Source organism: Erithacus rubecula (assembly GCF_903797595.1).
Source record: "Erithacus rubecula genome assembly, chromosome: Z".
NCBI classification, from domain to species: domain Eukaryota; kingdom Metazoa; phylum Chordata; class Aves; order Passeriformes; family Muscicapidae; genus Erithacus; species Erithacus rubecula.
Window position 1 is genome coordinate 3192963 of NC_136661.1, and position 144179 is coordinate 3337141.

A 144179-nucleotide genomic window follows, 5' to 3' on the forward strand; every position below is an offset into this window, starting at 1 on the left:
TATGACTTGACAAAGCTATCCATAAAACTTTATTGCCCTCTCAAAAAGACTACAGCTCTTATACTGGTCCATGACTGGGACAGTGTAGAGAGTTGATACTATTTTAATGGTCCAATAAATAGGGAACTATTTATCCAAAATGAGTAATACCATGAATGTTTCTGGGAAGAAAACGCCTAAGACTGGAAATTAGGAGATGTATTTCTTCCTAAGATTTTAACTCTGAAAATCACTGAAAGCAGAACATTTATCCAATTTCACATTTGGATCAGAAGCAGAGACTTGAACATAATATGTACTCTTAAATTCAATCTGCATCATACACTTCACAGGGCAGGATATCACATATTTTGATTGGCTAAATAGTGCATACGGAGGTAAATACTATTTGGACAGTGATAAATTGTAGAGCATACAACAAATCATTCAGTACATATTGATGTGCTTTACTTTAGTTTCACCAACTCATCTGTACATAAATTCCTGAACTAATCAGCTCAGGCTCCTTCCATTCTGAATCTTTTAGATCTAGAGGAAATATCATGCAGGGCCTCTCAATTTTTCTAACACAAGAATTGCTAATGAGATATTGCCTTGTCTTTTCAAATATTGGAACAACTGTTGCATTGAAAAGTGTACGATATCACATGTTGCTCTGGACAACATCCCTTGAGGGACTTCTGAAAAAAAGCTTTAAAAATTAGGTTCTCTGAGAGAAGGTCCTGTCAAATATGTGGAAATCTTAGGCAAAATGCAACATTTTTAAAAAAAACCAATGCTGTATCTGACAAAACCAGATACTCCTTGTAGGTATTATGTGTCTGAAGAATTTATGATAAGGTTAATATGCTTTGTCACTTATTTGGCTTCACTTCTCTGCTATGGGCAAGGCCTGTGGCTTTAAACAATCCTGTTTGTGTGTAAATAAATGCTTTTTTAATTTGTCATAATTGCAAGTATTTTGTTTTGTAGCTTAAATAATTAACATACCTTTTATGATTTTTTTACTCTGTTTTACCTTACGGGGCATACTTTCCCTTCTATGTGTATGTGCAACCTCCAGCAGCAATAATAACAGTTAGGAAGTATGTCCCCAGGGAACACAATCTCCCAAAGAACCTTTAAAATGTAAATCTATGCACCATTCTTGCCAACATGCATGCTTCGGTAAGTGAAACTAATATTCTCTACTTGCCAGGATAATAATCCAAAAACTGTAAATTTCAAACATAAAAGTTAAGAGAAAGTTCCCAATTTTAACTCTGTGTAATAACATCCATGTTGTTACCTCCAGTAACAGAAGTAACTCCGTAGTTACATCATCTGACCTTTAAAGTGTAGCTTTTATGTTGAAATGAAGGAGAAAAGTGCTATATTTAATAGTGAACGCTTCTGTTAGTATAATTTATTCTAGTCTAAAGAGCTCCATGAAAAAAGATGGAGATCCATCCTTATTTGGATAAGGACAAAATGCATAACCACATACTTAATATATTTAGATTAGCAGCTATAGCAATTAGGATCATAGTTACCTTTGATCTCAGATTGGTTTTCTACAGCTTAATTCCACTTAATGAAATAGCTTATTCTTGCTTTTTTCTTTTTGACACAGCCAGGAATAAAATTTGATCTATAATAAATTATTATCATTCTCTAAAAATGAAGATGGTAATTAGTGGGTTTTTTAGTTGAAATTTGAGCAAATGCTGTAATGAAAAGTACAATACTGTGTCTAGGTATGCATATATGCATGTGAAAATACATTAAGAAAATTATGCTGAATATTGAAGAGTAAGGCTATAAAAGCAGAAATGTATCCAATTTTTAATCAAGGCAGTACATATAAAAAGTGTTTATTGGTACCTTTTAATGTTTTATTCTAAGTTCAAGGATGGAACTTTGAATACTTCAAGCATAATATACTTCAAGCCTAAATATAAAATACATAAATATTCCTGAATCCTTCCTCATAGGGTAATTCTAGGTCCCTAAAATATATATTCTACCTATTCTGTAGTGGAGCACACAATAATAATGCTCATGCCAAATATGATAGCCACATAGATGAAACGAAACAATTACTGTTCTGAACATTTTTTTTGTTATGAAATAAATAGATCTGTGTCATAAATGTCATCAAATGCGTTTCATAGGCAAAAGCTTCTCTCAGTGAAGACAGCATTGGTGACTCAGAACAGAATCAGACTCTCATTTAATTGGCTAGATCGTGTTCCCATTACTATTTTAAAAGGCTGCATCCCCAACAGCAGCCTGATGAATGATTTAATGGACACATAGCCTTGTTTCTGGTGCCCCTACTATTTCTGTAGACTTTTTTTCTCAGTTTTCTTCTCCTTCATGTTTTCTAATAAATCTAAGCAGTAGATCATTAATATTAATATTTTATTTATTTAAGTAAATCAGCAAGACAGACATCTCATCCAATATTGATACTTTGACCATGAGTATATTATAAATTGCCCATAGGAATGAACTGACCTAGAGAAGATAAAATGAGAGATTCTTTAGATCCCCTTCATCTTCTAGTTAAGAGTCCTTTCTGACAGAATATTTTTATGGATTTTGTAGTCATTGTAGTTTTTTGAGGAAAGCTTATGATGTGAAAAAGTGCTTGCAATTTTAATTTACAATCACTTACATAAATATGTGTAGACATATCAACTATTTGCAGTTTGTTAAAACCTTTAGCCTTGAATTACAAAGTAGATTCTCTTTTCTCACATTTTAAGGACCTCTCAAGATTGTACAACATGAATGGCCACTCTCCTTAGACTAACAAAGCCATGACATAACTTAAAGCATTGTGTGTCACATTACATGATGCATTAAGGAAATAATTGATATGTTGTGACCCTCTTTTTCTAGAAAGGCACTGGAGAGGTCCTATTTTACAGCAAAAGGAATAAATAAGGAAAAATGAAATGCTGATGTCTTTTGAGTTAACTTTCTAAAGCTAGTACCAAACATATCTACAAGACCAGTTGTGTCCTCTGAACCCTAACAATCTGTTTTGCTATTTGCCAGAACTGTGCCTGCATGGCTCATCATCAGTCATCAACTACTGCGCATGAGAGCTCATTAGATTACTGTGATGCAAATTACCAATAGAGTTTTCTGTTCATTGTATGTACAGTTGTATATTTACTGAGAGGCCTCAGTTTCTGTGTACAGCTGTGTTGGCATAATTATACTCATGCAAATATTTTTAATACAGGCAAGGTGTAAGGTAGCACAATGTTCTGAACTTCAGTAACTATGATCTACTTAATATATACTCCGGGGATTTGACAAAATCGGAATAGAATTTAAAGTGTATTGCTACTTTAGAATAGCAATTGGTATGTTAAAAAAACTTTCTGAAAGGTATTCCCCATACAAAGATAAGTTACACTGGGAAGAATTATTACACAAGGGATGCTGCTGTGCATCAGGAGTAATGCTGCACCTAATTTTGACTAGCTTTTTTGTCCAAATAAACTTAATAGAATCACTGCATTTTGTTTCAGTCCTATGTCATGGTTAAAGCCTGAGTAACAGGAAAAAATAAAAATAAGAGTCTTGTTTTGCCAGACTGAACAATGGAACCTGTGAATAAAATCTTGAAAATTTCTTTTCTTAGTTAAAAAGTGGAAGAACTATTGTTAAAAATGTGTAATTACATGCATATTTTAATATTCAGCAGAGGAAAAGGAAGCTAATAATTTGGAGTTTTTCAACCCACCAGCGGTAATAAGAGCAAGCAAGAGAAATATTGTTTAGTAATTCAACTTTTTCAGAATTTAACTTTCCAAATAAAATTTTAAAAAACCCAAACCATACAATGTACAAAGACCTAAAGGTTACATGTTAAGAGTTATGCTACAGAAAGCCTACTGGAATTGTGTTTATTGATATTCTTGAAAATAGATAGGGCAGTATTCTAGCCTCATAACATTAGGTTTCTTCAAAATTTTTGTGTGAGAAAAAAAGAAAGCACCAAAAGCCCAAGAAACTCACCAACCAAACAACACCCTGCCCCCCCCGCCCCCCCCCCCCCAAACTACTAGAATTTATGGTGACACTAAGGATAACATGAGTTTGGAAAAAGAACGAAACCAAGCCAGAAGGCAAGGAGAAAAAAAACGCCCAGGGAGCCTCTGCAGAGCCAGAGCCAACGTGCCTAGTGGAGCAGCCAGGGTCCACCTCCCTCTGCAGGGGTTTAGCTCAGCTGAGCTGTCTGAGAGCTTCTGCACCAAACAATTATCTGACGTGAAGGGAAAGGGGAAACCGTGACCCTGATAACATCTGCTAGGAGAAGCAAAGTTAACAAATAGCAAAATAATTCCATCTTTTGCTGAACTCGTGTTTTTGGGTATTTTGGGGTCACTGCAAACATCTCCGCAATAGATACATGTATGTGAAACAGGCAGCATCTTCCTCAGTTCTAGTTAACACACTAACTAGCTGCTGCAGCGAGGGAAGAGTCATCCCTTCATTAACTCTACGACGTTACGAATAATTTTGCCTAACTTCATCACGTGTTGTTTGTTGGTCTTGGCATTTTAATTTTTTTTTTTTTTAAACATTTACAAACATTTCGCGTTTTCCTCCGTTCCAGGCCAGGCTCATCCTGTTGCAGCAGAGGGCCACGGCCGCTGGCTGGGCCGGCAGCAAGCGGGGCCAGGCCCGGCCGCAGGCGGCCCCACACCATGGAGAGGGGCAGGGGCCAGCTGCCGCCCTCGCTCCACAGGCGAGCCGGGGAGGCAGAGCGGAGCAGCCCCGCTCCTCGGTGTCATCCCGGCGGGGCGTGCGCTCCGGCAGCCGCGGGGAGACAAACTTCGCGGGGAGAGCCGAGCCGCGACGCGACAGAGCGGCGGGGAGTCGGCCGGGCAGCCCCGAGCGTGCCCCGCTACCCCTGAACACTCCCGCCCCCGTCGCTACGGGCGGCCGCGCAGCCCGCCCCGGTGAGGGTGAGATCCTCGGGCGGGGGGTGCAGGATTAGGTTTCAGGCCGCCGGGGCGTGCCCGAGCGCGCTGCCCCCGCGGCGCCGCTCGCTCGGCGCCGCTACTCAGGGGCGGGCAGGGCGGAGAGAGGGGCCGGGCGGCGAGGCCCGCCGAGCCGCTGGGGTAAGCGGGGTGCTGGGCCGGGCGGCGGGGAGCGGGGCGAGCCTGGCCGAGGCGTCCTGCGGGGATGCGGGCGGGGAGGGTCCGCCGCGGCGCTGGAGTTTGCCTCTTAAAACGCGTTTGCCTCTCAAAGTTTTATTTATCATTGTTCGTTTGATCCGAAGGGTTTTGCTGGGTGGACCGGAGGAGGACAGAGGCCGTGGAGCCGCGGGCCTGGGGGCTGAGCCTGTTGCTGTGTCCCGGCACATCCCCATTTCTCTCCCTAGCCGACCGCGGGCGGCAGGAGCGGCTGTGGGGGCGGCTGGGCCGGGGCTCCGGCCTGCGGCGCTCCGCCGACTCGGGCGGCCTGCCGGGGCGTCGTCCTCACGTAAACAAAAGCTGAACCTCCCCTGACATCTGCAGGGAGCCCTGCTGCCCGTACTCGCATTCCTTTTCTACCCCCCGCGGGCGTGTCGTGACGGGAGGAGGTCTCCCCATCTGCCGCCGCTGGCGCAGACCTCGCTGGCGGCCGCGGCCCTCGGCCGGGACTCTTGGGCGGCGGCGTTGGCTCTCGCTGGCGGCCGGAGCCGCACCGGGGGCCCCGGCGGCACTGGCGGTGTCCCTGGGCTCCGGCCGAGGGGGCTCCTCGGGACCGGTACCTGTTGCCGCGCTGGTATCGGCGCTGCCGCAGGTCCGACCCCGCTGTAGCGCTCCAGCAGCTCCCCGGTGGCGTTTAAACGTAACGGGTTTGGCTGGAGGGAAGCGGAGGGCGAGGGGCCGCCCGCGGTTGTGCTCTTTGATGGGTCTGGGTGCGCAAAGGAAAGAGGTGGTTCGTTTCTCGTGTCCCCCCTTTGCTGAGCACCTTCCTGTGGTACTGGAAAGAAGGAGGAAGGAAAGAAAAAGAGAAACTCAAAAGCCGACCTTTTGAACTCCGTATACAGCACTTAACAGATTTGATTTTCCATTTGGCTGAAAAGTGCTGGGGTTTTTGGTTTGTTTAGTTTGGTTTTGTTTTTTTGGTTTGTTTTTTTTTTTAATTGTCCTTGGCTTTTGCTTTTTTAAACACTACATCGTCCAGCTATATTTTTGTGTCGTATTTTAGATTTTTTATTTTATTTTATTCTTACTATAAACTGTTGGATAGGAAACGTCCTTACTGGCTTTGGTGCGAGAAAGTGTCAGAAGTCTGTCGCGGTAGAAGAGCAGTGATTCACTGAAATCAGGCGGAAGGGTCTGAATTCTGCAGTTGAGGAAGTTCTACTGTGTGATACCCTGTGGTTTCCATACCACTAACGTGTTTCCCAAGGCAACAGCAACTCCTTGGTAGGGAAGAATCTAAACTGGAAAAGGGGGAATTGGTGAAATAGTCTTTGGGAGTTTTACTTGATACTTCTGGGGAAATTGGAAGCAATTGTAACACTAAAAGGGAAGAATTCAGGTGGAAAATACCTAAAGACGTACCCTCCTTAAAAGGCAGGGTTTTATTAGACAGAGAACATAAATTTTTAAAAATTGTTACCAGTTTTTAGTTTGCATATTTTTATCTCTTCTATCTTGTTAATTGTAACATGCATGTAGCATTTGATACTTCACTAGATGTTTCTGATGATTTCCTTAGTGCTTTGAAGAAGCTTGCACTAGGAACTGGTTACATTCTCCTCTCTTCACACAAAAATGCACTAGAAAGTTCGATCACTATCAACGCTAGGAGAAGTGCACTACTTCCATTCTAATGGATCTTTTTCATCCACCTGGCCCTGGTGGGGCCTTGGTCTGTGAATTCTTCAGAGGGGAATGCCTTATGTCTTCTCAGTCATGCAGATAGCTGTAGATACTTTTGTTTCAACAAGTAGCACTTTATTCAGTATATTGAGAACTATTTTAAAGACCTTTTAAATCTCTTGTCCATGTTGCACATTAAAAAAAAAAAAAAAAAATTTGTGAAGTGCATCCAGTACATTTTCTGATTGCTATATATTTGAGCATCCTGGTGAAGGAGTTTTGGCCAATACAATGCCATGCTGGCAGGATATGATATTGTTGATAACGACAGTTTTGTTTCACTGCTGGTGTTCCTGACAAGTCAATACAAAAATGTGCTATTTTTGATAGGCAATAATAATTTATTTCTTCTGTAGTCTTTTCTGACCCTGTCTTTGCACCTGAGACCCCTTGCACAGTGGTCTTGTTACAAAGTATTATGATTTTCTGTATAAGTCACTTGATATTGTGACAATAGACAAAGAGAAATTTATATTTTCAGTTTGCAGGGAGAATGATGACTCTTTATTGATGCTTAGTGGCAGCTGTTTGGAGAGGCTTTGTATTTATTCACTTATGCTGTTGTCACCTCTGTGAAGAATCCAGTATACATTGAGGCGCAACTGCTGTAAAATCTGTGCATCCTCAGGTTTAATTGAATTTAATGAATATGGTAATCAATTCAAAAATCAATTCTGTATACTGGAAAACATAAAGAAGAAATATTAACCATGCCTATATTTTTTTAATTCAGTATATGTAGTATCCTCTGTATTCTGCATATGCTAAAAAGTTGTTTTTTCGGTTTCTGAAGCTAACGTGGAAAGATTCAAATTGATTTTAATTTAAGATATTTACTGAAAAAATAGTTTTTTGTAAAGGTGATTTGTTTGTTTCATTAACAAAAAACTCCAAACAAACCCCACCAGAAACACTTATCCTACTATGTTGTTGTTTTTTGGGATGCTCTTTACAGATCAATTTTGAATACAGTATATCACATGCATCAGTAGGTGAAATCATTAATGGATAGTTCAAGCCCATTTCCTAGTTGCAATTATCAACACGTCAGTTAACATGGATATTATATCCCACGTTGATGTAGGGCTTCTTACAGAGTTACAGAGCAGTATCAGTTATACACAGTGAAGAGATTCCTAGTTCATGGAAAAGCATTTTAAGTTTCCTTAATATATTAGTGTGGTGCACACAGAAGGTTAAAAGTAGTTGAGTGTTCAAAATTCTATTTTCATAATTGATTCAAAGTGTGTGGTGCTGTTCATCTCTATCACAGAACTTTCCTTCAACATACAGAACCACTACCTCTCTATGTATTTTGATGCATTCATCATCTTGCTAAATTTTAAGAGCCTAGTAATGTATTTTCACAGTGCTTAGAGTCTTAATATAAGCTGTGCAATACTGCCTTTGTATTCCTGCTTTGAATATTTCAGAACAATTTTCATTAGCATAGCTTTTAAATATATGGATGTCAGGAATCTCTTGCTTGCTTGTTACATTCCAGGTAGTCAGTGGAAATCTGCTTTGTTCCTTGTGGAACAGTGCGCGTTAATTATGCTCTTTCTTTTTGTTCTCTTTTCCCTATTGGCCCCTGCTGTCTTGCATTTATTTTCACACCCTTTGTGTGCTTAAGAAAGTGCTGTATGCAACAGCAAAATTGTATTTCTGGCAGTGGAAAGATAGCTAGAAAAAATACATAGAAATGCATGAGATCTTTCAATTTACTGTGAATAGTTTCCACTGCCTTAATTTTTGACAAGAGTACTTGGAGTCCAGGAATTCATGTTAGTTCTCCTGGGGTTAGTAGCCAGCTTTCAGGAGGTAACTGGGAGAAATGGAAGAGCTTTTATAATCTGTAGGCAAAGCTGAAAGTGTAGCAGTTAGGAGTATCTGCCAGCTTCTGCATGGTTTGATTTCACTTCCTGCACCACACGGTACTAACACAATATGCGTGTTTGAGTGATAACCAGAAAACTGGGGAGGAAGATGACATAGGATAAAAATCAAGTACCAAAGGATATCCTAGCCCTGACAAATCCAGGCCGAAGTGTTAGATTAGAAGTTTTGAAATATTCTTTTTAGCAGCTATAAAATGCATGTTGTGGTTACCTTGCTGCTTAATTGAAATACGTTTAATTTTAATCTCATGCAACTCCAAGCCAAGGTTTGGGTCTAGAGATCACTGTTAAGATAGGCATTTCCTCTGTATCCTCAGAGCACTTCAAGTAATGCAGGAGCTATGGGGCAAAGCCTATTACTATGCTTTCTATCTTTGGCATTGCATGTTTCTTAATCCATGCTATGAGCATTAGTTTCCAAGGTATTATGTAAAATACCTTTGTAGAATAATTGCTGGAGTATCCATCAATGAAGCAGAGTAGGTTTCCTTGTAGAAACTAAGTGATCGGTTGTGAAGGAATGATCAATGGAAATGGGTCATCTTTCTATTTTAGTGAATCTTTTGTTTGTTTAGCTAAATGCCTTCTGCAATTGTACTGGAAAGGGGGTGATCAAATAAATTTAGGATTTTAAAAAAAAACTCTACCACCTGTATATTTAGTGTTTTGGAAGTGGGCAGAAAGAAACCAGAGTTGCAACATGGTAGCTCTTTCCTGGCAACCATTGTTATCAAAGAAGAATGCCAAAATGTGAATATAAGACATTTTGTTCGTTAGAATGGGAAGAATAAAATTTTGGAAGTGCAAGCTTGAAAGGGACCATTTTTAACTTTGGTTTGTTCATAGAGAGAACATGTACCTCTCTAAAAGTCCGTGTGTTTTCTATTCTAATGTTCTAAAATGGAAGGAAGAAGAGAAGATAATGAGATTTGTTTTCTTCCCTTTTTTTTTCTTTTTAGTTTGACTGTTTGTTTTTTGTTTAAATCACAGCTTTTAGCTACCTGTGTGTTTAGAAGTTGAAAATAGATTTGACTTGATTAACAGTATTTATTCGATTTGCCAATAAAGTCTTAAATCAGACAGTCTGTGTCTTATTACTGTGAAGGGATTAATGAACTTCAGCAACGAAATACAAATATAGTTAAATCTGCTTTGAGCTAAGCTAGTAAGCTCTTTGAGGTGTGAAGATTTTTTTATCGTTTATGGAAGGGCTGGTTTTGGCTTTAGGTTCCTGGGATACAGCCTGCAAAACGAGATTGCAAAATGAAAATATCAGATCTAAACTTCCACTGGCATCTAGAAATCTACAATGCTGTTATAAAAATATTCACTATGGCAGAATTAGGCCTTTCAACAAGTAATCATGCATTCCACTCTACTTCTCACTGGCACATTATTGCTAAAATGCCTAAAAGCAAGCTGGTTTAAAGGCCAGCATGTCCTGCAGTAGGTGGTGGTGTTTATAGAGATGTGTCTACAGTGCATTTTGGACAGATTTGGACAGAGGTTGCTTCTCCAGTATTTCCACTATGTTAATGTGCCACTAAGCCGGTGCTGACAGCCCACTTGTTAGCGTGGATGTGGCACAGCAGGAGCAGTCACATGGCTTTTTGCCAGATCAGAGTGCAGGCACAGCATGCAGGGGTCGTCTTGGCCTGCAATGTGCAGAGGCAAACACAAAATGCCTCAGTGCATTGTGTCTGCTTCAGGGGAGGTGTCGGGGAAAACATTCTGATGACGTTTTTGGTCTTGCTCATGCTTATTGCTGCAGTTAACAGAAGCATTAAGCTGGCCAGCTGGGGAGAGATTCCCTGCTAATATAAACCCAAATAAGGAGTATAAACTGAGAGTTCAAAATGGATTTGCTGTTACTAAGACATGACATGACACTAGAGCAGTATTCACTCCTAACCCTAAAGCATGAGGTAAATAAAAAGCATGAGTGTCTTAGCAGAGCTAAGGACTTTTCATTGCAAATTGCATGGCATAATCTCAACCTATAGATGTGTAGGACTTGTGTCTGCTTTTAGAATCTTTTGCTGTAAGTTATTAGAATTCCTTCAGGGTTGCATGAACACAGTGATGACCTTGGGTGCTGTCACATGTAAAATTTGCCTTTCATTGTGCAAGAAGAATGAGATTTTAGTCAAATTGGGTTCTAAAGTAAAGCAATGTCCAGCTACTCCAAAAGATGAGACATTTCACAGCTGCATCTCTTTTTGAGGTTCTTGTAGAGCTAAAGCAGAACAGTAACCTTCTGTTTTTCCTGAGTAGTTTTGTCTGTTGAACATAGGATGTTATGTGTTTATGTGTAATAGAGCTGTGATAAATGCAATGACTGAAAAATACTCAATTTCTAATTTTTTGCACAACTGCCTGGTTCCATCCACTATGCAGTCCTGAGAGTAGGATTGAGAAAGAACTGTAACAGTGAAACAGAAAAGAACAGCTTTGATTAGCATTTCCACTGTGGGAAACATCTACAAGCATGACACAAATACCTGTGTTTTTAAATAGGGGCTCTGAATAGAAGTGATAGTAGTTTTTATCTAGAAAGAAAAGCTGTGTCTGACTAAGGTCAGCTTCCTTCATAATGCTTAAAGAGTCTCATCCAGCACTTCCCATGTAAAATAGACTTCATTTTGTTCTGCTTTGTAGAGTGACAAGGTGAAAATACAAGATATTTAGGTTGTTTTTCAGATCTGTTAATTGCATGCTGAGATTTTTCTTGCCAAGTAAGGAAAAAAATTCATAAAGGCTTAATTTTATTTGAAGACAGTTTGGATTATGGAATAACATTACTTTGACAAAGTCAGGTTTAAGGGGTTTGATTATTGTATATTATCCTAAAAAGGATGATCAGTGATTCTGTACTAATATATTGTCAAGTTCAAATGCAATCTTCAGAGAGGTTGCAGACTCCCCATTCTTTTAGTGGGCTGGATTGGGGTCTGAATAGCAAGATCTGGTGGAAAGTTTTCTGCCCATGGCAGTAGGGTTGGAACTAGATGATCTTTAAGGTCTCTTTTAACATAAATCATTCTGTGATTCTGTGAATAAAAACTTGATAGGAAGCTTCAGGTGTATTGAAACTAGGAAAATCATAATGATGGAACTTGAAACCATGTAAAACCCATTTGGTTTGCTTTTTCTGCACAAACTGCAAATAGTATAGGCTTGACAAAATGATAAGATTCTATAACTAATGATCCTTCTAGGCTGTCTTATCTAGTGATCTGTCAACATCATTCCTTTTTCTCTTTTTATCCAAAGTTTCAAGAAAAACAAAAATCACTCTTCCTGAGGGCTCAGTGATCACATTCTGCATGTTTTTAAGGTCTCGAGATTCGAGTGGGGGTGCTGTACTGAAGTGTTTTCCTACTATAAAGAAAGCAAAAGCACCATTGTGAAAGATAGGATCAAAAGTTCATACACCAGCAATGATATTTGAGCTTCTCACTTCTCCTCAGCTATCCATCTCCATCAAACATGTTCTGTCACTGCAAATTTCTGAACAATTGCAGGTGTGCATTTTTAAGAAGCCCAGAACAACCCCAAAAAACCAAACCAACAAAAAAGAATAAGCAAAGCAATTTCAGAATTTCTTTATCCCAGTAGAATTTCCTTCCTGGAAACCAAAGTGATGAAAATTCAGCAGTCATCCACATCTGAGTCTCAATTCTAATAGACACTAATAGTAGAGTCTCTAGTGTGAGAGTCCTGCAAGCCTATAGCCTTGTGGTTTATATGATTTTTCTTTCTAAAGTGACTGTAAAAAATGTGCTGTGGCTCATGCACCTGAAATTGTCAACACAGAGCTTGAAAACTGATCCCACAGGGAATATCTTTTGTGAATCACTGAAAAGGAAACCAATGAAATGGTGTAAAATATCAGTGGCAGCTATGATTCACAGTGTCTGATTAAAGCAGTGCAGGATGTGTTGTGCAACAGTATTCAGACAGCAGCTTTGATATGGAAATACAGATATATTACAAAGTATATTCCTAAAGCAATTTTCAGGAAGGTTTTGAGCACCAAAGTGAGTCAAAATATAGTTACCTTTGAGGTAATTTTAATTATCTGTGGAGATAGTTTTTTTTTTTTTCATTGATTGTTATTGTGTTGTTTATTGCTTTCAAAAGTTAAGCTTTCTTTTTCTCTCTTCAGAGCTTAGTTTTTCTATAAATATGACCTTTTTTCCTTTCTGTTACTTTTCAGGGAAATATTTACTTGTCTCTTTCCAGTGTTGAAATAGAAGCTGAGAAGCAGAAAACATGTTGGAAACAATTGGTAATTTTTTTTTTTCATTTGTATCACAGTACTTTTTGTGGCCAAATCAAGTATGTGTGATAGATTTTGGATATGAGTGTATACTGCTGTGGCCCCTTTTGAAAAAAATTACCTACTTTGCTTGGAAATGCATGTTGTGTTTGAGTTTTTGATCATATATTTAATGTACTTAAATTTTAGCCTTGTCTTTATTTCATTGTTTTAATCTTTTCTTGAATTAATAGTTTGCATGGAAAGGACAAATGTTTTCTATTATGACTGTTTATACCGCTGTTTACTTATAGTGCACTGTAGCCACAATTCCTGTAACTGAATGTCAGTGAAGGCTCTTTCAATTTTGTAATGAATTTCTTGATGGATAAAAATACAATTTTCGTTGATTTGTGCTTTGCCTTTGACTTTGTGCTTCATTAGACAGGCTGGGATTTTTGTTCAAAACAGAGCCATTCAAATTCTCTGTAGTTAGAATAGTAAAAAAAGTTGTATTTAAACCTGTTAGCTTGCGTGGCTGTTTCTAGACTGCTACTGAGTAGGAATAATTATTGCTACAGATACACATCGGGCCCTCCAGGCCATGGAGCGCTTACAGGCAAAACTTCGGGATCGAGGTGACATTGCAAATGAGGAGAAACTGAGCCTATTAAAATCAGTGCTGCAGAGTCCTCTCTTTAATCAAATTCTGAGCCTTCAGACTTCTGTTCAACAACTGAGAGATCAGGTAGGAAAAGCACTCTTGCCAAGTGCAAGGGGAAACTTGCTAAGATAATGCAAGAATGTGTGTGTTTCTGCTTGTTGAACAGTGAAATAGCTTAAACTAAACATCTGATCCAAAGGTTCAGGGACATATCCCATTGACTTTTCAGGGCTTTGTTGAGACCATATTTTGTGTATGTAATTTTTATGTATATGCTCACGACTTGAAATGTGGTCGGGAAATGGTGATATGGGTGGGGGTTAACATAAAGCTTACTTTCTCTGCCCTTCAAAAGGAGCATGTTTTCTATGACGTCTAGGACTTCTTTCCTAGGAGCCTTTTATTTCTCTTTTGTGTCTTACCCTGCGAGCATGAGGATGTAGAGGGAAGCTGTGGAATCGTTGACTTCAGAAGGATATGAAGATCTGTTTTGTACTTTGTATGGGAATAAAAGATCAAAGAGAAGCCAGAGCTCCTGCCTCCTTTTTGCTTGCTCCGGGTGTTAAGTATTTTGTGCATGTTTTCAATGCTTGAGAAGAGGGTCAGCAACTTGGCTATATTGACTTTTTTTATTCCTATAATTTTCTTGTCAGAAGGATAAAAATTTTAAAAATATGGAAAGCAGTTCAGTAACTGAATTAGGACTAAACTATGTATCTGGCTTTACAAATTGTTGTTCCTATTGACTCCTGCAAGATGGCCAGCTCTGTTCTGGTATGCAGAATTGCTGAGTGGGAGGGAGCAGACTCTGCATATGAGCTTTATTGTCAGTGTGCAGCCCCATCTGGTCTCTGATGAGGAGGATTCCTCACAATCCTCACAGTACTTCAGCTGTGTGGTAGAAGAATGCACTGTGGCCCTTTATTGCTTAACTTGTGCATCATCTTGATGCTATTTTGCACAGACAAGAAATAAATAAGAATTGTATCTATGCTGTATTCATCACGATGTTTTTCAGATTTTGTCTGTTTAGTGTTTAGAGATTTGATGACAGTCGAGTAATTTTAAAAAGGCTCAGAAAAAAAACTGTCCTGAGTGTTTGTTTGCGCTGCTATTTGAAAATGAGAATTTAAGAGTGACATCCAGAAATTGTGTGAATGTAGTGAAGACCCTTTGAACATGAAGTGAGAAATAAAAGTATGCCTAAAACGTTAATAGAAGTTTGGTAAAATGGCAAATTAAATTTTCAATTCTGGACATTAGCTATGAATTTAAAGGATGACTATCTTTTTAAATACATTTGCTTAAATTAGAAAATGAAGCAGGGCATACTAGGATGGGTTATTTAAGGCATGTATTTTTTTGGAAAGCAAAGAATAACTTCACTTTCTGTCCTGACTCTGAAGGTTTATCTGTGAAGTAAATTTGCGATCTGTGCATGTTGCATATACCCTGTATATACCCATGGTGTATACCCTGTCTGTTGACAGGGGAACTATTTGGATGTGAATTCCCTTTTTTTATGGGTGCTTATATGAACACTTAGACATGTAAACATATGTTTCCAGCATTCTTAGATTTGTGTCAGTTCTTTATCCAGTACTTTGTCTGCAAAATTTCTTCTTTAAAATATAAAATGAGGTTATATATTTTTATTTTGTGCTATTTAAGTATTTACAAAGCATACTGAAACAGGACAAAGAATGAAATAATGAAATAGGCAGTTGTGTTAAAAAAACTTGTCTTTTCAAAGACTCACTTTTGAGGACACCCTTCAAGGACGCCCTTTTTCCAACTGCGAGCATACTGTGCTCTTGAAGGTTTTAAGCTACAGGTTGATGAAAACTGCAAGGCATGTGAGTAGTGACCAGGTTTTTTGGCAAGGCTGAGCCAGACTAGAGAGACAGGTTGTGTTCCAACAGTTGCAGTCAGAGCCATGTTTGAGACTGGATGAAAAATGGTGCTCTGTTATGCAATGACAATGTGTTGCAGTTTCTACCCACTGAGATCAAGATGGCTAATTTTTTTACCTTTAATGATGAGCTACAGTGACAGTTGAATGGGGATTTGATTATTTTTGAGGTGAATTGTGATAGTCTGTTTAATTGCTCCTGTTTTTTTAATGGATTTTTAAAGAACTGCAAGACTACTGCAAAATTCTCAGGGAGGTCATCTTTAGGACAGTGTAGTTTGAAAGTGGGGATGGAAGCAGAGAAGCCAGAGTGGCAGTTTACTTTACAAGTCAGATTCCTTGCAAGTATCCCACCAGAAGTAGATCAGCCAGTGAGACTTCATTGTGGGCCTCTAGGGTAATTAATAAATTTCAAGGTAAGGACGTATTCCTGGCTTGAAGCAGTGTGTTTGGAAGGTGTCCTGGTTTGAAAGGACAAGTGTCTGCCAGTAAGGGCAGAAGTTTCCCTTTGGAATAGAGACTTTGGTTCCACTCCCCTCCCCCAAGTATTATGATTGTTTGAATCAAGGACTCTGAGGCAGAGATAAGGGGGGTGGGAATAACAGCTCTTTTACTAATATATCTAACCATACAAACAGAAAACAATAACAGTTAAAATTGCTAACAGAACGAAATAGGTAACTCGGTGTCAGTCCCTTTAGATGCAAGCACGCTGTCTCTGTGCTTAGTCCAGAGCCCGGATCTGCCAAAAGGCAAGCGGGAAACGAAGGCAGGAGGAAGGGGGGAGGGGCAGCAGCGGCCACGCCGGTCCCGGGCGGGAACGGGCTGCAGCGGCGGCTCCTCGCTCACTGTGTGTGTCCGGGTGATCAGCTGTGTCCGCAGAGGCAGGAGGCTGGAACGGGGCAGATGCAGGGCAGGTGATCGCAGAGGGTCTGGCTCTGCTGTGCTCGGCCGCGTGGCTGAACGATCCCGCGCGTCCTGCTCCCGGCTCGCCGGAAACCCGAGTGCCCTCCCGGAAGCCTCAGAGGCCCCTCCGGGGCCGTCCCCACCCACCCCCTTTGTCTGGACCCATCAGAGACCCTGGGTGTAGCCCGGCCAGCTCCATTGGCATGATAATGGGAAAAATTCCCTCAATTGACACAGTAACAGAAAAACACTCAACCCCCAACAGAAGGCTTATGGATGATAGTGAAAATCCTGACCTCTGTGCAGTGTGTGCACTGAATAGTATGATGCTTTATCTTGAAGCATGGTGCTAAAGTCAGCAAATCTGATGCCTTGGTTCTTATTACTAGCCTTTAAAGTTGTGGAGTATTTTTTTTTTCTTAAATGAGCTAGCAGGATTTGTTTGTATTCCAAAACTGTCACCGTGAAGTTAGCTGAGGTGGAAAAGTCTAGGCACAACAAAGTGATTGTTTTTGTCTTCACTTCACAAGTCTCTTGTGCTGGAGAGCAGTGAAGTTTTTTCCTTGTCTCTTTCTGTCCTTTTTCTTCAGTTAATGCTTGTTTTCTCATATTGAAGAGCCGTCTTATTGTTTGAAGATAAGGTAGAGACAGAGAAGAAATATAGAGATTGTGGTGGTTTTAAATAGCTTAATATTTTATTTTCTTTGTAAAATATTAAAAAAAAAAAAAAAAAGATCAGACCATGCTAGCATTTCTGTTCTGCTTCTCTTCCATTCTTTTTGTCTCTCAATTGTTCACCTCTTCTTCCACACCTCATTGTTCCTTTCCACTCAGAGCTGTGCCAGAACAAAATATTTGGTGGTTGGCTCAGATGGCAGGGCTGCAATTCTCAGTTTTGGGGATTTTTATATTTGGTGATTTGTTTTGTTTGGTTGGGTTTGTTTGTTTTTTTTTTTTTGCTTGTTTGTTTGTTTGTTCTGTTTGTTTTGAGTTTTGTTTGTTTTCCTTTTGGGGTTTTTTGTTTGTTTGTGGGAGGTTTTCTTTGTTTTTTTCTTTTGTGTTGTTTGTTTTTTTTACTTGTGAGTTTGACCATAGTTTTTCCTTCACAGTGCAGTGGTGGGTAGCAGCTGGGTGTCAGTGCAAGAGAGGATATAGGGAAGAAGTGAGAAACTGTCTTTTCATATTGCCCGTGAACACTTTAGAGTGTTAACTCTGTATTTTGAACAACTAGATATATTAGTTCATGTTTTGAATCCCTTTTGGCAACAATATTGTTTGTTTTTTTAAATGAAGTAATCACAAGAAATTCTAATCTGGGATGTGCTTCTTCTAGTCTAAGGATGGAGTCATAAAGGTATAGCCAGCAGAGTGGTGCTAGTACCAGTTCCTGTTCCTGGGAGCTCAGGGCCTTTCCCTGCTGTTATGCTTGCATGCTCTCTGGCTTATGCTTCCTCACTTCCAGAATGATTGCTGTCACATCTGGCCTTTTTGCTACTCAGGAATCTTGCAATCAGTCTTGTGCTTCTTGGGGTGTACAGGGCTCCTCCTCAGTGGCTGTAGAGCAGAAATACTGAAATTTTATTTTTGTCTAAGTTGAGACCTAGCAATGTTGAGGGCATTGCTTTAAGTATTGATACAGTGTGGACGTGACTTGTGTTGCTTTTTTGTTAAAAAAGTGTTTTGAGCTACTGCATGTAAGCACTACTTGATTGTATTTAGTGGCTATCTGTGTGACTAAACTTTTGTCATGCTAAGTGGTATTTATGAATTTTTCTTGTTGTCTTATCAAATTATGTCCCCATTGGAGATATTTATACCATAAGGAGAAAGCCAATCAAGAAAAAATAGCATAAGCAAGCTTATAAAATAAAATAGCAATGTTTCACAACCACAGTGATATAAACCTACTTTTAAAAAATGTAATTATGGTGTTTGTATTGCTGCAAAGTAGTGCAATTTATAAGCTATGAAAAAGATTTCATTTTAAGATTTACACATATGGTTTATTGCTCCCCCTGGAATGACCTATACTTCTGTGGTTAGCAAGAATATAAAGCAGTTACTCTTTACTTTCTCATGCTATGGACCTTGGGAGGCACAAGGAAGAGAGTGGTCATCATATTTCTGCTTATAACTTGTCTTGGAATTCCGAACTGCTGCCTTATAAAATCTTACAGTTTTTAATGTGTAGCCATGTCTGTTTCAGAAGAGGAGATGGGAAATGTGAGGTTTTTGCAAACATGCCTAGACAAAACTTTACTCTGTTAACAATTTAACACTTTTTTGAGTTCATTTTTTTCTTGGAGTTTCAGTGAGTTTCATTTTATGTGAGATTGGCTTCATCTGCTAAGCACATCCTCCATTAAACATGAGCTGGGTTTGTTTAAAAAAGGTATGATGGAAATGAGATGTTGCTGTCAGTTGCTTTTGATGTGAATGCTCAATACTGTGTTGTAGCTGTGCTGTCGTACTGAAATTTTGAAAAGTTTTAAAGTTCTAGTTAAGCTAGTGTGAATTGAATTATTTCCTTTTCCTGCAATATGTATGGTATGCAAGACTTCTCAGTGGTATTTTAACCATCATGAAAATAAATATTATTCAGTGTTTTCAGAATATTGTTACTAAGTTATGAAATTGTTATTAAGTTATGTATATTAGGAAAATATAAACAACTTCCATCTTTTTCTTTGAAGGGTAGAAGGAATGGGAGAAGTTGGTCAATTCCTATATGTCTGCAGTAATACCGCTGCTCACAAAAGTTTGGAGAAAGGATGAAATTTCAAATGAGAAAGTGGTCACTATATTGCCAGTTTGAACAGGACTTGGTCAGTGAAAACGTGCAGTGTAAAAACCTATAAAAAATAATTGGTCTGCAATTACTTCTATTTCTGCATGAGAATGTGCAAATTCTGTGCCAGGGAGAAAACCATAATTCCCGAAGGACATTGCCTTATCCTTTTTGAAGAAGACTTTCAAACTTGAGTCAGGAAAAGCATGGTGATACTGGACAGATGTTCAGGTGGAAATTAAAGTGCTCATCTTGGGTACTCTGCTCTTAAAATATTGCAATGCAGTCAGCTAACTAAAGCAATCAATCCACTGTTCAGTAGTACTGGGAGAACATGCTTAAATCATAGTAGAAGACTGAGTAGTACAAGAAGTATTTTGGATTCAGATTAGGTGTGTAATATTATTCATAAATGCAATGTGTCATACTCTCAAACTTTTTATTTTTGATGTGTAGTTTCATTTTTTCTTTGGTGATTATGCATAAGAGAGTCTTTTATTGTATAGTAGAGAAAAACAGTATTGTAATCCAAACACCATTTATAGCATTCATATTATTGTTAAACTGCCATAATTTTAATTACTGTAGCTTGATGTAGGTTTTTGTACATTATTTCTCTACTGCAACTTGCTCCCTACACATTTGTGTGTAGAGAGGTACTCTAGATAGATGAAAAGACAGAGGCTTTTTATGCAGAGAGAGGTTTCACAAACTGAAATTGTCTCTGTGTTAGCAGTCTGAAACAGGTGGTGGTGACATGGAATAAATTTAAAGCAGTGGGGACTCAGTTACAAGTGGTTTCTGTGACATAAAATTCTGTTTCTCTCCTTTTTTCCCTGCATGGCTCATTCTTTGTAAAGTAGAAGGTGTTCTAGCTTTCTGTACACGGTCTCAAATTTTGCTTTTAGCATTATTATAAAATTATCCTTCTTTTCCCTTTTTTTGCCTCAGAAATTACTATACAGTCTACTTAAAGTGGGGAACTCACACATAGTTGGCTTTTATAAGGCTATCAGTAATACCAATGATTCTTCCATTCTGCCCCTCTGAAACATGAAGCATCCAGATGCTCCTACCACAGTGAAAGGCCCCCAGGACAGATTAATGCAGTTAAAATGGTGCTAAATGGAATCGCAGACATTTAATGTATTTTTCTCTACGTGTAAACATACTGATTGAAGTCATTTCCATGCTCAGCTGCTGAGCTTGGCTCACTTTATTTGAAGTTACCCTCCAAAAGCTGCAACAAAGTAGTTTTGTGAGCTCTCAATGATTGACATTGGATAAACTTAGTAGGTTTTTCTCCTACTATTCTATTCTTTGTTTAGGCTAACTTTGCTGGCTTTGCCTGAGCAGGCAATTAGTTCTCTAGGGACTGCTTTGACCAAGAGTGCTCTGAGGATGGTAACCTTCAGCAGAAGGGGTAACTCAGTGCTGTTTTCTGCAATGAGCATTGCAATTTAGAAAATGAACTTGAATTCATGACTGACTAACATTTGTGGTATCAGACCCGTGCAATATGGTCTTTGGGTGCACATGAAAGGTAGTTCAGATATGTATCTCATATAACTCTTAAGCTGCTTCATAATGCTGTAGAAATGTAAAAATATCTCAGTAAAACCAATTAAGAATGGTTAATTGCAGTAGTATTAGATACTCCTGGGATTAATGATTTCACCAATTGCCATTTTCTGTGGGAAGAAGCATAACAACAGGCTCTATAAGAAGATTTGAAGGTGGCAGGGAATGAAGAACAAAGCACATAATTGACCAAGTTGGGTTATACAGTTTTATATATTGAAATGGACAATATTGGGAAGGTGGAAGTGAATTAACATATTATATGGCCTTATGCAGGTAAGAAGCACAAGTACATAATAGATTTTACTAGTTTCAAATCCATCATATAATGTAAGGGGAAGTCTTACATTCTTATAAGGGTAGAATTTGATTATGTCTCTGAGTTTTGTTACTTGTAATGAACTGTAAAACAAGGCTAGTCTACATGTGCCTTACAGGCTTGCCAACATGAATTTATATGGTTAAAGAAAGTGCATGTGTGCACATTTTAGGCATTACAATTTGTTTGAAACATAGCCCAGATGATTCCTCACATTGAACATAATCAATGGGATATAAAAATTATTAAGTTCCAAGCATCCAAATTTTCTTCTTTGCGGATTTTTATGTCAGAGCAGGCTAAGAAATGCTGATGAGAACTTTTCTTTCTAATACTGCCTTCTGGTATTTTTTTCTTTAACTCAAGGGCCTTCCCAGCCACATAAGTTGTTCAACAAATTACTTGTTTTATTGCATTTTCCTAAAACACTTAGATGAGATGGAATTGTGTGATGGAGAAAAATATTGACCTTTTAATAACTGGACTGTTATAGGACTGTTACGATAAACCTAATAGACATAACATGCTTAACAATTGAGAATGGTGCCGTAGGCATTTCAGAATATATCTGCTGTTTGGAAATTTTTATTGATACTTAAAATTTAAAATACAACTTTAAGGAAGGGAACCTTGGGTTTCTGTATTGTGATGCAGAGTGCTAGAAAGTATGCATTGTAAAATTATGAAAAGTGTTTGAAATTGCAGTAGTGAGCCAGGCAAGTGGGAGGCAAATTTGTCTGGTGTAAAGCAGTATCAATTGACAGTCGAGGAACAAAAGACAAATGAGAGTTTCTGCTTCCCCTAAGTTTTATATCACCAACAGCCATTCATTAGATCGGTTAGCCCAGATCTGCTTGAAAAGAGATGATTTACTATCGTTGTGCAAAACAGAGAATTTTCTTATTTTGTTTTCTGTTCTAAGAAATGTGGATTGTAAACTCTGTCTGTGTAAATGTATGATTGTAAATTTCAGATCAGCCTGGTGGTTTTAGACTTGTTCAGTAGTTTTGTATTTAATCCTAGCTTGTGCAAATAGTCACATTGGTGGCTGTAGTACATAGTGATGTGGAAACCCTGACCTGTGAAATTTGGTTCTCTATGTAGCTGTAAGATTTACTTATTTTTTCATCAATATGGGCTTTTTTTTTTTTTTGTTAATTGTAAAATAACTGATAACATTTTTTTGTCTTTGTTTGCTTTTTGTTTGTTTGTTTGTTTTCCTTAAATACTGATACTGTAGAAAAAATTTGTTCTTGTTTACCTCTAATATATTGATGGAATACTTCAAGATGCTATGATGATGGGAACAAATGCCTTTTAGACAGAGTATGGAAAATAATTTCAGGTTGTTCTAATTAATTTCTTTTGTGTTTTATGCTTGTAGTTCACAAGTTTACATTGGGTATAAATATTGGAGGTAATTTTTCTCCTTTAAATGTCTGTTTAAAATTGCAATTTGGAATTTCGACTACTTCTAATGATCTGTTGGCTGATGATAATGTTCTTACCTAACTAGAAGGTTTCTTCTCTGTCTATAAATCCATGTTCCCTTCAATCTTTTACAGGTAAATATTACATCTTCCATACATTCCAGTGGTGAATTTCCTCAGCTTCTCCATCATGGTGTGAATGTGGGGTCCTTGCCACTTAATGAATCATATTTGTTGGCTCAGCAGAATGGCAGCCCAGCTAATGCATTAGAAGCATCAGTGAGATCCATTACTCCTCAGATTAATGGGAAATTCTCTAGTGATGACTTTGAGCAGCTGATCAGAAACATGTCCCAGGTAACCCTGTCATATAATAACCACAAAATATGGATTGCTGATTATATGAAGATTAAACATGTATGTTTATTTAAAAGCAATTCAGTTACTACACAAACCACAATACCACTTACTGTATAAAATAAAAGTAACCTTTTAGTTTGAGCAGCAATTAGTAAATGAGAAAGCAGTTGAAAAACTAGCCCTGACATAGTCACTCATGAGCTACTGTCCTTCACTGACCAGTGTGTGTATCACAGATCAACATGCCGTTATTTTTCCATGCTCATTGTAGAACTGCTCCTCTATGCATGAGGGAGATACTTTGTTAGAGCATGCTCTTATATGCATAATTAATGAAAGCTAGTTCTGTGACTTTCTTGCAAATAAAATGGAAATTTTGACCTTGCTATACATTGTAGTCTTACTACTTTGCCATAGTAGGCAGAAATAGTGCATGAGTCCCTTCAGAGGCTGAAGCTGGTGTATATAGCCATATATTCTAGGATTTATCTATTTAATCTGTAATAGAGCAAGGTAGGAGAAGTCTAAGGGTTAAGGAGAGCCTTTTTGCATAGTCCAATTTTTTTTGTATTTCTGAAATTCACGACTCCTCTTTTGGGCTGCAATAATACTTATTTCTCAAATATTTTCTGTATGACATCAAGAAATTGGAAAAAAGCAACTATATTTCAGTTATTAGCTTGTATAACCTTGCCCAGCAATAGTTGTCATTATAAATGTTGTTTGCCACATTTATTATTACTGCTTTTCATGTTTTTAAGCTTCGTTAATTTTTAACGTTTTAATATTTGTACCGTTTCTTTAACTTCTGCTGAACAGGGTCGTCTTGTTGAGACAATTGACCTTGTTAAACCTCTAAGTGGTGGTCTGGGCTTCAGCGTTGTGGGACTCAAGAGTGAAAACAGGGGAGAACTAGGAATATTTGTGCAAGAAATCCAGGAGGGAAGTGTGGCGCATAGGTAATACTATTGCTGAATGTGTTACTATATCAAGTGTTAATGTGACACTGCAGTTCAGTTGTGTTAGTACTCTTATTTTTGTGGTACAAAGGCATGTTTATCTCTTCATATTCTGAGCATCATTGCAGATGTAAAATTACATGCCACATTTTATGCAATGTTGGAGCAGGCATCATATGAACTGTTCTTAATTTATAGAAACTATAAGTCATTTCCCTGCAGTTTTAGGAAAAAAGTAGGGAAAAAGTAGGCAGCTACTCTTCTGCATCATGTGTTTTATAGATGAAATGTGTATGCATGTTGATGCACTGAAGAACAATTTGATGCAAAAAAGTCAGCTATGTCTGGCAGTGTTATGTTAGAGTGCCACTAAACAGGTGTGAAACCAACACTTGAAGTCAAGCAACTCTTGACCAGAAGTCAGGGATATTCAGAGATACTCAGCTGATATTATAGGAGCTCAGCAATAATAATAGCTTGCTGAAAGTATGTTTTAGAGTTAAACTCAGATTCCACAGCTAATGTTGAGACAAGTGGCCGTGGGAGCACCCAAACTCAGTGGTAAATGACAGCACCCCTGATTCACTGCAGACAGGTAAGGTGTGTCACTGCTCAGGATTCTCTCCCAAGCTACTTTGTGATTTACTCTGTATGTTGTGTGGAGAGGCTGAGTCTTGTTGGTTTCTCACTGTGCTTTAGGGAGATATTTTTGGATTATTTGTGATCTGAACATTGTAAATTTAAGAATAGCATGGACAAGAGACAAGAACATTATATACAGAGTTACTTGTAGCTAATGAGTTACAAAGTATGCAAGCTTTATATCTCTACAGTATTTTTTAATCTGCCTAATTTCCTCTTGCTCCTTTTGTTTGTTTTTTGGCTTAAGTGGGTTGGTTTTTTTGTTTTGGTTTGGTTTTTTTTTTTCTGTTTGTTTCCTTCTCATTTGACAGATATTTGCTTTTACTTCACTTACTACTTGAAGGTGATACCTATATTTACTGAATCAGGTTCTGCCCAATTCACTGTCAAGAAAAACAGCTCTTACTTATAAGTGAGGAAGGCTCTGGCACTAATAAGTCTTTGAGAGCATTCTGAAAAACAGTTCAAATTCTCAGGTGAAATACTGTGGGTTGAAGCTAGATGGTCTTTTTCTACTTGTCATTTTTCTGCTTGCTCTACCTGAGTTTCTACAGTGTAGGTGCTCACAAAGGCTGTTTTAATAGAGGTCCTTGTTTTCCTTGCTGCCCTTTGTTGTCAAAGCATTGCCACTTTGGGATGCAAATAAATAGTGGAGAAAAGAGAGGGTAATTCAATTATGGAGGCTTCATACACTTTCTTTGGAGTAGATCTGAGGAAGGACTCAGTATGTAATTTTACAGTGATGCTTCCTTTGTCAGAAAGTGAAGAGGATTTTTTAATTTGTTCAGGACTTTTTCCCCCGTACAACAGGGATCTATTTGAACTTTTTTGTTCGGTTTCTTTCTTTGTCCTTCTATTTTTTTTGTTTTTGTTTGGTTTTTTGGGGGGTTTTTTTGGGTTTTTTTTGGGTTTTTTTTGGGGTTTTTTTGTTTTTTTTTGTTTTGTTTTTTGTTTTTTGTTTTTTGTTTATTCTTTTTCTTTTATTTCCTTTTGTTTTTCAGGAAAACAAAATTTGTTTCTGTAACATTGATGAAAGTGTGTTCTACTCCATGATTTGATGAATATTCAGAATGGGTGCACTGAACAGAGTGGGGCACTTGGTTTGTAAAGCCAGAGGCTCAAAGTCAAGGATAAACCTAAGTTCCCAGGCTATGGTTGGGAGCGACTGAGATTAACATGTTTAGTCTCGCATGGGGGTTCAGGGAGAAGAAAGCTGGTTAGGGGGTAGCCAGGGGAAAGTAGCAGTGGGATTAGCTTCAAAGGGAGCAATCACCAGGGTGCCACATCAGCTCCTTTTCAGCAAAACTGCAGGGGGGATTAAAAAAGTGGCGGGAACAGGGACCAGGTTATTAAAAATCCTGGAAAGTTGTCAAAATATTGTAATTTCTGTGACAATGCTTCTTTGTGATTTTTCTTATTTATTTTGTTATCCCCCTTCCTGTTTACACCTATGTGACAGAGATGGAAAGCTGAAGGAAGCAGATCAAATCCTTGCTATTAATGGACAAGCCCTTGATCAGACAATTACACATCAACAGGCTATCAGCATTTTACAGAAAGCAAAAGATAATGTCCAGCTAGTTGTGGCTAGAGGCACTTTTCCTCAGCTCATCAGTCCTGTAGTTTCCCGGTCTCCATCTGCTGCTAGCACAGTTTCAGCTCATTCCAACCCGGTGAGTATAGTCCAAATGTCTGTATTCAGTTCTGGATGTGCATGTACTTACTACATATAGTCTTTTGAGTAATTTTTTGTAACTTGCATGCACATTTTGTCACAGTTCTTGAGGTTTTTCTTCTATTTATCTTTATTGTACCTTTCCCCCTACAAAGAGTAGAAAATATTCAGGCTTGCTAGAGGTAAAAAATCTTCATCTTGGATGTATTCCTTCCTCCCACCTGCCAAATTACCTATATCCAGCAGTGGAAATAAAGCATGTTTACCTTACTTGATGAAGCTTTGAGGTTGCAGTACACAGGAAATTTTTTCTTTGGCTTCTGCTTGAGCAAGCAATTTTCTGAGGCATTGTAATCTGATCTGCTGGATGGGTGCTTTTGTTTGCTTCTCTGTTGTCTACTAGCATGGGAGCTCCATTAAAATTACAAGATGCACTTAAGGACTCCTCAAAAAGCAGCTCTGCTGCAATTATTTTCTTAAGAGAGCTTTTGCACATTTAGGTGTAGATAACACAGTTTAGAATCATGGTGTTATTAATTGTACTTTCTCATCCTCTTACCCCTTGTCCTGGGATGAAACATCCTATATTCAGTTTTTGTGGGTTTTACTGTTTAGTCATCTGTGGCCCTTCTTTAAGGGAGTCAATTACCAGTAGTATAGAGAGCAATCAGTCTGGAAAGAGGAATTGTTTTTAAATGGCTGTTTAATCATTAGCATAAAACCTTTAGTGAAGAAATGTCAGAATTATTCTTTTTTTCTGTGTGCAGCAGTGCAGCTGACTGACTTACCTTTTCCTGCAAGCGCCTAGGAGAAGCCCGTTCTTCTCTGATATTGCTGTGATAAACTTATTTCTCTATGTGATTGCCTCTGTATTCACTTCCCTTGCTTGAAAATATGTTTCTTTAAAAATTCCATAGCTGCTTTTGTTTTTTTTTATCATGCTTTTCCCAGTTCTCATGTTCTTTTCACTTTCAAACACAACATACTAGGAGTAATTCTTTTTCCTGCAGGCTTTGTTTAATCATACTGGATTTATGTTAAGACTGGATCTCCAAACAGGTACCACAGGGCTTTGAGTTTGCAGTACTTTGATTATTCATTAGAAAAAAAGCTTATTTCAAGATTATACCTATTCTAACACCAGCTGTGGTTTTAAATTTCCGTTGAGTTTACTGTGCGAGTTCTTCAGGAGATGAAGAATACCATGAGCTTCCACTTGTCCCTTCAAATAGTGCCCCATGCAAGTGAGCTAGGATTTATCTTTCTTTCAGAGCAGTTTTGATTCTGTCAGAGCACAAAGTCTGCCATCAAACGACTTCATTCTAGTGCTGTTGTCATCAGACAACCCAAGAGACTTTATTACATGGGGTAATTCTGCTACTACCGGCCTCACAATATTTGGTTCTGCTTTCAGCCTTAAAAATACTGAATTGGGATTTTGCTTTTTCCTGTGCTTTGTTATAATGGCTGGTGTGAAGATTTCTGAAGATTTTATTTCCAGTCCTGTATGGTTTTCTAGCAGCAGTATTTACCGAGTACAAAGGGGAATGAAGGTGGGCAGCCCTAGGCTGCTGCCAAAATTCATTCAACAAGTTCTTGAAAGATCCGACTCATTACCCAGCTCTGATTTGCACTGGAGAAGTTCCACTTGTTATAGAATTAGTAATTTAGTGATTAAATATTATGTAATATTACACTTAACAGTAATTGTTAAGAAGGTATTGTATGTCTGTCTTCCTCCAGCTTTCCATTATTAAAAATGTACTCAAGAAATAAGAGAGAATAGCTTGCAAATTCTTACACATATATGAATAATTTGACTTGATACTCTTAAACGTTTTTTTACATATGAACAATTCTATGATTCTATATTTTTTAATCTTTTACATTCTTATATTTATTCCTTTTAGGTTCACTGGCAGCATGTGGAGACCATAGAGCTGGTGAATGATGGCTCAGGTCTGGGATTTGGGATAGTGGGAGGAAAGTCAACTGGAGTGATTGTTAAAACTATCCTCCCAGGAGGGGTGGCTGATCAGGTAAATTCAACCTATCTTACTGTTCAGTAAGGTGTGAAGTTACCCTTTACTTTTATGATCAGATCAAATAGTGGTAGCTTTAATCCAAATAAAATTAAAAAAAAGAAACATGAAACATTAATTCTGGAATTTTTCCTCTGTAAAGATGTGTTTAGTGTGGGAGTCTCTGCATTTGAATATTAAAAATAGATTAGGCTCTAAATCATGTTTTCAAATCCATAACATTATATATGTTTTCTGCATTTAGAGTCAATTATTTCACAACTGTACTGATTGTAATCAGGTGTGTTGGGGTCTGCAAAGATTGACTTGCTGTGCCCTAACAGCTAACAGCATCTGCTTTTCTCTGCTTGTCTGCATCAAGACACAAGCTCTGCTCTTGCCTGAAGGGCTTATGTGAATTGAATTTGGTTATCACAGCTCATTTCAAGCTTGTTCATTGGACAGGTACCTAGGGCTGCGTTAATGATGGTCAAGGATTGAAAAGACCTAGAGACACGTGTTAGTCTTGCAACGATAGCATAGTGACCTGACAGCAGGGCCTGGAGATGCATGGGCAGGATTTATTGCTGCCCTCTTTCCTCTGAACAGATAGATACGTTCCTCTCCCTGTAACACACTTCATATGGCCTAACTTCATGTGACTCTTTTTTATTAATTAAAGGTAAATCAGTAAGAGACTAAACCAGTGTAGAACAATTTAACCAGAAGACTGGAAGAGAGAAATTAATTTTATTTTGAAGTCATGGTTAATCCTGTTCCTACAACGAGTATTTTGTTAGTATCAGCACAAAACTGAATGCTGGTTTTTGGAAGTGTTCTTGAAAATGAAACCTAAAGTTCTGCAATCTATATGCAGGTGTTGTATGCCAGTAGGAGTAGCTGTAACTAAACACAGTTTTATCTCTGTGCTTGAGTGATGTCTTGATGACGGATCTGGATATTTCTGGGGAAATTCCTAGTAAAATTCATGTACCATTAGGCGACCTTCTTTTCTTTTCCATGTTTTCAGGCTATTGACTTGGCATCCAAAAAAAGTCACGTGATTCATATGTCATAGAAATTACTACAGCTATGTGCTTTTTTTCTAAATGTATGATACATGGAATAAATGGTATTTTTTCGTCATTGTTTTTCCTTCAGCATGGAAGACTGTGTAGTGGTGATCACATCCTGAAAATTGGTGATACAGACTTAGCTGGAATGAGCAGTGAGCAGGTGGCACAAGTTCTAAGGCAGTGTGGAAATAGAGTGAAACTGGTAATTGCAAGAGGTCCTGTTGAGGAGCCGCTTCTACCAGCAGTTCCTCCAGGTACACCAGTACCCACCTCTATACCAGAGAAACAGGTAAACAACAGTGAACCTACATAACCCATTGCAAACTTTCTTCCTTTTTGACTACTATTTGGATGTCTTTTGTGTTTATATTCTCAAAAGTTAGGATTTTCTTTCCCAGTGGTGCTATTCTTATCTGACTGTCTGGGAGAATTTAAATGTAATGGGTCCACAGTGCAAGGAACTGTATTCTTGAAGAATTTTTGGGATTTTGGGATTAAGGTTGAGGACTTCTCTAAGTATAATCTAATTAATAGTTTGTTCAGGTTTTCTTGTAAGGTATGTTATTACATTGGAGCAACTGAAGCAATGCAGTCTTTTCTTCAGGATGGAACTAGTTAACATTTTGGCATTTCTCTGTCTGCCTGCCCTTCTTCTTTCCATATAATTTAATCTGTTCATCAGAAATTTTCTCCCTTTGCCAACCAGCATACAGATGCTAATCCTTTCCTACATCACCTGTCATTGCTTATTTGCTAGATGTTTTCTATAAAAAGTAAGCCAGCTGCTACCCTTACTCCCCTGCTGATGATTATACTTATATATATATATTATACTTATACTTATATATATATATTATACTTATATATATACTTATATATATATATTGTTACTCCTCTACAACTGTCAGCTGCTTGAAAATGCTGCAAATATTATCATGACTTGTCAGCTCAAAACCTCTACAAAATAGGTAATTTGCATGTTTGTAACAAAGTTTGGTTTCATGGGAATCATGTTTTGCCACATAAGGCCGTGATTAAATGTGAATATGTGAAGTAAATTAATGAGAGAAGAAAAGGTTTGTTGTTTTTGAGCCTACCCCTAGATAGAATTTTTTGTTTTCCTTTCTCTTGTTGTTTTTCTATACATTTTCTTCAGTTGCAATGTAGATTTGAGACAAGTCACATCAGAAGAGAAGTCCTTGCAATTTATGCATTATTATTATGTAACAATTGGTGATGGTGGTACCATCATTTTGTCCATTGTAGTGATGTCTGTGAAACCCTAACATGATTTCATCCTATTTTGGAGCTATAAGGCAAAGAAAGCTAGTATTAACACGGAGGCTTCTAAGCATCAAAGATGAGTGACAAACTGGTACTTTTGTGTCTTAGAGTCTTTTATATGAGGCATGTAAAACCTTTCTGCATTTTAGATAAAGGCATTGATATCTCTCAAAATAAAAGCTGAATTTAATCTGTGTATATTTCTGCAGTATTTGCCTTTTTGAGATTATATGATGCAATCGTAAAAGATGTATCTGCAGCTGCCGAATATATACAATTTCTGCTACTGTCAAATAGCTCAAAGCAGAAAAAAGGGCAAATTTGAGGTTTTTGCCACCTTCCCAATTTGCTTAGGTTTCAATATGTCTTTCCTGGTACTTCTCTCGTGGCAGGAGGCAGGCTGTTTTTAATCAGCTCCTGCCTACACAAAGGCACATTCTTGAAAGGGGCACTGTGTTAGCAATCATGCAAAACTCACTGATTTGAGTCTGGAGTGAATTTGATGATTCAAACGGCTTGATTTTTTAGTTTCTTGCTATCAGATACAATGTGGACAGAGTCTTCATGATACTCTTAAAACTATTATTGAGACCAAAATGACTTTGCAAAATGGACACTTCTTGTCATATTACCTGCACGTCTATCCTGTAAAAATTCCTGAGGCTATCGGAATTAGATCTTTTTTAGTGGCATTACCTGTGGCCAAAACAATCCTTTGTTTTCAATCAGAGGGATGATTAATGCATTAGAAATTTATTTTTCTTGTGTTTAATTTGTGCTTTATCTGATAAAGAGCTCAAATCAGATTATTTTTTGGCAAGTAGCATCATAGCTCTCCTTAAGTCTTTTTTGGCTCATACTTACGTAGTCAAACTGGGTTTAGTTAGTATCTGCCTGGTTGCCGTATTGGCACTCAAAAAAAATGTGCTGCTATTTGGCATGCAGAAGGGACAGAATAAAAACTTAATACAGATTCCCCTGTTGTTAAAATGGGATTTTAATATGTATTCCACATTCATTATCAGTATGTAATTAAATAGTCTCAAAATTCGTTGTTATTGAAATTCAGAGTTATAGCAGGTATTAATGAAGATTGTATTTATTTAGCTAGCTGGAAGTATAATTGTTACAGTCTAGAACAAAATTTTTAAGTCTTTCAAAAGCAAGAAATGTAATTGCCTGACTAATAATAGCTTTCAGTATATTTTAAACTTGCAAGTTTTAAAAAGATACCTATAGTTAATGAAGAGAAATTTGGACAAATAGAATACAAAATACAGTTTGGGGATTTTTTGTCTTTTTGATAACACAGCACTCTAACACTGGTTCTGAGGAGAATGGCTTTTCTGCTGGAAAGGCAGCAAGCTACATATTCATATACTTATATATGTAACTTACTGTACAAGAAATTCATTATTCAATTTGTACTTATTTCCCCAGTTATTTTAGCCATTAAAAACTATCTGATAGATTAAAGGTAATATGTGTCCCAGAGTGGTGGGGTGAGGAGGATATGACGTGCCCTGCATTGCTTTACCATGAGGAATGTTACCTACTTCTGGCTTCTTTGATGAACAGCAAATAAGAAGAGAAGCAAATTTCATACTTTGTTTTTTTGTGTTTGTATCTAATTTTATGTGTTACTGACATTAAAGAATGTGGTGAATCTTTAAAGAAAAAAAGTGTCGTTTGTAATCCTCTTTTCTTTTCAGGATGATGCTTCTATTGCTAGCTGTGAAGATGGGGAGAAATTTAATGTTGAACTCACTAAAAACAACCAGGGTTTAGGAATAACTATTGCTGGTTACATTGGAGACAAGATATCAGGTAGTTGTTGATTCCTGCACTTTATTATGCAGTCGAATGAATATTATGGTATACGTGCATCAAAGACTTTATTTTTGTTTAGCTTCTCTTAGAAAAAACACTAACCATCTAAAATCCGTTTGAAATTTATAAAGGAAGCATAATTGTTTTCCTTTGTAAAAAGGATGTTCAGAATAAAAGCAATCAATATTATTATAAAATCCCAACTCGGTATTTTTAAAATCAGTTTTTATCTTCACTTTTGGCTAAACTTGTGCTTGTGAAATAATGGTAAAATAAGTTGAGCCCTTTTTTTCTAGAAATAGCCTTCTTACCCGGCAACACAACAGCATTCTAAATATTTTTTAGACATTGTTATTAATTTTTAAACAATGTGTATAATGCTGCTAGCACATCATAAATTATTTCTGATTGAAAATCAGAAATTGATAAGAATTTCATTCTGATTCAAAAGGAGTAACTAGTTAGTAACTAAGAGATTTCATGGGGTTCTTTTGTTTAATTTTCTAGTTTCTTTGGGGTTTTTAAAACTTTTATGGCCTTTTTATCTCATAGTGATAACTGAAGGTAAAAACTGGTTCAACTGTAAGTTGTCCTGTTTCTTATAATATTCTTAATTTGGCAATCCAAACATGCATTTTCTTAAGCTATTTTTAAGTACACAGGAAATTCAGAAATTACCGGATTAGTGTACTCAAACTGAATTTTCTGTTCACATTTGGCAAAAATCAAAGATGTATTTTTTGTCTGTTGGTTCCAACATTTAGATTAAAGTATGTTAGAATATTTCTTGTTTTGCATCAAGAATTGTGAATTTGGTGTTGTGAGGTTTTAAACGAAACCTGATCCAGTGCAAACAGACATTAATCTAACTCATTCTTTATGACGATAATAATATATGTTTTTCTTAAATCATTGCTTTTTTTATGATTCTTTTATTATCGTACTTAGAGATTGTGTTTTCTTTTATATTTTCCCCTGCTTTGACTGATGCTTTTAGTTGCATTATTTAAATTGTTTCTTAATAAATTAGTTAACTTAATTTTCCCTGTTCTTTTATCCCAGAACCTTCTGGTATCTTTGTGAAAAGTATTACAAAAGGCAGTGCTGTTGAACATGATGGCAGGATCCATGTGGGAGATCAAATTATAGTTGTAAGTAAACGCAGGGAGAACTGGGATTGCTTGTCTACAAGACTCTGCTTCTTTATATTGCAAAGAAATGCTCATGTAGTACTTGTATAAAATAGTTAGGATCAGTGCTGCAGTCCTTTTCTGACAGAGTATCTCATCACATGCTTTCTGATTATGTGACCTGTACGTAACTTGTATTTCTTTAAAAAAAGTCTGCATTGTATGTGAGAACATATCATTATATACGCTCCATATCAGAAGGAAGTAAGTCTGAAATTTCAAAATTTGATTCAAATTGATTCAAACTGTTTTCAAAATTATTTTAAAAAGTGCATCAATAAAGTTTTAGTTCTTCAGAGTAAGAAGAACACATTTTCATCCATAAACTGTTGGTTCTGTGGTGGAAATCAGGTCCTGAATGCAGGGAGTGCATTTTTCTGTCTCTCATAGATCTGTCCTTGCATTTGTGTGAAGATAGGACTAAGAACAGGTAATGGTCTCTCTCCAGAAGTGCCTGCGTGTTTTTTTTTGTGGAATTGTATATCTTTTTTGTAATGATTTACATGCTGAGTACAAATGGCTAAAATGGATTATTCCATTATTCCATTTTCATCTTCTCCTGCAAATGCAGGGGGAGAAAATTATTTCAGTGATCTCAGACACAGAAGAATAAAAAACATTTTTAAAATAGGATTTATTTAAGTGTGGAGGAAAAACTAAATAGTCCCACCTGATTTTTAGTTACTTTAGATTTAGAAGGATTTCAGAGAAGGACAACAAATAACTAAGGGTCCAGGGAATTAATTCTTCATATAGGAGGACTTAAAATTATGTGTATTGTGTAGGTAGGCAGAAACAAATACAGGAGTCAAAGAGCATAGTATTGCAAGAAGTATTTGAGAAATTTAAGGCACTGTGGGGTAGATGTAGAACTAATAGGATATTATGGAGTTCGCAGGGAGAAGAATAAAATATGGTGGGTGCTAGATAGGGATGATGGGAAAGAATTGAGAAATGCTGAAGTTTTGAATTTAAAAAAAAAATAATTAAGAAGATAATCAAATAGTTTCAGACAGAGAAGACCAACATTTTATTCTTTATTCAAATGATGAACCAGCTATAACATCTGTCTAGTTGCAACAGTATTCTGTTTGGAAATTGGACTTCACGATGTCCATTAGTATAGTATAGTATAGTATAGTATAGTATAGTATAGTATAGTATAGTATAGTATAGTATAGTATAGTATAGTATAGTATAGTATAGTATAGTTCTCTCAAGTTTACTTGACCTCAGAATGGCTGCACTCTGAAGGTCTGTCTACCAGAATGAATCAATGTGTGTCTCCTTACTCTTCTCTCTCCAGAGCTCGTAGCCATGGCTGTGTCGGTTTATTCACCCATTTTCTCCTCAGAGGTGGGGGTGGCTGAAGTGGTTGAGTGGACAGGTGCACAATGTGCCCTGCACAGCACATGCTGTATCCTCTACCACGTTGCAGAGCACATCTGCCTGGCCACACCATGGCGGGCACTCATCCCCTCTTTGGTGCTGGTTGTCACCTAGCTTTAGGGTACTCCAGTGGGAGTGCTTAGCACATCCAATTACATAAAGTTGTATGGGTTTTGTGCTTGCCCCTCCACTCAGTTTTTGCTTAGGCTAACAGATGCTGAGAGCTCACTGCATTGTTTTACTCTGAACTTTTTCTCCCTGGGTGAATTGAAAGGCTGCTTAATCCTGCAGGTGGATGGAACAAATCTTCAGGGTTTTACTAACCAGCAAGCAGTTGACGTTTTGCGGCACACAGGACAAACAGTTCAGCTCACTTTGATCAGAAGGGGTCTTAAGCAGGAAAATCGTATTCCACCCCAGGAGGACTTCAGTACTCCTGTTGAAAAGGACTTGCTATTCCAAGCAATGGATAGTACCAGAACCAAAGGTAATTAAAACTGGCTTTGCTGTAAAGTTGGATTGAATGTTTTTCTTCTCAATTGTAAATTGTAAATAAAATGGGCCAGATTCATTCTGGGTGGCTATTACAGATGTCTGAGCTGCTATACATGAAGGTGGAATTTTGTCTACTACAGTTTGATTAATCTTTTAGACACAGTGGAATTATTTGCTACATTTTCAAGGTGAGCATTGAAAGTTCTCTGCATTGCCCTTCTGGCTGAATTGCTTCAAAACTTTGATCCTTCAGATGTTTGAATGAAGGCAGCAAATGCAATTCATGCTCAAGAGTGAGAGCTGCATTCAAAAGTAATTAGAGAAATACCCTCCTTGATGACCATAATCAATCTCATCCCCTTTTACTCTTGCCTGTTGCAAACTGCAGAGAGAAGTAGACTGTATTTATGGGCTGATTGGGCATTGATAATGCATGTGTAAAAAGAGCAGTAGTAATTTTGCTGCTGATGACACGAGATTAGTGCAGCTTTATTATACATATTCTACATATATTTGAGTATATGTGCCACATCTTGAAAGTCAGTATGTTTGAATGGAAGCTATCTGCACAGGGGCTAGAAGCACAAGACAGCTGCTTGTGTTATAGTTTGATGTCAATGAAAGTATGTCACAAGTAATCAATGGAGGCCTAATCCCCATCTCACACAAGATTTTCAGAGCCAGTAGCATGTTACCTGTGTGTCATCCTCTCCCACGTTTAACAAGAAGTGTAGACCAAGTTTTCTGAATCCTGTTTCTCCAGCCAGCAAGTGTTTAAGACATCGGACAGGCAGTAAAATATATAATAAAACTTGGTGGTAGGAGAGGTTTTCTACATGTGAAAAGTGTGTCAGGTGTGCAGGTCTTCAAGGCTGAAGCATTTTTGTTTCCAGTGTCAGCTTTTATAATTTCATTAAGAAAAAAAAAATTATTACAAGAATGCTAAAGAATATTATATTTATGTGTATTTTCATTCATTCATAGAAATGCAGGTACTGATATTTGTGCTGGGTTTTTTGTACATTTTTTTTCATTGAAAACTCACTGGAGAAGGCAAAGCATTTACAGTAGACGATATCATCAAAATGTGATGTTTCTTCTGGGCTACCTGTGCCAGATTCCATTTGCTAAATCTGGGTACTCTGAAGTCCAGTGAAAGAGAGAGTTGGTGTTTCAGAGCATACCTGTGAGCTTGATGAGTATTGTAACATATGAAATAGCTAAATAGCTGAAAAGATTTCTTCTTTTTTTCAGATAACAATGAAACAGAACAGGGATCCCCATCACTGCCTTGCAGTGCCAGAGTGGTAAATATTGGAGATGACATGAAACAACAGGAAACAGGTTCTCAAGGTTTAATATTTTTTTATGTGAAAATGCACTTCTGTGTGCTTATGCAAAGATCAAGTGTTTTGTGTGTCTTTCCATCTTCTGCGAGCTCTGTAGCTGAGGAAGAATTAGAAAGCCAAAGTAGTAAAGCACTCTTAATCGTAAGTGCTGTAGGAGCAGGATTACTGTATGTGTCTAAAAATAATGGTATGCTGAAGATATCACCTGAACCCGTCTGCTTTGGCTACTTGCTGAACTCTCTCCTAGTCTAGCTTTGCATATCTACTCTTTTTAGTCTAGTCTAGATAAAAAAAAAAATTTCTTCCCATTCCCTGTTATCTTTCTAGTTGTCTGCAGCTGCCCAGCTATAGTTCCAGAACTTCTATATCTGATAAATTTCCTTTTCACAAATTCTTAAGATTACATTTATTTCATTTAGTATTCTCTGGTAATGTCTGAAACTCAGTCAGTTCTGGTACACTGATATTCTCCAAATTTTCCCGTACTCTTTGTCAAAATTCCTATTTTCCACTGGGTATTTTTTTCCTGCTTGATCTCCTAGAACACTGTTTGGCATTTCAGAAGCCCTGTGTGATGATATGCTTTTCAGATTCAGATGTAACTTCATGGGTAACATTTTTGTGCTTCCGGAGTAAAAGAGGGAACTGAAAAGTTCTGTAATACCTCATGCTTTCTGATTTTCTTGGATAGCTGAAGGAATTTCTTTTTAATGTCTTTCCTTCAGATACTGCTGGGTCTTGGTTTTGGGGAAGCTGTTGTCACATTTAAATGCCATGTAACATCTCACTTTGTATTTAGTAATGTCTCTGAGCCGTGACTAGACTTGAAACCCTGTCCTAGGTTCTTAATAATTTTCTATTCTTACTGAAATCAGTGGAATTTGAGAACTTTCTTATGAAAAAAGAAACCTTCTAATGAAGGTTCTTGCCTTTGCCTGTGATGAGCACTCAGATCTGAAGAGTTTGATACTTACTGTAGACACAGCCCACACCATGGACTTTGAATATGTAGGATCCTCTTAAACCTGCTATGTTTGTTGGCTGTTGTAGCTAAATACATGTAATATTTAATGCTTTTTATTGGTTTCTGCCATAGAGCCTAGACGATGTTGATGAAGGGAAAAGGAGCAGGAGGAAAACATTTTTCTGTTTTTCAAACCTGCAAATAAACTTCCAATCAAATTAAGATTTATGACTGTTTGCTACCTGTCCTGTCTCTCTGTCACTATACTTCTCTCCCTTCCTTCCTTTCCAAGTTTGTTGCGGTTCTTTAGCTGTTGAAATTTAATCTCATTGTATGTGAGCATATATGTGAGTCTAGGGAGGAAAAACCAAAGAGATTGGTCTTCTTGGGTTCCATTACTGACCTCTAAGGCTTACAGTTTCTGAAAAGTCTTTCACAGTTTTGCTCATTTTAAAAATAATTTTTAAAAAAATCTCCAGATTGTGTCTTTTCGACATTCTCTGTAAAATATAAGGTCTGTCCAAAAGGATCAATGTGCAGTTTAGTTTTAAGTATTTTAGCCATCCCCCTGAATCAATCTGATCAGCCCATGTGTAGTGTGATTTAACATAGGGCTTGAATGCAACCTTTTCATTTCCTTTGTATTATTATCTTGAAAAATTGCAAAAAAATTGACTCATGTCTGAGGCAAGTATTGTCCTTTCTTCCTAGCTACATACTATTTGACTGAACTTCATGTCATTGAAAATATGCTGTTAGTTTTGCATGATTAAAATCTTAATTCTGCTTTGTGAGTTTTTGCTCTGGTAAAGCTTGGTGAGATTAAACATGCCACGTTTTTAGGAGAGTTCTGACATCATGGGAGTGATTGTGTCATTGTGTGTATTCCATATACTTTATCAGTTATAGGAGTTGACTAGGTTTTTTAATTCTTTGTCACAGTAATCTTAAATATAAATTTTAGATTTCCAGCTAACTAATACAGAAGAAGCAGCTGCAAAGATAAAATGGCAGAGAATTATGGGTTCGAATTATGAAATAGTGGTATGTAAATTTTGTTTACTATTGTTAAATATGTATCTATTTCATCCATGCATCTATTATGTTGACAACGTATGGATAGAAATATGTTTGTATTGTATTTCATGTATGAAAATTGCACATGCGCTCCTTTGTATGTTGAGATTATTTTAATTATAGACTTTGAATGTAGATATGTATTTTTCTCTATTTTATCAAAACCATAACAGTCTTGTTGAGATTACTGTGCCCGTGACTATTGTCTCACCGATTTTCTAGCTTAGGATGACAAATGTGTATTAGAGAAAAAATAATATTTAGTATGAACTTCAAAACTCCCTTCATTAGCTAGACTTGAAAGTTCATTCTCATTCTGCACAGTATAAATTATTTCACATAATGGTGTAAATAATGCATAGAACGTATACTGTAGATACAGAAGAAAAATAGCATCTCAGTTTAGGAGATAGTGCAAATTGCATGTCATAAATGCAGAAATATGTATTATTAGATATATTGTTGCCATAAGCGGTTCCCATTTATTGCAAAGTGGTGTGATCAATGCCAATAACTGATTAATGAGTCTGTTTTTACCTGATTGTCCCCATTATATGATAATATTTCTGGTTTCTCATTTCTGGAATTTTGACTTTGTTGCATGTAAATTGAAATGGAAAACAATAGATCTGGCTGTAAATATGACAAATGTAACCATTTCTTCATCTTATTTAGGTGGCTGTGGTTAGCAAATTTAGTGAAAGCAGTGGGTTAGGCATAAGCCTTGAAGCTACAGTGGGCCATCATTTCATCAGATCTATCTTACCTGAAGGGCCGGTTGGACGAAGTGGCAAGCTGTTCAGTGGAGATGAGCTGTTGGAAGTAAGATAAAGTACTGCTTTATCTTAGTGTACATCCAGTAAGGTTTTTGAGCAGTAAGTTTCTTCTCATAGGTTATGACCATGGGAATAACAGCCTGCCAGTTAGTGTTTGAGTCGTCAACTTCATATGTGCTTATATATATTTATGTGCGTACATAGATTTCTCAGCTGATTTTTCAGTACAGTTCCGTGTCTCTGTCATGGTCTAAGCTCGGCTGGCAAGTAAGCACTATGCACCCACTTGCTTACCCACAGCACTAATCCCCAGCCTGGTGGGATGAAGAGAAGAATCAAAAATAAAACCTTGTAAGTTGACATAATGGCAGTTTAATAATTTAAACAAAGTAAAGTATAATCATCATCATCATCATAGCAAAAAGGGATAAAAAACCTTCAAGTGATGCACAATGGAAGTCTTCACCACCTGCTGACCCATGCCAGACCCTGTCCCTGACCCATTGATCAGTGCACCTTCCAGTTAACTCCCCAGTTAATATACTGGGGGCATGATGCTCTAGGGTGTGGAATATTGCTTTGGCCAGTTTGGGTCACTTACCCCAGCTGTGCTCCCTCATAGCTTTTCTTTCTTTTTTTGTACTTCCTCACTGGCAGAGCATAAGACATCAAAAAGTCCTTGATACAGCTTAGCAGCAACCAAAATATTGCTGCGTTATTAAAGTTATTCTTGTGCTGAATCCAAAACATAGCACTTCACAGCTATTGAGAATAAATTAACCCTATCCCAGCTGAAACCAAGACAGTCATCAAAAGAGAATATGTAGTGAAAGCATTAAGATTGGATAGGACTATCCCAACTCAGTGAAGGGACTAAACACCTAATTGCTTTTCTTAGAATTAAGATGTGAATTTAGTTTGCATGAATATGAGAGACATGAAGCTACACTGTGCGTAGTGTTTGTAGGGTGGTGCCATGCAATTTAAAATACTATACCTTCAATTCAGTATGCACCTTGGTGCTGAGCACCAAATTGAGTAGAAATTATGGGTTAAAAGTGTCTATTAGCATGGGAATTTTTGTCGCTTTTATTTTTTAACAAGATGATTAGTGAGTTGGGATTTGCTTGGGGTTTTTTAACTCATTTTTGTTATTGTGTTTAAAATACTCTATAGTTCTAACCACTGTGTATTCTTTATTTATTGAGGTGAATGAGATTTCTCTGCTTGGAGAAAACCACAAGGATGTGGTCAATATCTTGAAAGAGCTGCCTATTAAGGTGACAATGGTGTGCTGTCGTCCAGTAGCTCCACCTGTCACTCAACCAGAAATACTGGAGAGTCTAAGCCTTTCTGAGGTTCAGCTCACAGAAAAGGTATTTTGTCTTCAAACAGTCGCTGAAAATGATAATTGCCTTGCGAAAAAAAGAGAAATATTAAGTTCTTCTACGTGATTAGAAATATATTTTAATATTTTTTTTATTGGAGCCAGACAAATAGGAAATAGCAAATAATGTTTATTGGCTATTTTTTAGGCTACCAGAAGATATGAATCCTGGCTGGTCATAGGCAAAAATATTCTAGGATGTAGGGCTATCTTTCTAAGTACTGTACTTCTTGTTCTGTAGGAAGATACAGTAGTATAGCAAGTTGAACTGTGGGCTCTTTAGAATCTGAATGTATTTTATCTAGTTTTGAACTTTGCTTTCTGGATTTATGTTGTGCATAACTGTGTTTGCATTCCTTGACTGACACTTCTGTTGCTAGTAAGTGCTTAGCTCTGGGCAGCCTGGTGAGCTAAGCACTGTAGGAATGGCCTAGGGTGCAATATATGAAGCAATAGTAATTTTATGAAAAGAGAATCAGTTAACTCTGAGTTCTGAGCAAGGCATCATATTCAGCTTATAGTTTCTAAACTTCTCTATGAAACCAAGTGAAGAAGAGACTGAAGAACATGCTGTGTGTACGTATTTGTTTGTTGTTGCTTTTATTAAATGTTTATTAAATATATGATTACATTTAATGAAGGCATATTTAAGACATACCATTTAATAGCATGTGTTTCCTGTATGTTTGGATGTATATACTAATAAAGTTCTTTGAAGATTATTATTTGGCAGAAATTCTATTTTTTAAAATATTTTTCTAGTGAGTTGCTTAAAATATTTGCAGTTTAGTTATAAAGGATATTTGAATTTTCTGCTAGGTTTATCAGAGTTTGTTAAATCTCCTGTGTGCTTGCCCTTCTGTGTTTAGAGATACATCACTTAGGTTTTATCTTGTTTTTTGTAAGCAGGGTTTTGTCTCTAAAGAATCTCAAGTGATTTCATTTTATTGATGAATGTTTACTGTTTTTGTCAGGGTCATGTAGAACTTGGATTCATTGGCTCCTCAGACACAGAAGGAACAACTTTGGAAAGAGCTGATGAGGGTCAGAGTATGGAAGAGATGCAGAGCTCATCTTTGGCAATGTGGGAAACAGAAGTACAGTGCATTGAGCTGGAGAAGGGGAGTATGGGACTTGGATTTAGCATCTTGGACTATCAGGTAACTTCTGCAATTCTTTGGATGGAGGAAAAAATACTTCGTATTGTTTGCAGCATGTTCTATGTATTGTAAGGGTAAACATTAATTAAAAAGAAGCAGTGGAGAACTAATCACTGCTGGTAGGCGTTCCAGTAATTACATGACATATTCTTCTCATTGTATTAAGATTACAGATTCTTATGATGATTGTAATACTGGTTCAGAAAAACAGATAATCCATTATATACAAGGGTTTTCAGAAAGCTGTCTTCTAGTGACCCTGAGACAATGAATGATGTAGCCAGCATATTTAGGCATTTAGCCATGTATTTTGCACCTGCAGGAAGGTGTTTAGGGCAAGATCCAATTAAGGACTTAAATGCTTAAAGCAGGATTTACTAAAATCCAGAACTGCAATTCTGAAATCCCTTGCTTAGCTGCTGTCTGTCGGGGACATGCTTAAACATCCCTATCCATTTTGTGTTTGAGTTCACCATACTTGGATGGCTAAACTAGGCTTCTTTGTGTGTCCAAGTGAACAGCTCAGTGCCTCTCTCTTGCCTTCGCTTGGTCAGGATGCCAGAAGAAATACTCCTCCTGTTCCGTTTTCCAGTGGATATTTTTTAATTGAAAGTCAAGTAATTTCTCACTGAGGTCGATGTAGGCTTTTGCTGAGCTGTTTTGTGCTGCTGTGGGGATCAGGTCTCTTTCCAGGTTTCTGTTGAATCTTGTCCATAGGAGTATATTCATTTACATCTGAAGATAACTTCCAGGTGGAAGTTATGGCCCCAGGGCACTCCTTACACTTAAGCTATGGCTTAGATTTTGCATTTGCACACTGATGAGGTGAAGAGCAGTGTAGTGTAACAATGTGAAGGATAAAGGCACAGTCAGGTGTCTTTTATGAAGCTTTGGCTACTCGTTAAAATGTTGCTCACGTTGCTCTGCAGTGAGGCATCACAGATGAGCCTCACTCACAGATAAGCTGCGTGTTTGAAGTCCATGTTAGCACACAGTAAAACGTATTTTTGCTTCAGCCTCTTCTGAACATTAACAGAAATAGTGGGTGAGTATGTGGTTAGTAACTGGATTTTGTTTATGGATAATAGTACTGAAGGCTTGTGGGAAGTGCCTTAAGTTGTTTCATATATTTTTCAAATATGAGTTAGTCTTACAGACTTAGTCAGCTTTCTGAAGCTTTTTTTGATGTAATAGTATTTGTGTGTTGTCATATGTTCTGTCCTTTGATATGCAGTAAAAAAATTTCACTCAGTCACTGAAGTTTTGCTTTCTTTTAAGACTGTGAATAGTAAATTTACAGGGAGATTTATATTTGTATTTTGCTGTTTCCATCAAATTTTCAATTCATTTTCAAGGAGCGGTGACTAAACTTGAGGAGAATTATGTTTTTACTAATACTAATAATTCCTCATGTTTTTTACAATGAGAGGCCTGTAGAAAGGTCCACATAATTTCTAACTGTAAGGAAGACTATCACATCAACTAGAGATGCTTGTTTCTTTTTTTTTTCCCCAAAAATTGTGTAATGCAGTGCCATGTAAAATGACAGTGTAAGTATTTGTTGTTAAAATAATGAAGAAGATGTCAGTTCTCAGGCTCAAGCACTACTTGGAGCACTGCTAGTTGCATTTTGACTTGGGAAGTGGTTTTTTTGTCCATGGCATTACTTTTGCTGTACTAGCTGTCATCAAGGGTTCAGAGTCTTTTTGATGCCCGTCCTTCCTTCCTTCCTTTCCTCCTTCCATTCCTCTCTCCCTCCCTTCCTTCACACTTCTCTCCCAAACCAGCTTTCAGCAATCTCCCTGTTCCCATGGCTTTTTCATGTTGCTTTGATGGTCCCCATCCTTTCAGCTTGACATGGGAACTTGTTGCAGCTGCATGCTGGTTTGTAGATGTTTGCTTTTCTCTGCTTTTGCTATCAGTAAAGCTATTACATGAACACATTTTTGTGTTGGTTTTTTTTTTTTTTTTCTGTTCATGCATTCAAATGAACTGTGTGTTGGAAGTATTAACATGATGTTCCTTGTGAACATAGTTCTGTAAGAATCACACAAATATTTTGCATGTGTGATAATTTTTATAGCACAATTACTTGTTCCTACTGCTAGTATTTGATACTAACTCTTTTTAATAAAAATCAATATATTGGAGGATGGTCATTTAAAAGCAGTTTTCTTTCTTAAAAGCAAACATCACTTTGTTTTATCTTGTCAGTTAGAGTACTATATTGGTATGTTCCTCTCTTATGTAAGTATTTAATTAGGCATGCACAAGACCTTGCCTCTTGGAAACTGCTTTCTCAGTTGAGCAAAATCATGAAGTATAAGACTGGTGTTGAAAATAAGTCATCTGTTCCACTAGAGTGCATGTGTTACATTTTTCCCAGCTCTCCTGTGTCCTCAAACTCTGGGTGTAAAAAGGAGGATGAAGTTTGCAACACTGTTGTTGCAGTCAGAAGTATATGAATTTCTGATGTGCATGGACAACACTGTGCAATTTACTAGTATTTTATATTGGAGATACATGATTATCCTATTACTCTTAGAAAGGAGTAATAATTTTCACATTTAAGAACTAAAAATAAGTGGAAATCTAAATGTATGGACAGAACAGACAGGACGGTTTGCTCCTACTGAAGGTTCATCTAGAGGATAGCAATACTTCTGGTTAATAATGCAACTGGTTAATAAAAGCTCAAAAATAAAAATTCTTCTCTTGAGATATAAAAGACTAAAATTTAAATATTTTTATTCCCATTATTTAATTAGGATCCTGTTGATCCAGCAAACACTGTAATTGTGATTCGCTCATTAGTTCCTGGGGGTGTGGCTGAGCAAGATGGCAGACTTCTTCCTGGAGATCGGCTTATGTTTGTCAACGATATCAACTTGGAAAACGGCAGTCTGGAGGAAGCAGTGCAAGCACTGAAAGGAGCCCCAACAGGAACGGTTAAAATAGGAGTTGCCAAACCATTGCCTGTAAGGATTTGGGAGTTTTGTGTGTACTTCTTATATTATTGAAGCTGATTCATGCTGATCCTGACTTCTCCGTGCATTTTGTGGTTTTTTGGGGTACAGCTGGGTGACCCAACTATTACCTTATGTGTAGGAATGGCCTGGGTAGAATATGAGTGGTGCAGTGATTGCAGGACCCCGAACATCTGACTTGCAGCTGAGAAAACAGCAAAGCACCTTGAAACCAGCAGAATCGTTCAGGGCTGAAAGTTGCCAGGCATAATATTGTACAGTGTACACTTTACATTGTTCTCTGAATGTGTGGAATAGTGACATAAAGTTGTTTTTATTTGATTTGTGTGGAATTTACCAATTCCTTTCATTTGCAAGATATAGTATTGTTACACTTGTTATTCCACTCTGAGAGATTGTTTGATTTGTTCTGGGTGGTGTGTGACAGAAACAACAAAACTTGCAAGAGGTTCAATAACAAATTTTACTTGCAAACTTTAGAACATTAAGATAGAATAATACTTGGCAAATTTTAAAATGTAGGTATTTTTGTTAGAAATGCAACAATATAAAAGCATAAAAAATAACACTTCAGGAAATGTATATGGGAAAAGAAAGAAAAAGAAAGGGTAAGGGTAGAAGGGTATGTAGTCGCTACCCATGCATCCAGTGACAAGACTTGATTGTGGTGATTTCAATGCCCCTTCAAAGCGCTGGCCACAGTCTTGACCCACCCAGGATGGGGGAAACCCACGAGACACAAAGTTCAGTGAATTAATATACTTTCAGGCTAGATGAGAATGCCCAAGTACCTCCCTTGTGGTAGAGTTTTACTGTGTCTCATGTACCACCACAGATAATGAGGCATTTCTGTCTTTGATGGTTTATGATTCCTTAGAGATGTTGCAGCTTCCGCTCAGGTTAGCATAGTTGTGCCAATTATAGTCCATGAGAAGGCATGGATACCTTCAGGCTTTGTGTGAGTGTGTCTTCAAATCTCCAGAGGGGTTTTCACACCTGAGCCACTTGTGAAAGGACATGATAATGTCCTTGTGAATAGCCATGATAAAAAGCACTGTCCCACCTCGCAAGATTTGCTTTTTACCAGCCTCTTGCCTTTTGGGGCTCAAAACCCAGCTTGTAGACTCAGATGATGAGTGTTCACTCCCTTTGCAGCTGTGTGCTTACTTTGGTCAGCAAAGCACCTGCTTCTTCTGCAAATGTTTGACACATTGACCATTAACATTCCAGTCCCTCACAAGTATCTATGAAAATTTTGTATTTAAACAGTGCACTTTGTTTATGTAATAGTGTGTAGTCTTCAGTTTGTATGCATCTAATTGGTTATTTCAGGCTTGGTTTTATAAGGTAATCTGGAACAACTAGAAAAAGAAGGTTAAAGATCACTGAGAGAGTCACTGAGACAGTATAGCAGTAAGAACACTATTGAACAAGCATCCCTGATGGGTTAAATTCAAATCGGTAGAATGGCATTAGTTCATACATACAAGGAAGATACCTTTCTCTATGTTAGTAAGCTCAAGCACAGTTTTAGCGGTTCATTTTTTGCTTTCCATGAATTGATAACCTTGTAACCCTTGTGGATGTAGATACCAAATTTTCATTCTTAGCAGATTACTTTGTGAGGAGAGTGGGAGAGAATGGCTGTTGGTTAAGTTCCCAGAAACTTTGCTTTTCATAGTAACATTTTAACTTCCTCTGCTAGATTAATTTTTTTTGTTGGAGACTCCATTTAATTGCAATCAAAACTTCATACTCTAGAAGATGGCACTCTAAAATAGAAAATGCACAGGGGTTTTGTTTCTGTTCCCAAAAATTGTATACATATGGCATTTGTACTTCAATATTTCATGTATTATGCTTGCCAAATAATTAAACAATAATCCCTGCTTCTTTTGCAGTACTGGACAAATGCACCTCCTATCAAAGTATGTTGGAAAAAATTATTGGTTTATAGTCAGAATTGTGTTTTGTCCTGCAGAGGCTGAGAGATACAACCATAAAACACAGAGAATAAATAAAAGAAGTCTTCCTACCTGCAAGCAGGTTTTCTCTGTGGCTAGCAAGATTATAAAGACCTCTCCTGTTAGGCTCTTTTTCTGTTGGCAGGTGCAATGGCAGTTTCAATATATCTTTATTAAGACCAGAGATTGAAAATGAGCCTAGACTTGTAGGTTTTGTGGTATACCTGTACATGTGGTATACCTGGTCAGGCCTTTTTCATTACTTGGGGTTTCAGAATGAGGTGTGAAGCTGAATCAATTCAGGTAAATTTGAAAGAAGAAATTGTCTCTTTACCCACTGAATACTGTGACTGTGATTGAAATTATCTCTTTGCTGCATCTGGAATCCATTTGCCTTTCTAAACAGCCCCCTGCCCCCTCGCAGAATGCACTCTGCACCTGCTGTGTCCAGGCCACTCATCCGACTCAGAGCTTCGTTCTTTCTGCAGCTTTCACCTGAGGAGGGCTATGTCTCTGCTAAGGAAGATTGCTTTTTCTACACTGCACAGTCACTTGAGGAGGAGGGGCCAGCTGATGCAGCCCTCTTCCATGCTGAGCTGGCTCTGGTTAGTGGCCCAATTTACCACAGATTTTTTCAGTCTTTGCATTTTGTAGTGAAAGGGGTTGCCTTATCACTGTCCATGCTTATTTTTTGGTGTTTGCTGTCTCCACATTACTCATCCACTGTAGGTGGGATGGATTCTGATTTTGTAGAAACTGACATCTAGAGATTACAGCTTTCTGCATGAGCTGTGAATCTGGCCTGTGATGAGGAAAAAAATATTTTTTGATGTTGTCAGAAGTGCATGGCTATCCACTTGTCCTTGCATGCACTGAGCAGTTCTTTGGAAATCTCAGCTTTTTAGAGTAATGTTCATGTGCTCATTTTTCTCTGTATCATAATGCATCACTTTACTGTGGAAAGTTTTTGATTTCCCTTTTTGCATGTAATCCAGCCTTACAGGGAACATTGTCTTCAAAAGCTGCAAATACTTCCTCCTAATAATATTCTTCAGCCTTCAGCATCAATCAGTGATTATGAGATTTACAAGGTCAAAAGGTGTTCACTTGTACAAACAATGCGGCTTACCTGAGCATTCAGTGCCTTACATAGCCCAGAAGTTACCAATAAGAACTCAGATTAAAAAAGACACAGGAACTAGGGCACTACAAAAAAGCAAAAAAACCCAAAAAAAACCAAACCCAACCCCTCCTCCCACAAAATAAAACAATCAACCTAGAATACACTTGTTTATGTATATATTCCAAATGTGTATTCTCATGGTTGTTTGTTTTGCTCTGGGTCTGCTGTTGAAATTATTAGGCCTTCATTTTCTGGGGACTTGAGAAGGGAAACAGCTTCTAAACACCAGAATTTGGCTCATTAGAGAAAACCTCAAAATTCAACAAACCCCTGAAATTGATCCTGTCTGGGTGATAATCTCTGCATTGCTCCTTCTAGGAGGTTTGTTGTTTAGTTTTTTTTTCACATTTGCTGGTGACAAGCTGGCTTAATAACTTGCCTTCAAAGAAGACTGCATATTTTTAATTCTTCAGTTTGTTACCTTTAGCAATTAGGTAATAGTATTTGTCTGGCTCCATTCATTGACAAGAAGCATGAGTTTTATATTCTAAATAACCTTTAATTAAAGAAAGATGTGTTGAAATTATCAGATTAAAATTGTCAAAAAATTTTACTTCCATCTGTGGCTCCTATTAAAAAAAACTTCTGAAAAAAAGTAATGAAAACACATGCATAATGAAGTTGTCAATCAGGTTTGTCAGTTGTCTAATTAAACGTGCAAAATAAGAAACTAAACGTGCAGTCACCCAGCTGAAGATATGTTTTGAGAGTGCACATATGAGATACTGTTTTTCATAGACAGATCTGAACTCAGATTTTACATATATGTCCTGAATTTTCACAATACTTTTTTTAGGGTATGGCTTTTGTAAAACAAATACACATTTTCAAGAAGATGAGCTGAGAGTAAGTTACAGCAAAGAAGCAGTTTGGATTAGCAGTTAAATCTGTAGGCTTGAAATAATTTTTTAAAAAATCCTTTTTACCTTGAAAAGGAATCAATGTGTTGAATTACTGCAGATAGTTACTACTGCTATAGTGGATTCATAATACAATTAACCGCAGGGGCTGAAAAACAAGTTAGATCCCATCTCTGTAAATGGGTGTACTCATCTGCTTCATACAAGTTGATGATATGGGCATGGCTCTTAACCCAGTGATCATTTTTGTTAGCCTGCACTATGTTCTTGAGCTCTGCTGGGGAGATGAAATATTAATCAAAGTGTAGTGTATAAAGCACTATAAATTAGGGATTTAAAGCTTAATTTTATTCTTTAGAATAAAATATTTAAAAGAATATGAGTCATGGAAGAACTATATTTCATTAAAGAAAGGCAAAAAAACAACTCATATCAATATCTGAAACTCTTAATAATTTTATTTCTCATGTAAGAGAAATAGGAATATAGGAATGCCCATAGTAAGCTTGTTGTCAAAAGCCAAGTAATTTAAAATCTGTTTAAAAAATTACATAATGAATTTTTCATATAAATGCACTTTAAAGCACTGCAGTTTCTACATTGTTTCTAAAAGAGTATAAAAATAACTGAGCCAAAGTTGACTCAAGGGAACATTGTTGATATGTGGCACCAAGTGAAACTCAATTTTTTCTGTGCTGATTTTTGTAAAAGAAAATTAAAAAGAAAATAAAAGCCCCAAAGAAATATAGGCATCAAGAAGTACAGAAGAATTTTTCCCAACACTTTGTACCTCTCTTACTAGTTATGAGCATGCCTCAGCCCCACAATTTACTCTGGTTCAGACTCTTGCTTTATTTCAGATATTCTTTGCAACCTTTGAAGAAGTAGTAACACAGATTTACTGTAAGCAGAAAATTTTCCTACTGCACTGTGCAAATTCAATTTCAATCTAAAACATGGAACAAAAAAGAAGAAAAGTATCAGTGTGTAGTGGCTGGTGTGCATGTGTTTGGGGCTTATGTGGTGTGATGGCAACAGCCTGGCTGATTGAATTGCTTTTGTTGTTAGGTGGACTCTGGTGAGGCAGATCTAGCGGATGAGTCCACCTTTGAATCACAGTATTCTCTAGAGAGAGACGTCTTCCAGGATTCAGTGACAGCTCTGCATGACAGTGCCTGTAGCAGTGAGGTGAACAACGGCTTCTCTCTTCCGTTATCAACTCCAAAGGTAAAATCCGGGCTGGTTTTATTGATGGCAAGCTTTGATTTTAAGTGTGAGCAGGCTGTATTATCAGATATAAATCTGTGTCATCCTGGTTTAAAATACTGTATTTGCTACCAGGGTAAAATTTTGTTTAGAGTAGTGCTGATGTCTTTGAGATGTCTTTGTTGAAGAGCGAAACAGATAGAAGGCGCAAAGCTTGCATTTTTGCTAGACGGAGCATGATTTCGCCAGGGTATGGTGAAATGTTTGTAGTAGTAAGGATGTGGTGGAGCAGTCTGCTAGAAAAATAAAATGGTCATTCAAAGCATAGTAAAGAGTAGTAACACAAAATTACTCTGTTGCTCTAGATTTTAGTATGACAAGCAAGAGTAAACTTTCATCCTGATTTTTGCTTTTATGCTTTATAATTAGTATGTTTCTGTGGTTTTGAATGCTTTTGAATTATTGTTGTTGTAATTATAAGTAAATCCATATATATCAAAACCCTGCTAATAAATTTGAGGTAAGGTAAAAAATAATTTAAGAGTATTAATAAAATCAGTAGCTTCTTTGGTTCTTGGTTACATACCCATAATGATCTGATTGTGTTTTTTTTCTTTCTTTCTGTGATTTTTCATGTTCTTTTTTTTTCTGTTAAATCTTGATCTATTTCACTAACCTAGAGCTTTCCAATTCCATTCTCCTAGCAGTCTTCATTGAAAATCACTGGGTTTTCAGTCTGTGGTCTTGAATAGAGTAGCTGCTGCTTTTTCTGCCGCAACTGAGCTGCAGTAACTCCCATTAACCTTTCTGGAACATGTTTAGCCCTTATGAGGTGCTGGTTAGAAAGCTAGATTCATCTTCTAATGGTTTCTCCTAATCCACAGAAGAGCACATCTCTGCTGTGCCAGTGGGACAGCTTGCATTGTTTAACTCCGTAATTGTTACTTAAGTGGATTATGCATTTTACATGCTTAGGAGTGTTTTGTGAGATAGAGACTGGATTTACATTATATATCACACTGAGGCTCTAGAAAGTGTTTAGTTATTTTCACCGTTGACTTAAAGATAGCTTTGGTTTACATGCCATGGTCCTGACTTTTCAGTGTTCATCGCTGTACACCAGTATGAAGTGACTATTAAGTTCTTATCAAGTAACCTTTCGTGATTCAGAAAGCTAATGTAGTGGAAAAATCTGTCCATTCATTAAGAATTTTGAAGCTAGTGAAATGCAGTAAGAATTAAAATATCACCATTTGATGCTGTGATGAATGCAGAGAGATATTTTAGTTATTTCTGGCTACAGGGCAGTTGGTGGATTCTGAGTGGCACTTTGGTGTCACATTTAAAATAGGTGCTGGAAAACATACTTAAAATAATGCAGATGCTCTAGTGAAGCCACATATTACTATGGATATGAATTCATAGAATAGTGTTTATCCTTATAAATTGCTGCATTGGCTTTTCCTTAAGTGAAACAAAAATAAAAATGAGTATATGATGCAATATGTATATGGCATATGAAATAAATGTTGAGTGTGATTTGAGCTTGTTTTCTCTGATCTGGAAATTTGCTACAAAACAGACTTAAAAGTAGATGTCCCTGTATTTGAAACCTTATCAAATAATTTAAATAGATTATAGTATCGCATTCTGTTTTCAAAAAGGTAGGAAATTATGTCATTGATTATATCATGCAGATTAGTTATATTTAGGCTCTGCTCAATTATCTTCTCAGCTGTTACTTAAACCACTTATTTACTGGTAAGACTTTTTTGATTTTTGTCTGAGGACAGAATGAGCAGGTATGAACTTCATGAAAGTTGGCAAAAATGAATTCTAAAGCTCTTGAGACAAAATGTTGCAGAATTTCCCCAAATCCTAGGAAGCTTGTCTCCCCAGCTTTTTGGAGAAGCAGTAGAACAATTAATAGGACCAGTGGATAACAACTAAGACAGATTGAGGTAGTTGACTTTGAGTTCTTTTATTGCATTTCAGAAAAAGATCCCTAATATTCATACAGACCCTCTAAGTCCTAAACTTAAAAGTCTTTGATATATCTTCTTAAAATGTAATGGCCTACATGTTTTTAAAATAACTTACCTTTAAAAGGTCAGCTAGAGAATGTTTGAAGTTTTTTGTCTTTTCCAGAGTGTTGTGATTATTGAAATACCTTGAAACATTTCAAAGGCAGGGCCTCAGAATCTTGGAAGTCTAAACAAATATGTAGAGAGCTTAGTCCTACTAATGCAGCCATAATTGGCAGCTTTGCAAAAATTATTAACTGCTAAGTTTTTGCCATTGCATTATTTTTTTTCATTGTTGTCACGTTTCAAATTCCCCACATTCACCTTTTGCTGAGGCTTGACCAAGTTTTTACTTGTCAGTCTTTCTGAGGAAGAGAAATTTTAATACGTTTCTGGTCAGTTAAATGGATGATAACATTGCGTTCTTATTGTCTGAGCTGCCTGAAATTGCTCTTTGCTTGCTGAGTGTGCTGAAATTAAATACATTAGTCTTGCAAAGTTTTTTCAGTTTTCACTGAAAAACAAGTGGATGCTTTAATTTTAAAAACTTACTGGAGTTATTCAAGATAGAGTTAGTAACTTGTTTTACTGATTTCTGGTACTATTCAACAGACAAAATTGTCAAAAAACTCAAGTTCATTTTATAGTAGAATGAATGCTTTTAGGGAATTGCAATGAGGTGGATCTTGCTGCTCAGTAGTATGTTTAAATTCTGTGAGATTAGTTTTCATTCAAGATTTTAGCATGACATGTGGTTTTGAATTATACTACAAATGAATGGTGATTGCTCATTGTCTCCTGTGTTGAACAGTCTGTTGGAGAGGAATGCCCAAATGCTGCAGCTGATTTCCATGTATCTGAGAAGAATCTGTACAACATGAATCTGAATCAGAGACTGAGAGATGAAAAGTCTGTACCGGATAGTAGCCTGGAAACTGCAAGTGATTTTACTACTACAGATCTTCTGACTCTGGAGGTTTCGGATATCAACCAAAATGAAAGTGAAAATGCAGCAACGTGGACTGGATCTCAGACAGCATCAGAAATTATACTAAATACAAACCTTGCTACCACTACACAGCTTGATCCCAGTGAAAAAGTAATTTGCCTCTCTTTTTTTTAACAATAATTAAAAAAAAAACATACAAGAAGCCTGTAATTACATCGAATAATTTCCTGCAGGAATTGTTACAGGCCATTAGCTATGTATATTTCTTTGATTATTAATGTCCTTCAGATGTGTTAGCTCACATCAAAACTTTGGGATACAGACATTTCCAAAATAGGACATCATTATGTTATCAGGATAGTATTTTCTCGGAGGTTGACAGTACAAGGTATATCCAAGTCTTCCCAGGCCTTGCATCATTAGATACTGGTGGACCACAGTATACACCCTGGGCAGGATAGGGGAGTTTTCTTAGCCCTTGTTAACCTTCTCAGGGGCATGAGTTCAAGGTGCGCAGCTGGAATTGGGCCTAGGAAGCCAAGGAGGGTGGTGTGAGTGTCTTACCATCATGGTGTTCTTGCCAGCCTGTGCAGTTCAGTTTGCAAACTGACCTGTGATGCTGCAGTGGGAAAACATAATTTTCCCTTATATGACAGTCACTGTAACATGTGTTTCTTATTCTATTCAGTGATTTATTGAGAAATGCTTAAAAGAGCTGTAATTTCCTAGAAAATTTGTTACTTTAGTACTGCCAATTGTCAGACATCTGTAGTGAATTAATCTGAAGCCCTTCAATTCCTTCTACTAATTTCTATGTCCCTAAATTAAAATTACGCTTTGTGATACATTTGGTATATTGCCTGAATGAAAACAGCAATCATCATGTTAATTTAATGAACTGACTTTTCCAAAGACTGTATAGAATCTGACTTAATTATGTGCATTGCTTTTGTGTAAAGCAAAAGGAGTTGAGATCAGTATGACCAATCATATTTTTATGTTGGCAATCAGAATTGGTGTTGTTTTCCCTTACATTAGGATCAATTGCTTTTAATGGAGAAGAGATGCCCACTACCTTTGGAGGGAAGTTCCACACTCTCAAATTCAGTCAAAAACATGTATGAGAAGACTATTACTATTGCAAAAGGCAATTCAAGCCTAGGTAAGTTAGTGAACTTTTTTTGTAAATTGTTCAGGAATATGGCTTTTGGGTTCCTTTGTATGTTCCATGTTTTATTAGTAAAAACTAAATATTTTTCATTTAGTGGGGACAAAATATTCATTCTTTGCTGTTCTTGTGCTGTTTGACTGTGATGGCACTGGATCCATTTCCTGTCACTGTGAAGAAAAAAGTGAAATGTGCAGCCTCACTGAGAATTTTTCATCCCATAAAGGAATTTAGTCTTTCCTAAATGTTAACAGAACAGTTTTAATGCACTGTTTTTCAATGTACTAATATAGTGAAAAAAACAAGATATAGCCAAGGAATGCTGTAGAAGAACACTATGATCAAAGAGCTGCAGATGAGACTTTCAAATATTTGTAAACACAAAATGGTCTCGCTTCCTGAGGATGGTCAAAATGGGCTGAAAAAGCTGCTTGCTTCCTTGCCTCAAATTTGTACTTGAATCTAAAGTGCCTCAGTGTTTCTGAAAATCATGTCACTGATAAATTTAATGGGTAGTATTTTTGGCTTAAATATATTATCATTTTATAGTGAAGTTCAAAGTTTTTAGATTTCTGCAATCTGTAACTTCCTGGGCATACTGACTAGAAACACATATTGAAGTGAGCACAAACAACAGATGATAATATTTTCACTGTTCTATCCTGCTCTCAGGTGTGGCCCTGGGCAGTGTGAGGGGGAGAACAAGAATAGAACCCTCCCAGAGCCCGCGCCAGCAAGGCTTTGAGTTGAAAGGCAGTGATGCATCCTTCCTGTTCATGGTTTGCGTGTTCATTTAGTTTGATTTAGTTTCCTGGTGCTGTTTCTTTCCACCAAATGCATATCTTGAAGGCTCTCTGGGATTGGTAGGGCAGGACTTTGTGTGGGTGCTGGCTATTAGCAGTAACTCCTTGTTGTCCACAGAACTGGATGTTTAAAAACAGTCCTAAGTTAGGGTTTCCTTGCTGTGCAGAGATGGGTGTCACTTTTTTGCAGCCGTGGTGCTGTATTTCAGTGGGCATCTCGACCTGGAATAAACTGCATTCTGATGGTTGAATGCTCAGTCTGCCATGTATCACCTTCATGAAACAGCCATCCTTCAAAATAGATCTTGTTTAAAATCAGAGTCTGAAATATAGAAACAAGTAGAAAAGGCTGATACGGGTATAAAGTTTATCTTATGAGAGGCTTGGTTAACTGCTGCCTTTACTGGCCTTGTTGCCAGGCTGTATAAACTGCAGGTCACATTGCATTTTGAAGCATCTTGATTTTGTTAAAAAAAGGTTGCTTTGCAATGAACTCTTCATTCAGTGGTGTAGATTTTCATTTATGTGTATGAGTATTTTAAGTGCAGTGAACATCAAAGCAAATTTCATGTCAAGCATAATATGGCATGAAAATACAAACTTGGGGCAGGGTCCATATTGGCAGACATTTTATGCAGAAAAAATAAGACTGGTCTTGACATGTACAAAATACAAATGTGAATGTTTATATTTTTTCTGGCTTTTAACTAGCATTTTTCTTCCGGTCTGAGTGTGCTCTGGCCTAGGAAGCAGCCTGGACACAGTGACCAATTTACACACGTGGCTGCATTGTTTTTACCTTTCATTTTTAAAAAAAAATCTAAGTCAAGACCTATGAATGATGTTGAAAGCTGGAGCTGCATCAATTAAATTAGTTGAGAACTGGCACTTCTTTTTTCCTTTTAAATATCACTATGTCACCCATATTTTACAGCAGCTCTTTAATGCTAGCCATTGCTGGCATTCTAACATTTTGACTGTGATATTTTTCTACAGTGAGAGGCACCCAAATGCAGAAGAGCTGACATACCATTGTTCTGCAAAAAATTTGGCAACTTTACAGTGACATTTGCATTTCTAACCTGAAGCTGTCAGTATCCAAAGTGTGGCATCAGCCTTCTGTAATCTGTAATGACATAATCTGTAATGATGTCAGCATAGAAAAAGGCAAAGGGAGTCTGTTGTATGTGTGATGTTTTTCTAAAATGCTATTACACTACACTCAGTAATGTATGCTACTATTAACCAAACAGCAAAGTTAGGTTCAGAATTTCAAACTACATTTCAGAAAAATAAAATTTTTTATTAAGCAGTATTAAGATAGTGGAAGTCCATTGGGTGGAATTCAAGTGTTCCAGCCCAGCAGTTTCCACTGCCTTAGCGAAGAACTAAATTTTTCCTGAAACTGTTATTAGGGTCTGTTTCATGTGCACCAACTGCCTGAAGATAACAGTGATAACTCAGGTATGTAGGAAGAGTCATGATAACACATGAAGACCATCATAAGTCAGTCCCTATAGGTTCCCCATGGGAGAGGAGGGGTCAAGAGCATATATGTCTTATTTCCCATTACTGGAAAGAAAGTGGATAATATTAAGAAGCAATATCCTTCTCTGCCACAGGTACAATACTGATTTAACTAAAATATTGGTTATATCCCGTTGGCATTATGCAGGCTTTCACAGAAGACAGGGTGCTCTTCAGGGTCTGAGCTATGGCCCACATAGGAGAGTGGGAAGGCAAGGGCACCATCTCAGTGGTATCTGATTCATGCTTTCTGTTGAAAATAAGTGTGTATATGTTTTGTCCTATTAATTACCTGTTTAATCATTTCACTTTCTTTCCAAAGAGAGTTGTCATAAACAAGAGGGAAATGTGTATAAACTCAGTGAGCCATTAGAGGAGTGATGATTTTAGATAGTTTTTAAGCAAATTCATTATCTTTCGTATTTTTTTGCTTAAATATTCCATAGTCTTCATTTTTCTTGTATTGAGCTACATATGTGAACTGACAACAAGATAAAATTGCTGTGATTTGTAGTTGCTGTCTCAAAGGGGGAGAGTAAGAGCAACATATATAGGCTTGGTGGTACTGGTAGGTCGGCTGACTTTTCCTTTCGCTGTGCTCCAGGTTACATTTTTTATTTTGGTATCCAGATCTGTGGCTCAAAGACATTAACTGTTTCATGTGTTTTTTCTGTAGGGATGACAGTAAGTTCCAATAAAGATGGTTTGGGAATGATAGTTCGCAGTGTTATCCATGGAGGCTCAATAAGTCGTGATGGACGGATTGGTGTGGGGGACTGCATCCTGTCCATTAATGAAGAGTCTACCACTAATTTAACCAATGCACAAGCCCGGGCTATGCTGAGACGACACTCACTCATTGGACCAGACATAAAGTAGGTAAAACTAGATGATGAATTATGGTAAGGAAAAACTGATAATCAATTTTTCTTTAATTCAGGCAGGTATTTGAAATGAAAATGTTGTTGTTACACATCAATTTACCTTTAAGTTGCAGCATCAGGTGGATAATTTAGATTACATTTCCATGGATTTCAAAGACGAGATTATTTGCGTGAGAAGCTTCAGATATTCTTAGAAATCACTTTCATGAGAATCATCATTATTGCTGCTCTGCCTAGTTTTATTGAAAGAGTAGGATTAGACAGAATTTTGCGCTCATAGGATGACTCTTAAAATTTTCTCAAGATGTTTGAGGTTCTTGAAGGTGGACTGTCATGACCATTGCACAAGTAATTTTGTTCAGTTTTTTTAATGGATTTTGGATTTGGGTGCCAGATAGAAAGTATGAAATATGATGTTAATGCAGAAAATTAATGCTTAAAATATATCCATGACAAGCAGTAGAAACACTGTTTTTTGTAGTCACCTCCAATTTTTTATTAGTACATATGAATGAGCTGTTGCTGTTGTGATAACTGTCTGCTCTTGGTAGTAGTAGTTTTAAATTTCCAATAATGAATACAAGTTTTGAGAAATCTACTTGAGAAAGTTGTTTCTTCTCAGGTTTACACAATTTACATTTTAACTGCCCTAAAGCACAATTCTTTCTAGTTGCTGTAGTTGTGGAATTAACTTTGCTCACAAGGACCATCTGGAAATAAGGCTGTTCCTGAAGATGTGGGTAGAACTATGGACACACCAATGCTGAGTTTACAGCTTCAAAACCTAGTGGCTGTTTTCTCTGTTTACCCTGTGGTAACATTGAGTGGGTCAGATATGGAAATGGATTAATGGAGTTGTTGGTAATAGAAGCCTCTACTTATTTGAGAGGGAGGCCTTCAAAGAATCAGTTCAGTCCCAATGTGGTTAAGGGTAACTCTGGTTAGAACTGAGTTCAGAATGGACAGCAGGGCCTTCCGCACTCAGAAGTATTCTAGCTTGCAAGAGACCTAGTATTTTGGGAGCAGGTGGTCAAAGTACCTTCACTATTGGTACTAGGTTTACTTGTCTGCCCCATTGCTGTCTTGCATTTAAGATTATGATTTAATGTAGGCTTGTTTCAATAAAGGGATATGCTCATGTAATGAATTAAATTATTGGTAATGCTGTCAGGAGTATAAGCTAGTCAGTGTTGATAAAGTGTGTGACATTGGTTATTACTGTAGGCTTCCAAACTGTGACTCGCAACTGTCATGATTGAAATTGATTGTATGTGAATGTGTGTGTACATCTGCTTAGAGACACAAATGCTGCAGCACCATTCTTCTATGAGGAGTCTTCTTTTAGTGCTGTAGATTGTGATCAAGTATAGGTATGTTCATTATTTATACTTATCCCTTTATAGCTGCAGTATTTTATGCTGTGTGACTACAAGTTTTATTTTGTAGTGTTATTCTTTTTTAGATATGTTGGAAATACTAAAATCTTGCCTTAGATGCGGATATTCAAATTTTCCAGAGAAGGCATCCCTTTTCTAAAAGATATTTTAGAAAAGGGGCAGTTGCTATTCATATTCTTACTCAAATTTTTTGTCTTTTGTTTTGTATTTCTGTTCTTTGTTGCATTCCTATGACAAGTTTTAAAATGAAACCAGCTTCTCCACCTTAGAAACAGAAAAACCATATCCTTTGGTAGCTTCTAAAGGAGTCTTGCAAGAAAAATTACAGTATTTTTGGAACTGCCTAATTTTGCTGTAAAACTATTCAGCATAATCAAACTTTTCTTTAATTTTTAACTTGAGGGAGCAGTACAGGATCCCAGAAAAATCTTATAATGCAAACATGCAGATAAAATCCCAAATCACAAATTGGGATATGAGGAGCTTCATGTTAAGATAGTTCTTTATATTTGCTGAGAAGGATATTCAACCCTTTCCTGTTCTTCTCCCATATTTATCAGTTCGGAGCTAATGTGGCACATCACCTTGCAGCATTTTTGATTTCAGGGCCATCGTTTCAAAGATTTAAGTTGAATCTCTTTGGTATCTTCCTTAGAAAACAAGGGTATGCTAGCACTCATACATGACCAACGAGATATCATTCCCCTTAGTCCTTACTGTAAAATTTATCCCTTAACTTTTAGACTGAGCTTTTTTGAGGTTGCAGAGTGTCCCCAAAAAGTGATTAAGCATATTTATTTTGCTTCCAAAGCTGCATTTTAAACAGTAGCAAATAGTATTTGCAGAGAAGACACCAAGGTGTTCTTAATGGCCATGTAAAAGCATTATTTAATTCTATTAAAGGATATTTGTTTTGAACAGTTTGAGAACCAGCAGTCTGAGTTTCAGATTTGTGTATTTAATTTTTTCCCTTCTGTTTGTAAAAAACCAGATGTGTGGCCCTACCAAATGAATTCTGTTTCACTTCTCACTCTAACTTGCCAGGAGGTCTTATATTTCTGTAATAAAGCCAGTGTCTTGTGCTCAGCAGCAATGCTTGTAACATCTGTCAGACAATTACAAAGCGGTATTAGAATTCACCTGACTGAACAGGAGGATGAATTCCTGATCAAGAAATAAGAGAAATTGCAATTCCATTTTCCATGGTTACTAATAATCACTCCTATAGATAATAATAAATAGCAGATGTTTTCTGGGTTAGATATAGATGAAGTGGAGGTGGAACAGGACAAAAGAAAAGGAAATTAAGAAAAAAAGAATCCAGCTCATACTTCTGCATACATAAGTATGCTTCTCACATTCAGCATGAGACATTGATATTAATTAACACCATTGTAAAAAGATGCTGCATCGTATGCTTCACATTCTAGATCTTCTCCAGCACCTGCTGATGATCAGGCCCTCTGTTATGTGTGAGTATTGGTAATTCAGAAACTCGTTATGGCTCTGTGTTGCAACTTGTCTGTAAAATCATTCCATGCTTTATGACATCAATAGTAATGTCAGGGATATATCCAGATATAGGTACATATTCTTTCTTTTCATGTATGTTTGTGTGTGCATGCACCTGTGGCTGCACATGTGAATATCTATTTTTTTTTTTTTCATTAAAAAAGATACAACACTGTGTGTATAATTGTATTACATATTTATATATGGCTTTAAACTTGAAGATTGAAGCATACATTCTAAGTCTGGAATGAAAATACCTGTATTCTAAAAAAGTTATTATTAATATTTTTAAATTTCATCTATGGCAGCCACCCAAGATGTGCTCAGAGCACGTGTGCATGTTGTGTGTATGTATACAAGGTTCACTTCTAGAATTGGCATGAGTACTATGTACTGATATCTGGATTAATCTCAGTGTCATATTTTCTGTGGCACTTATATTTTACTTCCTTCATGTATGCAAAGGTTCAAATTGAGCCTTAAATGTTAATTACAGTAATTTGTCCTAAGCATTTTCCATACTTTGTAATTTATTTGTTGATGTTTCAAGATTTTGTGTGGCTGTTCAGTCAAGCATGTGATAAATGTTCCTCTGTACTGCATGCAGTGTTGTGTTTGCCAGATATTTTCATATGTACAACCATTGGTGTTTCCATTATCACTGCTTTAGTTGCTAGTGCATATCTCTGGGGTAAGAGAAGTGATGATAGCTCTCAAGAAAGAAAACCAGAGCACTTCTCTTTCAAGCTATACAGCTACAAAAGAGAGGAAGATGGTTAAACCATGTATATATTTTCCTTTGAAATTGTTGAACTCTCATTTCTCTCGCAGTGAAGAAATATCACATAGAACTGGAGCAGTCATTTATTATTTTGTTTTCTCTGTCTTCATGTCTTTTTCCTGGCCTTTATTTCTCTTACTGTCTTTCCTGTAGCTTTATTAAGATGATTGCCAGTCTGTTTTGCAGATGAACTATTCAGGTGCTTTTGTGGGGTTTTATTTTTGATTTACAGCACAAAGTTCCAGAGGATTGGTCAGAGGAGCTAAAAACACTTCTTGATCTGTGCCCCTCATCATCCCATCCACAGCCTGAGCTGTTCAGGATGATGCTGAATGTCTTCAGACTCACTTTGACCTCTGAGTGAGCTCCAGCAGCAATCCAGCAAGTGATGGTTTTGATAACCATGAGGTGTTTGCCAATGAGCACTAAGCAGGAAAAATACTTTTTCATTTCAATAATAAGATACAGAACAGAGAGAATAGGAGGATAATCACATCAGTAACACAGGTAATAAGACCAGTTAAAGAAGTCTTTGCAGTTAACTGGACTTAGGAAATCATGAGCAAGATAAAAAGGTGAACTTCATGCAGAATATAATTTAATGAATTTGATCCATGTAATTTGTTTTCTTTTGTATTTGGGGTTTTTTTTTGCAAACTCCAAGTGTTTTGGTTTATATTTGTGAGCAACTGAAGCATTAAAGAAACCTAGATAAAAAGGAACATGTAGATAAGAATGAACAGTTAAAAACATACTGAACATTCCTTTGAGTACTTTAAATTAGGCTAGTAGAACTGTAGTTAAGCAGTAGAATATAAATAATGTATTTTTCCAAAGAGCTGAAATGTAACAGCTCCCAGTGATATTATTTAAATTTTATTCCATCTTTAGAAATATATTAGGTAATTCAGTTGCTCAATTTTGGATGCATTTTTTTAAAATGGTAAAACAAACCTCTTTTATTTATAATTCCAGTGCTGTACACAGAAAGAGAAGCTAAGGCAGCTTTTTGGAGATGTTTCCAAGCAGCATTTAAAACTCTTTGAGAGCATCCTTTGAGTTCATACCTTTTTAATGATTCAGCAAAATGTCAGTTATTTAATTGTGTAACAAAACACAGTAGAGTATCCCAGTAGTTGGAATGCATATGGTTTGCCTTCCCCTTGAGATTAGCTCATCTCAAGTTCTTATGTACAAGGTGAGGACTGCTACTACCCTTGGACCTTGGCACTCTGCATAATATTTGCCTTGTGCTCCTTGCAGAAGAGTACTAGACAAGAGTTGATATATACTGGACACTGTACTATCAGAGGTCACACTCTGATGTATACATTCAGGCTGAATCTGGGATAACATGTTTCCTTTGCAGGAGTGTGCAATTCTCCTTTCCACACTTTGAACCACAGCTTCCAGCTTCAGTTTAGCATAAAGGAGATTGTCTAGGTCTTCTAGGCATAAGTTCTGGTTTCTTTACTGTATCTTTCTGTCAAGGGAAAATAGTATTATTTTTTAAGTGATCAATATAACCGAATGAATATTACATTTTCTTCAATTGAAATGTAAATAGCAGGTCTTACAGGTTTTGTCAATGCAAGGTATTCTTATGGGCTTGTAAAAAGCGGCATCAGCTTTTGACCCATGAGAATTTTGCAAGCATAATGCTAGTACCATCTGTAGCTCAACACACAGTTGGAGATGGCTCAGAAATAGTAGTCATTATTCCCCAACATTGTCTTCTCTCTTGCTTTTTGCCTTAGCATTTCCCAGTGCTAGAATGCCCTCAGGAAAGGCAGATAAGGGTTAGTGACATTGTGCAGAATTTGTTTCCAAGTGTATTTTAACTTGTCAGCTTTCCAAAAGGAAAATATACTGTGTCAAGTGGAGTAACACTCCCATGTTTGAAAAAAGGCCAGTGCAGAACAGGGAGATCTAAGGAAGAGGTAAAGCTGTTGATAATGAAGATTTTTGGAATGGATATTAATTTAGATAATATGGTTTTAGAAATTTCCATTAAAACTATGAAGTTACTTCCATTCAGCACCCTAGATACCTTAATACTTTTTGCACTTTTCTAGATACGGTAGATTTGAGAGGAGATAGGGAACAGATGGACTGATAGCATTAGTTGTGTAAAAGATTGTTTGCATTTTTTCTGATGCTTGATATATTCAGCAGAAACTTACTGAGAGGGGGAATCAGTGGCAATCAGGGTGTGACAAAGAGGACATCAGGCAGAAATGATGGACAGGAGAAGGCTCCATGTGAAAGCCTCAGACTTGAAAGTGTCTTCCCAGCAGCTTACATGTCCTTATTAAGTGCCCCAGAGCATTTATTTTTTGTTTAGCCCTGTCTCTTCCATGGAGAAATATGTTATTTTTATTTTTAACAATGTTATGTATGGCAAGACAGACTTTTTATCCTGCCCTTTTTCCATCAGCCTTACTTCCTGGTATGCTTCAGTCTGACAGCTAAGCTGTAGATTTTTAAGAAGACAAGGCATTGTTAAAGGAGGGATATCTAAGCCCTGTGTATATCATGGTATATACTGTGGTATCCTTTCAGCTTCCAGATGGAAGTTTTTCAAGAAATATTCTTCAGGCCTTATTCTTTTTTCCCCTCTTTGTTTCACTCTTCCCAGTCTGTTGGGCCATTTCTGTTTCTGGCATTCAAGCATCAAGTGGAGTCTGCACATCATTTGGCTGATGAAACACTGCTGTCTCACTGTCCTAAACTGGTTGGAAGCACATGAAGGCCTGGAGGAAGGAGTTGAGCAGGGGATTGGTCCCTGTGTGTCCTAGTTTGAAAGAACAGGTGTCTGCCAGTAGGGGCAGAAGTTTCCCTTTGGAATAGAGACTTTGGTTCCACTCCCCTCCCCCAAGTATTATGATTGTTTGAATCAAGGACTCTGAGGCAGAGATAAGGGGGGTGGGAATAACAGCTCTTTTACTAATATATCTAACTATACAAACAGAAAACAATAACAGTTAAAATTGCTAACAGAACGAAATAGGTAACTCGGTGTCAGTCCCTTTAGATGCAAGCACGCTGTCTCTGTGCTTAGTCCAGAGCCCGGATCTGCTGAAAGGCAGGTGGGAACAAAGGCAGGAAGGAGGGGGGAGGGGCAGCAGTGGCCACGCCGGTCCCGGGCGGGAACGGGCTGCAGCGGCGGCTCCTCGCTCACCGTGTGTGTCCGGGTGATCAGCTGTGTCCGCAGAGGCAGGAGGCTGGAACGGGGCTGATGCAGGGCAGGTGATCGCAGAGGGTCTGGCTCTGCTGTGCTCGGCCGCGTGGCTGAACGATCCCAGGCGTCCTCCTCCCGGCTCGCCGGAAACGCGAGTGCCCTCCTGGAAGCCTCAGAGGCCCCTCCGGGGCCGTCCCCACCCACCCCTTTGTCTGGACCCATCAGGGACCCTGGGTGTAGCCCGGCCAGCTCCATTGGCATGATAATGGGAAAAATTCTTTCAATTGACACAGTAACAGAAACACACTCAACCCCCAACATTATCCACCCCGAATTTTTTCCATGCCATCATGCTACATCATATTGAAACCTTTAAATTATATACGTACATGTAGTTACAGGCACAGTATCATATATAGATCACCCTAGAACAAGGTCCCCTTGGGGTATGCATCGGGTCTCTCCATCCTTTTGCATCACCCACCAAGTGCAACCTGGTCCTTGAGCGAAAACCACCCCACGAACAGGATTGTCTTTGCTGGAAGCAGAGTTCACCCAGACAGTTTTCCCTAACATGCCTCTCAGGTGTACCGCTGGAACCTTATCTCCATCTGCTGCTCCCATGGGCTCTGACTGGGCAGGGCCTGCTCGGTTAGTGGAACCTCGGGTATTCACTAACCATGTGGCCTTTGGTAGATTGATCTCCCAGTTCTTGAAAGTCCCCCCACCAAGTGCCTTTAAGGTGGTTTTAAGCAGACCATTGCACCGTTCGACTTTCCCAGCCGCTGGTGCATGGTAGGGAATATGGTACACCCACTCGATGCCATGTTCTTTAGCCCAGGTGTTTATAAGGCTATTTTTGAAATGAGTCCCATTGTCTGACTCAATTCTCTCAGGGGTACCATGTCTCCAGAGGACTTGTTTTTCCAGGCCCAGGATGGTGTTCCGAGCAGTGGCATGGGGCAGAGCGTAGGTCTCCAACCATCCAGTGGTGGCTTCTACCATGGTCAGCACGTAGCGCTTGCCCTGGCGGGTCTGAGGCAGTGTGATATAGTCAATCTGCCAGGCCTCTCCGTAGTTATATTTGGACCATCGCCCCCCATACCAGAGGGGCTTCACCCGTTTGGCCTGTTTGATGGCAGCGCACGTGTTACAGTCATGAGTAATCTGAGAGATGCTGTCCATGGTTAGATCCGCCCCTCGGTCTCGTGCGCACTTATAGGTGGCATCTCTGCCCTGATGGCCTGAGGCATCGTGGGCCCATCGAGCCAGGAACAGTTCTCCCTTGTGTTCCCAATCTAAGTCTATCTTTGAGACCTCTATCTGTGCAGCCTGATCTACCTGCTTATTGTGCCTGTGTTCTTCATTAGTCCGACTCTTGGGAACATGGGCATCCACATGACGGACTTTCACGGGGAGCTTCTCCACCCGAGTGGCAATGTCTTTCCACTCATCAGCAGCCCAGATTGGTTTTCCTCTACGTTGCCAGTCAGCCTTTTTCCACCTTTCCAGCCAACCGCACAGAGCATTGGCTACCATCCACGAATCAGTGTAAAGGTAGAGCTTTGGCCATTTCTCTCTCTCAGCAATGTCCAAGGCCAGCTGAACAGCTTTGAGTTCAGCAAGTTGACTCGATCCACCTTCTCCTTCGGTAGCTTATGCAACCTGACGTGTGCGGCTCCATACGGAAGCTTTCCACTTCCGGTTCATCCCCACAATGCGGCAGGAACCGTCGGTGAAAAGGGCGTAGCGTGTTTCATCTGCTGGCAGCTGGTTGTACGGTGGAGCTTCTTCAGCCCGGGTCACTTGCTTCTGCTCCTCTTCATCAGCGAGACCAAAATCTTCACCTTCTGGCCAGTTCGTAATTGTCTCCAAAATCCCAGGGCGATTTGGGTTACCAATACGGGCGCGCTGCGTGATGAGGGCAATCCACTTGCTCCATGTGGCGTCGGTGGCGTGGTGAGTAGAGGGAACCTTTCCTTTGAACATCCACCCCAGCACTGGCAGTCGGGGTGCCAGGAGAAGCTGTGCTTCTGTGCCAATCACCTCTGAGGCAGCTTGAACTCCCTCATAGGCAGCCAAGATTTCCTTCTCTGTGGGAGTGTAGTTGGCTTCAGATCCTTTGTAGCTTCTGCTCCAGAATCCCAGGGGTCGGCCTCGGGTCTCACCAGGCACCTTCTGCCAAAGGCTCCAGGACAGACCATGATTCCCAGCTGCAGAGTAGAGCACATTCTTTACCTCTGGTCCTGTCCTGACTGGGCCAAGGGCCACTGCATGAGCGATTTCCTGTTTGATCTGGGCAAAAGCTTGCTGTTGTTCAGGGCCCCAACGGAAATCGTTCTTCTTGCGAGTGACCTGGTAGAGAGGGCTGACAATCTGGCTGTACTCAGGGACGTGCATTCTCCAAAAGCCGATAGCACCTAGAAAAGCTTGTGTCTCCTTCTTGCTTGTTGGTGGGGACATTGCAGTGATCTTATTGATGACCTCAGTGGGGATCTGGCGCCGTCCATCCTGCCACTTCACTCCCAGGAACTGGATCTCTCGGGCAGGTCCTTTGACTTTGCTCTTTTTAATGGCGAAACTGGCTCCCAGCAAAATCTGGATGATCTTCTCTCCTTTCTCAAATTCCTCCATTGCTGTGTTCCCCCACACAATGATGTCATCGATGTACTGCAAATGTTCTGGAGCCTCACACCCCTCCAGTGCAGCCTGGATCAGTCCGTGGCAGATGGTGGGGCTGTGCTTCCACCCCTGGGGCAGTCGGTTCCAGGTGTACTGCACGCCCCTCCAGGTGAAAGCAAACTGAGGCCTGCACTCTGCTGCCAAAGGAATGGAGAAGAATGCATTTTCAATGTCAATGGTGGCATACCACCTTGCTGCCTTGGACTCCAGCTCGTACTGGAGTTCCAGCATGTCCGGCACGGCAGCACTCAGTGTGGAGTCACTTCATTCAATGCCCGATAGTCCACAGTCAGTCTCCATTCTCCATCAGATTTCTGCACAGGCCAGATAGGACTGTTGAAGGGTGAGTGGCTCTTGCTGACCACCCCTTGGCTCTCTAGATCACGGATCATTTTGTGGATGGGGATCACAGCATCTCGATTTGTCCGGTACTGCTGGCGGTGCACTGTCATGGTGGCAATTGGCACCTGTTGCTCAGTCACTTTCAGGAGTCCTACTGCAGAGGGGTTTTCTGACAGTCCAGGCAAGGTGTTCAACTGCTTAATGCTCTCTGTCTCTACAGTAGCTATTCCAAAAGCCCACCTGAACCCCTTTGGGTCTTTGTAGTAGCCGTTCCTGAGGAAGTCTATGCCTAGAATGCACGGTGCCCCTGGGCCAGTTACAATTGGATGTTTCTGCCACCCCTTCCCTGTCAGGCTAATCTCAGCTTCCAGCAACGTGAATTCCTGTGATCCCCCCCGTCACCCCAACAATGGGAACAGGTACCTTCCCCACATGTTCTGATGGTATCAGGGTGCATTGTGAACCAGTATCAACTAACACTTTATGTTTCTGTGGCTTTGACGTGCCAGGCCATCGCACCCACACTATCCAATAGATCCTGTCATCCCATGCCTCTCCCTGGCTAGAGGCAGGGCCCCTCTAGCCCTGGTTATTATTTCTTTCCTGGGCATACATAGTGGAGGTTCCTTCCAGGGGATCTGACAGAACATCCTCCTTGCTGTGATACCCTGCACCTTGCTTGTGGGAGGTTGAGGCTACCTTCATTTTAGTGTGGCTCCCTCGGTTAGCATTTCCCTCCCTGAGTTGACGCACCCGTGCTGCCAGGACAGAAGTGGGTTTCCCATCCCATTTTCCCATGTCTTCCCCATGGTCTCGCAGGAAAAACCACAGGTCAGCTCGTGAGGTGTACCCTCTCTCCCTTGCTGGGGGACGTGAAGCTCTGACTTTGGGGCCTGTGACTCGTACTGCTGCTACGCTGATCTTCCTCACCTCCTCCCTCACCTCCCTCATCTCCTCCATCATCTCCTCCCTCATATCCCTCATCCTATCTTCGACCTGTTGGAGGTCCCTGGCCACGGCAGAGACATTAGCCTGCATTGGGCCATTCATCATGCTCTCAAAATTTCTGAGTTTGTTGGCAATAGAACACACTGTCTCTGGATGGTTATCAGCATTAATCATTGCTATGTAGGTGGTATATTGAGATGGACCCAAGGTTGCCAGATTCCATAACATCTGCCCTGTGCACTTGACCTTGTCAGGGTCATTGTCATGCTGTCCATCCCTCCCAAAGAGTACCTCTAATACTGCTGTCTCTCTAAGCTGCTGGATCCCTTCCTCAAGGGTCTTCCAGCGCATCCTACGGTGGTGCTCCTGCATTCTCTCTCTGTGTACAAACTTCTCTCTCACACTCATTAAAAGCCGGTCCCAGAGGGAAAGGAGGCTTTGCTCCCTTACGAATATCTGGTCCACACCTGAATCCTGGGCCAAGGATCCCAAATTCCTGGCCTCAGTTCCATCCAGTTGAACACCTGTTCCCGTAAGGTCCCAGACCCGGAGTAACCAAGTTGTAAAAGGCTCACGGCCCCGCCGAGCAATGTCTTTACGCAGGTTACGGAGACTATCGTATGAGAGGGACTCGGTGACAATCTCAACCTCTGGCTCCCTTGCTGGTTGTGAGGACCCTCCTTGCTGATCCCCATTATCTAAGTGCCCCGTTTTAATCTTAGATTTCCTAGTTTCCACAGGAGCAACTGCTGCTGGCTGTGGCTGCTCCTGTGATGCAGCTGGAACCTGGACAGATACAACATCTACGGGTTCCACTGCAGCACCATCTGACTCTCCCTCTTTAGGGCAGTTTCTCACCAGCTGGAGAAAAAATGCTCCTTCATCATCTGGCTGTGCTCCTTAAACATCTGGCTATGTTCCTTCAACATCTGGCTTTGCTCCTTCAACATTTGACCTGTATCCTTCACTAGAGCCCCCACCCACTCTGGGTGTCTCATTTCTGCGGTAGGCTGTGGGGCAGCATCAGGCTCTGGGGCAGCATCCCTAGCCCCGGGGGCAGAGGCAGGTTCTGGGGCAATATCCCTAGTCCCTGGGGCAGGTATCAGAGTTGTTGTCCAAGCCAATATTCCCTTGTTTCTGAATGCTAAGTAGAACAAGCCTACCAGCAACACCAGCCACTGTATAATAACACTGGCAATTAAAACAGGTCTGAAATCCTTGAGAACCAGTGGGGTAGCCTCAAAAAACTGGGTGATGGGTTGGGAGAAAATTTCCCTTGCACTCGTTATCTCACAGTAAGTACCATTACTGAAATAGCCCCAGAAACACGCAGTTAGAGTACTATAGCTCCGGATCCATGCAACCGCTTCCCAGAAAAAATTAAAAACCCATGAATTCCTGACATAATCAATCCATCAAACCAATCGGACAATAGCCACAGCAACCTTGGTGAGGGGGCCCAAATTCAAAAAAGGGCTTACAAATGGGAGGGAGATGGCTGTGACCACATGAAACACAAACCAGATTAAACCAGACAACATATTGCCAGTTAAGAGAGCTGTTATTCCTGTCTTAACTCTCAACTCAGTGCCCTCGAGCCCCACGCTGGGCGCCAAAATCTGTCCTAGTTTGAAAGAACAGGTGTCTGCCAGTAAGGGCAGAAGTTTCCCTTTGGAATAGAGACTTTGGTTCCACTCCCCTCCCCCAAGTATTATGATTGTTTGAATCAAGGACTCTGAGGCAGAGATAAGGGGGTGGGAATAACAGCTCTTTTACTAATATATCTAACTATACAAACAGAAAACAATAACAGTTAAAATTGCTAACAGAACGAAATAGGTAACTCGGTGTCAGTCCCTTTAGATGCAAGCACGCTGTCTCTGTGCTTAGTCCAGAGCCCGGATCTGCTGAAAGGCAGGCGGGAACAAAGGCAGGAAGGAGGGGGGAGGGGCAGCAGCGGCCACGCCGGTCCCGGGCGGGAACGGGCTGCAGCGGCGGCTCCTCGCTCACCGTGTGTGTCCGGGTGATCAGCTGTGTCCGCAGAGGCAGGAGGCTGGAACGGGGCAGATGCAGGGCAGGTGGTCGCAGAGGGTCTGGCTCTGCTGTGCTCGGCCGCGTGGCTGAACGATCCCAGGCGTCCTCCTCCCAGCTCGCCGGAAACGCGAGTGCCCTCCTGGAAGCCTCAGAGGCCCCTCCGGGGCCGTCCCCACCCACCCCCTTTGTCTGGACCCATCAGGGACCCTGGGTGTAGCCCGGCCAGCTCCATTGGCATGATAATGGGAAAAATTCTTTCAATTGACACAGTAACAGAAACACACTCAACCCCCAACACTGTGTCATAGGTGGTGTGCTGTAACACATCTTTATGTCTAAACCCATGAAGTATTCTTCACTAAAAGCATATATATCTACAAGAAGTACAAAACCACCCAGAAAATCACAAAACCTCCTGCAGATCAACTTTCAGAAACATTTTCGGCAGTCATTGAGGGTGGTAATGGTGCCTCAAACCTTACAGATCCTTCAATGTTTGTCTTTGCATGAGGAATCTGTGTTTTGAATGAAGCTGGATTGTCTCTTGTTACATTCTTGTCACTGTTCAAGCACCATTTACTTTAATTACAAAAAAAATTACATGCTGTTCAGCTACCTGATTTGACTATAAATGTGTACTTGTTGCAGAGTCACAAAGGATTCGTGTAAGTGCTTATTCCCAACATCCCAGCACTGTGGCTTTGAAGTCAACAAAGTAGTCTTGAGTGCCCTCCTCATATCCATACCTCACACCCTCTAAAGGGAGGACTGGCATTCCTTATGCTAGTTTAATGATGTCCCATTTTATTGCAGTATTACGTATGTGCCAGCAGAAAATTTAGACGAGTACAGGGCCACTTTGGGACAACAGACAGAGGGAGCTGTGCCACTTGAACTTTTTCCTTCACATATTGTCAGGTAAGCCAGTAGGCTTACAGCTTTCTCCCAAATTAACTCTTTCCATACATCTTGCATCTTTGGGGAAGATAAGTTTTATTTTAGAAGAGATTAAAGATGGATTATTTTCTTCAGATTAGCAGCCACTACAGTAACAAGCTTGTTACTAAAGTAACAAGCTTTGACTAACAATTATTTTTAAGCATTTTTACAAGGCTATTTGATCTGTCCAAAAAGGAGATTGAATTCTTTCTCATTCTAAATTTCTCTTAAATATAATGCAATTGGATTTGTGTATTGCCACAAATACTGAATTGCTTCCAACATAAGACTTTGGTATTGATATTTTTTCCAGAACATAACTGGGAAGAATAAATTGTGCCATTCTTTTCCTTGAGTTTCAAAAATTCATTGCAGTTACAGTCCAGAATTTCACAGGGATTAATAATTGGGGGTTTTTTTTGCAATTCATGTCCAAAAGCAGTAAGTTTAGTTGAGTGCTGCTGTTGTAATTTCTTCCATTTTGAAAACGATAAATTAACTTTAGCTTTGATTTGGTTCTAGTTCCAAATTGCAATCTTTTGTTCTGTCATGTGAACAGAAAATTCATTGCAGATAAAAAGCAGACAGGGAATCCCTGAACATCATATGTATTGTAAAAGACATCAGAAAAAAAAGTTCCTTACATGAATCAGGGGTACAAATTCTGATACTGTCAGGGTGACTCAATATATGAAATTTTTCAGAAAAATGTGTTTATATGTATATTTTAGAAATAAATTGCATGTTCCTGTTTATCACCAGAGAACTCCCAGAGCTTCCAGAACGTGAAGAGGGGGAGGGAGAAGAAAGTGAACTTCAAAATGCGGCTTTCAGTAACTGGAACCAGCCCAGAAAGTAAGTGCAGAACTAATTGCACATTAGAAAATATCATCTGCAATTGAAAACTTTTGTAACATGATATAAGAAGAGTAAAAGACTAACAGAATCACTGCACCTTAGGTATGTTGTGCATTGCAGAAGTGATTAATGGTTGACTTTTACTGCCATTTGGCTAAAATCCCTGCAGTCTAGTAGTGTCTTGATTGTTACAATAATTTATCTTTACTTATTCTAAACTGCCTCTCAGGCATCAAGTCAAAAAAGATGAAGAGAGAGATTCAAAGTTTCTATCAGAATGCAAAACAAAGTGACTGATACTAGACTCAGTTACCGAATTTCTGATCAATCCAGTAAATAATTTCCACTGAAAGACAAGATTTTGCAAAGAGGAGTTATTTCAGAATTTTAAAAATAATTGTGCAAATCCAGGGGTCTTCAATGTGCAGCTTTGTCATAGTTGTGACAGATTTAAATTTAATTTGGTCCTTTTTTTGTCATAAAAGGGTTGAACTCTGGAGAGAGCCTAGCAAGTCTTTGGGGATCAGTATTGTTGGAGGACGAGGGATGGGAAGCCGCCTGAGTAATGGAGAAGTGATGAGAGGGATCTTTATCAAACACATTCTGGAAGACAGTCCAGCTGGCAAAAATGGAACACTGAAAACTGGAGATCGAATTGTAGAGGTACCATCTGAAGTCTATTGCTGCAATTCCCCCACATCTCAGGCGTCACTGGGATGGATGTGTGGTGAGCTAGCTGCTGAGCAATTGTTACAGCAGATAGCTCTTCAGCCACACAGATTGCAGTACCATCTGCTGGTGTTTGTGTGCAAACAGCAGCCTGTTAAGTTGAATATCCATCCTGAAACAGAGGACTGACTGTGAGCAGGAGTCTGCAAAGCCAGCAGTTTGACCTGCCTATTTGAAAACAAATGTGTAGAAAAAAGCTTAAGTTTGGTGAAACTAAAAAAATTTTCACCTCTGCAATAGAAACAACCAGTGAAAACCATGCAAATGAATGCCAAGATTATTTCCATCTTAATTCTTAATTGATTCACATAATTCTTAGGCATCTTGTATAGAAGTTAAGGGAGGCATAATATTTTTTTCTTCTGACATGAAGAAATCTGTGTTTGATACTTGAGACATCAAGAATATTTTGCCCATGCCTGAATGTGATGTAGCCAGTAGTATTGCAGTGTGGGATTTATCTTTATTTCTCTTCTACTTAGCTAGTCCTGTGCTCATGCAGCCACTTCTGCTTTCTCACTTAAAGATATTGAAAAATGAACATACTGAAGGGAATAGATCTTTCCTGGCATGACTATCAGTGTCAGACGTTTCCCTGTCTCCAGTGTCGAGCTAATGGGAGCTGCCTCCATTTTACCCTGCTAGATTTCCTTAGCTGACTATTCATCAGTAAGAAGCACAAACAGGGTGATGGACTTGTTGAATCTGGCTCAGACTGAACTTGACTTACATGGTGGTACTGAAAACGTAGTTTGCTGTTTGCTACAAGATTGATATTGAGGATCTTGAAATAATACTTTAGTATAGGTAGCACTTCCTGTAACAGGATAGAACAGTTTGCAGTGTACAAGAAGTTGAGAGGTAGAATTTTACTTGATGGCCACAAAGTTAAAAGCATTCTTTTCACCTGAATAAATGTGCTTTTATGAGTGCAATTGTCTCTGACAGTGATGCCTGCAGAAGCTGGAATGGGTGAATGAAATCAAAATGTTGTGTTAATGTGACTGTTTCTGAATGGATGGTTTCAGTTTCTCAGGTTGTGGCATATATAAACTTCCATCTCTCTAGAGCATACAGTTTATCAGACATGGAAATTTAGAGGGTGTTATTGTTCTTGTTCAGTTCTTCATAGGTTTAGAATTTCTCTCAGATTGCTCTCTTAATTTCATTTGATGATTAAGCTTGAGTTAGACAATTTAAAAGTTGTAGGGGTCTTCCTCATTATATAAGTTTGTGTACTAGAATTGCCACTAACAAATAACACTTCTGTGTTAGCTTCTAGCTTTTATTGTGGTCATTGTGACAATACTTTACTGATGCTAACCTCACCTTAACATTGTTGTTACCTGGGTAACAGGACAAATTGTTTTACACACTCATACATATACAGACATGAGGAAACTGACCAGGCACAAATTTGTCCTTAGCCATCCTGTATAAATGCATTCTTCCAGAAGACAGAAACCTTTTCAACTCTGACCTAAAAATTTAACTTCTGAAGAAAGTGTCTAGAAACTAAAATTGATCTTATCTTGCTTTAGGGAAAAAAAAAATAAAAAAAAGAAAAAAATCAAGAGAAAAAAGTACATTGTACTGTTATAATACCCTATCATGAAAGACTCTCCAGCACCTAACAAGTTTCAGTTTGTAAATCCCATAAAATCCTGAGTAATAGTTCTTTTTTGAGATAGAAACAGAGATTTGGGCTCTAGATTTTAGTCAAGGTTTCCTAACTAAAACTCAGAACTGACTCATTACTCTTGTAGCTTCTTGCGATGTTAAGATGAGGCCTTCCAATTACAGGTGGATGGAATTGACCTCAGAGATGCCAGCCACGAACAAGCTGTGGAAGCCATACGGAAGGCAGGCAATCCTGTAGTCTTTATGGTACAGAGCATTATAAGCAGACCAAGGGTAAGCATAACGAACTTGCAAAGAGATGTAATATATAGTAATAGATGAAGCAAATGTTCAAGATGGTGGTATTTGGGAATGGGATATTTAATCCTGAAAGTGCCATCTCAACTATTTCAGGAACAAAGATTTGATTTAAGTATTATTTCCATTTAGAATGAAATCGATTTGGATTTGGAAATACAGCACGCCGTCCTCAAACTATTTTGAAAAGCCTCAAGAAAGATAATTTGTTGGGGGGCAGAGTAGGAGTCTAACTAAAACCATCTGTTAGAGATTGACAGCATGTCTGAGGAGCGCATGCAGAAATACAGCACCTGTTAAAAAATTCTGTGGACATTAATGAAAGGACTTAGAAGTACACGGAAGTGTCACTAAGCTGCATGGACATTGCAGACAAAAGCTACTGAGCTTTAATATGAGTTACTTGCAACACTAGAAACTAAACTTCCTCATTGTAGAGACTGTGTAAGCTGCACGTTTATTTACTAGCTGTCTCATAACTCTTGTTCCCCAGCCAGAGTCCCTTTATAGCCCTTCTTCAGCTTCTGCTCCCTGTGGGCAGAAAACTACTAACCCATTTTATCGTCTGTCATCTAAGGTAAAGTTGCATGAAAAAGCTCTGTTGATGTTGGTTATTGACACTCAAACTACTAAAGTAATGCTTTTCCATTTGCTGTGGTGTGAACACAATTACTGCTTTGAATGTTTAGGCCTGTTCGGAGTGGAAATGATGCCAGTACTGTATCATACTTTCATTTAGAGAATATTTTATTTAGGGAATGCTCCTTTGCTATTTTTCATTGTAGTTCCTTATTCTCTATTTTCAAATTTTGCTTGTTGATTATTTCTTGACTGTACTAACGAACTATTGTTTCTCTGTAAGCAGAAACATTGCAAATGCTCTTCTTGTACTATACATTATGTTGTGATCTTCATAAATGGCATTATGTTTATTATTTTCATCTCTTGCAACTTGCATTTATATTTAGTAATAAGATCTTCTAAGAGAATTTCCTGCTTTCATTCACCAGTCACCCAAGTAGCTACCTGCCTACACATGAGCTATAATCATTATGGTGGCACTATGCATTTAAGCAGGCAGTCCATTTTAAGTGACATTTAGCTAATGAGTCCATTTCTTCCCTTTTATTTTTTTTAATGCAGGTTTAGTAGTTAAAAGAGAGCCTGTGTCTACTCCAGAACAGCCCGAATAATGCAAGTGACCTGTGAAAAGACAGGGATAGTTTTGATAATAAGGAATTAACCACTGAGTCTGTTTCATACTAATTCCCTTCTGTGTATTTCTGAGTAAGAAAAAATATATCACTGTGATTATGATCCTATAGTAGTGTTACAGCAATATGCTGTATGAAATGCAGCTAGTTTCTGATAACTTAGCATCTTGAATACATTAATAGAATTCTGAATGGAAGCTACTTGTAAAAAGGAAAAAAACAGAAGGAAAAATATCCTTTTACTTTAGACTGATTTGAATTTAAAAAAAAAAGTTAGAGAACTCCCTTTATTTTAATATTTGCTCTTCTTGTCCTAGACTGCGCAGAAGTATGCTGAACTGAACTCTTCAGGCAAATTCAAATGCTCAAGATTTTATCATAGTAGTCAGTCCTTATTAATGCAATGCTGTTGCATGGATTAGTATTAGGGCTAGTATTTTAGGACCTATGCCATCATGACAAAATAAAAAAGACAAGATTTTGAATGACTGTAGCTGAACTCGTTTCCTGTTTCAGTAGGATTTTACTGTTGATATATGAAGTATTTGTAATGCTTATTTTAATTGCCTAAAATTTCCAGAAGTTATGTTTTAAAATTCTGTGCAGATAACTATCAAAGTGTAATAGGATTACAATAACAGTTTACTTTTCACAAAACTTTCTTTATAATATTCAAAATCAAATGTGAATCACATTCACAGAAAATCTTGTACCCTAGCGAAACAACCTGTTGACGTTGAGTGTCATGACAGTGAAGAATCTTGGGTCATTCATGGCATGACTTTGTCACTGCTGAAGATACAGTAGAGACAAGACATTTGTTGTCTTACTAAATTATTTTTTTGTAACAATGCATTTGAAAGTAAATGTTTAGGGATGTGTTTACTATTTTCAGAAGCATTTAAAAAAAATGCTGGAAGAAATTTTTTAAACAGCACCATACCTTTGGATTAAATTGCTCTCAATATAAATGATCCTGGAGAATTTTCACATTCCTGTCCATGCTATTTTCCAGCAGTGTTAAACTTACAGCCTTAACGCTCACAGTTAATGGTCAGCGTAGAAATTACTTATAAGTATATGCAGTATATTTCCAGCATGCTATTTGAAATCAGAGCTGTTTACTCCTTATTAAGCAGATTCTGCTTAATAGAATTGCTTAATACTGCAAAATAGAATGCAGTACAAAAGCTACATAAGGAATATAAATGGTTAAGTTACATCCTTTTATTTGGTTTAAATGTGTAAACACTTTTCTGTTAAATGATAATGAGAAAGTACCTTGCTTTGGGGGAAGACCAGAATATTTCGTTTCAGTTAACTATAAATGCAGGCAGTTACACGTGCATATGCACATATATAAAGTATTACATAAAAGTTACTGTTACATATGAAATACGCTTAGAGATGCCTCATATTACTAAGCCCTCTTCTGCAAAATAAACAGCAAGTGTATTATCGCAGAAGTGAAATCAAATTATGAGGATCTGTCATTTTCAAAATAAAACTAAGCCTACTGCCTTATTACAAATAATGGTATTCATCCTACCCTAGAAGCCCTCAATTTTTTCAATTAAGAGTATCCCATATGCTGAGATGTTTGAAAAACAATGTACAAATATCACAGCACATAAGTGCTGCATGATTCTGCACTTGATGTATGTTGTGGTCTAGAACAGGTGTGAGGATTGGTGCTTTTCCTCTCTGCTGACAGAGCATCAGAAGCACAGAGCAAATACAGTTTTACTCAATTTCACATACCTATTTCAAGTGCAGAATGTGGATCTTCTTGTTAGCACAAACAACTAAATGAGTATGTTTTGATTAATGAGTGAAAAGAGTTAATTTAATTTTTTTTTTTTTTTTGCTTATTTCTATTATGGTTTCCTTTTAGAACCCTTCCCTACCTTTCCCGCAGAACAGTGTTTTCAGTAGGACAGCTGTCTTCAGCAGCACTAACCCATTTGCTGATTCTTCTCAGTTCAACACTGCTAAGGTTGGATGATGGCACACTGTCTTTTCACTCACCAAACATCCTACATGTGCTTTTTTCGCATTGCTCTCTTTCTGCATTTAAATTCTTTTATATCAATTGGGGTTATATGCTATGCTGATGAGCTTGAGAGTTCTATGTAGCGAATTTAAAAGGCATAGACATAGACAAGTTACAGAGAAGTTAAAAAATGCCAGCTCCATTAATCATAAGCACTAAATCTGGTCTATTCAGAGCTACCAAAGGTGTAGGTTTTCAGTTATAAGATCAGTCCCTGAGGTATATGTTAAAAAACCAAGTGTAACTCTCTCATCAGTGTAAGGTATATTGCTGCTATGTACTTCGTTTTTGATTATTTGTGGTTATGACTTTCCAGCCATGCTCTCTCTCTTATTTTTGCATGAAAAAAAAAAAAAAAAAAAAACCCAACAAACTGGCAGCTTTTTTTTTTATTATGCTTTATGAAAATATTTTCCCTCTGCTTCTTGAAAATTCTTTAATGCACCATGAATGCTAACATCTTTGGAAATACAAGAATGTCAGACTTTTTTTTTTTTTTTTTTTGTGGCTAGTGCTTACTTACTGCATGTTGTTCACAATGGGAACAGAGCTAACCTCTAATGACAAATTCTTAACACTAATATGCATGCATTTTTTATTTAATAAAATAATTTATAGCTGGTTTTACATCGTGGAAGTGATTGTGCCCTTTGTCTATTTTCCCATGTTGTTAAAAATATTGAATGTGCAACAAACACTTATGATATGGTATGTGGTGTATAATTGCATGTGTGTTTTGAAATCCCTTCTTGTGTTTGTTACAGTTCTGAGGAAAGAGATTAGACATGTAGCATAAATGATGACTTATGTTTTCTATATTTTCAAAAGTATTTCTGAAAAGCATTGCATGCATTTTAGAAGAAAACCTGATGATCCTGTAGTTTATGCATAATTCCTTTCTTAGCACTCATATAAGAATGGCCTTCTGTCCTCTCCCTCATCTTCTGAACTCAGGTTCATGTATAGTGAGAAGCTGATGAATCAGGATCTTTAGTAACCCCTTAAATACTTTTGTCCATTTATAAATCAAGTTAATAAAGTTGCTGCAGTTAGTAAAATGAATCCATAATTGAAAGTGAGTTATTGGTTAATGGTACTGTGTATTGCCAAAGGTGCTATAACATGTGGATTGCTGTTTTCTGTTACTGTAGGAGATATCGAATCCAATTAGGGTTACCTTCCGTTGTTCCCCAACTAACCCTTTTGCTCCCACACCATTCAAGGTTTGTCTTAATTACCATCAGTTGGTCCTACTGTATGTGTGCTGTACATTTGTACATGACCTGTGATATTTTCTGGAGTACTGCTTCTTCTTCCACTTGTGCCTTCATTTTTTCAAGTTCCAGACTTGCTGCCATTTTAAGCATTTGCTTGGCTGTGATCAGAGTGACCCTGGTAGTTAAATGGGTTTAGCAACTGTTGGATGCTTTGCATTTTAAATGAAATACTGTGGTGTGGAACACTGAAAGTATTTCATGAGTTGAAGCCTTTTAGTTTTTTTGTGCGTTGCCCGATTCAGGGAGCAAAAGTCTTATGTGTGTGTAAACTGTGGGGACTGGCTTCTGCTTCTGGCTTTTCAAACGTGTCAGACTTAGTTCTGCTGGCAGGACATGTCCCCCTTTACCCCAAATGGCATTGTAGCACAGTTTTTACCCTACAACAGAGCCTTGCTTTCACTTTAATTTCAGCATTTCCTTAAACCTCAGAAATGTTCAGATTATCTTAATGTTGTTACATGTTCACAATGGTACAAAAAGATGCATTTTTTTTGTCAGTCATATTATGGTGGCTGCAGTTAGTAAGTGCTAATCTGTCAGGATGTACCCTTACATCCACACCTTACAAATCTTTCAGAGGTCCTTTACACAAATATTTTGTTCCTTTTTTGGTCATGTTTTCTTTAAATTTTGCTGTTCTTGGACACTGTTGCTTACAAACAGTACCTCTAAAGTAATACCTTAATTTTGGTTTTATAATATAAAAACTAAGGTTTGCTGATCTGGTTTGACAGCTGAAGAAGGGAGTGAATAGAGCAGCTTTCGTGGGCATCTGGCCTCCAGCAGGGTCAACCCACCACAACTGTATTTCCTCATATTTCCAGAATTTTTGTCTTTTTGTGGACACATGAATTTCTGATTGTGAAAAATAGCTTTTTTAGGTTGTGTTTCTACTTTTCTCTGATTCTGGTAGGTGACAATGTCTTTGCTAGAATTTTGTTGCTTCAGTTTAGGGATGTTAGGTGTCATCTTAGGAGGCTGATATTGTCTTAGACTTGAAGCATGATGCAATGTGACTAAAGATACAAAAAGTCATAGAACACATACATTTTTTTATAAAAATTATTGGTTTGGATATCACTTCTCACACTTTTGGCATTTAGTGACTTCTTAGTTAAGTTCCTGGAGCAAGTTCCTAAATGAAAGGAAAACCTTTTTCAAGCAGAAGTAGAATGAGAGAACTGAAATAGGGCATTTGCAGTATCTTTATATCTTTGGAGTTACAGAGTGAAGATAAGTAATTTTTAGACATGAGACCTTTCTCAAATTTCAAAATGACTAAACTGTTAACTTCCCAGGTTTCTCAACACCTTCAGTTTAAAAGATGATAAAGTCTTCTGAGGTGTATGTTGTTACTAATTTCACTGTTGCCTCTATTGAAGAGATTATTACCTGAGTGATTTTGGCACCTAAAGTCAGCATCTGAGATAATGTGTTCAGACTTACTGATGGAGGTAGTGAGAACTGAAATGATGAGAATAGGGTTATGAAGCTAGGGCAGCACTTGAGTGTTGTAAGTGAAACCTGAAACCCGAGTGTTGTAAAAATACTGGGTTTACATTTAAAATTCTTGTTTTTTACTTCAGAAGATATCTGCCAAGTATCAAGGTCTCTTGGGCATGCATAAGCTAAAGAATGATGATATTCAGAGGGAAGTTTCTTGTTTACATGTTTACTCTAAGCAAGGCAAAATTATACAAATTTCACATAGCAAAATTTCTTATCAGAGTCTATATTCCTTAAGGAAACTGCCCTGAAAGGAAGCTTGCAAGGCTATGGATTTGGTCATTTAACCATTATATTGCAGTAGTCATGTGTTTTTGCCTCTTAACTTTTTGTAAATACGAATAGAATACATCAAGACCAAAAGTATTTGTCTCTTGTGATTTAACCTGTATCCTTCTTTATTTGATCTTCTCTGTGTAGCTTATAGGAAACTAGTAAATGAGACTGAAAAGGTCCAATCACTATGGATTTCTTCAGTTAACATTTGTTTAATTTTGTTTTTTAACTGTCCTTTCAGTTAGCATGCCAGTTGCTTTTTTCTCTCTGTAGGTATTTTTTAAAGTTCCTGGTTTTTAGTTTACTTTATCTTTCCTCATATTTGGCTTCCTAAGAATATGGGAGGAAATTATATGTAATGACTTTGCAAAATACTTATATGCAATTTTATTTTTAAAATCTGGCGTTAAAAGAAAAACACTTGAGTTTTCATAAGAGAAAAAAACTTACATTTTTTTTCTGAAACATAAAGTGGCACATAAAACTTTACTGAATTGGGCTTTTACTGTGAGTTGTTTGCTTCCAGATATATTTTGGAGTGATGTTCTTTCTTGCCTTGTGTGGTGCGTGTTTCTGTCTTTGATCTCTCTACCTTTCTGTGAGCTGTTACTAAATTAGAGTTTCAGCTGCTTGTTATTGAAACTTTGAGGCTATTGACGTTTTTGTATGCTACAGAGAGCCTGCATCTTCTTAGCTGCTTCATTTTTCTTATTCTTCACAGGCATTTGGTCAGTCTGATACGGAACCAGAAAAGACTTTGCTTTGTAACGTGCCTCTGCCCCCTCCTTCAGCATTTTCAGGAATGACCTGTGATGTTGCACAGTCATCTTGTATCAGACTCCCAGAAGATGTGGAGAAGGAGGATGAGTTTGGTTACAGCTGGAGTAAGTGTTTCCTGTGATAATATATGTGAAATACTTAGTGTTAAAATTGCACTGTATAAGGCACAAGTGTGGGGGCGTCCCGTTTGAACTGCTTCTTTCTCATGTGCATCATAGTTTGGGTGCTAAGATTGCTGTTTTAATTGTGCTTGGTCAGATTCACATAGTAAAATGTAAAACTGTTCTTCATTGCACTGCAATGAAGAAGTCTTTTTTGTTTCTTCATCATCCAAATTCAATGTAGGACTACTTGAAGAATTTCAGTGCAATCCAGGTAACTGTTGGCAGTTATTGATGTGATAGTTATCTGTTACTTCAAAGTGTTACTGGAGAGATGATTACTTTTGTGTATGAATTTTACTTTTAAGAAAAGTTATAATATTTTCTGAAGTTACAAGGAAATCAAGAAGCTAAAAATATTAATAACCTAAGGCTTAGTTTAAAAGAAGGTGTGGTTTACACTTAAAGTTTAATCACCTGTTTTGGGCTTCTTCAGTCACGTACTGCCCACTGAGCACTGATCTTGACTCTCTAGGTGACTTGTGAAACTTTCTAATGTAAATCCAACCTCTGCTACCCACACTTTTGCATTTAGAAAAGATCATGCAGCGCTATGGAAATCTACCAGGGGAGCTACACATGATTGAACTGGAAAAAGGAAAGACAGGTCTGGGACTTAGTCTTGCTGGTAACAAAGACCGATCCAGGATGAGTGTCTTTATAGTGGGAATTGATCCAAATGGAGCAGCTGGAAAAGATGGCAGGTTACAGATTGCAGATGAGTTGCTAGAGGTGAGTTTCTGCAATTTCTACTGAAGCCCAAATGTACTGAATTAAAATACCAGATATTTGCTGAAGTATATATGTTTGTCAATGGACTTTGAAATCCCACATATATCCAAGTTCATATCACTATGCTATCAGATTTTCCTTCTGATGTATGCCAAATAGGTGCAGCATTTTTTCCCCTGGTTATAATAACACCAAGTTATGGGTTATGATCCCTGTATGCATCATTCACTCAGGAGTTGGACTCAGTGATCCTTGTGGGTCCCTTCCAACTCAGAAGGTTCTGCAATTTTGAATGGAGGTGTATTCAGTAGAAATCTGGGACGGCAGCAGTTTCTGAGTTATGGAGTTGTATGGAGTGGCAGTGAATTGCAGATGGTGAAAAATACTGAAGTTCTCCAGTCCACCCATCTGTGGAGTACTCTAGACTTTCTAATTACTTCTCTGTTTTCTAGATGTGTGATAATAGCAGAATATTTTTATATTGTGTAACATAGAATGTGGAAATTAAATTGGGGAAACAGGAAGAGATCTGATTTTATTATGGACTTGTAACTCATTATCTGTTTGGGTGCTGTTTTCTAGTGTATTGGAGTGACTGAACCACTAAACATGCAGCTAGCATTTCAAGTACTTACGTGAAGCATAACTTTTGTTTGTATATTCCCACAGCACAGTTGATGATACTTGGAGATGCATTCCTTATTATAGTTTTTCTCATTCTTTCTGATAGCAGTAGGTAACATTATCCTCACAGAAATGCTTGGTGTAACTTCAAAGCTGTATGTGAAGTGTATGAGGATATACTGGGAAAGTGGTACAGAGAGGGAATAATGAATTTGAACAAAGCTTGAGGGAGATATTGATTGCAGACTAGGAAAGAAATTAAAGGATTTCTGGCACTGTGGAGCAAATCTCATGGAGGAAACTTTGTTGCAGCCTCAAAACATCTGTTTTAAAAATTCTGGTGTTGAAGAGGTGGAATATTCTGGAAACATGTTGAAACACATCTATCTGAATCTACAGTCTTACGATTTCCTTCTTACTGTCCACACTGTAAACTTGAAGACTAATGCTAAGAAATTGCCTCAATTTCTTCTGGGAGGAGACATGTGAGCTTGCTCCCTATACTCCCAAGTAACTGTCCATCAGGTATTGAGGGCCATGTACTATCCCCCCACTTGGCAGCCTGACCATGTATTTTTTGCAAGGCTGTGGCAAGCACTGCAGGAAGTGCTGCATTTGGGTTGTGAACTCCAGTGTAAATGACAAGGCTTAGTATCCCTGTGGCCATGCCAGGTGCACACTGCATAGAAGGTGGTTGGTGTTATGCTCAGCCCTCCTTACAGCATATTGCATCTGTTGCTTTGCTGTGTCTCTGCTTCTATTAGTGCATTTTATTACTGTCCCTTTGTGTAAGTCCAGATTGTCCTTTTTCAGTCATTTTTCTTGGCTTAACATCAGCACCATGGCTTACCATTCTCAAGATAAAAATGGAAACTTATAAACTGAACTTATAAAATGCAACTAAATAATGGCCTTAGTTTGCAAATCCTCACTGATAGCTCCTCTCCTATCTGAATCCTTGGTGCTTCAAGGTGTTACAATGACTAATCTGCTCTGCCAAATGGAAAAAAAATTGCTGGGTCACATCTTCAGATAGTAAGTGTGGAGTCATAGAATGGTTTGGGTTGGAAGGGACCTTTAAGATCGTCTACTTGCAAGTCTTCCTCAGTGGTCTGGGTTGCCAACTACCAGATCAAGTTCCTCAAGTCTCATTCATTCTGGCCTTGACCACTTCCAAGGATGGAGCATCCACAGCTTGTCTGGGCAGCTTGTTCCAGTGCCTCACTATCCTCTGGGTAAAGAGTTTTTTCCTGACATCTAAAACTTTGTTCTTTCAGTTTAAAACCATTGCCCCTTGTCATATCCCTATCACCTCATGTAAAAGTTAGTTTTCTTTTTTTTATGTAAGCCCTTTAAGTTCTGGAAGGCTGCAATGAGGTCTCCCCAGAGTTTGCTTTTCTCCAGGCTGAACAACCACAGCTCTTTCAGCCTGTCTTCACAGGAGAGGTGCTCCAGCCCTGTGATTGTATTCATGGCCCTCCTGTGGAGCTGCTCTGATAGATCCACATTTTTCTGGCACTGAGAGCTCCATAAATAAATGCAGTGCTTGAGGTGGGGTCTCATGTAGGCAGAGGATCTTTGTGTCATCTGCAAATCTGCTGAGGGTGTCCTCGATCTCTTTGTCTTTTTCATTGATAAAGATATTAAAGAGTCCTGGTCCCAGAAAAGAGCCATTATTTGTCATCAGCCTCCCCCTGGACACACAGGCATTGATCACAACTCCATCCGTCCATCCAGCCAGTTTCTTATCCGTCAAGTAGTCCACCCTTCAAATCTGTCTCTCTCTTATTTGAAGATAAGGACATTGTGTGTAACTTTGTCAAAGGCCTTACAGAGGCTTAAGTAGATGTCATTGGTTGTGCTGGCTGTCTCAAATCACCTCCTTGTCTTCTATGTGCCTTAATATTGATTCCATGAAGATCTGTTTCATGATGGTTCCAGGTACAGAGATGGGCCTCTATGGTCTATGGTTTCCTAGGTTTTCCTTTCTTGACTTTCAAGAAAGGAGAGCGATGTTTTCTTTTTTCCAGTCACTGGGACTTTACCTGACCTCTGTGACTTAAGTTGGATGGAGAGTGCCTTGGCAGCTACATAAGCCAGTTCCCTCAGGAGTCTGGATTTCAGATCATCAAACCCCATTGACTTGTGCCTTCACAAGTTTCGTCAAGTGGTCTCAAAATTGCTTTTTGTTGGGAGATACTTTGCTGCTTCCAACCCCCACTTAGAGGTTCCATAAGTTGGGAGATGTAAGAAGCCAGAGTGTCATTGAAGACTGAGGTTAAGAACTTCTGAAGCTCCTCACCCTTCTCCATATCCATTTCCACCAACAGTCTGTTCTTGTTTGTCAGGGAGGTACACTCTCCTTGGTCTTTCTTTTCTTACCCCTTATACTTATAGAACCCCTTCTGGTAACTTTTTACATCCCTTGCTAAAACTCCTTTCTTCTGTGCCTTATTTCCTTAACCCGTTTCTACACAAATCCAAATCATAATCAGGTACTCTTCCCAGATCATCTGTCCCTAGTTCCACTGGCTATGCATTTCTTTCTTACTCCTCAGTTTGAGGAGCAGATCCTTGTTTAGACATGCTGGTTACCAGCTTGTCTAACTTGATTTCTTCAACATGGAGATGGAGTATCCTCAAAAAGCTACCAGTACAGGTGAGGTCCTGTGTCATTAAGGACAGTTTCTGTAAGATTCACTAATTCTTTTAACAGCTGGAGGTCCATTAATCTGAATATGAGAGTTCTGACTCTGATCTTTTTCAAGCCCGTGTTCCTTGAGACCAGTGATTTACCCAAGGCATGGTCACTACAGCTGAGGCTGCCTCCAGTCTCAGTCTTTCTGATGAGCTCATCTGCACTGGTGAACATTGGATCCAGTGTCATTGTTTCTCTAATTGGTTTGAGAAGTATGCTCCACAGTTCATTTGAGCTAATATGCAGTTGTCTCCTTCTTGCTTCCTAAAGTGTTGGTGTTTCCTGGCTCCTCTCTGACATGCAGAACTACAAGAAGTCCCTCTTCATCATCAAATCTAGTTTAAAACTCTGCTAAATGTGCCAGTGTTAAGACTTCTGTGTATAAAGTGCTTGGCTCAGGGATTCAAAGTGCCTGAGATCCAATAAATAGTAACAATCTCGTTGCAGGATATAAGCAATTCATTTATCTGTTATGGTTAGAATTTCCCATGGCCCTGCTTAATCACTTCATCAGTCATGAAGTGATCAATGTCAGGTAAAAACAGATGATGTGCCAAGTCAATCCAATATAACTCAGAGACTGACATTTTTAGCACCATGGCAGTGTTAGTCTGAAGTCAAACTATAGTGAATTTTTTTACTGGAAGAAAGGGGTAAAAGTAGGACATAACTCTTATTTCTATGCAGTGATATGGATATTTTTAAGGCTTAAAAATTAATTTAAGTGTAAGGAATTAAAATGTTTTGATAAATAATTGCTGCATTTCCTTATCTAGATAAATGGCCAAATCCTTTATGGAAGGACTCATCAGAATGCTTCTTCAATAATCAAATGTGCACCATCTAAAGTTAAAGTAATCTTTATCAGGTAAGTTCTGGTTAAAGGTTTGGCTGCAAAAGTTTAATGTGTTCAAGTTTCACACAGTGTTTGTAATTTTTAATTTTGGTAACATAGATGTGCTTTTGAACACTACATTTTTTAACTGAGTATTTTTCAGAAACAAAGATGCAGTAAATCAGATGGCTGTTTGCCCTGCAAAGTCAATGGAGGCTTCACAGTGTACTTCAGGGACACTTCAACATCAAGAGGTAAAGTAAATACTGGCTTTTCTTATTTGACCAAAATACTAATAGTGTTCTGGATGGAAGAGGAGCCTGTCTGCTTAGGAAATACAGTAAAAGAGAAAGAAACCCGTAGAAAAACAAGAGATTTTAGAAGGTTGCTAAAGTTAGTATAGCTGTGATGGATTTTTTTTTCATTTTATATTCTTCTGTACTGTGAAGTAAGTGTAATATTCCCATCAATAGGGATTTAGAAGTTTAAGTGAAACTAGAAAATGAGCAGACTTACTTTAAACATTTGCACACTACTTCATTTTAGTGCAAAATGTTGGATATAGTCACTTACAGCAGCATTTTCTTTTTCTCTTAGATTGATACCAGTGTTGCGAACCCGACTGCATTTTCTGACTTGAGTTCATGTAAAAACATTCTGTATTTGGAACTTCCTAAGGTATGTGCTGAATTTAATTTGGTCCCATTTTTATTCAATAGCCATTCAATTTTGTAATGCTGTCCCTCTTCTAGCAAAAGCCTTAGTTACTAGAAGTCAGAAAGGAAATTTCTAGAGATCTGTTCTTCATGTTTGGGGATGGGCTCCAAAGCTTTCCTCATAGAACGACTGATTTTGATTTGTCAATTGCTTTTTGTCTCTGAAAAAATTATTTTCTTGTCTATTTGCTAAACTTTTTATTATCATCTACTGATGGTTCCTCAGGTAAAATCAATGCCCTAATTGTTCAAAGTAATAACTGAATTGCAGTTTACCGTGTCATTTTCAAAGGAGTGGATTTGAGTTCAGAAGTGTTTCTGATTTATCTCGCTAGTGAATATACTGTTTGTAGGTTAGCAGAATCTATTCCAGAAGTAGTTTAAAACAAAAATATTGGTACATTGTGAAACCCCAGGCTTGATATGTCAGTAGGCTTCACTAGTCTTTAGTGATTGTATTCTAATATTTTGATGTCACAGTACTTAACCATTTGCATTTTTCTGTTTGCCACAGGATCAAGGAGGCTTTGGAATTGCCATTAGTGAAGAAGACACAACTAATGGAGTAGTTATTAAAAGCTTAACAGATCATGGTGCGGCTGCAAAGGTGAGAATATTTAAAATCTGATTAGGGAATGAAGAATGTTTTTTGGAGTAGCATTCATAGTTCATGTTTTTTATTTTGTGTTTTTCCAGGATGGACGTATCAAAGTTGGAGATGTGATTCTGGCAGTGGATGATGAAATTGTTGTGGGATATCCTGTAGAAAAGGTGCTTCTAAAGTGTCAGGAATGTTGCAGAAAGCACACTGCTTAGTGTGGGAGGTGCTTGTGTCTTAAACTAGTGAGATTCTCATGACTATACTTTACTTAATTTTCAAAGCTGGCTGAAAAACCAAAGATCTACAGGCACTCTATGGATAAGGAAACTACTGCAAAATAAGCTAAAGCCTAATTTTACAGCTCAGCTGTTATTTTACATTAATGCACTACAGGAATCCTCCTATCTCTGATTTGAATGTCATTTTGTTTTCCCTGTGGTTCAGACCTGATGACTGAGAGACACTTAGCAGTGTGATAAAAACCGTGAACTATTGCTCAATAATGACTCTGCATAACTAGTCCACTTTCAAATTGTTAGTAAAACTAATATGTGTAAATTTACACAAGTGAGTTGAATCAGTGGTGAATCAAGTCATAAACTATGCTTATCCATGGGAACTGTCTATAGTAACAGCCTCTTTATATTCCAAACATAGTATTTCAAACCTTTGGAGAAAAATATCTCCATTCCTAAATAACAAGATTTATTTCTACCTTCTAGCACTGCAAACTCAATTTGGGTTCTGTAGTAAATCAAGGCCTTTTTCCTAGCATCTGCCTTGCTACCAAGAAAAGTGATTCTTTAGGCATGAGTAGATTACTTTCTCTTTGTTAAAGAGCAATTAGGAGAGCATCAATCTTATTCTTTGATGTACTGTTGTCTCTGAGGCAGTGAATGCATAGGAGATAGTGCAGTTGCCTGTAAGGAGGTAGGGTTAGGTAAGCATTGTAAAAACAGATTGAGTTAGTAATTTCTGAAAATATCTCTACTGGAATGTAAAGTCTCAAGAGGATTTGGTGTCTTTTCTGTAAGATGGCAATTGATTTTGGAGAGTTTTCAGTATCTCTTTGAACTAGATTTTGCATTACACCCTGGTGTCCTTCTCTCCCTTCCATATTCAGGAAGTATTTTCAGGTTTTTCTCCCCAAATGACAGCTGCACATTTCATTAGTTCATTAGGTATTTTGGCACTGACTTCTGTGAGATCAGAATTGGGCTCCACCCAACATTAAAAGGCAATACTTCTGTTTCTCTAGTAATTGCTATGCAGTATAATATTTTGTCTAGAGAAGCACTGAAAGACTGCAGTATTCTTATCTGGTATAGTTCAGCAAAGCTTCATAGGAAAAGGTTTTTTTAGAAAAAACATCAATATTTGCATTTCTTCCTTATGAGAAAACCTGCAGGACTGTGACTAGTTGGCAGAACTGTTATTTTGCTTTATTTTTGTTTAACAATTGAACAATCTGGTTACAGTTTTCATAGGCTTTTCTCTTTATCATTCAGTTTATTAGTCTCCTGAAGACATCCAAATCTGTGGTGAGGCTTACAATCAATCCAGCAGAAGCAGATAACCTGTCTACAGCACCAGCCCCTCCCAGTACTGTCCCAGCAGAGAAGAGGAATATGCAACCACCAGCAGCTGTCCCCATTTCCGGCAGCTCACCAGAACCAGAAGCAGTCAAAAGTAAGGTTTTCCTTGTGTGTCTGTATTCACTAGGATTATAACATAAAAACAAATACCTGGTTTGTAAGTTTTCCCTTTTTGTATGCATTGAGCTGTCTTCTGCATTTTCTAATATTTCCAGATTATATATTACATATTCATATAAATAAAGTATTGTTCCGCCATACAGAGGACCTATCTCTTGCCTTTCTGTTGTAGACGCAGGAGGATGAAAGGATTTTCTCCTCTGTCTCAGACATGCAGCAGATGCCTCTGTCATCGTTGCTTAGAACTAAGTGAAAGACATTCCTTTATGAGAAGAGCCATATAATTTTTTGTGGAGAAAGAGGATGTTTGAGACTCTTTTGCCATTTACAAGGTGCCCACGTTTGGCTCCTCTTCCAAGTGGAGAGTTAAGATGTTTCTGATGGATGATAGTTATTGGTACGCAATTGCACTTCTAAGTTACTAATAACTCAATGTACGCATCTTATTTAAATACAGATGTTTAAATTGAATTCTATCCTAAACAGGATATGTTGTGTACAATATCTGCTTTGGCTGTCCAGACTGAAACCCAGGTACCTGATGGCATAAAACTACAGGAGGCATGGCAAATAAAACTACAGGATAATACTTCTCTGAGGAGTAGGGAAAATTGGCAGCATCATTCTCTGTGGATCAGCTGTTCAGCTATTGCTGCACGGCTAGCAGTGGACTCTGAAAAATGCTGTTTTAAAGTCACTTTCCTAATACTGAACTCTGTTACTGTAACCAGGATGTTTCATTGTTGTTTTAGACACAAGCAGGTCTTCAACTCCAGCCATGTTAACCTCTGACCCAGCTACTTGTCCCATCATTCCTGGATGTGAAACAACCATTGATATCTCCAAAGGGCGGACTGGTCTTGGTCTGAGCATTGTTGGAGGAGCAGACACTTTGCTGGTTGGTTGGAAAAATATGTGTGCCATTCAAGTGAAATAATAGTAATGAAATAAAAGTCTGATAGAAGAGATTTTTTGTCATTTGTTTCCATAACATTTATAGAAAGACACAAAAGAAACAAAAATTAGGAAATAAACCTTTCTAAAATTAAAACTATCAATTAGTTTCTTAAATGTTTTGGTAATCTGTTCATCATGCATGTGATTCATTCCATCTGATTTGTCATTCATTAATTATGGTAGAAATTTTCAGTTACTTTTGCTTCAAAATGGCGCCTGTTCTTTCAACGTGCAATTTTGTTGTTTGTTTTTGTTGACAGGGCGCAATCATTATCCATGAAGTATATGAAGAAGGAGCAGCATCTAAAGATGGACGACTGTGGGCTGGTGATCAGATACTAGAGGTCTGCTGATTTCTTTTTTGCCTTTGTTTTCATTGCTGGCTAAGCATGCTGTATTTTGTCTGCTGGAAGGTGCTGCACAGTTTACCATTGTACGCTTTCGTTGCAGGTGAACGGAATTGACCTCAGGAATGCCACACATGATGAAGCCATTAATGTCCTCCGACAGACACCCCAAAAAGTTCGTCTGACTGTGTACAGAGATGAAGCCCAGTACAAGGAGGAAGACATGTACGATGTGCTGAATATAGAGCTCCAGAAGAAGCCTGGTAAAGGCCTTGGGCTGAGTATTGTTGGAAAAAGGTATGAAATCTAGCTGGAGATTCAGTGTCTGGAACTTGCTTATCATGTTTTATTTGTGGTCTGATGCTCAGATCCTGTGGGCTTGAAGGCCAAATGTCTGATTTTTGTGCTTAAGCTAACCAGCCTTCCCTAGAGAGCTAAGCCAGTGTTACTCAACAGAAAAATGAGACAATGTGTTTCCAGTAGTAAGCCATAAACATGACTGTCAAGCAATACTGTGAGGTAAAATTCATGTGTGTATTTGCAGAAATGACACAGGTGTGTTTGTATCAGACATCGTAAAAGGAGGAATTGCAGATACAGATGGGAGATTGATGCAAGGAGACCAGATATTAACAGTGAATGGAGAAGATGTCCGAAACGCTAACCAGGAGGCTGTTGCAGCTTTGCTAAAGGTATTGGGAAAAGTGAAGATGGATTAGAGTGAAAAACTGAGATCCAGATTCTTTGAAAGCTTTAACTTTACTCACGCTGAGATCAGACTGTTGCTGGGATATCAATGAGATGAGTTGGGGATCCAAATGTAAGCTTCCTGAAATCTAGAGAATTCAGATTTTTATTCTTTGCCTGATAAAATTAGGAGTAGTGATGGTGCAGAAATTTACATGTTTTTGAACACAGGGCTTATAGAAGACCTTTATAGAATATCATTACCTAGAGCAACTGAAAACACTGTATTTTGTTGAATAAATTGATAGCTGCTTAACTGTCTCACATTTTCAGAATGATACGCAGAACTGACTTTGAATGATGGAGAATTCAGCAGAGTAGTTGGACAAAGTGATTACTTTCATAGTTTGTTTGCAAGGGTCTGTAGTGATAGGACAAAAGGGAATGGTTTTAAACCAAAAGAGTAAGTTTGTATTAGTTGTTAGGCAGAAATTCTGTAATGTGAGGATGGTGAGTCACTGGAATAGGATGCCCAGAGAAGGTGTGGATGCCCCTTCCCTGGAAGGCCAGGTTGGATGGGGCTCTGAGTAACCTGGTCTACTAGGAGGTGTTATTTTTTTTTTTTTAGAGTATGTGTGTATTGTACCACTTTATATTAATTAACTACTACAATGCATTTTTCAATGACAAGCATTTGGTGTAAGAAACTGCTTTATTAGAGTTTACTGAAGTAAGTACCTGAAATTCTTCAACCTATTCTTGATAAATCTTTTGTTCTGATATCCTTCCCCTGTTTCCAAATCAGAATGAGGCCAGAACAGGGTCTCTGTTGTGACAGAGAACTTGTTAGTATACTCTTCTTTGGTTATAGTACTTTTCCTTTCATACATGATAGTTTTCAAATTTTATTTAAGAACACAGCATTTCTTCTTTGTATGCTGTACCTCTCCTCTGAATAAAAATGCCTTTTCATGTAGGAAGTTTCTTTCATTTTGACAAGCATTTTGGAGTATCTAATTGAAGATGCTTTGTTTCCACTTACCATTTGTATATTCTGGTTTTAAGTACATCATCATTTTTCAGTAGTACTTGTAGTTAATTGTCATGGCTCTCAGAAATGGGCTTTTAAAATACTTTAGACAGATTATTGTTAATAATTGTTTTGTTCACACAGAATAAGTGGAATAAGACATGGTCACTCACATGTAGGCAGTCACTGTTTCCTGTTCAGGTATCCATTAAAAATTCATTCATGAGAGTAGGATCTAGAAGTGAATTGTCTTCAACTGCGTAAAATGTATTTTGCTAGAAAATTATTTTATAATCTTTGGAAAATTCCAGTGTATTTTAAGTAGAATGAGACTAATAGAATGTGCCATCAGTCTGAGAAGTCTGCCTGTTCTTGCAGTGGTTTTTTTGAAGTATCCCCTAAAGTATGTGAAAAGACTATCAGCTTTCCCCCTCACTAGACTTAATGGATCTATCAAATGGAAGAATTTAGGAAGAGAGAGAAAGGTGTAATAAAACTAAATGGGAATTGATTTATTCACAAGTTCCGTTGGAAAGTATTACCTCCTATTTTCACACATAATTTTAAAATCTCCTTTATGTAGTTGTGAGGATGTGGTAATTTAGGTACATATTTCCTCAGTTTTCTGCTTTGAATAAGAGTTGTCCATATGGTTTAATACAACTAAATTCATACAAGCAAAGAGGAATGGTTTTGCCTGGGATTTGATCAAGTCTTTTCCAGGACATTGAGAAGTCAACATTATTTATGAAGTAAAAAGTGATTTAGTAATAAATCTTTTTTAGTGTCACCCCTAAGAGAATAGCAACAGGATATGAGGTATTGAAACCGTGTTTGAATAGATATGTCTGGTCGGTTTTGATATATTGGCCTATTACTGTGAATTTTTCTGACAAATGCATGAATCTCTCTTAGGATAATAAAACTTGATAAATAAAGGCAACCTCATTTATTATTAAATTTTTTGAAGGCAGAAGTTTACCCTGACAACGGCGAAAGAAAAAAATCAAAATAGCAACAAAACAGAAATTTCTGCATTAATACTTTGCAGATTGATGTCTTCTCTTTACACTACTTATTTTGAAAGCCTAATTTTCTTAGCCTTGTGATAATAACTTCCTTGGGTTTTTTTAAATATTTAATTGCAGGGTGAATTTTCTTCTGAGACATGCATTTTATGTGGACATTTGAATACTCAATAGTGTAGTTGAAATCTTTAGGCTAGTGAAAGGACTTTCCAATGAGCAGTCAGTCTGTATCACCCAGCTTATTACTGGGAGTCAGTCACTTAAACTATAGACGTTTAGAAAATTTTCTGCTGAAAATTTCGTAGTTATATTGGTGTCTATCCAGAGTAACAGATCATTTCCAAAATTTGAGAGAGATGAGTAACTTCCAGTTAAATTACTATGTTCTCAGTCATATCAAGAGAAATAATGAATGGGACTTCAAGGTGTTACACTGTTTTTAATTTTTATTAAGAATTGTGTGTTCATTGTGACATGTGACATTGCAATTCAGAAGCTATTCCTCATTAAGTGCCATATAATAGAATAAGTCCTCTTGTGTGATTTTCATGTCTGCATTGCAGTACTGATTAGCCCAGTATAAAAAAAGTATCCTACTCAGTCAGTATTGAGTACCATGGTGTACTTTGTGTGTGTCACTGATCCTGCCATGAACTCTCTCTGCAGAGTGCTCATTTCAGGATTGCTAGTCCATCATTCTTCCCTCTGTATGTGTTTTTTTTCTTCTTCTACCTTCTAGAAAGCCACTTAAATATTGTGAATTTTTGTCTTGTAGACAGAGGAGATGTGTTACATGTCACTGTTTCTTTAGTGCTCCTTAGGTACAGTAAGACTAGAGGTTGGAAGAATAAAAGCTGGACCTTTTCACTCTGAGAGAAGAACATCCCAAAGCAGCCAGGTATGTAACTGGTTAGTTTACGAGAAATAATGTTAAATAATGAAAACAAAAAAAAGATTGATTTTATAATGGCAATTATTTTTCACATACCAGATTCAAGAAGGAAAAATTTTACTTTCAGTGGCTTTTCAGTAGCCATTTTATATGTTCACCTTAGCAAATTGTATCTGTTACAGATAGGATCCAGCCAAAAATATAATCCAGAAATTTCTTTGCTCCAGGCTTCAGCCTGGAAGCCTAGAGAACTCCAATTCTCATCAATACCAGAAGAAGTTAGAGTCAAGTTTAAACCTCTTAGTTGCTTACAGGAGTATTGCTTCAGTAAGCGTAGGGAATTTTTCCATTCCTTGAATGTTCTTACTGTAATCTTGCCTGCCAGAAGAAAGAAACTTCTGCTCTTTCCATGAGACTTATTTATTTTACTGTTGCTCTGATGGTGGATTGTTACAACTTCACATCGATTTCTGCATTTGAAAGCATCTTCCATAGCATAGCAGTTTGCACTGTGATTCCTTCCAGTAGGAGCTGCAGTTATAAAAGTTCACAAATTACTTTTAAGAACTTCCTTTGCTTATGAACTGGGGATGAAAATTACCGAGTATTAATCATAGATAGTTTTAAGACATAATTAAAATTCAAGCAAGCAGGTTAAGACACGACAAGATTGACATTTTAAGCTCTCTTCAGAATTAGTAATGCAGAACAACATGAAAATATGGTCTTATTCTGTGATGAAGTTCAGAGTGTTTAATGTTTTGAAGAGTGTGTCACAGTCAGTGAACTATTCTCTCTAGGAACCATGTTGTTCTTTACTTGCCCCTCAAGAACAGTGAAAATCTTTGTGGAAGTTGTGCAGATCAAGTTGAGTGGAGAGCCTAATCTCAGTTGTAGCTGATGCAGTAGGTGAACATTTGAGAACCCACATGAGGATGAACTGAGATCTGTCTTTTGTATTCTGTCCTTACTATGGTACTTGTGGCTCACTTGCATTAGAAGATCTCTATAAGGTGATAGAGGTTCAGATAACAGGGCCTTGTTGGGCCATCAGAAGAAGCACTTCAAAGCTCTGCATGGGGTTGTAGAAATACAATCTCTGTTGACCTAATGATGCTTCAAAAAAGCACCATCTACAGTGACCAAAAAGTTTGTGGAGTTCTCTGACTCCACTCTGACTTTCAATTGGTCATACAAAAAAATTAAATACTTTAGAAAATAAAGTAAATATAGCAAGTTACAGTTTTATTTTTAGTAGCTGGGTCAGTGAAGCTTCTCTCTAATCCCAGTCTTACATTGTGTGTAGGTCAGCGAGGGAAGCGGCAGTCTTTCATCGTTCAGTTTCCCGGTTTCTGGGTCCGGTGCACCTGAGGTCTTTGAAAGTGGCCTAAAGAAGAATACCAGTAAGTTGGAGAGTTTTTTGGTGCTTTCAGTATTTTATACATGTGAACTGGTAGCTGAGATCTTCCTGTTAAAATATTATAACTGTGGGATGTAGGCCTCAAAGTGATTCCTTAGTAAAATGCTGTACAAGCAGTTACTGCTCAGTACATCATGTATATCTTGTAATAGCTTTTTATGAAAGAAAGTAGCAACTTCTTATGTCAGCAGCTAAGATATTGACAATCTAAGTTGAGCCATAATTTTGTATTTGAGCTTATTACATGTGTCTCATTCATAAAAGTACAGATACATGCAGAATAGCTGTCTCATGCTTAAATTTAGAACAAAGTTATTTCTTATCAAAGTATTGCTAGAAAATAATGGGGTTTTTTCTGTCGTATTTGAGCATGCATAACGGTCTTATTCCAGAAGTTATTTAAATGGAGAAAATAATTGATTCTTTCACCTATTCTAGAAGTGCTTATTATAATAATTGGAAATAGAAGTGTCTCTCACTCATCAGGTCTGAACCACAGGGAAAACAAAATGACATTCAAAGCAGAGATAGGAGGATTCCTGTAGTGCATTAATGTAAAATAACAGCTGAGCTGTAAAATTAGGCTTTAGCTTATTTTGCAGTAGTTTCCTTATCCATAGAGTGCCTGTAGATCTTTGGTTTTTCAGCCAGCTTTGAAAATTAAGTAAAGTATAGTCATGAGAATCTCACTAGTTTAAGTTTACTGTTGTAATGTTGACCACTGTCAAAATCAGATTGAAACATATATAACAAACAAGCAAAAAGTTAGAATCATCATACTGATTTGGATAACTTTATTGAAAAAGTCTTTTAGGAATGCTAGTTTAACTTTTTCATTTAATTCATTTGACAGCAGCTTCTGAAATACAGGGACAAAGAACAGTTGAAATAAAAAAGGTAAGTTGTAGCATGCAGTGGCATATATTAGGAACAGGTTTTGTAGATGTTGTCAATAGGTGTCTTTACAGAATGAAACAATTCTAGGCCTATTCATTGTTTTAGGAAAGGAACAGGAAAGTAATTTGTCTATCTTTTAAGTTCAGGACTGTACGATCTCCACTGCCTATATTTTTATGTAAAGTAGTGTGACATGCTATAATGTTTTGTGAGTTGTGTTGAAAGCAAAAGAAGGAAGAGATACTGGGACCTAATTTTATTGTTACCAGATTGAGTTAAATGCAGAGTCTCTTTTGGTAAAATCAGGGGAATTTTACCAAAGTTGGAAGGCTGATTTTTGGTATTTGATATTTTACTTCACACATGTTTTTAATGAGTAGGGTCTTGCAATGACAGCTGCCAGGTTTTCAAGTGTGAAATTCAGTCACCTTCATTATGCATGTGAGCTTAATCACAAACTGCATCTTATTTTCCAAAATACTTATATATATTTGTCTTTGCTTGGCATCTAGTTCACTTGATTACAGGGATTGTATTCATCCATTCTCTTTTTACAGTAGAATCTGCAAATACCAGTTTGCAATAGCAGTTTTTACAGTGAGGTATTTGAGTGTGGTGCAGTGGTAAACAGCTGGTTTTGATCTTCAACATTTGGGCACTAGGGGGAGCATAAAGATTAATTCTAGTGTTCTGGATATTCATAGTAGGATATTCATATAGACAGAACTGAAGACAGCAATCCCATCTCACTGGTTTTCCTTGCTCAGACCTCTGCACTGACATTAAGAGTCAGGTGCTGAACTCTGTCATTATTTAGTTTGGTTAAGATAAAGAACAACTGAGTCAGCATATTTTCACCTACCACTGAGAAGAAAAAACATCCATTCTGGTCTCTCAGCTTTCTTGAAGTGTTGCAAAGCATATACGCTTAAAAACTGGCTTAATGCAGGAATTCTAATTTTCATGCAATAGGGGGTTTAGCAATCTTTTGAGGTTAGCCTGCAATTCTCCGTGTTTTTCTTTCCAGAAAAATCTCATAATTTTTTTAATTGCTATAACAGAGCCCTGCAGATTCACTCGGAGTGAGCATTGCTGGAGGTGTCGGAAGTCCTCTTGGAGATGTTCCTATATTTATTGCCATGATGCACCCGAATGGAGTTGCAGCTCAGACTCAGAAATTAAGAGTAAGTTAATTGTTAAGAGGACTGTAAAGATTGCATGAGTAATGCACTGTAATTACTCTAGACAGGTAGTACACCAGCAGTTCAGTGATGCAGTCATAAGTACTTCCGGCTGTGAAAAGAATTCTTGCTGTTTGGATTGATGGAAAAGGAACTCTGCTTTCTAGCATGGGAAAGTGTAGTTGCTGGCACATGTCCTAACTTAAAGGAGGTCCTAAAACAGTCTTGGATCTTAGAGTTAGCTTGTGAAAATTAAAAGCATAGAAAATGGTTCAGAAGGATGCATTCTATAATTGAGTGCCACTGCTGAGAGTAGTGGTCATTCCTGCAATGTAGGTGTATAATCTGTTTTATCTTTCATGTTTCCCATGCTTAGGATAAAGAGAGTACATTTTAGGCTTTGATTTAGAGTGGGAGATTTTATCTGAAACTGTACTTAAATGCATGCTGTATCCAATCTGCATCAAAGGTGGTTGAATTTGACTCAGGTTTCTTGGAAAAATGTTATTTCAAGATGAAGTCAAACAGAATCTCTGATAATTTGCTACTTCAGTCTGTCTGTCTTCAGGTGACATGCAAAATGCCTCTGGTTTTTTAATGTATGTATTTTTAGAGTTTTAGTTCTGTAAAGCATAAGTACTTTTTACACTCATTATACTAAACTAGTGTTATTTGCTAATTCTGATGTTGAATTACCTGCCTTCATACTGGGTCATTTTGTAGCTCTGCTATTTCTGAAAATGACAAATAAATCCATGTAACTGAGTTCAATTTTGTATATTTTCTTCTGTAGGTTGGGGACAGGATTGTTAGCATCTGTGGAACATCTACCGAGGGCATGACTCATTCCCAAGCTGTTAATATCTTAAAAAATGCTTCAGGCACTATTGAGTTGCAGGTAAAAAATCCTCAGTGACATTTGAATAATTTCTGAATACTGCTTTGCCAGCTGCTACATTGAGCTATTTTAGTGTCAGCATTCTTATATCACTGATTTCCAATCTCTGTTCCTAGGTTGTAGCTGGAGGAGAAGTGAGTGTCATAACTGGTCAGCAGCAGGATCAACCTACGTCCAGTCTTTCATTTGCAGGACTAACTTCAACTGGCATTTTTCAGGATGATTTAGGGTCAGTAACTATAGAATGTACAGCCTCTGTACCCTCTTTAGACAATATTCCACCTATTCCAAATTCCACCTGTTTCCAGATTCTAGCAAACAATGGATGACATTTTTGGCTTAGTCACGACTAACATATTTTATATACAGGGCACCTGTGGTCCATAGGTCCTCTTCTGCGTTTTTCATAATGCAATTTGCTGTGCTGCATTTTTTTTTTTTTTTTTTACTCTCTACTGCAGAGTTGTGATCTGATTTCTTCTGCAGCCTCTATTGCCTCACTGAGGTTGGGTAGCTGGTACTAATTGATACACTCAGAAATTCTCTTTTCACTGTTGTATCTGTGTTTCCATAGTGTGGTCTCTAGTGCTGGGCAATCGGGAGTATCAGATGTTTCTGGTATACAAGGTATACTGCTTCTGATATTCTGCAAGGTGCATTGTGTAAACAAGTTTTGCATCAAAACTCTCTCATAAATCTGAGGCATTTTTCTTTTAGGAATGGGGAAAGAGAAGAAGGATTCTTTAGCCACACATGCCTACTTTGAGAAGTAGAAGTCCAAAATTTCTTACTATCAAAGTATATTTGGGGAAATACACCTATAAATTATCTGTATAATATACACCTACATACAAATATACAGTCATCTATTAAGAGAGAAGCAATTAAACCTTAATAGCATAAACTATTTGAGCTAATTTTAGACATCAAAGGATTTTTAAAGTAGATGTTTTGGAATCTGGAGATACTGGCAATGCCTTGCTACTTCACTAGTAAGCACAGCTGGTGGCACGCAGCAGCCATAACTATGCCCTGAGCTGTGTATTTGAAGTAGCTACATTCATATAATAATAAAGGCATTAGGTGGTTTACAGTGTTTTACATGAAGTGAAATAGCCAGTTCTTTATAACAGCAGTATTTTTAGTTGTAGAGGAAAGGGAAATTTATTGGTTAGTTTAAAAGGAGTAATATTCTTTTTCTTTATGTTAAATCTAAACTCCAGACAAAATACTCTTTCCCTTTTCTTAGACCTCCTCAGTACAAGACCATTACTCTGGACAGAGGACTTGACGGCCTTGGTTTTAGTATTGTGGGTGGCTATGGCAGTCCCCATGGAGACTTACCCATTTATGTGAAGACAGTGTTTGCAAAGGTAGGTGGAAATATATTCAGTCAATCAATTTATTAATTCACTGCAGTTATTGTTCTAAATCATGTCCTGGGTTTGCAGCCAGAAGAATGTTACAGTTTCTCACAGCTTTTCCTTTTTAGTGCAAAGGCTAATCAAAATGTGCTTGCAGTATTGAAGGCTGTAATCTTAAAAAAATTGAGAATTTCCAAATATACGTGCTTATTAGCAGAATCTTGTCCACATCTCCAGATTAGAATTGTGTAAACACTTAGAAAAAAAGCTCCCTTGCCTTATATATAGAGTGTGTTTACTTCAGGTGGTAGAGGGAAATGTTTTATTGAACTCAGACTCTGCCTTCAGAGAAGTTCAGATGCTGACCTGTATTTGGTAATTTGGATGGCTCTTGGAAACAGCAGAGTCGGAGAAAACTGGAATCATGAATGCTATTTTTTATGATAAATCAAAGTATAAAGCTGTCTTTTACACCACTTTGTGAAAAGTTCTCCAGGTCTTGAAAAATTATATTTCTGTAATTCTAGGGTTTAAATCTTATACTAGCTGGAAAAACAGGGTTAAGGGAACCAAACAATCATGTAGGTACAATTTCTAAGTGTGGAACTTAGATCAGGCAGGGTGTACTGCAGACTTAGCAGTCTTCACAACAATTGGCTCTATGTTTATCCCTGAAAATCAAAAATATTGCAAGAGGTTTACATTTCAGGACTGTATGTCAGGAAGAAAAAAAATGCATGAGTCCACAGTTACTTGTTTTATCGTTCCAGGGTGCAGCAGCAGAAGATGGACGCCTCAAGAGGGGGGATCAAATCATTGCTGTGAATGGGCAGAGTTTAGAAGGGGTGACCCACGAGGAAGCAGTTGCTATCCTGAAAAGGACAAAAGGAACAGTCACTTTGACTGTATTGTCATGAGCTGGCTGCCTGACACTTATGGTCAATAATACAATATTGTTTACTTTCCACATAGTAAAGAGAATGGAAATGTTTTTATAGTCTTCTTGCTCTTTCCGCTTCACAGGACTGTGTTACAACACTGAGAAAAGTAATATTTAACCATACTTTTCTATACATTAGAAGTGCTTCTCTTTCTGACAAACCACTGGGATGAAGTTATTTTAACTATGGAAACACATGGATATTTTTCCTATTAGCAAGTCACTATGAAAAAAGGAAAGTTTTCATGAATAACCGCACAAGAAAATGGAAATATTTTGGTAAGAGACTTTAGATATATGAATAATGTTGGAAAAATTAAAAATTCATGAAGTCAGCAAGGGAGTTGCATGGGTAGCAGTCATCATAAAATAGGAATAAGATTATTGAAGAAAAAGTATTACTCAAACAGAGATATGGGGAAAAATCTGTAATCTGGAGGCAGATGGTTAACATACCAGATGGTTCTTTGGAATTAGATTATTTTTATGGTTCCTTTCAGCCCAAACTGTTCATTGACCATATTATAATGCTCAAGTAGAAGGAGCTAGGTTAGTGATTCGGCTGGATTATTTTGATTGTCTTTTTGTGCTTTTAAATTTACTAGTGTCATGGTGTATCTGAAAAAAAAAAAACCAAAAAAAAAAGAACACTGTGTTTCACTTAGCTTAGGTTTGAGGGTTTCATTATTTTGGTGGCAGGGGGTTTTGGTGGTAGTGGTGCTGGTTTTGGGTTTTGTTTGTTTTGTTTGTGAGTTTTTGTGCTCAGGGCTGAAAAATCCATTACTAGTGGAAAGTATTCCTGGTGATTGAGAATGCCCAGCAACTGCAGTATTAGAAGAACTAGACTTCTAAAATAGGAATATTTTGTAGTCTATATGGGTGAAAACAACTTTCCTAATACGAAGTGTCTGTAAGCAAAGGTTGTCCTCTTCTGACGTGCAAGACTACGTACAGGGTCAATTCAGACATTTCTGCAGGCTGCTTGCATCAGAGCCATGGACAAACCTCTCAGAACAGCTCTGCTTAACTGCCAGCAGATGTCTGATATTGCCAGTGTGAAAGGAGTTGACATTTATGGTGTTGCTGCCATTATCACTAGCAGCAAAGGTGGAGTCCTTCTTGACTAAGGAGGCATACAGCCAGGAGTAATGGGTTGAGGATGGGTTAAGACCTGAAAATGCCTCACAGTGGAGGTGAGTAGTAAGACAGGCAGTGAAAGTTTGCATCAGTAATAAGCAGAAGAGCTTATTTGACAGCTTGGACAGCTACAACTGTTATTTTGGGGATATTAACTTTAGAGGCACAGATAAAAGTGTCTAGTAACTACAATGCAAGTGGAGCTGTTCTTTGATCAGCAGCGTGGTCAATAACTTCATCACTTTCTCGTCACTAAAACTTTATCTAAAAACTGCACTCAATGAAACTCTTAGCTGATTGTAATCTGCCTGCCTTTGCCTGCATTGCTCTTAGGAATCTGGCAGATAAAGCATGCTTTTCCCATTATTTATTTTCCTGCAGAAAAAATTAGCTGAGTCTTTTGAGAGAAGGAAGATAGTATGTTATTTAGCAGCAGTGTTAATTAGCAAAAGTGGAATTTTAGCAAGAAAGCCAGTATCTCAAGTATCACTTCAGAAAAATATGAACTGAAAATGCAGGCAATGGTCAGGCCATTATTAGGGGATAATACAAAAGACTAGCATTCATTTTAGTGGGTCACAAAAGCAGTATTAGGAGTGTCTGTCAAATAGTATTAAGAAATTGATAGCTATCTGTAAGTGAATTAACAAAAAAATCCACTTTTCTTTGTCTTTTTAACTGTTCTAGAAGTTACACTGTGTTAGGCTAAGATGCAATAAACTAGATGGTACCATTACTGGACGCTGCTGTTAGTGAATTGCTTTTGTACTCATTGCTTGCATAGAGTGAGAAATGCCTACATTAGAGTATATAAAGTCACTTTAAATAGTACCTATATTTGTAACAGAAGTAGTGTACAGCTATTTTGCTACTGCTCTTGTGTCACAATGGGGGATTTAAATTAATAAATTCCAAACTGTTATGATGAAATAAAGTTCTGTGTGTGTTACTGGTTGCTTTTTAATGACATGCTTGCATTATTCATTCTGTTGCAAAAGATTAATTCAAATCAATTTAATAGTTTAAAAAAGGCATTACTCTTGATGTGAACCTTAAAGCATTTTCTAAAAATTGATTTTTTTTTTTTATTTTATCTTCACTTGTAAACTTTTAGCAAATTCATGAAACTGTGAAGCTGTCTTGCTTTTTTGTAATAGGGAGCATTAATCATTGTTTAAAAAGCATTCCTTCTGGCATGAGATGTGCCGTGAGGGACAAAAATAGTGGGCCATGGAGCTTGGGACTCAGAGAACAGGCTCTCCTCCAATCCCCATGCCAGGAAACTGTAGCCTGACCACTGCTTAGTGGCTGACATGCACTGAATCATGTAATAGACTTTTCAGGCTTAGGATGTTTTTCTTTCTCATTTTCTATTCAACACAACTTTCCTGTCACAGGGGTTAGTCCTGTAAGGTGCTAAGTACAGTGCCAATTCTACCAAGTTTTATGGTTTTGGTTACATTTTTTCATGTTATTGTCTTACAGGTTTGGAAGAGTCTGGCATCTTAAAGGCTCCATTCCTGTTGTCTGGTCAGATATCCAAATTTTTCTTTTAACTTTGCATAACTCTCAGCTATTTATTGCTGAGGGTAATCAGAGTGGTATTAATAAAAAGGTCTTTAATTGTAGAGTGGTATTAATGAAAGGGACTGTCACTTTTTGAAAGCATGGGTCTGGACAAAGGATAGCTGATTCATAGGCATGCACATACTTCTTTTCTTGAAAGTAAATAGGTATTGTTGGCATGGCTGCTTTTCTGGTCATTCCTCTGATAGATTTTATTTCTGGGCTAGCTTTATGGTACCAGTAGTATTGTTAATTCTCAGCTGGGAAAAGGGTTGGTATTTACTAGCTATTGCTGATCCCCTTTCCTTCACTCTATTCAATCTCTTTTTATAAGGAAAAACATAAAAAGAAGCTGTATATTCTATAGGCCTAGATTAAGAAAAAAGTGTCATCTTTTGTTGTTAAGTGTCAAGAAGATGTTTTGTTTTGCTGACAGAGACTTGCAAGTAATGTGGAAGTACTCAGTACTTTTAATAGTGTTTTGCAAAGAAAGCCTTACCTCAAAATCGGAATGACACTGGAAAGTTAGCTTTCAACACACATTTTTTCTTGCTTTTTAAAAACAAATAGTTTGAAGCATCTAAAATATTCCTGTGTAGAGGCCACTTCTGTTGTAAGCTCCAGTAGAAGCTACTAAAAATAAAGTTTTCACATTCTTTACAAATGTTATTGAAACCATAAATATTTTTTATAGTAAACAGTATTGTCCTTAGCATGTTCGACACATGCAGTGTGGATTTTTCTTTTGTAAATTTTTTGCATGTTCCTCAACAGACATGTAGATCTTTAATATAATGTGTGTTAGTCCATAGCCAGTGTTGTAATGTAATGCTTTAATTTGTGAAGTTTTGGCCACCTGTATTCAAGGAAGTGGTAACAATGACAGGTAAGAAGATCCAATTCAAACACTTGAGAAGAATACACCTAATGAAAAATGATTGAGCCCAAGTAGATTGAGGTTCCTATGTTCTTGTTCTCCTGTCATAAAATCTTCTCAAGCTTTCTACTCCCAGTGAAAATGATTGTTTGAAATGGGTAGAAAAAATACAGATGCTGCTTCTCTCATTTTATTAGAAAGGAGTTTAAATTCTAGTAAGATGTTAATTCTAAAAGCTGTGTTACCTGTGCTGAAAGTAACAGAATTTTCCGAACTAAATTACAGTTTTCAGCTAGAGATTCTTTTGTTTAGATGCAGCAGCAAGTTGGTTGGTGAAAGTGAGCCAAGCAAGTTTTCACTTACTATTTCTCTTCAGACTACATTCTATTTGGTTCATTGTTTTTGATCTTCATATAGGTAGCTTAAATACTTACCTTTTTTTGCTGTCTTGGATTGTTTCCATTATTGCATTGGATTTTTCGAGCGCTTGGAGTTACCTGCTCAGTTTGTCCATAGACAGACAAAAAAAAGCTTTTTGTCTAAGAGAGGAGGCTTTGAATTTGCTAACACTTGTTAGTAATCTTCTGGTGTTTCAGCCTTTGGTATTTTACTAGTTCAGATTGAACTTTAAGTGAATTCAGTTTAATTAAAAGTATGCTTTGACTGACCGAGGTAAACATTATATCTAAGAGAGATTTAATGTTCTTGAGTATTTCTGTGGGATGTCGATTGCCTTTTTGAGTCCTGTGCTGCTCTGTTCAGCAGCAGAGTGTCAGTTTGGTGTGTTCTCAAAGCATTGTGTTTACGCTCCTCACTATCCACAGCCACAGAAGAGGGCATGATACCAGGGCTCAGATAACTGAGGGCATGGGGTATGTTTAAATGATGCATTATTGGATTTTCACTATTGCATGCCAGTTAAAGATAAAGAAGTTTCTTCTTTGGACTCCTCACGTAAGAACATGAAAGGTCTTTTCAGATCATAACTGTCAAGTACCTCATTATCACAGAGATGCCAAAGCCACCTGTGTCCAACGTTATGGCTTTCACACTATTGAGAATGTTACAAAAAGCAGTGGGAGCAGCACCTTGGGTAGTTAGTAGGTGAAGTTGTACTGTCTTACAGGGAGAATATTTATCAGAAATTAAAAAAAAATACAGAGTTTGACTAAAAAAATTATTTGTTATTAAATATGAGTATGTCTTTTGGAAGTAGAAAGAACAGTATTACAAATGAGTTATAGACAGATAGACAGATCTCAGTACAGTCCCAATTGCTGAGGCAGCAGATGTTCACTGGAATTTGTGTTTGTGACAGAGACCGCTGAGGAGTGGTGATAATAAAAGATTGTCATATGGGAAAAGCATTAACCTTTGTTACTGCCACCAAGACCAGAATATGGTTAAAAGTGCTAGTAATCATATTTTTTTTTTCTTTTTTTTTTTTACTCCTAAGTTCACACTAACTCTTTTTCCCCGATTTTTTTTATTTCCCCAAGTGTACAGTTCCTCTGATGGTATTTTTCTGAATTACACCTCTAAAGGTGTAAATAAATAAATAAATCAGTGTTTCAAATACACAATTTTTCTTGGGTTTGATGAATATATACACATACAGGTAGTGCAGGAAAATGTTAATGTTAGAATTCTCTTGGGGAATCCCAGTGTCTGGGCTGGAGACTACAGTTTTGCTGGTTGGGGAATTAAGTAGCACAAGTGATATATTTAGTGAAATCAATGTTGTTTCATGGTGATCTTAAGCACCAGGCAATACCTGCTGCATCTGCAGCTTCTTTTTACGTGCATCTGCGTGGTACACTGCTTGAATTGCCATGTCCTGGAAAAGATAGTGTAAGAGAAGTTCTAGAGTCTTCTCATTGCAAGGCATGCTTCAATTGAAAACTGATGTCCAGCAGTGTCTTGGAAGAGTAATTGTAGACTGTCTGTATGAGAAGGCAGACAAAAGCTCAAGTTGTTCACTGACAGATGTGGTGGTTAGCAACTTGCCTGTGGGTGCAGCAGGCTCCAGAGTCACTCCTTGATGGGACTGATGCATATTGGCACTGTTCTGTCCTGGGTACTGGTGCATGCCACAAATTTCACTTGTAGTACTGGAAGTTGGCTTGGGTGGCTGGTGGAATGTGGGGGATTTTAAAAAGATCTATCCTTGAGCATCGTGGCTTAAATTTAAAGCACCTGTAGAGGACTTGAATATTTTGTGCCTTTATCTCCATCCAGTTCTATTAGTTACCTTCCTTTTTAAGTATGTACATGAGGAGAAGTACTGCACTCCAATTTATTGTTAATGTAGACCTAGAGGTTTTCTAACTAAATATGTATGTTAGTTTTTTCACAAAAACATTTACGGACACACTCTCTTGGTAAAGCTTTTACAACCTCTTTTATGACATTGACAGCAGTGACTACATTTTTGTTAAATTAACAAAACTTTTTCAATAAGGATAAATCTGGGCAGGAAAGAGAATTGCTTGAGAAAAGATAGGAGCCTCCTGGTCTGAGATTTTCCTATTGTGACTGAGCATGCTCTTTTCAATCTATGCCTTATCTTCCTAGGGGTAATTGGGCTTTTGTTTGTTTCCAATGGAAGCTGACCATCAGAATTCTGTGTATAGTCTCCCTCTGGAAAAAGGCTTTTTTTTGTGGTTGCCAGAGCAGGGAGAAAAAGAATACAACTGGACCTTTCCTTTAAGTGCAGATTTCTGGAATATAAAGATTTAGTAGAAATAGTTAGTTAACAGTTTATTGTTTGCTGTAATATGTTCTCCTTTCCACTCTTAGGTCAGACTCTTCAAAGCTAGCTCTTTTTATTTTGCCAGCAGGTAAACCATTCTTGTCTGCACTTCTGCTCCCATTTCTTTGGATTGGTGTGTGTATTGGGCTGGGGGTGGAATTATGTGTGAAGGGAGGGTGTCAAAGTCTGGCTATGTGCTCATGCACGTGTGTGCATGTGTATATCTTGGAATTAGTACTGTGTAAGGGCTGACTATTGGCTTGCAGATATTTTCTGCCAGGTATGGTTTTTTTCTTAAGGAAGAAATTAAAATAGGTACTCTAGTGGTATTTAATATAGGTTAAATAGGTTCTCAGAGGGGTTTTTTAAAGAGAATAAATATTTGATCTAATTTAATGTCAGGAAAAAATGCAGCAGAGGCATTACCTGTTTCTTCTTTGTGATTTTGTGATTCCCAGGGAACCTTTTTCTGTTGTGAATTAACATTTTTTCTATTAAGAAGTTTAACAATGGAACACATTCCAGGTTCTGCTGTCAGGATAGTGAAGTCTTGTTTGAAGTTGAGAAATGTTTGGGTCTGGGATATTGATGCTATGTTTCTGGAATCACCTCATGAAGTTTGAATACACATCAGGGTAGAAGCCTTTTGTTTAGGCCCATGTAAAAGACCTCACATTCATAGGATTGTTCCTATGAGGAATTATACTGAGTTTTACTTTACTGATAGTTTGAACTCATATACATGTATTACTGACTCACTTGAGTATAAACTTTGAATCTATTGGCCAAGCTAACAAATCTCTGGTCAAGCCAAAAGTGGCAACCTGAATTGGGTTGGTTTCCTTCTAAATGTCAAGAAGGAGGTGAACCAAACAGAAATGCTGGGCAGCCAGCACGAAACAAAGGTATTTGCTGACACCTGGAAGCCTGTGTGCTTTTCTCTATTTTGAAATATTGCAACAACTGCCATAGTATGAACTTCCAATTCAATAGTGAATTGCATTAACAGGAGAGGGGTAAGTTAAACTAGCAGGTAGTAGAAGAGGGGAAGTTCTCACCTATTTATGCACAAATAGGTACGGAGATGGCTCTGTGAGTGTTTCTCTTGTATTACAAAACCAATCAGCAGGGTGTTTGTGCAGCCTTCTGCTGATTTCAGCTTGTGCACTTAGCCTGAGAGCTTCAAGTACTGAACTGGGAGTGGCTATTTGGCTCCACTACACAGCCCCACATGCACACATTGAAGTCACACTAGCCCTTGGAAGAAGGACCTATATCAGTTGATAAAAGCTGTCTTGTTTAGCTGCATTTATACACATGGATAATTTTCACTAATAGCCACTAGATAGCACTAGAGAACCAAGGTAAATCTCAAAAAGCATGGGTTGCAGAGATTTAAACGAACACAACCACTCCAAAACAAACAACCATTGGAGTCTGTTGTTGGTGTGCAGCTCATATCAGCAGCCTAATGGAAATTAATTAGTCAGGAGAATGTTATTTTAACTTCTGGTGTATTTAAAATGTCTACACTGATGTATTTCCAAGCAGAAAACCACATAGCAGTAGCTTGAACAGTTACCCTATTCTGACCCTGATTTTGATGCTTTTGAACTTTATTGAAAACCACAAACTTCAACAAAATATGCATTAAATCCAAAATGTTTAATACTGACCATCATGAAGTGAACGCTTTAAAATAAAAAAACACCTCTAAAAATATCCATAGGGATATTATGCTTTCCAAAAATATGCTTAAAAAGATCATTAGTTTATTTGCAGAGAGAATAAAAAGTCTGCCACTGTCAGTTTTCTCTTTCCCTAAGTTTATCCCTTGCAAAATTCTTTGTCGTTTTTAGTTTTTCAAGTATAGTTTAAGGTTTTGAAGAAATCTTTGCTGATTACCTCTATGAGAAGCTAAGGAGTGATTCTTCTAATCTCTGCTATGAAACCCATACAGGGACTGCTTCTACTTGCTTACTGATGGCCTTTCAAGAAGTCCCATATCTAGAAATTTTTTAGAACTTTTTTCTGAAGGGTTAGGAAAAGCATAAAGGTTTTAGGAGAAAGACATGGGTTTCTGCCTGCATGTGCATTGCATTTTCATAGGTTTTGCAAACCTCTTGCAAACCATGTATTTAATGCACATAAGTAATTTTGCCTTGCACATTCAGAATCAGGGGGTTTTTTTTGCAGTCTTGAGGAATATACACAGGTATGTATGGTGCTGAGGGTGCTGTGCAAGGTAAGAACTTGGGTGTCTCCTCTGAAAACTGCATTCCTCAATTCAGTTTCAAAGTAATTTCCAAGTAATTGCAAATTTTTCTGTTATTTATTAACAGGGGTTTTATACCCCATGCCACATCCTCCTTTGATAATGTCTTAAGAGTTTTATGCAAGGATCAAAAATCTGAAGTTTGATGGTCTTGAACTCTTAGAGTAATGTGTCCTAAATGCTTGTCTTGAAGGAGAGATTCATAATCAGCTCAGGGCATCTGGCTCTTGTGGCTTGCCTCTGAAGTAGGTTAAACAGACTGATATCAAACTATGCAACTGTACTGGGGCTTATTTGCTATAGGCACGCTTCATCTTAGGTATGGGGATTTCAAAGACCTCATTCCTGGATGTCATTGATAGGAGCTCACAGGAGTTCCCAGTGGACTGGGCTGATGCATGTGTGAACTCATTCAGCCAGTGAACTGTTTCTTGCAGAAATGACAGCCTGTTATCAGGAGATGCATGGGCTGTCTTTGAGGCTTGTTTGCACTTACAGTATACTCAGAATATCATTACCTACCAGTTTCTACAAATTTGCCTTTTCCTGACAGTATGTGAGAGGCATGTGTTTAAAAAAGATAAGAGATTTAACAGAAGTGAAGGTTGATCATCTGTTTCTCTACAATTTAAATGAAGGTTTTGCAGCTCTCCTGTGTCTTCCCAGCCAGTCCCTCAACTGCAGCTTGGAGGACTGAACTTCCTTAGTGATAAGAGTCCATAATGAAAGCGTGGATCTGAGTAAGGTTTTCAGTCACACTTTCAGGCTACTTCAGGCATCCTTTAGTAGTTGACAGCTATTTGCAGTTGCCAGGCCACTAAAATGGTTCCCTACAGGACTAGGACATGAGCTAGTGTTACAGTTCAACTAAAGCAAGATTGGCAACTGACACTGTGCTAGTGTCCTGGTTTGAAAGGACAGGTGTCTGCCAGTAGGGGCAGAAGTTTCCCTTTTTGGAATAGAGACTTTGGTTCCACTCCCCTCCCCCAATATTACGATTGTTTGAATCAAGGACTCTGAGGCAGAGATAAGGGGGGGTGGGAATAACAGCTCTTTTACTAATATATCTAACTATACAAACAGAAAACAATAACAGTTAAAATTGCTAACAGTACGAAATAGATAACTCGGTGTCAGTCCCTTTAGATGCAAGCACGCTGTCTCTGTACTTAGTCCAGAGCCCGGATTTGCCAGAGGGCAGACGGGAACGAAGGCAGGAGGGAGGGGGGAGGGGCAGCAGCAGCTACGCTGGTCTCGGGCGGGAACGGGCTCACCCTCACCGAGGGCGGCGGCTCCTCGCTCACCGTGTGTGTCCGGGGGATCAGCTGTGTCCGCAGAGGCAGGAGGCTGGAACGGGGCAGATGCAGGGCAGGTGATCGCAGAGGGTCTGGCTCTGCTGTGCTCGGCCGCGTGGCTGAATGATCCCAGGCGTCCTCCTCCGAGCTCGCCGGAAACGCGAGTGCCCGCCCGGAAGCCTCAGAGGCCCCTCCGGGGCCGTCCCCACCCACCCCCTTTGTCTGGACCCATCAGGGACCCTGGGTGTAGCCCGGCCAGCTCCATTGGCATGATAATGGCAAAAATTCTTTCAATTGACACAGTAACAGAAAAGCACTCAACCCCCAACAGCTAGAAATCTTTCCAGCCCCTTTTTGGCCTTTTATTTATTGCACATGTTACTTCATTCTCAGATGCAACAGATTTTGCAGCTTGTTTTGCATCAAGTGCCAGTGGCAGGGAAGCTGTTTTTATAAGTGCTCTGTAAACAAGTTCCAGCAAAACTGATCTTTATCAGGTCCCATTGAAAAGGCTGCACATACTGAATAGTGAAACAGGCCAGTTAAATTTTAATCTGGGTTACATAAAAGGTTGTTCTTAAAGTGGCACATATTGGCATTGTTCTCACACCCGTTTACTTAGAGCCAGAAAGTGAAAAGGCCAAGAGACATGTAAAACCTCAGTGTGAATCCATCTGTGCATGTGTGTATAAGCAACTTCTATGTAGGGTAATCTCAGAAACCTATCTGCAGCATCCTACTTATTGCACAGTTTTGTTTTTCCTATGTGGGGTGGGGAGATTATGAGTTTACAGTTTATGAGTTACATAATTCAACAGCTCTTTTGGGGGGAAAAGTCTGAGTTTTGGAGACCTGCTGTCAAAACACTGAGAATCATTTCCATGTAAGTTTACAGGGGTAGCAAGGCTGTGCCTAGAAGCCTGTGTGTGGCCTGAGCAGGGAAGATTCCCCAAACAAAGGGAAAAGAATGAAACACTTGGGCATAAGACAACCTGCATTTAGCATATTAGAGGTAGAAAAATTTAGTTGAATTGCCAACATACAATTCTAGCCATTTAATTTTGAATGTATGGGCTCTTTTTTTGCCCTGGTTTTTGAAGGAACTGGAGTTACCACAAGGAAGTAGTAAGTGAAGGCACACAAACCTTGGTAAACCAGACTGTGACTCCCAGGAGATGTAGGATGGCATCAGTGCAGAGAAGGAAAAATAAGAACACAAAGTGATGCTTTAGTTTTTTGGGTTTTTTTCTAATAGTATTTCTAATCTATAGTGAAACCTGAAGCAAGATTTTTTTTTCCCAACTAATCTCTGATCTTTAATATACAGTTTAAAGTATTTATTTTATTTTAGAGGGGTTTTTTTTCTAATTAACTTTATTTTAAAATTAAATGGAGTTTTTGTATGGAATTAAGAACATTTTTCTTCTGTTATAAAGTTACACTTTAGGGTATTTTAAGATCTAAGAGCAAATAAGTTGTAGCATACCAAACTGAGACATCATTTACATACCTGTGATGCCTATTAATCTACATCAGAGGCCTTTCATATTTACTCCTGTGTATCTCAGATGATAAAATGGCCTGAGGCATTTGGTTACCCTTTGGTTTCAAATGTTCTTTCATTAGCATTAGGTATGACTTCATTTAGATGCAGGACTGCTTCTCAAATTGCCATGGGGAAATTTTTCCTTGTTTTACTTTTTGCATGGGAATTAAGTCGTAGTCAAAATCCCAGGAACTCTGCTGCAGCTAAAAGTTAATCAAGCGGATTGCAATGGCCAGAGTAGAGTAGGGCCAGGTGAGAATGGTACATGTAGAAGCATTTGAAGTGACAGAACACAAAACAACCTCAAGAGTTGGAGGACCAAACTTAATTTCCTTAACCTACTTGCTGCTGTCTTTGGGAAAGCACAAAACCTCCTTGTTAAGTGTATTTGGTCCTCCACACAGTGTTAGCAGTGTCTGCAGAGCAGTGAAGTCTCAAAATGGTGAGTTATTCAGCCCTCATCTGAGAGGAAAGATCAGAGCTGGGGGGAGAGTTAGAGATAGGGAGATGGTCCTCCATTTTGTCACAAAAGCTGTGCATTTTATTGAAGCTTGAGTTAGGCTCAATCTGTGGCCCAGGAAAGCAAACCACACAATAAAATAACATGGTTTGTTGAACAAAAACAATTGCTCAACCCACACTTGACACATTTTAATGATTAAACCCGACTTCCTCTCCTCTGTTGCTGTGGTCTTACACTTGCTTGCACCAAATCTATGTGGGTAATTGTTTGCTTGTATACACTGCCAAGCATTATTTAATTTTTAAAAACATGCTTGGCAGGGGGAGTTGAAAGCTGGAAGAGACAGAATTTGTGTTAACAATGCGTTTCCCAAAAAAGCAGAGTGAACATGTACGCAAGAGAGGAAGGTGTGTGCAAGGCATAAGCAGTGCTGTGTGTTGTTGCTGACAATCCCAAAAGCAAGCATTAGCAAAGGTATCTGACTGAAAACTTTGAAAGCCACACTTGACTATGCTATCCTGTCTCAGGAGAGATGCAGGCAGGCTCTGCCTTTCCAGTGCTCTGTAGACCTTGTTCTAGTGCTTACAGTGTGTCTGAGTAAGGCCCAGCTCAAGTAAGGGTGAGAATGTTCCTGCCTATGTGTTTCTCCTAATAACAAGTGGCTTGGGAAAGTTGTGCTGCATCACTTATGAATCAGTGGGGGACATCTGCTAAACCATCTCCGTTTGGCTTTCATTAAACAGCAGACTGTCTTCTGCATGTCTTACAGACTGCTGTATTTTAATTCTTGAAGACAGTTAAGATTAAGCAGGTACACCACCAAAATAAACAAAAGGACTTTCGTTTTCAATGTGTAGCTACCCAAAAAACTGCCTTTGGATTATTTTGTGTTCAGAGGAGAGATGCGGTCACCTGGAAGTAAGCAGAAGACAGTCCAAAAGACGGGCAATGTTTAAAGGTGATGTTTAAAGCTCTAGAGAGAAGTAGTTATATGTCTTGTATGCTTTATTGATAGGCTCCTAAGTTAAGTGATGTGGGAAAACATATCTGAATTTCAGCTGGAACATTTTCCCTCTCAATCCATATAATCACTGTTTCCTTTCTTGCTTTTCCAAAGACCTATAATTACAGCTTCAGCAGACAAAACATGCTAATGGAATTAAGACAACTATAGTAAGCAGCTGTTGTTTTGTTAGTGATCAAGGAGGCCAGATCTGAATTAAATTTGCAAAGCATAAATTTTCCTTATAGCCAAATCAACCAAAAGTAACTCACCCCTTATCATCTGCTCAATGAAATTTGTACTGTACAAACTGTACAGCAGTTGTACTGTAAATATATCCTGAAACTACTGTTACGGAAAAATAATTGTTGAGCAGTCCAAATGCTTTAAGGGATGATCAGTCCAGTGGTGTCATCAGAGCTCCGTGGCCCTAAGGGGATGAGAACAAATGTCCATTTTTAGTCCAAATATATATTTTTCAGCCAAAATGTGGTTGTGATGAGATTCCACTGCACAATTTGACCCATTAAAGGTAAAAATTCTTTTTCATTGCCAGGGGCACACATTTGCCCATTATTAAAGCTAATATTCTCTGTCTTGCCTTAATATCAAATAACAGTTTACTTGCTTACAAATTTGGCATTTTAATGCACTATGAAACGTCAAAAATTATAATTGAAATCCTAGAATCTGTTATGCATACTGTTTGCTTTAGGGAATGAAATGGACAGGATAATAACCTCTGTGTGCCAGGGAAAATATGTGAGATACTTTTTTCTGTTTGAAGGGAATTACAGCTTGGACTGGAGAAAAGGACAGGCCTGGCCCCAAAAGCTGGTGTGCTTTTGTCATCAGCAGGGATCCCCCTCTGTGGTGCTCTATATTGCATGGTGCAGCAGAGCTAAGGCAGCTCAAATTCCAGCACCTTGATGGAATCTGTGGAGATGGATCTGGCACACCTGGGGAGATGAGAAGAAGCATGAAACTTGTCTTTGAGTTCTCACATAACAGCTCAGGACAGCTCATTCAGAGAGGACTTGAAAGCAGAGGCTTTGGACTTGGAAGAACTCTGCACAGAGACTGCTTGGAATTCTGGAAATTACCAGTTCACTGTAAGTCAAAAAGACAGCTGAGCTTGGTTACAGATGACCTTAGTTCTCAGACCCTACTCCTCTTGTCCTCTAAAATGCTGGAGCAACAACAAAACACTCGTTCAACAAGACAAGGGAGCACCTGCCACTTCTTGTGGTTGATGTGCAGAAAGATGTCGGTAGAAGCAGATCCTTTCCACATAGCAATGACTACTAGAGAATACATGTGATAAAATCAGCTCAGTTGAAGGAAACAGAGAAGGTGCAAAATGCTTAGCTGTAGAAACTATCACAATGTTCCCTGAGAGATACTTGAGATATATATATATATGTGTGTGTATATATATATATATATATATATATATGTGTGTGTGTATATACATATATATATATATATAATTAAATTAATTAAATTAAAATCTTCTAGGGCAAGGGCTTTTTTCAAAGTAGCACTTTCTTAACCTAGAAGAGCTCTGAAACAAAACATTACAAATATTTTGCTGTCTGGACATCCACTGAGATTATTAAATGTATCTTTACAGAATAAGGAAAAGTCAAATATCCTCAGGTAGACTGCACAAACAGTTCTCAGATTAATTAGCCACCTACTCTAGTTAACTGAATTTCTTTCTTAGCAATTACTCACAAAGCATCCTCAGCCTTCATTCACTTAAGGCTGTAAACCTCAGTATTTCCAGCGTCCAAAGTCTGGAACCTTTTCCTCAGGGTAGCATGTAACACTTGTCACCCAGGAAGATATTACTTCCCAGCACAGTGAGGAAAAGGGCTGATACCCAGCTGTTTACCAGAAGCACCACTGGAGCACTTAGCAGGGGAATTTGCAGCTCACAAGTGCCTTAGTCACAAACTCTATGGTGTTCTGCTCTATGCAAAGAAAGAGTGGAAATTTCTGTGGGCTGACACCTGTTTGTATTGCTCAGTAATTGCATCACTTAATTTTTTAAGTGATAATTATGAAGCTATAAAATTTTTAATGGGTTTAAATTATTTAAGCTATTGTAAGATATTTAGTGGAAGCAGCATTGTCTCCTAAATATAAATTAATAGAGAAACTTATAATAGCTAGGACTGAAGCGACAGTAATGTCAGCACCAATTATATAAAGGTGTTCAAGTGGGAAAAAGTAGAATTTTGTAACCAGAGACTGGATCTGATACAGAGTTGACCAGGGAACTTGTATTTGGTCTTGAAACATATTATGAAAAGAGAAAGGTTTTAATGTTCTAGGGAGCCTGAAGTATGGTTTTAAAATTGATAGTCATTTCTGAGATTCTCAAAGACTTTGGGTCGTTGATGACAAACTGAGATGGGATTTGGTTTTGATGGAGATGGCATAGAAAATGGATCACATTTATGGGCTACAAATTCCATGCTGTTCTCAAGCTTGAGTCCTGTGACATTATGCTTCATATAAATACAAAATCTGGAGTGGTTAGGAGAACTCCATTTATTTATAAATGTATCATATGTTACTCCATTAGTATGGTCAAACTCTCAGCCCAAGGCCCACACCAGTTTGTCAGAACCAGTGGTTTGGAGGGAGGTGATAGGAAACAACTGGCAGGATGTCATGCCAAATACGTCAATAAACTTCTCTTCCTGTTCATTCACAGCCAAGGCTTGCACTGGCTTTGCCTATATAGCCTGCAGAGTTGCCCCCAAACTTGGCAAGGGCCTTATGAAGGACTGAAAAATGCTCCTTGCTCTCAGTCCTTCAGCTCTGCAGTTTGCAATGCCACCTGTTACTCTGCACACACTTGCCTGGGAACTCCCAGACTATGCAGAATAAACACTGACCACACTGAAACCGATTGCAACACTCGTTTTAAGGAAGGCAGTATTTTGCCAGGGAGGTCAACTGCCTCGTGTCAGAAATGGAAGGATGAAAATAGAGCTTTTTTTAACTGAGGCACCACAGAGAAATATGGGGTTGAGCCAGATAAGCAGCAGTCCTCAGATAAGGTGCATTTACAATCGTAGCAGCATGTGATGGTGACTCAGTTATGAGAACATTAATGATCTATTTAATGTACTATCTGTGATGGGTTAATAATTGTAACTCTTGGCTCCTACTGCAAGGACGTGGGGTTCAGCCATTTAATCATATCAGAATTTTGGCTGCTAACTTGGTCTTAGCCAGTGGAATAGATTAACTGTGTGCTGGGATCTCTTCTGTTACAAGGGCACTAGTCACACATTCCAGGAAAAAGAAAAAAGACAAGTCAGTGAAACAGAAAAAAAGTAAAGTTTTTCAATTTGTTTCTGAAATAAAGAAAGATGCAGTTTTGTTGGTCAGTGTGGATTCGTGGATATGCCTGGAACAGAGAAATAGAATAACCAGTGGGACTGTTTAATGAATTTCCTTAATAGGCTCAACATGAAGGAAAATTAATTGGTGCTAAAATAATAGGTCATTTGTGTCCAGGCCTGTGAAGATGATGAGTTTTTTGTATCCAAGAAGTTACTTCATGTAAGAGGGAAGCTTACAGACCATGGGTAAAAATATCTTGATCTTTGACCTTGTGTGCTGGAGGTTATGTAACTTTTCCCAGATATCTGCATTGATGAAAACATATTGAGCCGTTATTTAATGCTTAGCCACTGCACTATGCTTTTAAAAAGGAGGTCACAAAAGGATTTTCTTTGTCTCTCACTGTCATAAAATGGTCTACAATTTTTTGTCCTGAATCTGTTCTCCTTTTCTCAGCTGAAATTTTTAGTCCTTTGAAGTGAAGAAGGTGCCTTCCTCTGAATCATGGAAAATACATTTGCCTGTGGCAAATCAGTGATAAAAATATACAGGTAGAACTAAACTAATTAAACACAACTGCTCAGTCTCATTTTAGATTCTTTATCTGAGACATCTCCGCAGTGGTGGAAGAGTAAATTCAACCAAATACTGTTAATTTTCTGGGTTTGAAAAAGAAAGCTTTGTTGTGTCGTCCACTTAGAAACCAGAAAGTCCTATGAGAAGGAAATTATTGATGCTTCCTACTCATTTTCTAAAGGCAGAAATCATCCTGAATGATGTGAATGCATTGACCTTCTTCTACCTACATTTCAGAGCAGAAGTGCTGGCAGGAAAAGGAATCATGCCTCTGGTCTCAGAGGCATGTGCACTTGAGCTGAAGGTTTGGGCAGGATTTGCACCTGTGCTTATGCCAATTCTTTTACTTAACAGTAAAGCAGCGTACATACCAAAAGCCAACACACATAGCAACTCCTGCCTGAGAGTGTTGGGCATGTCACAGTGAGTGGTGGGCACATTGTCTCTGTGACACTGGGTTTAGGTCATTGTTTATGCCTGGTATGCATTTATTTAGGAAGAGAACATTAATTTGAGAAATTTTACAGTCTGATTACCCAGTTGTTTCAAGGGTAATAGAATGTCTAAATAAAATCCCATGATTTTGGATATTAGTCTGCAGTCCATGGGATCACTTTTAGCTTCTCTGAACTCTCTTTACACATTTACATTTAAACATTGAAATGGGTCTGCTTTTTTGGTGTTCATTCCTCTTAAATCTTAACTGCAGTAGGCAATTGATACTGCAGCAGGTGTTTGATTTTCTTCTCTAGGCTTATTTAAGTTTCTTTAGAGTTTTTTTATAGAAAAGAACCCCAAATGCAGAAAAAAGGGGTAGTGTAGGCATTAAAAAAGTCAGGAATCAGGAAGCTGAGAGGGTCAAATGAGTCACTAAGAAGAAATTACAGCCACTCCTACCTCTCGTAAATTTGACTGTGTATTACTCCTACAGATTTGAATTCTCTAAAAGAGTTCATTTGAATTTTTAATACAGTCTTCATTGACAGAAAAGGCAAATACTGCCATTGTATGTATTATGCAAAAACTTTTGCACTTTTGTCTGGTGTGTTCATTTTGATATTCCTAAAACATGACTTCAAGCATTGGAATGATCCTCCTATCTGAGTAAGAATATTTTGCAGTTCAGCCTGGTTTCTATCAATCTTACTCTCTTAAAAAGGGGTTCTTCTGTTGCTCCCAATTCTTTGGCTTCCCCTGAGACAGTGAAGAACGGTGGATAGCATTTCTGTAAGCAGCATCTAGGTATGATTCCACTGATAGTCCTAAGAAAAGTGATCTGCATTCTGTGGGGAAGTGCCTGCTCCAAACAGAAAGCCTTGTCTCAGAGTAACCCATGATGTTTATCTGCCTGGCAGATAAGGATTCAGCTTGGATCCCAGCTGCACACCCCTATCTCATGGAAGTGTGAGCACCAAGAGGGTGCAAAAATGAGCAGAAATAAACTCTGAAGAGAAATAAGAATGACACTATTACTAACAGAGGGAGTTAGAACAGCACCATCAGGTGCATAACGACCCAAGAGGGAAAACACCTACATGAAAATTGCAAACTCTAGAGAAAGAAAGCAGAGAGTTTAATCTAAGGACTACTTGATGTCACTAAGTCACCAGTATAAGGATGTGGCTGGAGCAGGTGGCAGAGGGCAGAACAGCAGTGAAGAGCTGGCCTGGAGAGCTCCAGGCAGTGGATCTTCTCCAGTTCACTGGGGCTTTCCTCACCAGCAAAGAATGTTTAAGTGCCTTATCAAGGTGGCAAGAATATCTGAATCCTCTTGTGTGTATGTGATTGGGCAAACATCTGTCTCTTCTTTTAAATTTGTGCTTGTCTTGTCACGCTGTGCAGGGTCTTTCAAGAGAGCCCAAAGGGACTCACCCAGAAGATGGTTATTTAAAAGGTGAATGCAAAATTGAATGGAGTGAGGGGTTGTGATTTTGTCCTCTTTTTTTAGTGATCATTATTTATTTGCAAAATTTTCAGCATGTGAATGGACTGTCTGAACTGAGTGATTGCTGGAAACACATTGCTTGAAGCAAGTACATGCCTCTAGGGTGGAAATGACAGCAGGCATACTGGGTCAGCAGAAATATATTAGGAATCATTATCTCTGGCTATGTTAATAGGCAGATTTCTGTAATCAGTCAAATTCAAATAACTGCCCTTTTTATTTGAAAACTGCTATATAAAAACAGATGCCCTCCCTCTCTGTCCTACCCCCCACCCCCTTCCTTTTCTTGTAATGTTTCTCATCTTTGGTTATTTAGTTCTTCAGATTTTTCTTCTTTTTAGTACTTCATCAATTATTAAGTAAGCCCTCCCCAGCTTCATGTATTTAAAACAGCTGGTGTGACTTTAGCAGTACTTCATTATGTTTTTGAAACCTGGTGATTTACAGCTAAAAAATCATAACTTTCAGTTTCTTTCCATGCTGCTTCTTTTTTTTCTGTCACTTAATTTGTAACAGTTGTCTAATGATGCTCTTATGTTTTCTGTGACAAACATGTTACATTCACAGGCTTGGGAGTCTGAACTGTTGTAGCAAGAAAGGTTTCATACTTGGATTTAATGAGCAGGAAGTCATAGGTTAATTTTGATACGGCTTCTTGGAATTTCGCATGGCCTATTCATAATACTGTGTCTAACCTCTTCTTCATTCTTACAGGCCGAGGAAGAGGAAAATAAGTTTTGGGTTTGGATTCTGGAAGTTAAAGAGCAATTCAGTGAAACAGCTTTTAATCTGGACCCATGGTCTGTTGATTGAGATGCTCAGCTGCAGATATTTCAGTTTTAACTGTAATGGCCTGGCTGCTCTGAGGAGCTGTATCCTATGGCAAATACAGTGCTGCTTGCCTCGGTGTCTCCCTAAGCACAGCTCTGACTCAGGTGTATTGCCCTACACTCAAAAGCACCACCCCTGTAAATAATGTGTGGCAGAGATTCCCCTCCCCCATTTTCTCATACAAACACAGCTTTTCTTTCTCAGGGAGCAGGGAGGTACTGAGTGCTAAAGCCCTGCTTTAATTCTTGAGGGTGAATTTCTACTGGCCACCGTTTCGATGGCAGTGCTTTTCTTCAAGGCTTATGGCATTGTCCAACTGCCTGCTTTATGCAATGCCTGTCCATGTGGCTGCCATTGGTTAATTGCCACGGTGTTCATTCATTCTAGTGTAGGTTGCACACATTTTTTAAGCAATTAACATGGTTTGCATTCTGTATTTGTATTATTGAACTCTCTACACAATCTGTTTTAAAATTCTATTGCATGAAGTTTCTTTTTGCTTTCCTGCCATCAATACAAATAATTTTTGGAATCAATAGTAAATTCTCTCCAATCTGCAATTCAAAATCAGACTGAAGCTCAGCTCCACCAGATATTTTTGGATAATGCAAAGCACATAAAATGTTAATTTGGGCCTGTTTAATACAATTTCGATTTATGTCCATATAGATGTTTAACTTTGCCTCACTCTGAATATTTATATTTTGTTTGGTTCTTATAGAACAGATGACATCTGGGAGACATGACATTAATTTTTTAGTTTTGTTGTTTGGTTTGGTTTGGTTTGGTTTGGTTTGGTTTGGTTTGGTTTGGTTTGTTTTACGGTTGCAGTTTTTTTCCAATAATAAAAGATTCTCATTTGTTTTTAAATTTTCTGGTAACTTGTACCTATTAAGAAATTGTGTCTTGCTTTTTTTGGCTTGGTCATCTATCACAGGTGAGAACAAGAAAATCTTTCTTTGTCTTCTTCTTCGAGTGAATTGCAACAACAAAGTTAGTGCTAGGATCTGCCAGTTCAGAGGTGCTAGAACTTGATGAAAGTCCTTTCTCCATACTTTACTCTCAAATGCTTTGGTCATGCTGTGTAGCATGGCCATACTCATATGTAAATGTGCACATGTAATACAAGACAGTATTGTTATATAAATTGAATTTATTTCAATTTATTTCAATCCTGCAATCCTGCAGGATTTATTCCACAGGCTCTTGATGGATTTTGAAAGAAAGCAAGCGCCAAAGACAACAAAGAAGAAAAGTCATTTTTCACATAAAACAAGAACTTCTTAAAGAATCAAGATTGTTAGTGGTGACTGTTGTACTTCAACTTAAGGTCACCACATAAATTCCATGTGAAAAATTACCCATGGAAGGTTATGCACACCTGTTTCTGTCAGTGTTATGAAATATTGATTTCAGTATAGCTTCTGTTTAACAAAACATATTATTCCTTCCTGAAAGTTATTTTAGTGTATTCCTTGAGTCTAGGCAGAATATTAATTCTTAACTATCTTTGTTTACAACTGGTTGGTGCAAACATGTTCTGTTATCCCTTGCAGTAAAGCAATGTCAGTGAACCCCATTGAGAGCATCAGTTAAACTTCCAGAAAATTTAGGGGATATTGATTTGCTTTTCTACATAAATTACCTTTAATGCTGAAGTCACAGACAGAACTCCATTGATTGGTTTATTTAAAACGAAGTTGTAATGCATAAGGCATCCCTGTTCACTTGATTTTTTAAATTTCCTTGGAAGATTTTCAGCTGAATCCTATGCATTCAACTGCCTATTTTTAAAAAAGTTTGCTAAAACATAAAAGTGACTATGACCAAGTTTGAATCAAAATACAAAATTGGTGATAAAAAAGCTGGTAGGTTGTATTACAATATAGGCATAAACAAATAAATCTTCCTTGCTATAAATGACTGTAGTTGCACTGACTAGTCCATCTGCTCCAGCATGTCCCAGGAACATTATTATTTTTTTAAATGTATCTATGCTCTTAAGAGGAATGTTAAAACCTGGAGTGGTAAACATGCTAGTAAATTTGCAGCAACAAATATTTATTGTAAATCCATAACACAAAGATGTTACTGCAAATTAGAAAGAACATGTATTTGAGCTGTGCCTCTTTCACCCTTTCTCTTAGCTGGATATTTCTCTTGTTCACCCTATTAATCAAGAAGTGCTGTAAGATAGCTGCATATTGAGGTAAATTCTTGCCCCCACCCTGCAGCCCCTCCCCATCCACACCACCTCAAAAAACAAGAAGATACTGCAGTGAAGATATTTGGGTGGACAATCTGGAGTCTGTGATTTAACACATTACCTGAAACCATGTTTTGGCTTGGGCTGATGAGAAGATGGCACTCAAGACTCTCAATTCAGGGTGATATTTCTTCTATTAGGTCAAATACAGCAGTGACTTTTTCCAGAATATGCAATATTTCTGTGGGGCTTTGCACTGTGGAAGAAAAATATGCCACAGGTGCTTGGAATATCTTTTAACACACTGCATTTTGGAGCACAGTTTGCACTCTCTGCATGTGCTGCTCACAGCCTTTGGGAGCCAGACTCAAAGCTCGAGCCAAAAGACGAATTTAGTTCAAACTGCTTTCTCTCCTGGCCTTGACTGCATCTGGTTGATGCATATTATTAGTGTTTGCCATTGAGTGATGTGAAAACCAGCTAATGAGAGCTTATTTGGTATTTTCGATCTAATTTCACACAGATGATTACAGTAAATGTGATGCCAGAATTCAGGATTCAGATGAGAAGTGATCTAAGGAAAGAGTATCTGTTTTTTTCTGAATGCTGATATGGAGCATTCTGCTTTTTCATCTTTCCTTGCCATTTGAATTGCTGCTAATCTTGTGCTTGAAGGATGTATTTATATTCTCTTTTCTAGGCATTAACTGAGGGCTATCTTTTATAACCTTTCTTTTTCTCTGGGAAAATGCCTAGCTATGACAGATTGCAGTGTTCTCTTTCTGATCTTGCAGCAGGCCTGAAAAACAGGTTGCAGAAAACAGTGTATATGTTTTTGCACTTTGACTTTTAGTGGTATCAGTCAAATGCTTCCCCTACCAGCTGCGGGAATCCTTCTGGGTGCTGGGAAAACTCCATGGAAACTGAGAAAGTATTGAACCTCCTTGCCCTGAACTGGACTTGTATTTCACCAGAAGTATTTTTAGGCATTTTTCTTCTCAGCTTCTAAGTCATTGCAACTTGTTTTTTGTCGTTCATCAACTCACAATTAATTAATAGAATTGCATAAGAATTACCACACAGCAGCATGATACAGATCATGGCATGGCTGATCATTTCCCATGCTATTCCAAACAAATTTTCTTCTCCTGTATTTAATGTAGTGATGATGGCTTTGCCAGTGGTGATACTCTGTGATTTATCACTAACCCCTGGTGACAGCAAATGACTGCTTTCTGGAGAACCTGTGCAAGCATCTCCGCTTTAGAAAATGCTGGAAGATGCAGTTTTTGGCAAGGAGAAATACGATAAGAAATAACAAGAACTTTGTGTATGCCCTATCAGGATACTCTCCAAAAATTGGAAGATTCCTGGTAGAATGCTACATAACTGTGTTCATGCTATATTTTTATGCTTAGTACCTTAGTACCTTACATTCTATAAAATGCATTAAAAAAAAAAAAAAAAAAAAAAAAAAAGAAGAATTTTGGACAACTTCATTTTGTGGGGAAAAGGGTCCTGGGTTCTCACTGTCCCACAAATGGAGTACAAAATACAGCTTCCTTTGATGGGAGGGGAGAGACATGATGTGGCACGAAGTTAAGCAGAGGTGACCATGGTGCACAAGAAAGATGCTGAATATTTATCAGATGGTGAAGGTAGGTTATGAAATAGCTGGTATGGAACATCTCACCTGCACTACCTAATATGGAGTGATGTTTTTGTTTTTTCTGTTTTGTTCCTTATCTTTGTGCCAGCTGTCTAGCTTTTCTTTCCTTGGTGTGTTTATCTAGGCAAATCCAGACTGGAGTTTCCATTACATTGTCATGTGAGAACCTAATCCAGCACATTTTGTATGTGTGAGTAATACCTGTATTAATGGTCCTGCTAGAAACACTGATGTTACTCACAGGAACTAATATTGAAAAATCTGATCTAGACTTACTCTGGTGAAACTGGAAATGTAGACAAAAACTCAGTGGGATGCCAGATTTGCAAGTTAATATAAACTGTGAGATGATGGAAGGAGAAAGAAATTGTACGAGTGCCTCATACTATCTGGTATTTCTCAAAACTTGTTATGACCATTCCTCTGCCATGCTGAAGATAAATTGTCATTTCCCTTACACGATTTTACTTGAAGGGGCTCAATGCATGCCACTAAATGCAACTGACACCTCCATGGCAGGAGTGGTACTGTTATACCAAATCCTCTCCAGAGGAAATCTCTTTTGGCTATGCCAAAAGTCTTTCTAGACCATAGCCTGGCAGTATTTGGGTTTTGGTTTTTTTAATTCTGTTCAGCCAACATCCTTCCACCTGTTATAGATGTGATGTGTTCATCTGAAGCAGATGAATAATTTCTCCTTTGTTAAATTTTAGAGGACTGGAGACACAATTTGTTTACATTGCTAGCAATTGGGAAGGTTTGGTCTACTTCCTGGTACATGGGATTGCTGGCTACAAAAAGGCATGCATGAAAGAAGCCCTTGAGCTTCCTTGACTTGTTCCTGGCAGAGAACTCAGCCAGTCAGTGGTTCCTGGGAAGACACTCCCCACAGTCCCCCAGAAGAGTGTGGGGCACAGCTTCCACACCTAGCACCAGGATCTCAGTCTCTCTGCAAGGATCTGGCTTTCCATAGACCAGACAATGACACAGTCCCTTTGGCACCTGCTCTAAAGCACAAGACCCTTTGTGTGGAAGAATGCAGAAATCTCTGAGCCAAGAGGTGAGATCACAGTGTGTATTTAAAACAACTGAAAATGGCCATCTCTAACAGCAGTGCTGTCTTAAATGCACTCCTGAGCAGCATAGTGCTGGAATCATCCTTTGGCTGCACATGTGCAGAGACTGCTAAATGTCTTAATGTTTGGATGTTACTTTATTAATACTGATTTTAGACAGTGTTTTTGTTTAGGCAAATTTGGGAGAAAACTCCCACAGAGGTACTTTTAAAAATCAAATTTAAATGGCTTTTCCCACAGATGGTTTGAGAAAAGATTTTTTTTTTTTTTTTTTTAAGTGGAAAAACCCATTTATTTAATTGGTAAAGTATTTACTAGTACAAAGAAGTTAACAATATTAAATAATAAAACTTTTATTCACTCTGACAAGATGACAAATTTATAAAGTCTTTTTTGCGGGTTGTAGCTTGGCTTATTTCTGGTCCTGGGAAAAACTCACTAGGTGTGAGTTTTTTCTGTTCTGGGTTTTTAGTCTAGAGTAGGTTTGAACAGTTTCAAGAAAAAGAAAAAAAAGACATAATATGGGGAACTTTTCTGTTTCAGCAGCTAAAAATCAACAAAAAAGGCAAAGGAGAGCTCTCTCCTGCTGTCTACTGCAGACAACACTGTGACAAGGATGAGGAGAAGCAAGTGTAGTCTCTGATAACAAACTTTGTGGGTTTGTGGGGTTTTTTCCTCCCTTTTTACTTTTGGAACTAGTTTTAAAGCTGTGAAACTTAATATCTAGCATAAACAGAACAGGTGATTGGGGATACAAGTATTATACAGTTTCCCTAGGACATTCTACTCCCTATCCCCATATCATCATATATTTATGATATTATTTATGAATTAATGTAGAGGTAGAGCTTGGCTATTTTTTTTTTTTTTTTTTTAGTAATGTTTAAGGTTAGCTGAACAGCTTTGAGTCAGTAAGTTGGTTTGATCCACCTTCTGTTTCAGTAACTTCTGTGACATGTCATGTTGGGCTCTAGCTCTACATGGCTACTGTCCACTTTTCTTTAATTTCTATAATGTGACAAGAACCATCAGCAAAAACAGCATAACATGGTTTTTTTGCTGTAGGTTGGTTGTATGGTGGAGCTTTTTTAGCTTGTGTCACATTTTGTTCTTCTTTATAAATGAGTCTAAACTTTTTACTTTTGGATCAGTTTGTAATTGTCTCCAAAATCCCAAGGTGATTCAGTTTTTTAATATGGGCAAGCTGTGTGTTGAGAGCAATATACTTGTTTCATGTGGCATTGGTGGAGTGGTGGACAAAGGGAATCTTGATTTGCAAGTCCACTCCAGCACTGGTAGTTGGTGTGTTAGGAGGAATTGTGTTTTGGTGCCTCTTACTTCTGAGGTGGCTTGGAATTTTTTATAGTCTGTTAAAATTTCTTTTTTTTTTATGTTAGAGTGTAGCTGGCTTTTGCTTTTTGTCAAAAGAGCTTAGACTTTTAGAGTTAGAGCTGTGGCTCTAAAATTTTAGCTTTGAGCCTTGAGGTTGGCTTTGATCCTTACTAGGCACTTTCTGCTATAGGCTCTAGTACAGATTATGACCTTTGGCTGTAGAGTAGAGTGCACTCCTCACATCTGGTCCTGTCCTGACTGGGCCAGGGGCTATGGCATGAGCAATTTTTGGTTGATTTGTGCAAAGGCTTGTTGTTGTTCAGGGACCCACTGGAAAGTGTTCCTCATGCAGGTGACCAGGTAGAGAGAGGCTCACAATGTGGTTGCACTTAGGAATATGCATCCTCCAAAAGCCTGTGGCACTGAAGAAAGCTTGTGGGGCTTTTTTTTGGTTGGTGGAGACATTGTTATGATTTCGTTGATGATATTGGTGGGAATTTTTGTCCTAAAAGCAGATATTGGGAATGTTTATGGGTGAAAAAGTCCAGTTTGACTGTCCTAAATACTAGGGCAGATCTTTTTTTTTTTCTTTTCTTTTCAATACAGCTATTTCTGAAAACAGTCACAATTGCTTAACAGTGTTTTAATTTTGACTGGATTTTACTGATCTGAGCTATTTTGCTCCACTGAATCTGTCCCTACTTCTTATTCATACAGAGTACGAATTCATTAAAGTACTTGGATCTCAGTCATACAAGTCTACTTAAATATAATTTCATTTAAAAAATCTTTTGGATAATCATCTGAAAGTATTCTTAAAGTGAGATATATATTATATATATATATATGTATATATACACACATACATATCTATATCTAGATATCTGTAGATGGATAGAGCATCTGCATCAGACAATGGAATATGCTGTGTCATTAAATACAACATAACATGTTTAGAATCATATCTGAAAGTTATTCTGTGGATATCAATTAAAAAAATCCTAATTTCTCCTGGGGTTAATCAAATGAAAGAACTTTTCCAATGTATAAAACATCGCAATAGCAGTCCCTTGTAAATTTATTTGATAGCTATGTAATTTTTGAACTAATTTTGACTTGATAATTTTATAAGAAAGTTGAAAAAAAAAACCCAGTGAAAGCTGGTGAGAGGTTCTGCAGAAAGATTTACCAGCTCTTGTTATCATAAATATGCCTTGGTGTACAAAAGGAAGCATTTTTGGAATAAGTTGCATTCAGGAAAAAGCACTGTTGATACATAGGAGATGAGACATATAGACTGGTCTGGAAAAGTAATAATGACATAAAAACAGTGGTACATGGGCTTGGTGAATAAATGAAATAAAGATAAATATTTGGTTTTAATTTCTTACATGTGTTTGTTTTGTTTTTCTTTTTATATTGTTTTTCTACTTGAAGTCTAACTTTTTCAGATTTACTGCAGAAAGCTGATACATATTTGAAAAAATTATTTGTTGTTAAGCAGGTGGACAACTTCCTTGTTAACATTGACAAGGAAACTTTCTAAGGAAAGCATAGTGCTTAATACTCAGGTTTTATGACAGGCTTCACTAATTGTGCATTGAGTGTTTGTATACCCTGACTTAGGTCACAGTACACATGGTTTTCTTGGAGTCCTACCTCTGACTTCCCTATTCCAAGAAGCACCAAAGCAAGCATTTCAAAAGAACAACGATCTGTTACACAGACAGGACTTTCAAATAGATCGGCACTGAGGATATAATAATACAATACAATACAGTACAGTACAACATAATATATAAACATGATGAGCACACTTGGGGCTTCAAAGGGCAAAAGCCCTCTAATCTGTTTTGATCAGGGAGTGTGGGAAGTGATGCTCTGGAGAAGAAGACACAAGCATGGGTCAAAAGGATGAAGAGGTTGAAAGGCACTACATCTGCCCACAAGGACAGGGAAAGCAGGTAAGTGGGGCAAGGTCCCAGGAATTGTCAAGCAGAAAAACTGCTGTTTACATGCTGGCTGCTGATATGCATTCTGCTAGCCCCTGACCAGCTCCACACACTGACAGGGTACAGGTGGATGATTTTTCTCCATGCCTCATGTTCTACCACCAGATCAATGGCATGTCCCTCTCCAATGTTTCATTTTTTCCATTTGAGGTTTTTACCTCAGCTATATGAATGCTTTAGACCTCTCCACCTCACTTTGTTAATCTCTTTGGCACCATAATCTGTTATGAGCTGAGAGACCAGAATGCTTGATTTTTTCCTATTTTTTTATAGCTCATTTCTATCTCTCCATATTTTTTTTAAGATGTCTAATAGATAAAGTATGCTTTTAAATTCACCTGGCCTGAATTCCAAAACTACTTGGAAAGGATAAAGACACTAAATGTTTTTATAACATAGAACATGCTAAAAATTATATTTAAATTTATGAGGGTTTAAATTTGTGAAATGCTATTTCTTAGTAGTCCTCTTTCATATTACTGCTTAGAAACAGACAATTCAGTGGCTGTATTACTGAGATCAATTGCCTTGTGTTTTTTAAATAGCAATAGACAATGAAATGTTAGAACAGCAATATTACAGAGATGAAAGAAAAGAAGAATGAGCAACTTGCCAGTTTTTATAATGTAATTTTGGGAAAGTTCACATATTCACCTACTTCCTCAATACCTTTACATTTTATGTGCATTTCATGTTCCTTTTATATGCATATTTTTCATTAATTGTGCAAAATATACTGTATTGTGCATTTTTTTTAAAGCTCTGAAAATAGAAGGACTGTCTTGTACTTTTGAAAAAATTAATAACGTGAAAATGTGAAGATTTGTGAAGAGCTGAAATGTCTTAATTAGAATTTTTGCTGAATGGAAGAACCTTGTTAGCATGTATGAATCTGAAAGTTTTTATGTTCATTAAATCAGAGACAAAGGTTTAACAAACTAATCCTACTTGTTAGACATATTCTCACTATCATAAATTTTCTAGCTCCTTTCAGTTTTGTTTTTTGAGCCAGGATGATTTACGTGTTTGTTTTTTTTTTGAATTTGAATCAAACTTTCTTTAAAATAATATCAGATATAACTGGAGCCTAATTATTCTTAAAAAAATTTTAATCACATCTGTCCCAGAGTAAGACAAGCATACCATGATAATTCTTCTGAAAGTGAAAAAGCAAATGTAAAGAAATAAAACAACCAATTTCAGAGTAGTTTGCATGCAGCAACATGACAACATTTAATTTTAGTATGATTTTGCTGGACAAATGATAACAGATCACATGACTAATATTTTTGTAAAGACATCAAAGTCAGTTTATTGACTGTGAAGTCTCTGGCAATCAGTTAGTTAGATAAGCATACAGTGAAAATTTGACTTGCACACTGTCTTTATAATAAAGTGTATTTGTTTCAAACTAGGAAAAATGTAATCTCTGTTAATTAAATTGTTTTAAAAGGGTTTTTGATAAATCAAATAAATAGAGGCAACAGGGAGATCTCATTTCCCAGAGATATTTACACCAGATGAGCCGTTTTAATTGCAAGGCAATCTGGTGCAGGACTCCATCTTAGCTTCCTTTTTCCTTGTTCTTGTCATTGAGTTGTATTTCTATGGTTCTATTATGCATAATACCTTTTCCTGATTATGACCTTTAATTGCAAACTGGTTTAATGGACACAACTCCCTGTTTGATACAAATAATTTAGAATTCCCCAGTAATTTTATGTAAGCTAAGTGAAAAAAAAAAAAAAAAAGCCTGACATGGAAGAGAAAAGGAGAAATGTGTTTGGATTTGCATCTCAAGTCTGATGACTTTGTCTCAGACGCAACATTCTTAGAGATACCTCTTGGCAAGAAAAAAAAAAACAACAGTTTTTGAAACATTTTTAGGCAGAGCAAATAGCTAGTCTTCAATATATTTCTTTCCCAAAGTTAGCAGGCTATGTTTCCAGAAATTATATTTTACTATTTGCACATTGAGAAGTTCCTCACTAGCCAGTGCAATGCATTGGGTGTTGTTGTAGTGGTATTACCCTGACTGATTTATAGAAGCTCTCTAACTCCAGATCTGTGCAAATGAGGGCCCTGTTTTGCTAGATGCCCTGCTCTGTGTGAAAGCCTCTATGATGAAAAACAATTCTGTTCGGTTACTGGAATGACAATATTTATTTACATATAAAACACAAATATGCAACTGAAATACTGACAGAAAAATGGATATATAAATGCCAGGCTACAGGCTGTGGAATCAAAGAAAAAAGAGAATTGGGTAGATAAACTAAGTTAAATTAACAACATCAAAGCTTTCTGTGGGCTGCAGTCAAAGCTTTGTATGTGAAATGAGTACTTGAAATCAGCAGAAATATCATGCTGCAAGGGTGAAAGCACCATGGGGGCAGCTCATTTCTTCTGGCCTTCCCTGGTAATCCTTGGCTGTGTGGGTGAAGAGCTATGAAGGAAAAGACCATGTGCTCCATCTGGAAGTGAGGGGGCTGCACAAAGGGCCAGGCTCTTTCAGCCTGGTGCTTCAGTTGCACTATTGTATGAAGCACAATACTGCTTTGCACAGGGAAACATGGTGACCATCTCAAAAATTGCCTCTGCATTAGTCTGAATCAGGTTCAGCATTGCACACTGATTTTTGTAACTGACAACAGTAGCCCCTTATTTTCTTCCTTTTTAGAGGCATGCAAATTGTATGGTATTGAGAGGGATATAATCAGAATATTTAGCATCACTTTTTAGTGTATCAACACAGCAGCACTGAAATACATCTGCAATTTCATATGAAAACTATACAAATAAACAAAGCATAGTTAGTAGCCCCTGCTTGTGGAAGGCTTGGCTTTTATATTGTAAGCAATTTCACTACTTTTGAACAGAGAGTGTATGTTATAGATTCAATAATTTATTCTTCAATTTAATTCCTGTAACACTGCCTAGCTAATAAAAACATAATTCTGGCTTTGCAAATATAAAGAAGCTATTCAAGTGACCAATATCTGATGCTGATACAGTGTTGCTGTGGGAAGATTTGATTTTGGTAATTTAGGTTAATACATCTATAATTCAAGTTTTTTTAAACAGGATAACTACAGTTTTACTGCCAATGTGTGATGGCTAAATATGGAGCTATAGTATAGTTAGCTCTGTATTCCACACATCATTGTAGCAGCTGTTCCACAAGTAGACAACTAGACTGAGGTAAAATATTTTGTTCAATGTCATAATGTATGGAAAGTGTTAGACATTTTATGGAACTTAGACATAATCCCTTCAAGGACATTGTAGCTTCATAAACCACTCTTCAAACAGACCAGAGGTTTTGAGTTGGTTAACAAGGGACCTACAGAGTGGGCTGTAGAATACAGAAGTCCTTTCGAGCAAAGCTCCTGACACATGTGAAAGAGCAGCACAACATCTGCTGAGCCTTTCTGCTCAGAGCACTAACACTGTAAACACCACACCACAACCCCATGAGAACATCTGCCCATCCTGCACAGCAGAGTACCAAAACAGCACCCACAACATTGGAGTGTGTTTGTGCTGTGCGTGCAAGACAATCAAGTCTCTTCAAGGGGACAATGTAGTAACGCTGTGGTGGAACAGAGTGAACTCACAGTGGCTGCTGCACTTCAGATTAAACACCTTTCTCCAGGGAAAATTTGGTTCAGGGCTTAGTTTAGACTTGTGAGCACTGGCAATCTGTATGAAAATGGGTAAAAATCTTCCTATGAATGGGGTTAATTTTAATGTCAAATGAAGGCAGAATTATTAGCATGCGGTGCCTTCTTTCTTCATAAATATTAATGTTGATTTATTGGGAGAAACAGAATGGGCAGAGAGCAGCTTTTCTCTTGTTTTCCCCATAGATTTCCCTGAGTAAAACTCAGTATTTAGTAAAAATTCAATGCATTTTCCAGGCTGTTTACTCTGTGTTGTGAAGTAAAAGCTTTTCAATTTTTATGAGTATTTATTCTTTATAACCTTTATCTCCCTTTCTGAGACTGTTTTTAAAATATAATAGAAATGAAGTTTGAAAATAATGATCTTCCACAGCTGTGTGGCATAACCTTTGAACGAAGAGGTGTGTTTGAGAAGAATTGGGGCTGGTGTGCAGCACAGACTGCAGAAAGAGTAGAAAATTCTGACATGCCTGAAGGCATGGTTAAATTCTCCCTGAATAGTAGAAACATACTGTAATATAAAATTCTATCTATTTTCTGCTTATCTATCTCAGCTGGATCTAGGAGTTATACTCAGGGTAAATGGATGGACTTTCATGTTACAACTGTAAGCACTCTCTTTCTGTCCTGCTTTCTCTACAACAAAGAGCAGAATGGGAGTTTATGAAGACCCCTCAGGTTTTTTGGCAAAATGAAATAGGAACTTTGGGACCTTAATTTTTCAAATTTCCATCTTATTATTTTGGGCTGACAGCCAGTGTAGTAACAGCATTTCCATATTGTGTATCCACATTTTGAAGTACTAAATTACACCCTCTCTCTCCTTTAGTATCTCACAATCTCCAAGCAAGGTACAAACTGTTCCATAACAACTCTTAAACATTGGTCTTTGGCAAGCAAGGGAAACACACAGCGCCTCTCTTCAATGACTGACAAAACACTGAGTCAAAGTGAATCACTCACTCCCCACTGAGTACAAAGGAAGATAAACACCTGCATGTTGCACATACCCAAAACAGCTCGATAGAAATCTCTCTTCTCCTGTGACTAGAGCAGGACTTTTAACGAGCAATATAGACACAATAGACTGCGGTAAAATATGCTCTAGTAGCCTCTTCTCTGCCCAGCCTTCGTTTCACATCCAAGTCATGACAAAAAGCAAACACAGGAATCCTCTCTGCTTCAGTTGCTATAAGAGGAGTAATCTTATTCCTCTGTCAGTGGTTGGACCACCTATTTAATCTTCAAAGATGTTGTGAGATTTCTAAAGGTAGCTGTCTCCCTATTGATGATATGGAAACCTATCAGATGAGGATGGTTTTCAGTGAAGATGAAAAAAATTTTAAACTTTTGGCAATGATGTCTTGTGACTGGTGGACATGCCAGCATCCATTCCTGGCAGCACCAGCAGGACGTTAAGGAGGATTTTGAATTCAGTGCAGGGTCTGAACAAAGGTCCTCAGGTACTTCTGCCATCAGCCCATGTGTGAGGATTTTTCATTTTCTGTTCCTCCAGTCATGAGAACATGACTGACATGGGTAAAGAAAGTGGTTTTTTAGCAGTAGAGATATTATTTTGCTCTTTCATCAGCATTGTGTTACTATACCATTGCCTAGGAGGAATATTTTTCTTTAAAGCAGGAATTGACCAGCCATCAGAATTACTGCAAAAGGGAAAGTTACAAAGTTACAATTGCTGTCTGGGAAACTGCACAGAAGTTTTGCTTTGTCTGCAGTATAGTTTTACATAGCAGAACTAGATTTACCCAAAAAGAGATTTACACCATCCGTAGTCACAAAACCATTAGTATTACTATTTTAAACTCCATTTAAAATTGGTTTATGTATTTCTAAATTGAAAAGGAATTTTCAGTGGCCATCAAAATGGGATCTGCCAATAACATATCAGTACATATTCTTCAAAGATGGCAAGTCAGTGTGTTGCTGGAGAAGGAAGGAGAAAGTCAGGAGGGAAAAAACATGGGATGTGGGGAAGATAGTGCTGCTGATTGGAAAGGGTCAAGGATAATTTTGCATGGCATGCCATGGGCAGAGTTTAGGAACTCTCCTAGGAGAGGAGAATGGATGTGTGGTGGATTGACCCTGACTAGGTGCCAGATGACCATCAAAGTCACTCTAACAGATGAGCAGGGGAGAGAAGATATTTCAAAAGGTTTACAAGTAAAGATAAGGATGAGGAGACACCACTCCCACTTGCTGTCACAGGTAAAACAGACTTGATTGTGGGAAACTGGACTTATTACCAATCAGATCAGAGCAGGATAATGAGAAAGGAAAACTAAATCTTAAAACTCCTTTTCCCCCATCTCCCCTTTCTTGCCAGGTTTTACTCCTGAATTCTCTAACTCCTTCTCCTGAGTAGTGGAGAGGGAGAACAGGGAAGGGGGGGCTGTGCATAGTTCATCGTATTTCCAATGTTCCTTTGATCCCTGTGGGAGCTGTCTGAATATGATAGAATTATCAGAAATTTTTCAGCAAATTTTTTTCTGACAGGATTGTCAGGAAAAGAGATCAAGCTCACGAAGACCTGCACCATCCTCCAGACTTGCTGCTCCTGCCAGTGGTGGAGAGATGGAGATTTCTGTCACAGGAAAAGCCCCTCTGTCTCCAACCTTCCACCAGCTTCCCAGCTGGACTGGAGCAGGGAAGATCAACTTTGGGCAGCTGGGGTTTAAGAAATTGTGACTTTCTGTCTCAGTGCCTGTTTCTGTTCCATGACAGTCCACTGCAGAGCCAATGCCAGCTGACTTCTCTCACCAGCTTGTTACCAAGATTAATTATCCAGGCTTTAAAAAAGTTTTCACCACGCCAGAGAAGCCTTTGTGCTGTTTCTTGGTCTAGATGACTACTGTGCAACAGCCAGGAAGTCGGGGGATGCTTGACTTCAGATACAGTCCTGTGGTCAGCCTAGGGAAGTCAGTATGCAATGTGCTCAGGGGAACCTGCTCTGCTGACAGTGAATCCCAAATAGGATTTGTGCTTGACCTGGAATTCTGAGTCTCTGTTTGGCTTTCCATAGCAAGATGAAGAAATTCTGCAAGTAATCATGGCTGTTCACAAGGCTCAGTTATGAGCTCTCAGCTCTAATATACAGGATGAAGATATCCAAATTCAAATGCAGCCAACACACTGCTCACATCTCTCCAGCAGCTTCTGGTACTAGTTCACTTGGAACAGTCTTGCTGGAAGAGCAGTGCTGTTGAGTTCATAAGAATTTTAATGAAAATGAAGGCCTGTGTTTAACCTCAGATCACTTTTTAGTCACCTGGTAGTAAATTGCTTAATTCATGTCATCTGATACACAGTTTAAAAGTCTGAGTTGCCTTCAAGTGATTACTTTAAGCTAACCCTGAGTACTAACCTGAGTATGCAGTTGTCTTAATGTGTCCCGGAGTTGTGCACTGAGATATGCTTTGCAGACAACTCCTTTGCAAGGACTTTTGATTTTGGTCACACTTTTTAAAATCCTGTGCCTGTATTTGGCAACATAGATCCTTGAACAGCAAAGTTGGAACTGCATAAGTGCTTAGATTCCTCCCTACAATTCTAGTAAAGACCAAAACAGCTAGAGCAGGTTTTTCAGAAGTGGGTGGTGCTTTACTTCTACCACTCATCCTGTAGAAACTATATCCTGTATTCCTGATTACAAATTAATTTTTGAAGAACAGTCTCCTCCACATACAGTAGCTGTAACAGAGTTTCATTGTACTAAAATCTAAACAGTGAATTGTTCATGAATTTTACCTTATATGACCTAACTTCGGCAAATTTTGACTGTACAACTTCCCTTCATTAGTGAATAGCTACCTGGTGTTGTTTTGGACCTCAAATCCCAGAGAGAATATTTACTTAATAATGATGATCATTGCAACAACATATGTGCAGGTCATTAAAAGGGGTTCACATTATCTATTTGAAGCTAGCTCACTGTTTGACTTTCTGCATAGTGAATTAAGGCTTGGCTCACATCTCTGCTTCTCTGCTCCCCTGGGAGCTGCAGTTCAACACCAGGCTAAAACTTTTACTGACCTGAGATGAACCATTTTCAGCAAATTCTGCCTCTCAGCCCACAAATGACTGTCCCTTCCCATGCAACCTGAACCTTGGGTGGCTGCCTGTGGAGCACATGGCTGTGTGCTTCCCTTCTGTAGATTCTACACAGCATCCTGCTTCATGTCTATTTCACCATGGACAAGCCTGCTGACTGCACAGGTAGGGAGAGAGGAAGGAAAGGTAGGACACAAATTTTAAATACCCTGAGGAGCATGAAAGGCTACCTAACCTCTGGTGTTGATACACACTATATATATAGCTTTTCTAGCTTGAGACAGAAAAGGGTGAGAAAATAAAGTTTAGGGGAACTCTCATCACTATATTCCCATATTTAAAGAATGGCTACAAAGAAGATGGAGATTCCCTTTTTACAAGGAGTCACATAGAAAAGATGAGGAGCAATGGGTACAAGTTACTTCTGGGGTGATTCTGGTTAGACACAAGAGAAATTTCATGGTGAGAATGACCAGCCATTGGAATAATCTCCCTAGGGAAACTTGATTCCTAAACAGTGAAAACTTTTAAGATTCATCCAGACAAAGTGCTGGACCATCTTGTCTGGACAATGCTATTGCCAAGCAAGGTTGGACCAGTTCATTCTTGAGGTCTTTGATAATTACTGCAGGCTGTTCCAAATTCTAGTTATAGGTGATTACTTAGTGATGAAATATATCAACAAATGAGGAGTTAAGGAAAATACTAACACTCTTCTGAAAATGTCATCCTGTTCTGCTGACTTAAAATTCCAACAAATTTTCTCTACCTATAAACAGAGTTACAAAAGAACCTCACATGCAGTTTCTTCACATAACATTTCCTGAACATCATGTGATTCAGAAACTGCTTCTCATAGTGTTTTCTTAATGCAGGTGGCAATGGACATTTCCTTTCCTCTATAAAGGGATATTTCTATGAAGGGATTCCCAGGCTATGGACGATATAGAGTCATTGTTCTTTAAAATATAACCTAAATATGGCATGCAGTTAGATAAATCAGGGTTAGAAGAGCTCAGTATACAGGTGGCAAGCTGGTCAGCTTCTGGGATGTCCTGGCGCAGGACTTCCTGGAGGTCTGTATTCTTTGCTGTCTTAATTCAGGCTAATAGACTCCAATGAACTGCTGCTGTATGGCTGGTTTCTATTTCACCTATTGAGTCATGCTGAAACAATGCTGTAAAAATACTGTCTTCAGAATTATTCATCTAGGTTACTGTTGCAATTCTAACCCAAACCAGAGATGTTTCAGGGATGCTATTTTAAGACAGTAATTTTTTTTTTTAATATTTGTGATGTGTTCTGTGGTGGAAAAGCACAAGCCTTCCCCATAGAAGAAAAACTTATTTCCAACACATTATGTGATAGCATCATAGCACACTATTCTATGAAAATACATTTTAAAAACATGGTAAGGAATCATGCTTGAACTGGTTCAGAAGACATGTGAATCCTGAAAAGCTACAGTCTGTGAGAAAGCTGGTACAGCTTTACACAAAGTGCATTGCAACTTGTTCATTGCTGTACATCAGTTCCTCAAAGCAGGAGCTTTTGGCATGGTGAACAGCACTGGCAGTGGAGACCAGCTCCCAGAGCAGTCCTAGCTCACCTAAACATTGCCAAGTTATCTGTGCCTGCATGGACTCTCACAGGCTTGGGCAGAATCCCTTTGCCAGCTGATTCGGCCAATTGTGAAATTTTCAGGTCCCTTTCAAAGAACCTGTGAGCTGTTATCTCCTTCATCTGGGAAGTAAGAAATTCCAGGCTTTCTTCTGGGATTGGGCATAGCACAGAGAAGCCACAACAAAATTCCAAAGGATAGATGTATGAGAGATTTTCTTCAAAGAGCCAACTTTGGAAGCCCAGGGGCTTTGAGTTAGACAAGGACAGTGTCGTGCATGTATGCTGGGGATATTTAATTTCAATATGTACGTGGTTCAAAATTGAAACAAAAGCAACTCATTGGGACACTATTTAACTTGAACTGACTTCAAATAACTTGTATATGTTTTTAATGCACATTTTCCACATCTAGAATGCTAAGATGTCAGGAGACTCATTAAACAACAAAGTCAGATGTTTCTCCTGGGTTTTTGGTGGGCAGGGTAATTGGACTCAGAGATCAAACAAATACACAGATTTTTAAATTTAGACTTTTCATATATAGCTTTATAATAACGGGTGTATTCACTAATGGTCCTACATCTTTTTCATTCTGCTCACAGCAGAATGTATTTTTTTTTTTTGAAGTTCATCAAACTTATTATAATCTAGGTAGAGTTAAGGTGGTATGCATATTCCTTTAGTTAACACATGATAAAAGATGACCGCCATATACTGGAGGTAATCTGACAAACAAGGCATTAAATATGCAAGTAGCTGTACTTGTTTCAGTGGGATTAGTTATGTGCCTAAAGAGAGAAGCTGATGTGAATATATTACTAGCCTATGGCTACTGTTCACACAAACCTGAGTCTGCAGGAAATGCAGAATGAGTATTTTCAGGCTGACAGTTTTCATTTTGCATGTTGAAGATGAAGTGGAAGATTTTCAACATAACTGGAATGGGATAAAAGATATGAACACAGAGGGAGCTAAGTTTACTAATGATTTATTTTTTAAAATTTTATTTCCATTTTCTCTGTTCACTTCTAAGTGTGAACATTTTATGGTCCACTTACTCTGATGAGATTGGAAAAGTTTGCACCAAACTACAAACAGTGACTAACGCAACAACCCAAAATGAACTGTTTGTTCAGATTTCTTCCAAATCTCTAAATCATCCTATTTCATGTAACAAAGATTCTAATTCTTTGTCTCCCTAAGCACATGAGACAAATGAGATTGTACTAGTCAGCATATGGGTCAATGAAGAAAACAGTATTTTTCAAGATTTGTTTTACTGCAGATGTCTAGTCTGGGTAAAAGAGGGATAAAAAAAGAATGAAAAAGGAATATTGTGTGGATCACTCCAGGGTGAGGACCAAAACAGAAAAAAAATGGGGTAGGAATATTTTAACATTCCAAGTTTTTTAGCTCTATTATTCAAGATTTCCTCAAATGAATCAGACTAATGTTGAATTTAGACTTCTGCCACTAATCTTGCATTCAACTTTATCATGACAATGTTGTCATATTGGAAATTTTCTGAAGAGAGGTATTTCATTGCCTTAAATATAACAGTCATAATCTCATTTCAGCTTACTTTTCTTCTACAGATATTTAAAAAAAAAAAGAGTTTTAAGTGACTTTTTGCAGTAACTTTTTATGAGAAAATCACAATAATATGAATGAAACTAACCAAAGACCTCAGGCATCATGTTATTAGTTATGAAAGAAAGAAATCTTCAGTGGTAAAAATGGAACAATAGATTTATTTCTGTTGCTTAGACTCAAAAACTAAGCCCTGTTTAGCATTTTTCTTCTTTGTGTGTTTGAGTGAAACACCAGAATTTAAAGCTAATAATTTGCATGTCAGAGTGACTCATGTAGAAGATAAAGGACAGGCTGGGGATGCTCTCTATCTGGGCTTTAGTAAAGCATGTCCCACAGCATCGTCCTGGAGAAACTGGCTTCTCCTGCTGTGAAGGAGTGCATTCCTTGCTGAGTGAAAAACTGGCTGGCTGGGTGGGTCCAAAGGCTGGTGGAGAACCAAGCTCCATCCAGCTGTCAGCCAGCCACTAGTGGTGTTCCCAAGACTCACTGCTGGGGCCAGTTCAGTTTAATATCTTTATTGATGCTCTGGATGAGGGGATTGAGTGCACCCTCAGTAAGTTCACAGAAACCCAGCTGGGCAGGAATGCTGATCTGCTGGAGGGAAGGAAGGTTCTGCAGAGGGATCTGGGCAAGCTGGATTGATGGGAAGGAGAAAACAATATGAACTTACACAAGGCTGTGTGCCTGGTGTCACAACATCCCCAGTCAGCGCCACAGGCTGGGGCAGAGTGGCTGAAAAGTGGCCCAGCAGAAAAGGACCTGGGGGTGCTGCTGACAGCAGCTGGACATGAGCCAGCAGTGCCCAGGTGGCCAAGAAGGCCAATGGCATCCTGGCCTGTTCCAGCAATAGTGTGGCCAGCAGGAGCAGGGATTGTCCCCTGTACCCAGCACTGACAAGAACACACCCCAAATGCTTGTGTTCAGTTCTGTACCCATCAGTACAAGGATGACATTGCTTTCTACAATTACCTGGAAGGAGGTTGTAAAAAGGTGGGGATCAGTCTCTTTTGCCACTTTCATGTGAAAGGCCAATAGGAAACAGTGATGGTGCTGGGTTAGATAGCAGAAATATTTCTACTGAAAGAGTGGTTAGGCACTAGAATAAGGTGCTCAAGGAGGTGGAGAATCACCATCTGTCAAAGTGCTCCAGAGGCATAGATCTTGGGGATATGGTTTAAGAGTGATTGTGGTGGTGCTAATTTGACAGCTGGGCTAGAAGATTTGAAGATGTCTTTGAACCTTGATGATTTTAAGATTCTGTCTCTGAATTCTGCAAGTTAATTGTGGAAAATAGGTTAAAGAACCATCTGTAGGGGAGGGTTCACAATCTCAAGTAAATAGGGCTGTGCCTAGAGTAATTGCACTTCTGTTCTCCAAAGTGCCCAGAGAATTCTCTAATTCTTGAGAGAACAGCTGAACTCTGTACTCTGGACACCAGTAAACAGCAATGACAAAACATTACCCTGGATTTCAAATAGCTTAGGGCTGGGAAGTATGCTGTCTTTAAACTCTTCAGGGTACTTCAGGTGGTAAAGCAGCAATTTATATTTAAATACTCACCAGCTACTTCTCAAAAAACTACTCACCAAGACTTCTCACTACTTACCAAAACTATTTCTGCTAATTCAGTATTTTCTTTACCTCAATGCAGCAATAAGATCCTGATGACATACTTGATAGTTTTTATTTCTGTTGGGGGTTGAGTGTTTTTTCTATTACTGTGTCAATTGAAAGAATTTTTCCCTTTATCATGCCAATGGAGCTGGCCGGGCTACACCCAGGGTCTCTGATGGGTCCAGACAAAAGGGGTGGGTGGGAACGGCTCCCGGAGGGGCCTCTGAGGCTTCCGGGAGGGCACTCGCGTTTCCGGCGAGCTGGGAGGAGGACGCGTGGGATCGTTCAGCCACGCGGCCGAGCACAGCAGAGCCAGACCCTCTGCGATCACCTGCCCTGCATCTGCCCCGTTCCAGCTCCTGCCTCTGCGGACACAGCTGATCCCCCGGAAACACACGGTGAGCGAGGAGCCGCCGCTCCAGCCCGTTCCCGCCCAAAACCGGCGTGGCCACTGCCGCCCCTCCCCCTCCTTCCTGCCTCCGTTCCGGTCTGCCCTTCGGCAGATCCGGGCTGTGGACTAAGCACAGAGACAGCGTGCTTGCATCTAAAGGGACTGACACCGAGTTATCTATTTCGTTCTGTTAGCAATTTTAATTGTTATTGTTTTCTGCTTGTACAGTTAGATATATTAGTAAAAGAGCTGTTATTCCCACCCCCTTATCTCTGGGGGTGGGGAGTGGAACCAAAGTCTCTATTCCAAAGGGAAACTTCTGCCCTTACTGGCAGACACCTGTCCTTTCAAACCAGGACAATTTCTTACATCAATACAAAAACATTCCTCTTCTAAAAGTTCTTGCTGCTCTTGGACACTGCCCTAAAGTAGAAACAAAAAGAAAACAAAAAGTCATAAGTGACGTGTAAAATGTTTCAGCACTGTTTATTGTGTTCTATCACCACAGGCAATTGACTAAACCAAGATCCAGATCAGTATGATGCTATTTTCAGTGGAGAAAGAGCAGCACTGCTGGAAAGGAAAACAACACAACCATGAAGTAGGTTGGTAGCTTTTAAGGATGTATTCTTTGTTCATGATAATTATTTTAAAGGTATTTGGTGATATGGATTGATGGATTTAAATATACAGTGAAAAAAATCTTGTTTTTAAACTCCAGAAAGAGAGATAGAACTACACTAAGGGTTTTTTCTAAGAGCAACTAAGGCCACTAGCCATATCTAAGGCTATTTTTGAGGAAATAATATGCTTATATTTTACACACAATTCCTTTATGTGTTTCCTTTTTAGAAGAAATACAGTGCAGGGAGAGGGAGAAGGTACAGTAAGCCCTGAATTAATTGTCTTTTCTCGACATATTTTCTAGGCAAATGTGGTGCTTTCTCTAGCAATTTTTTTCATGAGCTGTAATAAAATTTCTTGGTTGAAAAGGCTATTGCTTCAGTAGAGCTGATTTTATGATAACACAAAAAAGAGTACAGTTTATGGTATTACATGGAAGTCACTATGATGAAGTATTTGCAGAAGAACATATTTTGACTTTGGAAGCCAAACTTCTGGATATTAGGCCTTATTCCAAATTGGATGAAAACCCAAGGTATTGGCAGGTATAGCCGGACAATTTAAGAATTCATCTCTTCCACATGCTTTATTTACATCCTTGACAGCATTTTCATGGGATTTTTCCAGTCAGGTCACACTTAGTGAAAGATCTGGAGA

The 144179-nt window shown here is 38.3% G+C and overlaps 1 protein-coding gene across 12 annotated transcripts; it reads left to right on the forward strand.

The window, feature by feature from the left end:
• Positions 1–4743: 4743 nt before the first annotated feature.
• On the forward strand, positions 4744–104073 carry MPDZ (multiple PDZ domain crumbs cell polarity complex component). Of its 12 annotated transcripts, none has more exons than XM_079330452.1 (47): positions 4744–4964; positions 13002–13073; positions 13625–13791; positions 22779–23000; positions 23823–23962; positions 26064–26277; positions 28190–28318; positions 29462–29665; positions 32373–32487; positions 33553–33641; positions 35361–35556; positions 36819–36917; positions 38842–38921; positions 39630–39776; positions 40939–41106; positions 42092–42277; positions 45046–45255; positions 47717–47833; positions 50340–50498; positions 53313–53600; positions 54489–54612; positions 57625–57823; positions 60660–60701; positions 71523–71627; positions 72411–72503; positions 72992–73169; positions 75039–75149; positions 82221–82383; positions 82976–83172; positions 87271–87362; positions 87493–87583; positions 87927–88007; positions 88560–88652; positions 88742–88816; positions 90155–90335; positions 91114–91259; positions 91579–91662; positions 91769–91962; positions 92210–92357; positions 95222–95308; positions 96609–96705; positions 97576–97619; positions 98681–98803; positions 99594–99698; positions 99815–99927; positions 100948–101071; positions 101833–104073. In XM_079330452.1, exons 2-47 carry the CDS (start codon positions 13058–13060, stop codon positions 101977–101979), a joined length of 6183 nt encoding a protein of 2060 aa, XP_079186578.1. In that variant the 5' UTR covers positions 4744–4964; positions 13002–13057; the 3' UTR covers positions 101980–104073. The 12 variants fall into 12 exon arrangements, with proteins under 12 accessions (XP_079186578.1, XP_079186579.1, XP_079186574.1 ...); XM_079330453.1 differs by having other exon boundaries at positions 4749–4970; XM_079330448.1 differs by lacking the exon at positions 4744–4964 and adding an exon at positions 4986–5126.
• Positions 104074–144179: the final 40106 nt, after the last annotated feature.

Coding starts and splice junctions, on each gene's coding strand:
- MPDZ (XM_079330452.1), top strand. Junction 23,963..26,063: donor GAGGGAAGTGTGGCGCATAG/GTAATACTATTG, acceptor CCTATGTGACAG/AGATGGAAAGCTGAAGGAAG. Junction 90,336..91,113: donor AGAACCAGAAGCAGTCAAAA/GTAAGGTTTTCC, acceptor TTGTTGTTTTAG/ACACAAGCAGGTCTTCAACT.